We start from the raw sequence: 144,179 nt of genomic DNA, 5'->3' as shown, positions 1-144,179 counted from the left end.
AGGGATCAGGCGCAGTGGAAGCTCGTTGAGGCGCACACGAGTCACTCGTTTCGTTTGTAGCCATGATGAACGAGTGAAGAAAAAAAGGGGTGGGAGCCCGTCTCTGGCCCCGGACCGGCTCCTCTGGCATGGGGGGGGGGGGGGACTTCTGCAGCTCGCCCACCGACCTCGCCCCTAGGTCAAGGGCACTTCAGAGCTGCCAGGTTCAGCGCACCGTCGCCAGTGCATTGGTCCTCCTCGGTGTCCCCGTCGTCGACGATTTCACGCGACGCTCCTCGGCAACTGCACCCTGCACTCCGGAGAGGCGGATGCACCTCTCGCCCTTCGCCGCTTACTTGCCCGAGTTTCCACCTTCCGGCCAAGGACCCGCTCCCACTCAGGTGGCGAGCCGGTCCCCCAGACGTTCGGCGGTCTGGACCCATCTAACCTGGCCCAGGTGATGTCACCACCTCCTGGGTTTGGCAGAACACGCCCCGGTTACCCAGGGGCGCGGCGAAGCGCCCTTGCCGACTCTCGCCGCGATCCCACGCCGACAAACGAGATCGCCGGCATGCAGAGCACGTGCTGGTCTGTACCCTGCGAACAGAAAGGGACAGATGTTCGGTCCCTTGACACAGCTCCCCCTGTGCCACGCACCCTTTGCTTTCGCATCGGGTTGGGTCGCAGCTCTCCCTTTTGTCGCAAGGCAGAATGCCAAGCTTATCATCTGGCACCACGGGAAGGCGGAAAGTGCCACTTGGGAAGGAGAGGCTATAAGAGACGCATCACTTCCCCTGTGAGGACTGCCGCGGCACACCCGACTGGAAAGCGATACGCCCCAGTGCGAGCTTCCGTGCCTTACGGCGCGCCGGCAACGGGCGGGCCCGCCCCGAAACGCGCCGTCAAGCGACTGACCTCACGCCAGACATACAGGTTCTTTCGCAACAGCACTGCTCGGCCCTTGGGGTGACGTCAGGGACTCGCTCGACCCGAGACTGCTGTAGTCCAGTGCGGCCGCAGCTCGCGGCCGGGCCTCTGTGCACGAATCTGCAGCCTAATGCCCGTCTGAACTCGATGCGGCTGTCCCGGCTGAAACGGCAGCGTGAGGCAAGTATCACACGTCTGTCGTGGCTACGGTCCTGGACGGATGCCCAGCTCTGCTACCAAGTGCACAACCAGAGCTAGCGCTCAGCCGGTTGTTACCGACCGATTGACATCATACAAGCCAACTGCGACGTCACTTCAGCAGTGGCTGCATCAGTTCCCCACAGGCAGACACGTCCCTGAACTGACTTAACCTCTTAACCTCAGAACAATGAGTCCTCTGATATTTTTCGTTATTCTATCTTGTACAAGTATCTCCTGTGCCAATGACAATGATTTGTGAAACTGTTTATTGACAACATATCAAACTGAGTATTGTTTTTTCTTGTATACACCAATCCCGTAATTTTGTTGTACTTACGACTTGAATGACTTCTCATGTAACAGCCAGTATCGTAGAAAATTTAAGACACCAAGGAAAATTTTGTTTCTTTATGTTTATGAAATACATGTATACCAGAAAACCACAGATGTTAGTAAGTACATGAAATACTTTCTACGACAATGAAGAACAGAGAAGGCTTCACATTTTGTCTGCGATCAGCTAGGAGATGCCTTCCTGTTTCGTATCGTCCTTTGTTCTTCAGCTTTCGCTATGTATGCATCTATCTCGTTAGCTCTTAAGTACTATGAATACACGACGGGCTTTTGAAAAGTCCGTGCAAAAATGAAAGCTACTTACACGTTTGCTGTAAACCTTTTATATTTTTCAACATAGTCTGCTTTTAGACTTATCCACTTCGTCCGACCATGTTCTAATTTATTGATCCCTTCCGAATAATAGAAATTGTCCGAGTCTGCAAAATAGCTAATAGTTGCTGCAATCACCTCCTCATTTGAATACAATCTTTGCCCTACCAGACATCTCTTCAAATTGGGGAACAAATAGTAGTCCGAGGGAGCCAAGTCTGGGGAATAGGGGGGGGGGGGGGGGGCGGATGTGAATCGAGTTGGAATTATATTCCCATTAATATTACGATCACAATTGCTGAGGTGTGTGCTGGTGATTTGTCGTGATGGGAAATGATGGTCCAGTAACAATGAATAATATTCACTCGTAATAGTTTTAACATTTTCCAGATAGTTGATGAGGATTATCCCTTGCGAATCCCAAAAGACAGTCGTCAAAACCTTTCTGGCCGAAGGAATGGTCTTCGTTCTTTTTGGTGCAGATACTCCCTTGGTAACCCATTGTTTAGTTTGTTGTTTGGTTTCAGGAGTGTAGTAATGTATCCATGTTTCATCCACAGTGACGAAACGACGCTCAAATTCCAGCGGATTCCTCTGAACAGCTGCAAACCATCCTTGCAAGACTTCGCATAATTCCGTTTTTGGTCAAGCATGAGCAATCGCGCAACGCAACTTGCGGATACCATTATCGTGTCAAAATATTCATGCAAAAATTTACATACCTGTTCATTCGAGATAACCACAGCACTAGCATTCTAATGCATCTTTACTCTTCTCTCAGCCATCACCATATCATGGATTTTATGAATGATTTCAGGAGTCGTAACCTTCACTGGGCGTCCAGGACGTTCAGCATCACTTCTGCCCATACGGCCATTCCTGAAATTTTGAAATCACTCATAAACTGTTCTAATCGAAGACGCAGAGTCACAGTAATGTTTATCAAGCTTCTCTTTAGTCTCCTGGGACGTTTTGCCATTCGTACAGTAAAGTTTAATCAACACACGAAATACTTTTTCCTCCATGTTTTGACAATCACATGACTTCCTTGATTCACACAAATGCCAAAGAATTGGTCCAATATGACTGAAACTTGGTGTGCGTTCTTCCCAAAGATGCTAGTAACTAAACAAGACCTCGATAGGCGCCAGTGGTTCCATGTCTCGGACTTTGCACAGACTTTTCAACCGACCCCCGTATTTAAGTATATTTAACTTAACACCTTTCAGATGTCTTAATTTAACAAACCAATCAATGTATTAATGTCTTTATCAGCTTTGTATACAGCTATTCGTAAAAGAAATGTAAAACTGCTCACGTGGAGCCCGTCCGAGATTGTTGGGATAAAAATACTGATTAGCAATTTATCAGATCTCTTATGGTGCACCAAAGAACCTACAGTCTTTCTGAAACGAAGTCCGATACTCAATTAACTATACAGCATAATACGATTGATCGATCGCGTTATACACTTGCCTTAGGAAAATTACATTGGAGCAACATCAGTTACTTTGCGTTTCTCTCGAACACAGACCTGGAGTAATAGGAAATCACAACAGGGATCAACAAGCACTGCTCGGTAAATTTCAATTGACATTACTGAGCTGACTACCTGCTGGGAAGTGGTAGGTTACCATGACTATCTGCTTTACATTCTCTATGTTCCTTCCACCTTCGCAATCAGGCAAGGTAACAGTTACAGCTCACAACTTCAACTCGCTCATCCACCTACCAGGGAGGTTGTTGGTATTTTTGGGTAGGGACCACTTTTACTGTGGTCACTCCATGTGTGGTTGCAGTTTAACGTCATACCAGAGACTCATCTGTTTACAACAACAAAATACTACAAGAACACCTACATCAGTTCTTTGCATCGGCCAATAGTGTGAGATAAATACCTTTTCTCATACGAGAACGAGCAGCGTCGGTAATTTGGAGCAATATAGAAACGTCTTTTGCCATGTCAACAGCCGAGGGCGCTGAATCACATTAGTTCTACCTTACTCATGAGTTCTCCCAGTAAAGAACTTCTAAAATTGTGGACCAGAAGCCTGCCTCTCCCTCCTACCCACTTGCTCAATTTTGTTGTTGTGGTCTTCAGTCTGAAGACTAGTTTAATGTAGCTGCCCAAGCTAGTCTATTCTGAGCAAGCCTCTTCATCTCTGCACAGCTAATGCAATGTGCATCAGTTTGAACCTGCTAACTGTGTTCAAGACTTTGTCTCCCGCTATAGTTTTAACACCCCTCCCTCCCTCAGCACACACATATACACACTTCTCATCATTACCAAACTGACAAGTCCTTGATGCCTCGGGATATGCGCTATGAAACGAAGTTGTACCATAAATTTCTCGCTTACCCCAGTTCTTATCAGTTATTCGATCTGCAGTGCCACCACTATTTTTTGGCGCTACTGAGTAAAATTGTGTATTTGCAATGGGTGTTGCAAAAGATCTTGGGAGTGAGCCATCTAAGAGCGAACCAAACATCATTACGTCAGGTGCAGGAATGCCACTGACAGATTCCCAGATTGTGCTCCGGGAAAAGGCTGGCACCGCCATAACGACGACACAGCAGAAAGGTGTTGGTAGGTCAGTAACTACATATCAATTCAACAGACTTCTTATGGTCTACATGGGTACAAGCTGTGATTTGCAAAGCAGGAATGCTCTGTCCCGACATAAATTACCATTATTTTCAGTCAAAGGTGTCTCAGTCTGGTAGCTACTATTTAAGAAGGGAGGTGTTGCCGCTGCACGAGGCGACATGAGGCTACAAGCAGCCACCATGGGATTTGGCCTCCATTAACTGTGGGCCCCCACTGATGGTTTTAAGATCAGTGCTCTGAGCTTAGCATCTTTCAGCCCATGGGCCAACTACCAGGTGCAACCAGCCTTCAGCCATAGAAGGCAGTCGTTTGACACCATGGCTACCTGTTGCATCACTTCCTTAACACTCGCTGTCTTCAGCACACACTATGGAGGACGTGGCACCACATAATTTTCTAGTTTTTCTTCAGTAAAATGTATGACTGATAGTGAAGTTTTTATGAGTAGCCATCGATCATCATCCCGACGACAATTCACCACCTCAACTCAGACTTCCACGTGTAGAGATCATGCATCCCGGACCTCCACATTTTGATGTCAGAAGTATGTGTCACGTCTAAATTTCAGTGACAAGGGAACCTTACCAGCCACCCTCCCTGGAGACGATGACTGTCGACTACCTCAGTGTTGCAGTTTCGTCGACACACAGCTTAAGTGAGCAATGGGTGACTGCACTGACTGTTCTATTTTTCTCCCTGCGAGTATCACATGCAGGAAGCCCATCTTTTGGCAGCTTTCCAGTTCTGTTTTCATGTGTGACATGTGGCAAGTAAACTAAGACTGTGTTCTGAGGATGTTTCAATATGAACGTTATTTTTGCCTATCATCAATGAGTGTGGCTCATTGTCTGGAAGTGTTTTTGCAAGGTTTATGATCGGGCCGACAAGCCTTGTGCTAGTGGATAAGGAGTTTGTCAGAACCGACAACACTTGCAGTCTAATGCGTGATGCAGGCGAAGGCTGCTGTGTAATCCCAGGACTAGAGTTTTTCATCAAGCATCATACCGAAACTGACTTTCGCTGATGTGCGTTGGAACTCAATGTTCAAGCTGGGGGATGCTGTCACCAGTGAAATACTGTCGCAAGGTTCGTTTGTCATGAAGGATAAATGCAGGCAAAATCACTAAGGCTTCATTTGCATGATATAGTGCCACAAGGCATAGGGAAGTTGCTTTAGGTGACCTAAAGTGTTGCTACCTTATACTATTCTGGACTTTGCCTCTGGGTAGAGAGTCGTTGTTGATCACGCTGCATTCGGTGATTGAGAGCACTTCTTTGTCTATACTCACGTTGAGACATTCAAATCACGTGTTTGTGTCTGGGAGTTCGCGTTTCTTCTCTGTAGAATACAGAGAGGAGAAGATATTATTAAATTATACTAGTCAGAGGACTGCCTTCTGCTGTCCTAGTGTTTGAAAGAGTTTTTTATTTTGTGGCTGGAGTTCTTCCATTGTCGCAGACATGTACGAGAACCATCATTCCGACGCACGGGACGCAGTACATTCGGTGATATTGATTGCTTCGGCTTATTAGAGCTATGATCACGTAAGTTTCATATCCACTGAGGTTGCACACCACTGTTGATCATCTTTGACAGTAGTCTTCTAGTGTTTGGGACGTAGATGATATCAGTGATCTCGCGTTATTTAAATTATATCGCATAGCCATAAAAAGGGGCAGATTTGGGCAGTTGATCAATAATATTAGTCAGGAAATTCATTTCTATCTGTTTGTGTCCATTGCACATTGACATATAAACATTTGTAACATATAAAGAGGTTTTAATTTACAATGAATGTATAAGCAGAAACATTAATATTTAGTAGTTTCTTGTTCCCTTAATCATTCTCTTATTTTTATGGTGTAATTTACATGTTAAAGAGCAAGAAGGAGGAAATAATATCACCTTTAAGAGATCCTAAGATCTGCTTCAAGTGGTAGTCAGACAGGGCCTAATCTTTATTTTCGCGTTCAGTATTTTCCATTGTGCACATTCATTTTATACCCGCCTGGTGCAGCGTCATGGAAACCATACAAATACCTTCAAGAAATACTTCCTAACACTTAAATTTATATTCGATATTAGCAAATCACTCTTTTTCATAAACACTTTTCTTGCTATAGTCAGTCTTCATTTTATATCCTCTCTACTTCGGCCATCATCATTTATTTTGCTGCCCAATAGCCCTTTTAGTGTCTCATTTCGAAATCAGATTCACTTAACACTATCTGATTTAACCCTCGCAATAGCAAGGAATAGGGAAGGGGTACTTTATGCCTACCTTTTCAGAAAACTGTAATTTGGTCATATACATTATATTTTATAATTTTGAAAAAGATATATTTGTAATTTTTAATGATTTCTTCTACCAGATTCCGTAGTTGTTTTAAATTTTTCAGTAAAACTTAACGGAAAAATTTAGGTCTTGTCAGTGGATGTGAATTATCAGAACAGGTGTCATATTCATATTTTCAGGTTTAGGACACTTGTTACACATAAATATATCTTTAAAAAGTATGCTGTGAGTAAAAGACAACGAAATTAACGAAATCCGAATATCTTTGTGTTGGTCATATATTACGCCCCCCTTTTGTAGTACACGTTATGGAAAATCCGTTGGTACTGCTAGGTTTATTTTGAATACGTTCCAAAATTTCAAACTTTCATTTAGGACAACATGGATTCCCAAGGATTCATGTGTTACCGGTTGTGGAGGAAGATGTAGGAATGACCGTCTCTCCTGTTTCAGAACATTAAATGTTATTTTTATAACTTCCAGAAGAGCAGAGTACATTGAGATAACTATTTCTAGATCGAAAGGTAACCCACTTCCGTTCGAACCCACTAGCGAGAACAAAGAGATAAGACGGTTGGAGATGCAGTAAAGGGGAATCATTTTCTTGACATTACGCCTCTTATCTTCAGATATCATTTTTAAATGACGAATGGTGGCCAGAGGAAAGTTGCTACCTCAAAGTATGTCATGACAAATACCTTTTCATTTAAATATAATTTAGGCGTTTATGTAAAAGTCCGATTTCACAAGCTTCTCTGTCGTGCTTTAACGTTGTCATTGTGCATGTCAACAGAAGGTGCAGTGCTAGTGTTTTCCCCCGTTCTAACTCCTTGGACGCAGTTTTGAAGAGCTACAGAAACCCTCTGCATGGTATCAGGTCTTTTAGTTCGGGATATTTCTCCCTTCTCAGAGAGCTTTTCGCACAAAGTGTTTTTGAAGCTGTAAAATAAACGTAATATCAGTTCCTTCATTTTGGGCTATTTCTCCCTTCTCAGAGTGGTTCTTGCACAAGGACATTCTAACATTGTCAGCTGCTTATTCCAGCGGGTATCGTTAGAGTGGCTCTGTTATCTATCAAGAGCATTAAGTAGATTACTTTTCTTTATGTAAGTGACGCGTTCTTTCGACACAGTCAAAAGACCATGTATTATGTACAAATGACTCATATATATTTCGCATTAAATTTATTTCATAGGCCTGTATGTAGCATATGGCCGGAACAATTCAATCGTGAATATATCGCGCAGTGTAACGACAATGTTGGTACCTTGATCAATCGTGTGCTGTATGGTTCAAATGGCTCTGAGCACTATGGTACTTAACTTTTAAGGTCATCAATCCCCTAGAACTTAGAACTACTTAAACCTAACTAACCTAAGGACATCACACGCATCCATGCCCGAGGCAGGATTTGAACAAGCGACCATAACGGTCGCACAGTTCCAGACTGAAGCACATAGAACCGCTCATCCACTCCGGCCGACGTGTGCTGTATGTCTTTCCACGTAGAGTGTGGATACCATGAGGCATTAATCGACTAAACATTTCTCTTAGAATATTACCGACCGTTTTGGTTCATCTGGAAACTGGGTTGTAAACAAAATGCTAGATCTGAGAGTCCAGTCAATAGAACAGGAGACAGTACATGTCAACTAATAGTTTCTTCTCGCGCTAGACGTCCTCATGTCCGTAGTTGCTGAGTATTCACCTTCTGCTATATCAGCAATTACATCAGGCATAATTATATGTTGTAGGCTTTTAACACTTCCTGCCATGTACCGCAACTCAGCTGCGGGGTGAGATATAATGGCCTTTGCAGTGTCGATTAACATCTGAACAAGACGCATAAGACCTTCACATCTTATTGCTCCGTATGACCTTACGTATCGTGCACATATAGCCACGCATTTAACGACAGTTATCTCCTGAGCAGGTTTAGGAAGTCGTTTCTTGTCGATACAAGACCCTTGTTTATTAGACACGCATGGATGGCGAGAAATGTGCGAAGTGCCACATGATCCTTCAGCATGAGAGTAAATTTCACCACACAGCGAACAGCAAACAAAACGAACGTTTTTCCTAACGCCATCCAAAATAGGCATTGACACAGTCCAAACTGAACTTCTAAGATTCGTTTAAAGCTGTGTGGTTCTCTAATCATCACAGGTTGATTTTTCTTTTACCTCCCTTTCTTTTGTACATGCGACTCTACTTCTGCAGACCACATTTAGTTTCCGCGCTCGTTTTGTGCGATACCAAAAAAATTAAGAAATCCCACAACTCCAATAAACACTGCTCTACTGACCCCTCGTAGCCCGTAGTAAGCAACAACGGTCAGTAGACCGCAGCACACCAGTGTTTACGCACAGCACTTGTGCAGTGACGTCACGGTCTCGCTCAGTGTGGAGCAGTGAGGCCTTGGCCTGTGGGCTGCGGCTCCATTCGAACTCTGCTGAGCCCGTGGCATATAAGTGTTTTCGCAACAGCACTGCTTGACCCTTGGGGTGACGTCAGGGACTCGCTCGGCCGCCCAAGAGCGCTGTAGTATAGTGCGGCCGTAGCTCGCGCGCCGGGCCTCTGTGCTCGACTCTGCACCGTGCGGCCCGCAGGATCTCGATGCGGCTGCCCCAGATGAACCTGCAGCGCGAGGCAAGGCTCGCACGGCTGTCATGGCTACGGTCCTGGACGGGCCGCGCCTCGATGCCCACTTCTGCTACAAAGTGCACAACCAGAACTCACACTCAGCCGGTCGTCACTGACTGATTGACATCATACAAGCCAACTGCGACGTCATCCAGCAGTGGCTGAATCAATTCCAACAGGCAGACACGTCCCTGAACTGACTTAACCTCTTATCCTCAGAACAATGATACTTCTCAAATTTTAAGTTAGTCTATCTTGTACACATATCTCCCGTGCCAATGAAAATTATTTGTCAAACTGTTTATTTAAAACATGTTTAACTGTGCATTGTTTTTCCTTGTATACACCAATATTGTACTTTGTTGTACTGACGACTTGAATGACTACTCATGTAACAGCCAGTATCGTAGTCAAATGCATCGTAGGAAAATGTAAGACACCTAGAAAATTTTTCTTTCTATATGTTTATGAAATATGTGTGTACCAGAAAGTCCACAAATGTTAATAAGTACATGTAATACTTTCAACGATGATGAAGAACAAAGAAGCCTTCACATTTTTTCTGTGATCAGCTGGGAGATGCCCTTCTGTTTCGTATCGTCTTTTGTTCAGCTTTTGTTATGCACGCATCTATCTTGAAGCTCTTGTTGCTGTTGTTGTGGTCATCAGTCCAGGGACTGGTTTGATGCAGCTCTCCATGCTACTCAATTTTGTGCAAGTTTCTTCATCTTCCAGTACCTACTGCAACCTACATCCTTCAGAATCTGTTTAGCGTATTCAACCCTTGATCTCTCTCTACGATTTTTACCCTCCACGCTGCCCTCCAATACTAAATTGGTGATCCCTTGATGCCTCAGAATATGCCCTACCAACCGATCCCTTCTTCTAGTCAAGTTGTCCCATATATTTCTATTCCCTCTAATTCTATTCTATACCTCCTCATTAGTTATGTCATCTAAACATCGTTTTTCAGCATTCTTCTGTAGCACCACATTTCGAAAGCTGCTATTCTCCTCTTGTACAAATTATTTATCGTCTACGTTTCACTTCCATACATGGCTACACTCCACACAAATACTTTCAGAAACGACTTCCTGACACTTAAACATATACTCTATGATAACAAATTTCTCTTATTCAGAAACGCTTTCCTTGCCATTGCCAGTCTTCATTTTATATCCTCTTTACTTCGACCATCATGAGTTTTTTTGCTCCCCAGATAGCAAAACTCATTTACTACTTTAAGTGTCTCATTTCCTAATCTAATTTCCGCAGCACTACATTACAATATACTCCTTTTGCTTTTGTTGATGTTAATTTTATATCCACCTTTCAAGACACTGTCCATTCTGTTCAGCTGCTCTTCCAGGTCCTTTGCCGTCTCAGAGATAATTATAATTTCATCGGCGAACCTCAAATCTTTTATTTTTTCTCCATGGATTTTAATTCCTACTCCGAATTTTTCTTTTGATTCCTTTACTGCTTTCTCAATATATAGATTGAATAACATCAGGGATAGGCTACAACCCTGTCTCACTCCATTCCCATCCACTGCTTCCCTTTGATGCCCCTCAACTGTTATAACTACCATCTGGTTTCAAGACAAATTATAATCAGCCTTTCGTTCCCTGTATTTTACACCTGCCACCTTCAGAATTAGAAAGAGAGTATCCCAATGAACATTGTCAAAACTTTCTCTAAGTCTACAAATGCTAGAAACGTAGGTTTGCCTTTCCTTAACCTATTTTCTAAGATAAGTCGTAGGGTCAGTATTGCCTCACGTGTTCCAACATTTCTACGGAATGCAAACTGATCTAAATGAACGTTCAAAATGGATCTGAGCACTATGGGACTTAACATCTGCGGTCATCAGTCCCCTATAACTTAGAACTACTTAAACCTAACTAACCTAGGACATCGCACACATCCATGCCCGAGGCAGGATTCGAACCTGCGGCAGTAACGGTGGCACGGTTCCAAACTGTAGCGCCTAGAACCGCTCTGCCACTACAGCCGGCTCCGAGGTCGTCTTCTACTAGTTTTTCCATTCGTCTGTAAAGAAGTCGTGTTATTATTATGTTGCCGCCGTGGCTTATTAAGCCGATAGTTTGGTAATTTTCACATCTGTCAACACCTGCTTCCTTTGGGATTGGAATTATTATATTCTTCTTGAAGTCTGAGGGTATTTCTCCGGTCTCATACATCTTGCTCACTAGATGGCAGAGCTTTGTTAGGCCCGGCTCTCCCAAGGCTGTCATTAGTTCTAATTGGATGTTGTCTACTCCTGGGGCCTTGTTTCGACTTATGTCTTTGAGTGCTCAGTAATACTCTTCACGCAGTATCATATCTTGTATTTCATCTTCATCTACATTCTGTTCCATTTCTTAATATTGTGCTGAAGAACATCGCCCTTATATAGACCCTCTATATATTCCTTCCACCTTTCTGCGTTCCCTTCTTTGCTTATTACTGGATCTGAGCTAATGATATTCATACAAGTCGTTCTCTTTTCTCCAAAGATCTTTTCAAGTTTCCTGTAGGCAGTATCTATCTTACCTCTAGTGATATGCGCCTCTACATCCTTCCATTTGTCCTCTAGCCATCCCTGCTTAGCCATTTTGCACTTCCTGTCGATCTCATTTTTGAGATTATAGTCTTTTTTGCCTGCTGCATTTACTGCATTTTTCTGTTTTCTCCTTTCATCAATTAAATAATATACGTGGGGCGTTTGAAAAGGTCGTACAAAAATAAAATCTGCTTACATGTTTGGGGTAACCCGTTTTTACTTTTCAACATAGTCTCCTTTTAGCGTTAAACACTGTGTCCAATGCTGTTCTAATTTGTTGATCCCTTCCGAATAATAGGAAATGTCCAAGTATGCAAAATAGCTAATAGTCACTGAAATCACCTCCACGTTTGAATAAAAACTTTGTCCCACCAGCCATTTCTTCAAATGGGGGAACAAATAGTCGTTCGAGGGAGCCAAGTCAGAAGAACTGGAGGGGGGGGGGGGGGGGGTGAATCTAGTTGGAATCATATTTCCATTAATTTTGCGACCACAACTGCCGAGGTGTGTGCATTGTCGTGATGGAAAAGGACGGTCCAACAACGATGAATAATATTCACCTTTTCCAGACAGTCGGTGAGGATTATTCCTTGCTAATCCCAAAAGACAGTGGCCATAACCTTTCCTGTGGAAGAAATGGTCCTCGCCTTTTTTGGTGCAGATTCTCCCTTGGTAACCCATTGTTTAGAATGATGTTTGGTCTCAGGAGTATAGTAATGCATCCATGTTTCATCCACAGTGACGAAACGACGCTCAAAGTCCTGCGGATTCTTCCTGAACAGCTGAAAACCATCCTTGAAACACTACACACGATTCCGTTTTTGGTCAAGCGTCAGCAATCGCCGAATGCATCTTGCGGATAGCTTTCTCATGTCCAAATGTTCATGCAAAATATTATGTACCCGTTTATTCGAGATGCCCACAGCACTAGCAATCTCACGCACCTCAACTCTTCTGTCATCCATCACCATATCATAGATTTTATCAGTGATTTCCGGAAGTGGTAACATCCACAGGGTGTCAAGAACGGTCATCATCACTTGTGCCCATATGGCCACTCCGAAAATTTTGAAATCACTTATAAACATTTCTAATCGAAGGCGCAAAGTCCCCGCAATTTTTATTAGGCTTCTCTATAGTCTCCTGAGACGTTTTGCCTTTCATAAAGTAAAGTTTAATCACCACACGAAATTCTTATCCGTCCATTTTTTTGACAATCACTCGACTTCCTTGATTCACACGAGTGCCAAACAGAAAGAAATAGAACAATATGGCTGAAACTTGGTGTGCATTCTTTCCAAAGATGCTACTAACTAAAGATGACATCAATAGGCGCCGGTGGTGGCATCTCTCGGACTTTACACAGACTTTTCAAACGCCTCTCGTAGTTGAGTATATTTAAATTAATACCTTTCAGATATATTAATTTAACAAACTAAACATATCTCTCTGTATCAATGTCTTTATCAGCTTTGTATATAGCTATTCGTGAAAGAAATGCAAAACTGCTGACGTGGAGCCCGTCCGCCATAGGTGCGATCCAGACACTGATTAGCAGTTTATGAGAACTTTTATGGTGCACCAGTGAACCTACAGTCTTTCAGAAACGAAGTCTGGTATTCAATTAACTATATAGCATAATTCGATTGACCGATCGCGTTTCTCTCGAACACCAACCTGGAGTAATAGGAAAACACAACAGGAATCAACAACCACTGGTCGGTTAATTTCAGTTGGCATTACTGACTACCTGCTGGTAAGTGGTAGGTGATGGCGACTATTTTCTTTACATTCCCTATCTTTCTTCCACCTTCGCAAGCAGGCGAGGTAACAGTTACAGCTCACAACTTCTACTCTATCATCCACCTACCACAGAGGTTGTTCTATTGCTGGCTGAGGAGCACTTATACTGTGGTCACTCCATGTATGGGTGCAGTTTAGAGTCATACCAGAGACACTTCTGTTTACAACAACAAAATAATACAAGAACCGCTACCTCAGCTCGTTGCATCGGCCAAGAGTATGATATAAATAACTTTTCCCATACGAGAATGAGCAGCGCCGTTACTTTAGAGAAATATGGAAACGCCTTTTGCCATGTCAAAAGCCGAGGGCGCTGAATAACACGAGATCTACTTCACTCATGAGTTCTCCCAGGAAATAACGTGTAAAATTGTGGACCAGAAGCCTACCTCTCCCTCCCACCCACTTGCTCAATGTTGTTGTTGTGGTCTTCAGTCTGACGACTAGTTGGATGCAGCTGCCCAATCAACAGACTTCTTATGGTATACATGGGTACAAGCTGTGATTTGCAAAACAGGAATGCTCTGTCCCAACATAAATTACCGTTCTTTTCAGTCAAAGGTGTCTCAGTCTGGTAGCTACTATTTAAGAGGAGAGGTGTAGGCCGCTCCACGAGGCGACATGAGGCTACAAGCATCCACCATGGGATTTGGCCTCCACTAACAGTGGGATCCTACTGCTGGTTTTAAGATCAGTGCTTTGAGCTTAGCATCTTCTAGTCTGTGTGCCAACCACCAGGTGCAACCAGCCTTCGGCCATAGAAGGCAGTCGTTTGAGGCCATGCCCACCTTTTGCGTCAGTTCCTTAACACTCGCTGTCTTCGGCACACACTATGGAGGACGTTGCACCACAGAATGTTCTGGTTTGTTCTTCAGTACAATGTGTGAGTAATAGTGAAGTTTTTATGGGCAGCCATCGATCATCAACCAGACTACAATCTACCACCTCAACTCAGACTTCCCTGTGTAGAGGTCATCCATCCTGGAACTCCACATTTTGATGTCAGGAGTGTGTGACTATAATTCAGTGACAGCGGTACCTTACCAGCCACGATGACTTTCGACAACCTCAGGATTGCAGTTTCGTCGACACACAGCATCAGTATGCAGTGGGTGAGTACACTGATTGTTCTTTTTTTTTCCCCTGCGAGTATCACGTCGAGTCAGTGCTCCTATGAGCAGCTTTTCAGTTCTGTTTTCGTGTATGACATGTGGCAAGTAAAGTCAGACTCTGTTCTGAAAATATTTAAAAAATGAACGTTATTTTAGGTTATCATCAATGAGTGTGGCTCATTGTCTGGAAGTGTATAAGGTGTTAAGCATACATAGCTTCTTAGGAGGGAAAGATGAGTTTTGTCGAGAAATCAGAGGTTTCTAAAGTAGTAGTTATGAGTAGCCTCTCAAGTGAAGAAGTTAAGTTACAGTAAGTGTTATGATAGAAATAGATTAAGTGTCCTTGTCGTCATAGTATTTTGTTCTCCTCGTTTGTTGTTTGTATAATTAGTGAGGTATACCCAGACGGAGAGGTTGCGAATTTATGCAGCCTGGACCAGATGTGGAGGGAAGTGGATGTACCGATGAATATTGTGTCTTGCAGAGTGCTACTGTCGACACTAATTTTGTTGTATTTACTTAGGAGGTGACACAGAAAGCTATCAATAAGGCTGACTGTATTGCAGATGTTTTGGGTACTGATACGGCACAGACGCCTTTGGTATTTCCGAAGGCCGCAGATTCGGCACCATCTGTGACAGCCCTGCCTTCTGAGATGGTGGGAGGGGAAGAAAGAGGAAAATCTTGTGCCAATTGATCAGGAGATTTCCAAAGTGACAACACTTGCAGTGTAATGCGTGATGAAGGTGAAGGCTGTTGTGCAATCCCAGGGCTAGACTTTCTCATCAATCATCATGACGGAACTGACTTTCGAGGACTAGCGGTGGAACTCAGGAGGACAATGTTAGAGCTAGGGGAAGGTGTCACCATTGAAATACTGTAGCAAAGTTCGTTTATCATGATAGGACAAATGCGGGAAAAATAACTAAGGCTTAATTCGGGTGATATAGTGGCAAAAGGCACTGAGAAGCTGCTTTAGGTGACCGAAGGTGTTGCTAACTTATACTAATCTGCACTTCGCCTCCAGGTAGAGATTCGCTGTTGAGTACGCAGCGTTCTGTGATTGAGAGCACTTCTCCTGTTTATACTCACGCTGAGACGTTATCTGATACCCGTCCTTGTGGCTCGGATTTCGTGTTTCTTGTCTGTAGAATTCAGAGAGGAGTAGATAGTAGTAGATTATACCAGTCAAAGGACCGCCATCTGCCCTCCTAGTGTTTGAACGAGTTTTTTATTTTGTGGCTGGAGTTCTTACATCGTCGCAGACATGTACGAGAACCATCACTCCGACGTACGGGGCGCAGTACATTCGGTGATATTGCTACTTGCTTCTGCTTATTACGTCCATAAAGATGAATAGCTGTGATCACGTAACTTTCATTTCCGCTGAGGTTTCACACCACTGCAGATCATCTTCGAAAGTAGTGTCTTGTAGTGTTTGGGACGTAGATGATATCAATCATCTCGCGTTATTTATATTAGTTCGCGTACCCATCAATAGGGGCAGAATTGGGGCAACTGATCAATAATATTAGTCAGATAATTCGTTTGTATCTCTTTATGTCCATTGCATATCGATATATAAACATTTGGAATAAATAAAGGGGTTTGAATCTACAATAAATATAAAAGCAGAAACATAATTAATATTTAGTAGTTACTAGTTCCCTTAATCATTCATTTATTTTTATGGTCTAATTTATATGTTATAGAGCAAGAAGGAGGAAATAATATCACCGTTAAGAGATCCTAAGATCTGCTTCAGGGGGTAGTCAGACATGGCCAAATCTTCTTTTGCGGGTTCAGTATTTTCCATTGCGCACATTCATTTTTACACCCGCCTGGAGCAGCAGCTTGGAAACCATACAAATAACTCCAAGAAATACTTCCTAACACTTAAATTTATATTCGAGGTTAGCAAATTCCTCTTTTCCATTAATACTCTTGTTGCTATAGTCCGTCTTCATTTTACATCCTCTCAACTTCGGCCATCATCAGTTATTTTGCTGCCCAATAGTCCTTTTAGTGTCTCATTTCGTAATCGGATTCCGTTAACACTACCTGATTTAACCCTCGCAGTACCAAGGGAGAAGGAAGGGGTACTTTTTGCCTACCTTTTCAGAATACTGTAATCTTGTCATGTACATCATATTATAAAATTTTTGAAAATAAATATATTTGTAATTTTAAGTGATTTCTTCTACCAAATTCCGTAATTGTTTTAAATTATTTAGTAAAACGTAGCGCAAAAATTTGTGTCTTGTCGGTGGATGCGGATTTTCAGATCGGGTGTCATATTTATATATTCAGGTTTAGGAGCCTTCTTACACATAAATATATCTTTAAAAAGTATGTTGTATTAACGAAATCCGTATATCTTTGTGTTAGTCATACACTAGGCCCCCAATTTGTAGTACACATTATGGGAAGCACGTGGGTAATGCTATATTTAAATCAAATACGTTTCATTACCTTTCATTTAGTTCCATTGAGGTTTATCTTATAATCCCTTTTCAGGGCACTATCTATTCCATTCAACTGTTATTGCAATTTCTTTTCCGTCTGACAGAACTGGAGTGTCACCAGTAAACTTCAAAATGTTGATGGTTTCTCCCTCATATTTAATTCTGTTCATAAATTTATCCTTGTATTCTTCACTGCTTGTTCAGTGTAGATGTTGAAATACATCGAGTGTAGGTTACACGAATGTCTCACCCCATCTTCAAATTGCACAACTAGAAATTCAGTAGATGGAATAACAGAATTTATGTGCTTCAACAAGATTTGTTCTTTGATGGGATGGGGCTGTGAAATACATGTCCAGTCCCATTAATACTCTATTATTTATACCGGAGGGCAGCAAAATTCATATTTCAGTGCATATATGGCAAAAATTCAAACTTTCATTTAGTACGACATGGATTCCCAAGGATTCACCTGTTACCAGTTGAGGAACATGTAGGAATGAGCGTCTCCCCTATTTCCGAAATTCTTATGGTCTACATGGTTCCATGCTGTGATTTGCATAGCAAGAACGCCCTGTCCCAACACAAATTACCATTATTTTCAGTCAAATTTGCTCCTGCTTCTGGTTTTAAGATCAGTTCTGTGGCTTATTATCTTCCAGCCAGTGGGCCACCTTCAGGCCAACTACCAGATGCAAACATCCCTCTGCCATAGAAGGCAGTCACTTGAGACCATGGCCACCTGTTGCATCACTCACTGTTTTCAGCACACGCTATGGAGGATGTTGCACTACAGAATGTTCTAGTTTGTTCATCAGTAAAATGTATGACTAATAGTGAAGTTTTTATGAGCAGCCATCTATCATCATCCCGGCAACATTCCACCAACTCAACTCAGAGCTCCACATGTACATCTACATCTACATGGATACTCTTCAAAACACATTTAAGTGCCTGGCAGAACCACCTTCACAATTCTCTAATTTCCCAATGTCGTAAGTAGGGGGACAAGGGGGTGTCAAGTCACTCTGCATTGTTGCCAAATTTATTCAAGATGGTGGCGATGACGTCATCCAAGATGGCCGCATGTAGACTCGGCAACAGCGCATGATGTCATCCAAGATGGCGGCTTTTGGCGGGAAAATAGGCCAATTGTGCTATGTCCACTAGCCTAACCTCAAGAAAAAATGGCGGCAATTTTGAATTTTGGCGGGAAAATAGCCCAATTTTCCTACGTCCACTAACCCAAGCCTCCAGAAGAAAAAATGGCGGGAGGTTTAATTCCAACACGATAATGCATGCAATAACCCTACTTGACTTTATTATTATTGATTATCATTTATTAACATTCATTATCATTTATTATTATTTATATCATGCATGTGAGAATGCAAGCCAACTGTGTTAGTTCATACCCTTGCCCCCAGAGAGCGCCACCAAGGCGTTATTAAAGATGGTTGATTTTGGTGGGAAGAAAGCCAATTGTGCTACCTCCACTGAACTACCATTACTGTTCTCCTGCACATTCATTCTTCGCTGAGCTGTCGTTGCCATGTGTTCGATCATAGAGATGGATGTGGGTGATAGAGCCGCCTTCAATAACTACATTTCATGTAGACATTCAAGGGAGGACTGTAGCCACAGTTCACTACATGAGGTGTGGAAGCGTATGATAATGGAGGAGTGTCGGAGCAATAAGTACAAGAATTCTATTCAGCAGATTTCGGCATGCAGAGGAATGGAGCCAGGATGCATCCCGTAACCAGCATTTGCTCATGCGCATGCGCAAACTGCAGGCTTATTTACTATCATTCACTCTTCCAAAACGCAAGAGACGTTCAGTTGACACCAATTCGCTTCGGCTTAAGCATATTCGTATACAACGTATATACCATTGAAGACCATCCTGCAGAATGTGTTCAATCGATGAGTTATTGGTGTTTGTCCTCGATGAGTTTAACAGCAGTGTAGTTTGCAAGCATACAGCCGGGGACTGCCCCCATAACCTCCTACATGCTGAATGGAAACGTACATTAATCCTGGAACATATGAATAAGAACAAGAACACAGTCCTCCAAATAAATTCCCTCCAACGAAATGCTTTAAAAATGCAGTACCCATCTCATGGAAACATCTGCTACTGTTGGAACTGTCTACCTTTTCTAAAGCCCACATATAAGCTCCCAGCCCCCAAGAGATGACTGCCTCCGATCCAGCAGAGCGACGAACTGATCTAGTTCACGAGTTCTCTGCTAGAGGGCACTTCGATAGGTCACGTGTTCACGTCATTCAACCAATAGCAGCACAGCATCATGATGACGTAGTTGGCTTCTATATAAGGAGCACTCAGCAGCTCCTCCATCTCTGTTCCAGTCGGTCAAGATGAAGCGACAGTCACCACCACAGCAGAATAATAGGAGGAGCAAGCAGCACCAGTAAAGTAAGTCCCCAAGTCATTGTTATTATTATTGCTCTTATTATTATTTCTCTACCAACATCACATCATTTCTTATGGATATTCGTCTTGGTCCCCCAGCAGCTCCACCCATGACGCCGGCATCAGCGGGTCCCAGCATGTCCCGGTCCACGCACGTGAAGGCCTCGGACTCGTCCACGCAGGATCCTGTAGTTCAGCTTCTCAGCTTGCTGGAGCACGATAGCCAGGTGTTAATGTCGGTGCCAGAGGCTGTGTTTGACGGGGCTTCACAGTACTGGGCTCCTTCATACGCGCCGTCCACTGATCATAATCCCACAAGGGACATCCCACCATTAGTGCAAGAACAGCAGGCTATCAGCGCTGGTGTGGATGTCGTGGATGAGAAGATACCGACCGCCCCTTCACCTCATCCTTTACTATTCGCCTCAAGCTATATGTTAACAGTTAGTGGTTCAAAACGTATCCATGTAGGTATTGAAGTTTCACAATACGGTAGCCTCTCAACTGTTTTAGTGCTGGAAAATGTGCTCAAAAATACTAAAGTGAAATATTCTGACTACAAGTGGGATGAACTGTGTCGTTTAGAAACACACATCAAGAATCATATGACTACCGAATATTATTCATCCCACTCCTACCAGGACATGTACTGTGGCAGTCTAACTGTGAATATTCTATCAATGTATGATGATGCTACACTAAAAATTAAAAGCGCTGATAGTTATAGTATTATCATGCATCAACCCACTGTTGATAACTTGTTCAATTTAGACATGGCTCTAACTAGTACGACAGAGAGACTAAATAGATGGTGCCCATATGTTCAGGCAGTGTACACCGACATCATTAACTGGCTTCACAAATGTAGCATCCACATAGATCATATAGAACATTGTTTTAGTATGTGTGTAACACCAGTGCCCAAGTCTTGTGCTATTACTCGAATAAGTGTTGAAAATGTCGAACTCAAATTGATTGACGGAATACAGGACTATTGTAATTCACCCATAACATTACGAGATATACGTGATGAATTTCAAGCATACAAGAAGCAGCTATTTTCCAAATACTGTACTGCTGCTGCACCGCTTAAAAAATAATGTACTGATTTTTTCTCATGCTGATCATATTTGTAAATATTTTAATAAATAAATATATTATTTTATAATATAAAATTCGTCATTGCGTGTTTTTTATTTGTCAAGACAAGATGTCACCTACGTTAATCTATATGACAGCCTTCCCTTTAAATATACCACCTCTAGTTCATTCTATTGTGTAGCCGTTGTAGCTCAGTTGGTAAGGTGACTGCGCTATAGTGACTACAAACAAACACATATTTTTAATCATATAAAAGCGTATTCCACACCTTGACGTACCACAGTAGGTATCATGGCGGGCTGGGTGAAACACCCTCGCCTCAAGGGCTTTGTTGTAGGTGACTGGTCCTGTGATGATGACCAAGACCAGATGACCAGCAAGAATGGACCAACCTTCCTGACAGCATACGAGCTATAATTGTAGGTCGATCCAGCTGTGGTAACGCAAATGTCCTCATGGCTCTGTTAACGCACATAGACGGAGTCCACTTCGAGCACCTTTTCGTCTTCTCCAAAACACTCTTTCAGCCCAAGTACCAGTTACTGAAGAAAATATTAGATGGAGTAGGCGGTGCAACGTACAGAGCCTTCAGTGAAAGCGACGTCGTCCCCCCACCTGAAGTGGTAAAGCCTAACACCGCCTTCATATTTGACGATGTCGCTGTTGAAAAGCTAGATCAAATCCGTAAATATTTCTGCTTTGGCCGTCATATGGGTGTTGATGTATTTTATCTGAGTCAAACGTATTCCAGGATCCCAAAACAGCTGGTGAGTGACAACGCAAATCTCATTATAGCATTCAAACAAGACAACCTCAATTTAAAGCTCATTTACCATGCTCACGTACGGACCGACATGTCATACAATGAATATTGTAAAGATATGTGCTGATTGCTGGAAGCACTCACAATACGGCTTTCTCGTTATTGATAAAACCCGTAAACTAAATGACGGTAGGTATAGCCGGAACTTCCAAGACTTTCTCCATATATAAACGTACGAAAATACCTTATCCCATCAGTTAACATTTTACCATGGACAAATTCGCACGCATGGCGGACGCTCAGTCTGACAGATTAGGTGTGCAAAGATAGAGTGTCCGAATGTACACCGATATCAAATTTAAAAATCTTGAGTCCAGACTAGTTAAAGTGGCAAGGGAATTAAAGGACGCTCAGAAACTTCTTGCCATTAACCAAAACCGGATAGAGAACAGAATTAGCGCAATTGAGGGCATGATAGAAGCCGAGGCCGTTGTTATTGAAGAAGGTGGCGTAGGAAAAGAAGGAGAGGTACAACAAAGCAAATATAAAACCACGTAATATTCAGATCTCTGATTAGTATCCTTCGAGATGTCGACAAAGCATAAAGTCATTCAGGCGCGCTAAGCAGTTCGAGAAAAATTACGTTTGCTGAAGTTGGGGAATATAGGTCGTGAGCAAACACTAAATGAAACTTTTAAACCTGTTACCGAATCTATCACCAAGATAGCTTTGCATAATAATGACCCAATCGCTGAATTCACCAACCAGTATCCGACCGTTAAGATAGACAGAACATTTGGTGTCATCAGGGCGAGACCGTACATGCCGGGCTCTCAAACTATAACTTTATCCGATAGCACAATACGCATCGGGGATACAGAGTTTAAAAGAACACCAGGCTTAATGAACCTAATCACCCTAAGGCCATCAAGAAACTTAAAATACTCAGCCGATGATCGCAAAGTCTATCGGGAAATACTTAACTTGACTGATCTGTACAAAAATCCCGACAGAACACTGAAAAAGCCTGAATACTCTAAATACACTACCATTATACGAGTACAACCTTTACTCAATTAGCAAGCTAAAAGTGTCGATGAGGGTGAAGAATTTCAGCATAAAGGAGTGAGCAATCAAGTCCCACAGTATATATATTACGATGACCCAGATGAACTAATAGACAGACTTCGACTGTTGATGGCTTCGGCTGCTGCGGGCAATACAGCTCATTCGAATGAGGTTGTATCCATAATCTCACAGCTTCGAGAGAGAGGTATCATCGAATAAGTATGGATACCGTGGTTCGAGAACTGCACAAGCCAGCACGCAAAACATACCATCGTAGACATATCACGATTAAAGGGCTGGATGACCTCTGGCAAGCTGATCTTGTAGATATGAATCGATATTCGCGTCATAATAATGGATTCAAATACATTTTAATGGTTATTGATACATACTCTAAATTCGCATGGGCATTACCTGTGAAAACGAAAACCGGTAGAGATATTGCTGTGGTGTTTGAGCTTCTGCTGCAGACAGGAACGAATCGATGCCCGGCCAATCTTCAAACCGATCACGGTGGGGAGTTTTACAGTGACCATTTCAAGACTGTGATGGCGCGGTATGGCATACGCCACTACTCCACGTTTACCTGCACCGCCTACTCCATCTAATATTTTCTTCAGTAACTGGTACTTGGGCTGAAAGAGTGTTTGGAGCGGTTGAACAGAACAATCAAAGCTCAAATGTGGATGCAGTTTAATCTTCGCGGTTCGTACAAGTGGGTAGATATCCTCGCACAGATAATTGCAAAGTATAATCGAACCAAACATAGTACAATAACAGTGAGACCGATCGATGTTCGCGATCATTCACTCATGGACACAGTATATTTCCGGATTAAAATGCTCGACCCTCGCAAACAGAGGTTCAATATAGGCGACATAGTATGTGTTTCAAAACACAAGACAGGGTTCGAGAAATCGTACTTACCAAATTGGTCGGCTGAGATATTCACAGTATCCAAAGTGCAGCGAACCAACCCTAGGACATATATCTTAAAGGACGGCAAGGGCGAAGAAATTGCAGGATGCTTTTACACGGAGGAATTGCAGAAGAGTTCTGAACCAGATGTATTTCTTATCGAGCGCGTGATAAGACGTCATGGGTATAGAGCACTGGTTAAATGGCTAGGATTTCAATCATCAGAAAACAGTTGGATCGAAGCTGACATGTTAGTATGTAACAGGGAGAGTAGACCTTTATCTCCTCAGTAGTGTACCATGCACGACAGGAGGCACATCATAATAAGAGGTGGAGGTGGTGTTCTCGACAAGTTGCCTGTTGAATTGCACATTCCCGGATATAACTTCTGTGGACCTGAAACAAAGCTTCAGAAGCGCCTGGCACGAGGCGATAAAGGTATTAACCTACTAGACGAAGCCTGCCTTGAGCACGACCTCGCATACGCAGCAAGTAAGGATCTCCCAGCACGCCACGTCGCCAACCGGATATTAGCAGATAAAGCCAAGCAACTAAGGCGAAGAAAAGATCTCGGAATAGGCCAAAGCGTTGCTGCATTCGTGGTTGATAAAACCATGCATGGAAAAATTAAGTTCGGCTTGGGTGTGATGAATTTCAAACGAATTATGAAAGCAGTGCGAACAGCTTTGCGAACGAAGAAGAACAGGAAGAAGTACAACAAACCCAGTTGTTGGAAAAAGTGTATTCCCACCTCGATGTCTGCAGCTAAACATGTGTTGAATGGTGGGAACAAGAAGAAAAACACGGCTTCATTTAAACCACCTAGGGTCCCGCCACTACCAAAGACTTCGGGCAGAATTATCCCGTTCCTCGTTCCAGCCCTAGCAGCCCTGTCCGCTGTTGGTTCAATCACAGGGGGGGCCGCAGCTGTCGCCAAAACGGTCAAAAACGCACAGAATGCACAAGCCCAAGTAGAGGAAACCAGAAGACATAATTGCGCTATGGAGGCAGCAGCTATCGGAAAAGGCCTCTACTTGAAACCACGCAGGAAAGGACTAGGTCTCTTCACAAATAAAAAAAAAAGCCCGTTAGTTATCCTACCCGACAGAGCGCTCACGAATAAAGATCTAGTTAAAATTCTTAAACAAAAACTTCACATTCGTGGATTACGTGGCGTCTTTATGCGGAATACATTACCGAAGACCATGTGGTGGACTAATGAGTGCGGAATTGTAAATTTAGATGTTGCTGGGGGTCCAGGGACCCACTGGGTTGCGTATGTTAAGAAAAGTCCTAATACAGTTCAGTATTTCGATTCAAAAATGGTTCAAATGGCTCTGAGCACTATGGGACTCAACTGCTGAGGTCATTAGTCCCCTAGAACTTAGAACTAGTTAAACCTAACTAACCTAAGGACATCACAAACGTCCATGCCCGAGGCAGGATTCGAACCTGCGACCGTAGCGGTCTTGCGGTTCCAGACTGCAGCGCCTTTAACCGCACGGCCACTTCGGCCGGCATTTCGATTCATTCGGCGATTTATAGCCACCTTTAGAATTAGAACGCTACTTCACCAGCAAAAGACGCATCTTCTACAATGTCTGGCGATATCAGGACTTTAACACATAACTCTGTGGTCATCTCTGCGTTATGTTCCTCATCACAGCGACGGCGAACCCCCTCTAGAATGCGTCATCGTCAGATCATGTGCGCGAGATATAAAAGAGCTGTCATTGAACACATGACCATCATTTGATGTTTAGATGCAATGTCGTACACTCTGACTTTAAAAGAGCGAGGATCAGTATTACGCGCAAATTACTTTCCGTCGATTGATTTAAGTGCAGGGGACTGGAGTATTGCACTGATTGGTCTAGAGACGTATAATAGCATTCCAAATATTACACAGAGCAACAATAAACTACATCTTGAAATTGACGGCCGGAAGGAGATTCTACAAATACAACCTGGTGCCTACGATATTGATGGTTTAAACGAACTCTTAAAACAGTCAGAAAAAGGTATTGAACTACAGGCAAACATTAATACCCTTAAATCTGAAATACGGACAGAGAGTGCTACGATTGACTTTACACAGGGACATTCAATTGGTCCACTACTAGGTTTTGCGAAGCATCGTGTTTTGGTGAAGGTCGGAAGTAAATTTTTACGCATCAGATCATGCTGTAGATATACTCCCAGTGAGTACATCCACGTTGAGTGTAATATTGCCACAAACTCATACCTGAACGATAAATTGATTCACTCAATTTACGGATTCTTTCCTGCAGTCGGCACAGGGTATAAAATAGTTGAAGCCTCCACAAATGCTATATATCTCCCAGTGACTGTTCAGACACTGGACTACCTTGAACTGCGTATTGTGGACCAGAATAATCAGCTTGTTAACTTTAGAGGAGAAGAGGTCATTGTATGCCTGCATCTAAGGCGCGATGGGAATAAGGTATAAAGCTAGCACACCAAGCTCACAACCCGTCAGTGGAATGCGGAAGGGCAAGGTGATAACACGCCTTAATTACGAATCCCTCATTTCAACAGGTTTAAAACCGCAGAAAGACGTCGCTCAACGTAACTCTGTCAGTAGAGTATGATGACCGAATTATTGGTCATGAATACCACTCACACAAACCCTATGCTTCAAGCACATTTAACAAAAATGATGAAATTAGGATTGTTATCCAGCACCAGGACGCGGTAACACTGCCTAGCAAGAGCTTCCTCTATCTGGACTACACATTTAAGAAAGCTGACGGGGCTGCCGTAGCGCTCTCGAAGCTCACTCGAAATGCCGTAGCATTCCTGTTTCAAGAGATACGCTATGAACTCAACGGAATTGAAATAAATCGAACACGCAATGTTTGTATTACATCAGCCCTTAAGACGTACGTTTCAGCCTCACCCTCTGATTCAAACAGTTTGGAAAATGCTGGGTGGTTCATAGATGGAGCGGATAGGGAGGATGGACAAAGCCGATTTTCCGCTTGCGTGCCACTAAACATGCTTATGGGTTATTTTGAGGATATGCAGTGAATAATTATCAACGCTAAACAGGAACTTATTTTGGTGAGAAGTGCAAGTGACGCGGATTCATTCTCTCAAACAGCTGCAGAGAATGTTCAAATCAAGATTAATAGCATATCATGGAAAATGCCTCACATCACTGTTGCTGACGAGGAGCGCTTGAAGCTCCTAAAGGTTCCGAATGCTGACACCTACCTGCCACTAACTTTCTAATCATGGGAGCTTTTTGAATACCCAGTCCTACCTACAGTGTCCACACATACTTGGGCTATTAAAACATCAGTGCAGTTGGAAGCACCTCGATTCATCATACTCGCATTTAAAACTCAAAGGCGTGCTAATGTATCAAAGGACTCAACTGAATTTGACCACTGCAAGTTAACTAACGCCAGAGTCTACTTGAATTCAGAAGACTACCCATATGAGAATCTACATCTGCAGTGGGACAGCAATGTATACAGTCTGGCATTTGACATGTATGCGAGATTCCGAGCATCTAACTATAAAGGTGTTGAAAATGAAGGATGGCTACTCAGCCCACAGAGTTTCAAGAAGCTAGGGCCAATAATCGTGATTGACTGCTCAAAACAGAATGATATAATTAAATCAGGACCTATAGATGTACGGATTGAATTTGAATCCTCAGCAAACTTCCCTGATCAGACTTTGGAATATGTTCTCGTTCTGCATGATCGTCTCGTTAACTACTGTCCGTTCACTGGTGTAGTGCAACGAGTTGTATATATTAATACGCACTCTGCTAGCTGTAGTGTATATCACGATGTTACCTGAAGGTGTGAGGATCGTAGCTGAAGTTCAAGGATTGCACTATGATGTAATTAAAGACTGTGCATTAATAGCATTCACGCAAAGTGATGAAGTAACAGGAACATTTGTATCAAGAGTTGAATCGCCGAAACCATTTAAAGACGTCAAGTGCAATAAGACAGTCAGAAGTGCGATGTGGCTAAAAAAATTTTATCATGGTATTATGTGGGATGCCCCTGGCATCTCTTAGAAACATTTGCTGCAATTGCTGAGTGTATTTAATGACCAGGAGACAATAATCTACGTTAAAGGCGATGAGAAGAGTAGCTGGCTGCGTCGAATCTTCAAATATGCGGCTATCCATAACCTGTAATACAACGATTGTCCACCTATCCATCAACTTAGACAGCGAACGTGTGAAGAAGAAAAAATAGTTTTGTGTCTGCATCTGAAAAAGTAAAATAACTTTTAAAATGGCTCACAAATAAATAAATAATTTTTTTTCTCCGTAAGAATTCTTGTTGTTTTCTTTCTCTGACACCTACGTCCATAGAAGTAAGTTTATTGGTCATACTGTGCGTGAAGTGCATTCCACTGGAGCTGTCTGAGCCAGTTTACCTACTTCCACCTCGCCGGCGCGGCGATGAGTCAGCCAATGAAAGTGACGACCTGAAAGAGATAGTGCTAGGGTCGGCTTCGCCAGATGCCCGCCGTTTAAAGTGACAGGACCACAAAGAGAGTGGCGGGGTCTGTTTGTGACTGGTGGACGAAGTCCAGCACGCATCATTCAGATTTCATCTGTCTTTAAATCAGTAAAAACCTTATAGGTCTCTCTCTGTACCAGTTCAGCGTATATGGATCATGACTGAGGGTGAAACAATAACAAACTCAGGCAATTTTTTTTACAGTAAAATAATTGAATTTATTATTCAATTCATATTTTTTTCAAACATTGTTTGCGACATATCAGTTTACAGTAAAATGATTCACTCTTTTTTTTCACATTATATGAGTTTAGAGATACATTATTTGTCTTCAAGTAAAAATAAGAAAGTTCAAATCTTTGCAGATACGTGTTTTTACATTATTCATAAATATATAAGCATTGTGCAGGGATAACTCTCTCTCTCTCTCTCTCTCTCTCTCTCTCTCTCTCTCTATATATATATATATATATATATATATATATATATATATATATATATATATATATATATATATAAAACAGAGGTACTAGAACGTACTTATAGTATCTTACAAGGAAAATAATATCTCTAGTGAAGTTCCACCGGAAACACTTTTTTAACTAATGGCAAACGTATTTTTAGTTCAAGATAGTGGCTCTAAAATATTTTCCGCTAGCAATTTATATTATATTTCATTGAAGTAAGTGGCTCTAGACATTTTCCACTACAACAAGGAGGTGAACACATATTTCTCGGTATAAAGATTTTTTCCACAGTCAAGTGAACATTATATATATATATAAAGAATTTAATTGATGGGACTCACATTCTTAAAAAACTAGTTCTGACTGGATTGCTAGCGGCAGGTGAAACTTACAACTACTACTAAGATCAAAGCAGATACGAACTGCGAAAATTGTATTTTCGTCTTCTTCTATTTGAATATAAAAGGTGTAAAATTTTTATCTGTTTTCAGTCATATAGCCATTGACTAGTAATAGTAGCAAGAAAATATACAAATATATATAAAGACTTTTTCTTATAAATGGTTTTATTTTAGTTATTTATGATTTTTTGTTTTTTCTTTGATAGAATAAATAATATTTACACACATGCACACTTAACACAGGCTCGCACACATTCACACACACTCAGACATACACGGAAGTACGCAAGCTGATACACACTACAAAACACTCTCATCCAGTAATTACAATATGATAAAAGGGTCATACTACTACTCTGCAGACACTCTCACCGTCTCTCTCTCTCTCTCTCTCTCACTATCTCTCTCTCCCTCGCAATCAGAGTCCCCCGCCCCTTCTCTCGCTACAAGTGAGTAGTGTGAGTACGGGCGAGTTTCAATGCCGTAATCACAGACGACCCTTTTATCGTCATGAGGCGACAGATAGATTTTAAACTGCAGCACAGTGTACACCTCGTGCGCTGTTGATCGAATACTAGTTTGGCGGACCATATGCGGCGGCTGCAGCTCAGCACCGCGAACACCACCACGTAGGCACTGCAAATAGTCTTCGATAGACAGAGCTCGTGATGCCATCCGTCGTACCCCTTAGCCGGCCTCTGAGTGGGACCTTCCAATGTGCGATATGCATACATCTTGGAACGAAGAAGTACAAACTCCGCAATCGGCAATCCATTCGACTCGTCTTTCATGAGATCGATAACCTTCTTGTTTTGCGGAACAATACCATAAGGATTATCGGCCGCATAAGAAGACGTGTCGAATTCATTGGCGTGGTACCTAATTACTTCATATGGATCGCAGTTCTTCACCCAATAGATGAAACTATCTGTATCCATGTAAAGTAATTTAGGATCTGCGAAATGAGTTTTCGCGAACTCATGATGAAATCAGTACATGTGGAGTTTGGGTAGGTCTAGTATGCACATCCCCACATAGATACGTTAAGTAAACTCTACTGCAGTTTTAGTCATCTCCACAGCAACAAAATTCTTATTGAAAATAGTGACCCGTTTAAAATTTGGTCTGGCAATGCATTTTCGTACGCCATAACGCCCATCCCATTGCGTTCTAATAAAAATTTCACGTCGATCCCTCAAATTCTCCATAGTTTTTCTGAAAATTGAATTATTCATTAATTTATAAATATCTTTCTCAAAGTCACACGACGCGGAAGTTGTCTGTCTCGTATTCAGATCAATATATTCCTTCAGCCAGAGGGACTGCTTGAAGGAGATGGCCCGGGTGATTTTAACCAGCTCCATACCCAAGCTGAGGCATTGCTGGAGGTTAAGATAGTGAATGATGTACCTCTGCTTGTCCCCCAGCGTTGTCATCAGTTTCGGTGTGGAACCTCCTCGCGGAACTAGTTGCTCTGGACACAGCGGCAAATCGGCATGCAAACTAATAGGTTATTTTAGTTCTGCCTCTACAACATACCCTACATCAGAATCGGCGGCCATACCCCCCCCTGATTTTTCCACCTAATCCCTTGCATTCATCTTCAGACAGCCATGCAAACTCGCTAATGGGCAGACATTGCTTAATGGCGTGTCCGTATAAGTTATTCACATCGAGATACAATATATAACTTGAATCAAGGGATGCGTTAAATTAAACCTGTCACCCATGCATGGGTTATTTGCTTTTGCGTGTCTATGAATATATTGGCAGAGCCCCCACGGATCCTTCTCTCAAAGAAAAGAAGCATGTCAGGATCGGTCAATAATTCGATACTGCCCATCGTTTTCTTGAGCATTGCGTCCCAAGACAACCCAGGTGCCGTGTAATAAAGGGGAGGGTCCAGAGAATGTGTGGTCATACATAAAATCCGGAACTTCTCGAAAACGTCCGCAAGCAAGCGCACGTCTGTGTCCATGTAAAGACGAGCGTACTCTCCTAAATTAAAAATATTGAATTCCCGCCAGACATTCACGGCATGCTCATACTCTGCATTCGTTATCGTGTCGCCTGTGAGGTTACTGGAGAATGCAGTTATGTCGGGTAGCCTGGTTTCGTCGAGTTTGGCCATACTATTCACATACTCGTATGGGAAAACCCCTTTTCTAGTCACAAGTTGCAACTTTTCCTCGTCGGGAAATGCAGCTCGAGTGATATGCATATCCGCCGGAGGTAAAGTTTCAACAAGTTTTTGTAGTGGTGCCTGCATAAAACGTAGTGTATCGAGGAAGTGCAGCGTAGTTCTTGCCATCATTCGTTTGGAGAATGATATATACTTCTCGACGCTCTCAGGTAAGACACTCAACTGATCTTTCTCCAAACCGAAATCTGCCAAGTGCTCAACTAGGAAATGGGCGTCATACCCACATAAATTATGAGAAAAAACTGGTATGGGCCTAGGTAATTGGTACTTCAAATTGCACGCATTGTGAGCAGCGCCACGTAATTGCCCTGTAAGATGACAGTGGTTCCTACGAGGAGTTTCCGCTTTTCTGTCCAACGGCAGCCCACAAATATGACACTCGGTGGCTTTATTGTACAAATCTTCATTCTCCTTAAACTTCATGAATTTTTTTCCTGGGTAGGCATAATAACACGTACCGCATCCTTGGAAGTACAGTCTACCAGATGCATAGCTAATAACTGTTCAAAGGAGAAATAATTGAGACACCTTAAACAAATATGCTTTTTACACCGTATGTCACTTAACTGGGAATAAAGGAGGCGGGACATGTCCTTGATCCAGAGATAGTGATAATTATCGCCTCCAGAGAAGAGTAGAATATTTACATGCAGTTCACGCTCACTGGCAAATTTTGAGAAATGGAGAGGTCCTATAACAACATGCTTGTCTTGCTCGTCTGACTTGCTTTTCTTCTTCTCCAGGCCATAAACGTGTACCGATGTTCCAGTATTTTGTGCCTCGAATTTAGGTATGTCCTGGATCTTGATGGGGAACTCAATAGCATCAAAGTTATAATATGCGTTAATATCACTGACTTTGTATGTACCCGGACGATGAGGGTTATCTGTATAATTATAGTTTCTTTTGCAAGCCATGATGGACCATGCAAAACAAGTGTGATCTTTTCTATTTTGAACATTAATGCACGTCCTCTTGTTACCTATATCTTGAGAGAGCTTGATATAGCTAGACCCTCCATTTAACAGAACGTGGACATGTATATGGATGTCCAGGTGTAGAATTCTGCTGAGTGCCTTAGCTGAGCCGTTGACTTCCATCTCGGAAAACCGGCCCAATATGACACACAAGGTGGATTTACGAAACCACTCGGCGATCGATGTGCTCTGCGCTATCACGCCATTATCCCCCCAAAGATAATGGATGCTGGTCTCTCCATCGCCAGAATGTTCTTTGGGGAGGGGGGGGGGGGGGGGGGAAGTGCGATAACTCAATGCATAGAACAGCACTGCACTTAACGGCGAGGTAACGCGGATTATCGACTACCTTGTGGAGCTCGGTTTCCATGACAGGGAGGCTCGCGTTTAAAAATCCAACAGGATCGCGGTACCCCCCTGCCGAGTTTTCGATCCTAGCGACCGAGATACGCTCCTCGAAGGCGTCGGCAATCGGCGAGTATTGTAACTGCGGTATGGTGTCACCGACCTGATCTACTTGACTAAAAGGGCGGGTTAGAGAAATGCCACTAGTCACAGGATGATCACTATTACTGCTAATAATACTGGGGGTCCAACCATTGGATGACGGTGTTAGCGATGGTGTGTCATCATCATTTAATGGGAGGGGTATGCGTGTTGGTACACGAACCTTGCGCTGGCGGTGTCGTGGATGGTCAGCTTGCGGAGGCGGAGAAGGTGGCGAGGAGAGACCAGTGGAGCAGCCAGGCCGCAGCGAGGGACCCCTGGCAGTGCTGCAAACCGCTTGTTGTGATGCACAAGGACGACAGGTAGTTTGGGCTGCCGCCGCGGCCTGTCAAGCTGTGTTGATCGGTGCGATGGAAGGTGGGGCGTCTCTTCGCCCACCCTCAAGCCCCACGCCTGCAACCGCTGCTCGCGGAACACGGGCAATGCCGTGAGATATACCTGTAACGTAAATATAAGTTTAATGATCTGGATTTAAAAGTGGGATAAATATCAAATGGTTCAAATGGCTCTAAGCACTATGAGACTTAACATCTGTGGTCATCAGTCCCCTAGAACTTAGAACTACTTAAACCTAACTAACCTAAGGACGCCACACACATCCATGCCCGAGGCAGGATTCGAACCTGCGACCGTAGCAGTCGCGCGGTTCCGGACTGAGCGCCTAGAACCGCTAGACCACCGCGGACGGCAGGGATAAATAATAATAATTATTATAACAGTAAATAATGGTAATTATTTTGGACTAATGATCAAAACTATTCACCTTTTCCGATCTCATTCCACAGCTTCAGCAGTTCATTGCCGCATTCGACAAGCCCCTCGAGCCAGTCAGGCATGTCCAGTTCGTCCTCATCTAAAAAGTTATTACTATGTTCGGCTCCCTCGTTCTGCGTGGAATGAGGATGATCTAGAAACAAAATATATGTTAAGGCTAGATCAATACACTAGGAAAAAGCGAATATATATTAAAAGAACAAGAATAAAAAATTATTTAATTTTTTAGCGAGTATGATTTTTTTTATTATTGGCGATCAAGCTCTTCTAGCGCTTGGGCCGGTGTAATCTAGAAAGATGGAATATAATGAGTATAATATAAAGTAAAAAATGTTTGTAGAAGAAGTTTGGTGATACAGAAATGAGAGGACGAAGGCAGATATATAAAAAAATGAAATCTTTATAGAGAGGGAGTATAGCATACACACACACACACACACACACACACACACAGACACACACACACACGCACACACACACACACCACGTGAAAAGCGGATCTTTATATAGAACTATCCAAAATAGATGTAGCTCTCGTACACGGAGTTAAAGGGTAGAGATATCAGAACATTCAAAAAATGTACTTACCAGGTAATGGAACTCGTTCAGGACAAGGCTGATTGACGCCACCTACTCGCTCCTCAGACTCGAGGATAATGTCCACGAGTTCAGCTATAACAATGAGATATATATTTAATAACCGGAATATATAAGATATAAAGGAAAAATGATAATCAAAAATAAAAATTATTTACTTACTCGATAATGGTGAATCGTGGAGTCTAATTCTCTTCGCAGCAGCAGACTCCTGGCTGTTGAATCTCTTCATTTTAACAGCAACAAAGCAGACACACAAATGCACGATATGGAATGCAAGTGACGAGTGAGAAAGATGACGGGGGGGGGGGGGGAGTGTGACTCCTTATATAAGTGTGATGGCGTAGTATCACGTGATCTTAGGATGAACGAATGGCTGTTGAGAATTCTGTGGGGGTGGTGAATGAGTTCACTAGCGCCCTTAGTAGCTGAAATCTGAACTAGTCAGATGGTTGCAGGACATGGTGGAGGGCTGAGCATTTTATAATTTATTAAATTATAGACAAATAATCTTATTTAGATTAGAGAGAGGATTATAGTGAGATCATTATGTGTGTGTTAGGATGAATGATTTATTATTATTATTATTATTTAAAAGTATGTTATATAGGCGCAATTCGAGGTTGATGGTATTGAGAATGGCATGGAAGGAAATGTTTTTGGAGATGAATATTGTTAGGTACTTTTTTATTGGCGACGAGTTTATGGTAGGGAGCGAATATATTTTGAATGAATAAAGGGGAGGTTAAGTATTTTGGGACCATATAGAATTTGAGTGAGTTGAGACGTTTGCTAGGAGCGTGCGATGGCTCCCGCATGTGCGCATGATATTGACTGATATTTTTATTTATTTGAGTTGAGAGCTTCGTGTTAAATTCACTTGCGGAGGTACGTATCTTGACGGGAGCGACGGTTCACGCGTATGTGTATGTATCCACGAAGATCTCAGTTTAGGTAATCGGGATATGTGGGGTGAATAATGAGAATCGGGTGATCAGTTAACTTAGTGAGAGCGTTCTTTGTCCCACAGAACCACGTGGTCGATCGCGGGTTGTGATGCCAAAGAAGTTTCCATCTCGGTAGCAATCAATCCAGTTCGAGTGTGTTGGTTCCTGTCTATCGGTGAGGGAATTCCAGAGTTTATAGGGCGAAAGCGTAGTTTGTGCTCCATCATCACATGTCCGGGGGCGCCGTGGAGTCGGGGGCATGTGGCGTAATGGTGGTTTGGACAAAGCAAGTGTGTCGGTTTCTGTCCGTCGGTGCTGGGAAATTGCGGACTTTAGGACCGATATAGCTTTTAGTGTGTCACGTGATAGAACTTTCCAAACATCTCGGGCGGTTGTGTGAGCTAGGTATCGGCAGGTTGGAACCTGTTCAGAAAAAATAAAAAATTGGGGTGGATCGTGTCCTTTGTCCAGCACGAAGTCCTGTCCAGCATTAAGTGCTCGCGGGCGAGTGAGAATGTTTACGTCGCCGAACTCTGAGGTGAGCGCGGCTGACAGTTTGTGGCGGGACTCTGGGACGCCAGTTGGCGACTACCTACCCGGTGTGCTGGCTGGGGACTCTGCGGGCCCGCCGACAGGGGGGGCACGGAGCGGGCTGAGCCATGCGCGCGTACGTCAGCTGCGCTCTGGTGTTCGATGGGTAATGCATTTTTAAAGCTTTTCGCTGGAGGGAATGTATTTGGAGGACTGTGTTCTTGTTCTTATTCATATGTTCCAGGATTAATGCACGTTTCCATTCAACATGTAGGAGGTTATGGGGGCAGTCCTCGGCTGTATGTTTGCAAACTACACTGCTGTTAAACTCATCGCGGTCAAACACCAATAACTCATCGATTGAACACATTCTGCAGGATGGTCTTCAATGGTATACACGTCGTATACGAATATGCTTATGCCGAAGCGAATTGGAGTCAACTAAACGTCTCTTGCGTTTTGGAAGAGTGAATGTTTGATGGTAAATAAGCCTGCAGTTTGCGCATGCGCATGAGCATATGCTGGTTACGGGATGCATCCTGGCTCCATCCCTCAGCATGCCGAAATCTGCTGAACAGAATTCTTGTACTTATTGCTCCGACACTCCTCCATTATCATACGCTTCCGCACCTCATGTAGTGAACTGTGGCTACAGTCCTCCCTTGAATGTCTACATGAAATGCAGTTATTAAAGGCTGCTCTATCACCCACATCCATCTCTATGATCGAACACATGGCAACGACAGCTCAGCGAAGAATGTATGTGCAGGAGAACAGTAATGGTAGTTAAGTGGAGGTAGCAAAATTGGCTTTCTTCCCACTGGTGGCAAAGGTATGAACTACCACAGTTGGATTGCATACACACTTGAATGATATACATAATAACAAATAATAGTAAATGATAATGAATGTTAATAAATGATAATCAATAATAATAAAGACAAGTACGGTTTTTGCATGCATTATCGTGTTGGAATTCAAACTTCCCACCATTTTTTCTTCTGGAGGCTTGGGTTTGTGGACATAGCACAATAGGGCTATTTTCCCGCCAAAATTCAAAATTGCCGCAATTTTTGTTGAGGTTAGGTTAGTGGACGTAGCACAATTGACATACTTTCCCACCAAAAGCCGCCATCTTGGATGACGTCATGCGATATTGCCGAGTCTACATGCCGCCATCTTGGATGACGTCATCGCCGCCATCTTGAATAAATTTGGCAAGAATGCAGGGTGACCTGACACCCCCGTTGTCCCCATACTGTCGTATAACACACAGAAAGAATGAGCACCTATATCTTTCCGTACGAACTCTGATTTCCCCTATTTTATCGTGGTGATCGTTCGTCCCTATGTAGGTCGGTGTCAACAAAATATTTTCGCATTCAGAGGAGAAAGTAGGTGATTGGAATTTGGTGAGAAGATTCCATCGCAACGAAAAACGCCTTTCTTTTAATGATCTCCAACCCAAATCCTGTATAATTTCTGTGACACTCTCACCCATATTTCGTGATCATACAAAACGTGCTGCCTTTCTTTGAACTTTATCGATGTACTCCGTCAGTCCTATCTGGTAAGAATCCAACACTGCGCAGCAGTATTCTAAATGAGGAGGGACAAGCGAAGTATCCTCTTGTAGCGTAGTGTCCTCCTTAGTAGGTTTGTTACATTTTCTAAGTGTCCTGCCAATAAAACGCAGCCTTTCTTTAGCCTTCCCCACAGCAGTTTCTATGTGCTCTTTCCAGTTTAAGTTGTTCGTAATTGTAATACCTAGGTATTTAGTTGAATATACGGCTTTTAGATTAGACTGATCTATCATGTAACCGATGTTTAAACAGTTCCTTTTAGCATTCATGTGGATGACCTCACACTTTATGTTATTTAGGGTCAACTGCCACTTTTCGCACCATTCAGATATTTTTTCTAAATAGTTTTTCAATTTGTTTTTACCTTATGATGACTTTATTAGACGATAAACGACAGTGTCATCTGCAAACAATCGAAGACGGCTGCTCAGATTGTCTCCCAAATCGTTTATATAGATAAGGAACAGCAAAGGGCTTATAACACTACCTTGGGGAACACCTGAAATCACTTCTGTATTACTCGATGACTTTCTGTCAATTACTACGCACTGTGACCTCTCTTACAGGAAATCGCAAGTCCACTCACATAAGTCAGACGATATTCCACAACCGCGCAATATCACTACGAGCTGCTAGTGTGTTACGGTGTCAAAAGACTTCCGGTAGTCCAGGATTACGGAATCGATCTGAAATCCCTTGTCAATAGCACTCGGCACTTCGTGTGAATAAAGAGGTAGTTGTATTTCACAGTAACGATGTTTTCTAAACCCATGTTGACTGTGTGTCAATAGTTCGTTTCCTTCGAGGTAATTCATAATGTTCGATCACAATATATGTTCTAAAATCCTGCTGGATATAGACGTGAACGGTATGGGCCTGTAATTTAGTGGGTTACTCCTACTGCCTTTCGTGAATATTGGTGTGATCTGTGCAACTTTCCAGTCATTGGGTACGGATCTTTCGTGGAGCGAACGGTTGTATATGATTGTTAAGTATGGAGCTAATGCATCAGCATACTCGGAAATGAATCTAATTGGTATACAGTCTGGTCTAAAAGTCTTGCTTTTATTAAGTGATTTGAGCTGCTTCACTACTTCGAGGATACCCACTTCTACGTTACTCATGTTGGCAGCTGTTCTGGAATATTTACTTCGTCTTCTTTTGTTAGGCTTTTCGGAAGGCTGTATTTAGTAACTCTGCTTTGGTAGCACTGTCTTCGATAGTAACTCCATTGTTATCGCGCAAGAAGGTATTGATTGTTTCTTGCCGCTAACGTACTTCACATACGATCAGAATCTTTTTGGATTTTCTGCCAGGTTTCGAGACAAAGTTTCGTTGTGGAAACTGTTATAGGCGTCTCGCATTGAACTCCGCGCTAAATTTCGAGCTCCTGTAAAGGATAGCCAATCTTGGGGATTTTGCGTCTGTTTAAATTTGGCATGTTGGTTTCGTTGTTTCTGCAACAGTGTTCTAACCCGTTTTGTGTACCAAGGAGGATCAGCTGCGTTGTTTGTTTGTTTATTTGCTATAAATCTCTCAATTCCTGCCGATACTATTTCTTTGAATTTAAGCCACGTCTGGTCTACATTTATATTATTAATTTGGAATAAGTGGATATTGTCTCTCAGGTGGGCGTCAAGTGAATTTTTATTTGCTTTTTTGAATAGGTATATTTTTCGCTCGTTTTTCGAGAATTTGGCGATCACAATATTCAGTCTCACTACGACAACCCTGTGTTCACTAATTCCTATATCGGTTTTGCTGCTCGTTATTAACTCATGATTATTTGTTGCTAAGAGGTAAACTGTGTTTTCACAACCGTTTACTATTCGCCTGGGCTCATGAACTGCTCGAAATAATATTCAAAGAATGCGTTTGCAAAATTTCGGATGATATTTTATGCTTACTTCCGGAATTAAACATGTATTTTCGCCAACATATAGAGGGTAAATTAAAGTCGCCACCAACTATTATCGTATGAGTCGGGTCCGTGTTTGAAATGAAACTCAAGTTTTTTTGAACCTTTCTGCAACTGCATCACCTGAACTCTGAGGACAGTAAAAGGATCCCATTATTATTTTATTCCGTTTGCCAACAATGACCTCTGCCCATAATAACTCACAGGAAGTATCTGCTTCAATTACGCGACAAATTAAACTACTTCTGACAGTAACTAACACGCCACCGCCAACGGTGTTTAGCCTATCTTTTCGAAACACCGTTAGGTTCAAAAATGGCTCTGAGCACTATGGGACTTCACATCAGAGGTCATCAGTCCCGTAGAACTTAGATTTACTTAAACCTAAGCAACCTAAGGACGTCACACACATCAATGCCTGAGGCAGGATTCGAACCTGCGACCATAGCAGTCTCGCAGTTCCGGACTGAAATGCTTAAAACCGCTCGGCCACCGGGGCTGGCACACGGTTAGGTTCTTCGCAAAAATTTCGGCTGAGCTTATATACGATTTTAGCCAGCTTTCAGTGCCTATAACGGTTTGAGCATCAGTGCTTTCTATTAGCGCTTGGAGCTCTGGTTCGTTCCCAACACAGCTACAACAATTTACAACTGTTATACCAATGAGTCCTGCATCTACGTTCTTTCCGTGTTCAGCTTGCACCCTTTGTGACCGAAGCCCTTCTTGTGTTTTCCCGAGACCCTCTAACCTAAACAACCGTCCAATCCACGCCACACACCCCTTCCACCCGTGTAGCCGCCTCCGGCGTATAGTGGACACCTGACCTATTCAGTGGAACCCGAAACCCAACCACCCGTTGGCGCAAGTCGAGGAATATGCAGACTACCCGCTCGCAGAACCGTTTGAGCCTCTGATTCAGACCCACCACTCGGCTCTGTACCAGAGGTCCGCAATCAGTCCTGTCGACTAAGCTGCAAATGGTCAGCTCTGCTTTCGTCTTGCAACCTAGACTGGCAGCCTTTACCACTTCTGTTAGTCGCTCGAAACCGGAGAGAATCTCTTCCGATGCAAAGTGACACACATCACTGGTACCGATGTGAGCAGCCACCTGCAGTTGGCTGCACACTGTGCTCTACATGGCATCCGGGAGGACCCTTTCCACATCTGAATGACTCCACCCGGTATGCACACGGAGTGCACATTGGATTTCTTACCCTTCTTGTCAGCCAAGTCGCTAAGGGGCCCCATAACGCACCTAACGTTGGAGCTCCCAACTACCAATAATCCCACCCTCTGCAATTGCCCAGATCTTGCAGGCTGGGCGGTTTCCTCTGAAACAGGACAGGCGACAGCATCTGGCTCATCAACAGCGTCAGTCACAGATATTGCCTGGAACCTGTTTGTCAGACAAACCGGCCAGGCCTGATGTGCGGCCGCTTGGGATGTCTTTTGCCGCCTGCTTCGCCCTGGGGCGACCTCTACATTTTGATGTCAGAAGTGTGTGTCACCACTAAATTTCAGTGACAGAGGAAACTTACCAGCCACCCTCCATGGAGACGATGACTCTCGGCTACCTGAGCGTTGCAGTTTCGTCGACAGACAGCATCAGTATCCAGTGGGTGATTGCACTGACTGTTCTTTTTTCTCCCCCTGCGAGTGTCACGGACCTTTCACCAGCTTTTCAGTTCCGTTTTCATGTGTGACATGTGGCAAGTAAAGTCAGACTGGTTTATGAGGATGTGTTAATATGAACGTCATTTTTCTCTGTCATCAATGAGTGTGGCTCATTGTCTGGAATGGTATAAGGTGTTAACCATGTGAAGCTTCTTAGTGGGGGAAGATGAGTTTTGTTTAGAAGTCGGAGTTTTCTGGTAGTTTACGCCGTTTTGAATGGGGAATGTATTTCATTTCGAGCAATAGATGTGGCTCACTACGTTTAAAAGCGTAAAGTAGAAGTCATGAGTAGCCGCTCAAGCGGAGAAGTTAAGTTACAGTAACTGTTAGGATAGAATTACATTAAGTGTTGTAAGGTGGCATGACTTTAAGCCACATTACAACTACTACTCCGGAAAGAAGACCCTTTAACAATATAAACTTCGAGACAGGAAACCATTAACGATACTAACATCGGCTAGGGATCTTAATTTGTTGCAGAATATCTGCACGTTGGACGATAGTGAAGCGGACGGAGACGGGAGGCTGGCAGGAGAACGGGATAGTCACAAGCGAGGCAGGCAGGCCTGAGAGCTGTAGACAACATCGAACGTAAGCTCCTGGAAACCCCAGGCGGGTGGATCGCTGCTTAGCGGGAGCCACGTGGCCGAGGACAAGGAGAAGACACAGGGGCTCGATCACAAAACGCGTGGCGGCGTGTAGGTGGTATCCCGTATGGCCGTAGCAGAAGCTTATGGAACAATCGGGAAACTTCTAGAAGCTTCGGTCGATTGCAAAACTGAGATTGGTCGGCGCTCGGAAACGAACGCATTCCAACAACATGATTGGCCACACACTTTAAAGGGGGAAAAAAAAACAAGAGCTACGGAAAAGCGTAGCGTCTGTGAAACACTTGTTCCTGGGGCGTCGAGGAGAGAGATTGGTCCTGGCGAGGCGTGCGACCTCGTTACTGGGATAGAGTACTTGTCGCGTGAGCCTGAGGATCATTTGGTGGTCCACGGCAGCTGTAGAAGAGCCTACGCAAGCTCTTGGTGAGGTAGAATTTATGTTATCTTGCTGAGGCGAAAACCTTTGCAGCGATAAGCGTTGGATCACTGTAGTGGTTGTGCATTCGCAACGGCGGTTAGGGAAGTATAGTAAATTGCTGAACACGAGTCTTATTCGTTCTACGCTGAGGCTTTACGTTGCTAGTCGTGAGTGTAGTTCTAAATGTAAATGCAATTGCCATAGCTGTGGATTACGCGTTGAATTAACAACCGCGAATATATCAAAGGACAGGCGATTACCAAATGTGAATAGGCAGAACTAAAATGTTGCTCGTACTGTGTAATCTTGTATAGGGTAGATTGCAGAAGAGTAAAGAATTTAACACTACTAAGTGTATCATTTCATAGCTAGTACTTTCCTTTGTCATTTTATTATATCCGTATTTTGTATTTCATGTTTGCAACCAGCTGGTGGAGGCAATATTTGTAGGTCAGCACATCTGAACATTCTAGCATATACTGAGGATATGGTTAGAAACCAACCAGATTTGCATACGACTACTTGATGTCACATGTAGAGCAAAGGATAAGCTTTCCCTTCTGGGGAGCGTATAAGTGTCAGTGCGACTAATTAGCGTTATAAAATCCGTTGTACAAAATTATTCCGTTATACGTTCGGGTCGCAGGCTTACCCATCAGCAGAAAAGAGCAAAACAGAAGCGGTAGCAAAATGGCTCAAATGGCTCTGAGCACAATGGGACTTAACATCGGAGGTCATCAGCCCCCTTGAACTTAGAACTACTTAAACCTAACTAACCTAAGGACAGCACGCACATCGATGCCCGAGGCAGGATTCGAACCTGCGACCGTAGCGGTCGCGCGGTTGCAGACTGAAGCGCCTAGAACCGCTCGCCCACTCCGGCCGGCAGAAGTGGTAGCATACAGTGTCTTTGTCGTCGTACTGTTTTGTTCTCCTCGTTTGTTGTTTGCGTAATTAGTGAGATATATCCTGGCGGAGAAGTTGCGAATTCCTGCAGCCTGGACCAGATGTGGAGGGAAGTGCATGTGCCGATGATTTTTGTTTCTTGCAGAGTGCAACTGCCAACAGTAATTTTGTTGTAGGTATTTAGGAGGTTGCACAGAAAGCTATCAATAACACTGATTGTATTGCAGATATTTTGGGTACTGAAATGGTACAGACGCATTTAGTATTTCCGAAGGACGCAGATTCTGCACCATCTGTCACGGCACTGCCTCCTCATAACGTGGGAGGGGAAGAAAGAGGAAATGTGTTTGTAAGGTTTATGATCGGGCCGACAAGGCTTGTGCCAGTGGGTCAGGAGATTGACAAAAGAGACAACACTTGCAGTGTAATGCGTGATGCAGGAGTAGGCTGCTGTGCAATCACAGGGCTGGACTTCCTCATCAAGTACCATACCGAAACTGACTTTCGATGACGAGTGGTGCAACTCATGGGGATAATGTTCGAGCTGGGGGGAGCTGTCACCAGTGAAGTACACTCGCAAACTTCGTTTGTCGTGAAGGACAAATGCGGGCAAAATCAGCAAGGCTTAATTCGCATGATATAGTGGCAGAAGGCACTGGGAAGCTGCTTTAGGTGACCGAAGGTGTTGCTAACTTATACTATTCTGGACTTCGCCTCCGGACAGAGAGTGATTGACAGCACTTCTCCAGTCTATACTCACGTTGAGATGTTATCTGAATTTCGTCCTTGTGGCTGGGAGTTCATGTTTCTTGTCTGTAGAATACAGAGAGGAGACGATAGTACTAGATTACACTAGTCAAAGGACCGCCTTCTGTCGTCCTAGTGTTTGAACGAGCTTTTTATTTTGTGGTTGGAATTCTTATACCGTCGCAGACGTGTACGAGAATCATCACTCCGACGCACAGGACGCAGTATATTCGGTGTTATTGGTAATTGCTTCGGCTTATTGTGGCTATAAAGCTGAACAGCTGTGATAACGTGAGTTTCATTTCCACTGAGGTTGCACACCAATGTAGATCACCTTTGAAAGCAGTGTCTTCTAGAGTTTGGGACGTAGATGATATCAGTCATATTGCGTTATTTATATTAGATCGCGTAGTAATAAATAGGGGCAGATCTGGGGCAGTTGATCAATAATGTTAGTCAGGATTTTCGTTTGTATCTGTTTATGTCCACTGCACATCGACATATAAACATTTGTAATAAATAAAGGGGTTTGAATCTACAATAAATGCATAAGCAGAAACATTAATGTTTAGTAGTTACTAGTTCCCTGAAACATTCATTTACGTTTATGTTGTAATTTATATGTTAAAGAGCAAGAAGGAAGAAATAATAGCACCGTTAAGAGATCCGAAGATCTTCTCCAGAGGGTAGTCAGAGAGGGTCGAATCTTTATATTTGCGTTCAGTATTTTCCATTGCGGACATTTATTTTTAAACCCGCCTGGAGCAGCATCTTGGAAACCATACAAATACCTTCAAGAAATACTAACACTTAAATCTATAATCGATGTTAGCATCTAACATTCAGCGTGGTGTCTGTTGTTCTAAGTCGTGTCTCCCTACCACTTTCGCGCAACGACGCTCTGAGAGTGTTTTATAGGGAAGTGATTAGTTTGAACCTGGGACCTGTTTCTGGTAAGGAGACGCCAGACCACACATGATATGTAGAGTTCAGAAGAGTTCAGTGAGACTAGCGATGATATAACCAAATAATTAATGATTTCAGAGCCAGCTCGACTGCACTCCCTGTAAAAGCATCTTAATACTAACTAAATGTAGTGGAAGGGGTTCAAGGCTTTCCTATTTTTAGTTAGCTGGTAAAATAACGTCGAAAAAACAGTTAAGTTTACGATTGGAAATTTTATTCTACTCACAAAACATGGTTTATAAATTGCACTGTTGATAAAAGGAAATATTTTAATACAGGATGATAAAAACCAACTGCGTTCAACAAAAATGTGAACAAATATTCCCTGAGTGGGTTTCCAGGTTCTACAATGGATCGAAGGATGACCTATCCCATATCACATCTATAATCTAGGTTTAAATTAAGTTTCACAAAAGAGAAAACTATCAAAATGGTTTACAGTGACCCTCAATTATCTTTAATTACTTATCTAACTTGTCGTAAATTAAGTGGCTTATGTGGCTTCTCAGTAATTATATAACAGAAAAATCATCGCGTTTCAGATTTTAACTTACGTAGCAAATGTGAATACATTGAGCTTCAATTGACGATCGACACTAGTATTACGTAAAAATGGGATGTAACAGATGAGACTTCTGCAGTTCTGAGTGAAGCCATATGCGCTCAAAAATGCGGCATCGCGTGCGCTCATTACCTTGTCGGTTTTCGTCAGGGGGCGGCGGCCGGCACAGCTCCATACAGCTCGCTGTCACGGAAGCAACTCTGTTCTAACTTCTACTTACTACAATTTACCAAAGTTGGTTTAAAAAAAAACTATTTGCCTGTGTTTTCATCGGACCTATCAGGGTCTCAATGTTTACCTTAAGCTCCGCCTACAAAAATTCTGTCTATCCAATGAGAAACGTTATACTTTTCGTGGTGGGGCAATGTTTTTAACGTTTGCAATGTAACAGAGACGCGAACAAGTCACACGCTAAAACTTGAAGCTGGTGTGGCCCTTTTAGTGTTACCGCAAGATTTATACTGTTCTTCTGGAGGGCTCTGGCTTTTAACATGGGCTGGGGGGTGGTCCTGGTGGTTAGCTAGAGACGTGGGTGTCCGTCCCTTATCGTAGGGCCTTCTAGCTTAACACGGTTCTGCTCGGCTTCTGTTCTCGTTTCTCCCCTCAGAACTGCGTCTGTCTCACGGTGGGAAGGTATGACATACATTTAGGCATTCTTGTGTTAGTCTGTGGTATTCCATTTGCTCACTCGTTACTCGTATTACTTTGGTTAATTTAATGTCACGATTTATTCGGAGCTATGTCACATACTACTGGATTTGCTTATCATGTCAGGATTTTCATGGAAGGTGTAGGATTTGTCTGACACGTTACAAGCAAATACCTCTTATTCCATTAATACTCTTGTTGCTATAGTCAGTCTTCATTTTATATCCTCTCTACCTCGGCCATCATCAGTAATTTTGCTGCCCAATAGTACTTTTAGTGTCTCATTTCGTAATCAGATTCCTTAACACTTCCTGATGTAACCCTCGCAATACAAAGGGAGAGGGACGGGGTATTTTATGCCTACCTTTTCAGAATATTGTAATCTAGTCATGTGCATATTATTTTAAAATGTTGAAAAAAACATATTTGTGGTTTTTAATGATTTCTTCTACCGGATTCCGTAGTTATTTTAAATTTTTGACTAAAACTTAACGATAAACTTTAGTCTTGTCAGTGGATGAGAGTTTTCTGGGCAGGTGTCATACTCATATTTTCAAGTTTAAGACCATTCTTACACACAAATATATGTTTAAAATGTATGTTGCACGTAAAAGACAACGAAAATTAACGAAATCCGTATATCTTTGTGTTGGTCATATATTACGCCCCCCTTTTGTAGTAAACGTTATAGAAATTCCGTTGGTACTGCTAGGTTTAATTCGAATACGTTCCCTTACCATCCATTTAGTTCCATTGAGGGTTATTTTACAATCTCTTTTCAGGACACTATCAATTCCGTTCAACTGTTATTCCTAGTTCTTGGCTGTCTCTGACAGAATTGCAGTGTCACTGGCAAACTTCAAAATGTTTATTGCTTCTCCCTGATATTTAATTCTGTTTACAAATTTATCCTTGTATGCGTTACTGCTTGTTTGGTGTAGATGTTGAATGACATCGAGTGTAGGCTACCCGAATGCGTCACTCCGATCTTCAAATTGCACAACTAGAAATCCAGCAGATGGAGTAGCAGAATTTGTGTGCTTCAACAAGATTTGGTGTTTGATGGGGTGGGGCTGTGAAATACATGTAGAGCCTCATTACTCCTCTCTCCTTTTTACCTGAGGACAGCAAAATTCATATTTGAGTGCATATACGGCCAAAATTCAGACTTGGATATAGGATAACATGGGTTCCCAAGGATTCACATGTTACCATTTGTGGAGGAACATGTAAGAATCGGCGTCTCTCCTATTTACGAACATAAAATGTTACTTTTGTAACTTCCGCAAGACAAGATTACATTGAGATAACTATTTCTGGATCGAAAGGTAAGCCAGTTCCTTTCGAACCAACTAGCGAGAACAAAGAGAAAGGACAGTTGGAGATGCAGTAAATGGAAATGACGTTAGAATGTATTGTGGGATTGGAGAAGTATGAACAAGGAAAACTCTTGTATCATTTTCATGAGTTTACGCCTATTATCTTCAGATATCATTTTTAAATGACGAATGGTGTCAAAAGAAATTTGCTACTAACAGTATCTCTGGACAAATAGATTTTAATATAAGTATAATTTGAGGCATTAATGTGAAGTCAGATATCAGAAGTTTCTCTGTCCTGGGGCGCCTGATTCAAATGCTTTAACATAAACATTGTCCATGTCAATAGAAGGTGCAGTGCAGGTGATTTCTCCAGATCTAATTGGTTGAACGCCGCTTTGAAGAGCTACAAAAATCCTTATGTTTTAGAAGCTATAAAATACACTATTGTGTATTAGAATTACAGTAATAGAATAGCATACATACCGTGAAAAGTTCTTACATGAGCGTGATATCAGTTCCTTCAATTCGGGCTATTTCTCCCTTCTCAAAGAGATTTTCGCACAAAGACATTCTAACATTGTCACCTGCTTATTCCAGCGAGTATCGTTAGACGGGCTCAGTTATCTATCAAGAGCATTAAGAAGACCACTTTTCTTTACGTAAGTGACGCGTTCTTTCGTCACAGTCAAAAGACCATGAGATTATGGGCAATTGACGCATATATACTCCGCATTAAATTTATTTCGTATCCCTGTATTTAGCATATGGCAGGAATAATTCAATCGTGAATAATCATGCAATGCAACGACAATGACAACCTTGATCAGTCGTGGACTGCATGTCTTTCGAATTAGAGTGTTGGATACCAGGAGACATAAGTCGTCTAAACAATTCTCTAAGAATGTTACCTCCCATTTTTGGTTCATCTATAAACTGAGTTGTAAATAAAATGCGAGATCTGAGAGTCAAGTCAATGAAACAGGAGACAGTACATGTCAGATAATTCCTCTTTGTCGAGCTGAATGTCCACATGTCTGTAGTTGTTATATGAGCAGTTACCTCAGGCATAAACATATGTCGTAGGCTTTAAGCACTTTCTGCCATGCACCGCGTCCCAGTTGTGGGGTGAGACATAATGGCCTTTGCAGTGTCGATTGACGTCTGAACAAGATCCATAAGACCTTCACATCTTATAGCTCCGTATGACCTTACATCTTGTGCACACTTAAGCACGCATTTATCAAAATGGTTCACATGGCTCTTGGCACTATGGTCATCAGTCCCCTTGAACTTAGAACTATTTAAACCTAACCAACCTAAGGACATCACAAAACACCCAGTCATCACGAGGCACAGAAAATCCCTGACCCCGCCGGGAATCGAACCCGGGAACCCGAGCATGAGAAGCGAGAACGCTACCGCACGACCACGAGCTGCGGACACGTATTTATCAACAGTTCTCTCGTCAGCTGGTTGAGAAAGTCGTTTCTCGTCCGCGTAAGGCCCTTGTTTATTAGACACGCATTGATGGCGAGAAATGTACGAAGTGCCACTTGACCCTTCAGCATGAGAGTAAATTTGACACTAGAGCGAGCAGCATAGAAAATGAAGGCTTTTCCTAATGCTATCCACAATAGACTTCAACAAGGTCTAAAGTGTACTTTTAAAATTTGCTCCATTCTGTGTGGTTCTCTACTCACTACCGATTAGTTTTTCTTTTGCTTCCCTTTTCCTTGACATGTGCTCCTTGTTCTGCAAACCACGTTTAGTTTGCCGCTCTCATTTTGCGTGTTAGGAAAGAAATGAAGAAATCCCATCACTCCACTAAACACCGCTCTACTCACCGCTCATAGCCCGTAGCTCGCAACTGCCGTCAGTACTACCAACAGCTCGTAGGCCGCAGCACGCCAGTGCTTGCGCACGGCACTGGTGCAGTGACGTCATGGGCTCGCTCGGTGTCGAACAGTGAGGCCGCGGCCCGTGGGCTGCGTCTCCATGCGCAACTCAGCTGAGGCCGCGGCGTACAGGTTCTTTCGCAACAGCACTGCTCGGTCCTTGGGATTACGTCAGGGACTCGCTTGGCCCGAGACTGCTGCAGTCCAGTGCGGCTGCTGCTCGCGGGCCGAGCCTCTTCGCACTACTCTCCCGGCGGACCTCGATGCGGCTGCCCCGCCTGAACCGGCAGTGCTAGGCAAGGCACGCACGGCTGTCATGGCCACGGAACTGGACGGGCCGCGCTTCGATGATCACCTCTGCTGCAAACTGCACAACCAGACCTAACACTCAGCTAGTTGTCACCGACCGATTGACATCATACAAGCCAACTGCGAAGTTAGTTCAGCATTGGCTGCATCAATTACCACGGGCAGACATGTCCCTGAACTGACTTAACCTTTTAGCCTCAGAAAATTGATACTTCTTAAATTTTAAGTTGGTGTATCTTGTTCAAATATCTCACGTGCCAATCTAAATGATTTGTCAAACTGTTTATTTAAAACATGTCAAATAGTGTATTGTTTTTCTTGTATACACCAATCTTGTAATTTTGTTGTACACGACTTGAACGAGTACTCATGTATCAGCCAGTATCGTAGTCAAATGTATCGTAGACAAACGTAAGACACCAAGAAGTTTTGCTTTCTTTATGTTTCTAATTTATGTGTTTACCAGAGAGTCCACAAGTGTTCAAAAGTACATGTAATACTTTCTATGATTATAAAGACCAGAGAAGCTTTCACATTTTTTCTGCAAACAGCTAGGGGATGCCTTCCTGTTTCGTATCGTCCTTTGTTCTTCCGCTTTCGCTGTGAAGCCTCTACACTACAGGCCATTAAAATTATTACACCACGAACGTGCTACAGACGCGAAATTTAAACGACAGGAAGAATATGCTGTCATATGCAAATGATTACCTTTCCAGAGCATTCACGCAAGGTTGCCGCCGGTGGCGACACCTACAACGTGCTGACATGAGGAAAGTTTCCCACCGTTTTCTCATACACAAACAGCAGTTGACCGGCGTTGCCTGGTGAAACGTTGTTGTGATGCCTCGTGTAAGGCAGAGAAATGAGTACCATCACGTTTCCGACTTCGATAAAGGTGGGATTGTAGCCTATTGCGATTGCGGTTTCACGTAGCGCGACGTTGCTGCTCTCTTTGGTTGAGATCCAATGACTGTTAGCAGAATATGGATACGGTGGCTTCAGGAGGTTAGTACGGAACGCCGTGGGGGATCCCAACGGCATCGTATAACTAGCAGTCGAAATGACAGGCATCTTATCCACTTGGCTGTAACGGATTGTGCACCCATGTCTCGATCCCTGAGTCAACAGATGGGGACGTTTGCAAGACAACAACCTTCTGCACAAACAGTTCGATGACGTTTGCAACAGCATGGACCCTCAGCTCGGAGATCATGGCTGCAGTTATCCTTGACGCTGGATCACAGACAGGAGCACCTGCGGTGGTGTACTCAAGGACGAACCTGGATGTACGAATGGCAAAATATCATTTCTTCGGATGAATCCAGGTTCTGTTTACAGCGTCATGATGATCACATCTGTGTTTGGCGACATCGCGGTGAACGCACATTGGAAGCGTGTATTCGACATCGCCATACTGGCGTATCACCCGGCGTGATGGTATGGGGTGCCATTGGTTACACGTCTCGGTCACCTCTTGTTCGCTCTTTGAACAGTGGACGTCACATTTATTATGTGTTACGACCCGTGGCTCTACCCTTCATTCGATCCCTTACATTTCAGCAGGATAATGCACGACCCCATGTTGCAGGACCTGTAAGGGCCGTTCTGGATACAGCAAATGTTTGACTGCTGCCCTGGCCAGCACATCATGCAGATCTCTCACCAACTGAAAGCGTCTGGTCAATGGTGGCCGAGCAACTGGCTCGTCACAACACGCTAGTCACTACTCTTGATTAACTGTGGTATCGTGTTGAAGCTGCATGGCCAGCTGTACCTGTACATGCCGTCGAAGCTGTTTTTGTCTCAATACCCAGGCCTATCAAGGCCATAATTACGGCCAGAGGTGGTTGTTCGGGATACTGATTTCTCAGGATCTATATACCCAAATTGCCTGAAAATGTAATCACATGTCAGTTCTAGTATAATATATTTGTCCAATGAAACACGTTTATCATCTGTATTTCTTCTAGGTGCAGCAATTTTAATGGCCAGTAGTGTATCTTGTTAGTTCTTAAGAACCATGAATATATTTAAATGTATTTAAATAAATTACTTCCAGATGTATTAACTTAACAAACTAAACATATCTCTTTGTATAATGTCTTTATTATCTTTGTGTTCAGCTGTTCGTGAAAGAAATGCTAAACTGCTGACGTGGAGCCCGTCCGCCATTGGTGTGATCCAAATACTGGTTAGCAACTTATCAGATCTTTTATGGTGCACCAAAGAACCTACAGTCTTTCTGAAACGAAGTCCGATACTCAATTAAGTATATAGCATAATTCGATGACCGATCACATTACGCACTTGACTTATGAAAATTACATTACGCCACATCTGTTACTTTGCGTTTCTCTCTTACACCAACCTGGAGTGATAGGAAATCACAAAAGAAATCAACAAGCACTGCTCGGTTAATTTCGATTGACATTACTGAGCTGACTACGTGGTGGTACGTGGTAGGTGATCATGACTATTTTCTTTACATTATCTATCATCCTTCCACCTACGGAAGCAGGCAAGGTAACAGTTACAGCTCAGAACTTCCACTCGCTCATCCACCTACCAGAGAGGTTGTTGCTGTTGTTGGATGGGGACCACTTATACTGTGGTCACTCCATGTGCGGTTGCAGATTAACGTCATACCAGGGACATTTCTGTTTACAACAACAACATGTACAAGAACCGCTACTTCAGTTCGCTGCACCGGCGAAATGTGTGAGCTAAAAAGCTTTCCTCATACGGGAATGAGCATCACCGTTAATTTAGAGTAATATAGAACCGTCTTTTGCCATGTCTCAGCCGAGGGTGCTGAATCACATGAGATCTATCTTACTCATGAGTTCCCCCAGGAAAAAACTTGCAAATCATGAACTAGGAACCTACCTTTCCCTCCCATCTACTTCCCCAATGTTGTTGTGGTCGTCAGTCTGAAGACTGCTTTGATGCAGCTGCACAAGCAAGTCTATTCTGTGCAAGCCTCTTCAGCGCTGCACAGCTAACGCGATGTACATCAGTTTGAACATGCTACCTATATTCAATACTTTGTTTCCCTGTAAAATTTTAACACCCCTCCCCCCTCCCCAACACCCATATATACACATATCTCTCCATTACTAAACTGACAACTCCTTGATGCCTTAGGATATACTCTATGAAACGAAGTTGTGCCAAAAAATTTCTTGTTTTCCCCAGTTTGACTCAGTATCTTCTTATCAGTTATTCGATCTGCAGCGCCACCACTGTTTTTCGGCGCTACTGAGTAAAATTGTGGCATTGCCATGGCTGTTGCAAAAGATCAGCGCCGACCAAACACCATTACGTCAGATGCAGCAATGCCACTCGCAGTTTCCCACATTGTGCTCCAGGAATATGGCTGGCACCGCCATAACGACGACACAGCAGAAAGGCGTTGGTAGGCCAGTAACGACACATCCAATCAGCAGACGTCTTATCCTCTGCATGGTTGCAAGCTGTGATTTGCAAAGCAACTGCGCTCCGTCCCAACATAAATTAACATCATTTTCAGTCAAAGTTGTCTCAGTCTGGTGGGTACTATTTAAGAGGAGAGGTGTTGCCGCTCCAAGAGACGACATGAGGCTAGTAGCAGCCACCATGTTACTTGGCATCCACAAACCGTGGGCCCCTGTTGCTGGTTTTAAGATCAGTGCTGTGAGCTTAGCATCTTCCAGCCTGTGGGCCAAATACCAGCTGCAACCAGTCTTCCGCCATAGAAGGCAGTCTTTTGAGGCCATTCCCACCTGTTGAGTCAGTCTTTAACACTCACTGTCTTCAGCACACACTATGGAGTACGTTGCACCACAAAATGTTCTAGTTTGTTCTTCAGTAAAATGTATGACTAATAGTGAAGTTTTTATGAGCAGCCACCGAACATCATCCCGACAACAATCCACCACCTCAACTCAGAACTGTACTTGTAGAGGTCGTCCATCCTGGATCTCCACATTTCGATGTCAGAAGTGTGTGCCACGTCTAAATTTCAATGACAGAGGAACCTTACCAGCCACTCTCCCTGAAGACGATGACTCTTGACTACCTCAGGGTTGCAGATTCGTCGACACACAGCATCAGTGTGCAGTGGGTGAGTGGACTGACTGTTCTATTTTTTCCCCTGCGACTATCACGTCGAGTCATTGCACCTTTCAGCAGCTTTTCAGTTCTGTTTTCATGTGTGACATGTGGCAAGTAAGTTCTGACTGTGTTCTGACGATGTGTAAATATGAACGTTGTTTCTGCCTATCATCAATGATTGTGTCTCATTGTCTGGAAGTGTATAAGGTGTTAACCATGCGTAACTTCTTAGGAGGGGAAGGTGAGTTTTGTCCAGAAGTCGGAGTTTTGTGGTAGATTTCGCTCATTTTAATATGCAATGTATTTCGTTTTAAGCAATAAATGTGGCTCACTACGTGAAATTACGTAAAGTGGTAGTCATGAGTAGCCGCTCAATGGGAGAGGTTAAGTTACAGTAAGTGTTAGGGTAGAATTAGATTAAGTGTCATTGTCGTCATACTGTTTTGTTCTCCTCGTTCTTTGTTTGCATAATTAGTAAGGTATACCCAGCGGAGAGATTGCGAATTTCTGCAGCATGGACCAGATGAGGAGAGAAGTGCATGTGCCGATGATCTTTGTGTCTTGCAGAATGCAACTGCAGACAGTAATTTTGTTGTAGATATTTAGGAGGTGACACAGAAAGCTATGAATATCGCAGATTGTATTGCAGATGTTTTGCGTCCTGAAACGGTACAGACGCATTTAGTATTTCCGAAGGCCGCTGATTCGGCACCATCTGTAACGGCACTGCGTCCTCAGAACGTGGGAGGAGAAGAAGGAGGAAATGTGTTTGTAGGGTTTATGATAGGGCCGACAAGGCTTGTGCCAGTGGGTCAGGAGATTGACAAAAGTGACAACACTTGCAGTGTAATGCGTGATACAGGCGAAGGCTGCTGTGCAATCCCAGGGCTAGACTCTCCCATCAAGCATCATGCCGAAACTGACTTTCGTGGACGGGCGGTGGAACTCAAGGGGATAATGTTCAAGCTGGGGGAAGCGGTCACCAGTGAAATACTATCGCAAGGTCCGTTTATCATGACAGGACAAATGCGGGCAAATTCATTAAGCCTTAATTTGCATGATATAGTGCCCCAAGACACTGGGAAGTTGCTTTAGGTAATCGAAGGTGTTGCTAACTTATACGATTATGGACTTCGCCCCTAGGTGGGGAACTATCGTTAAGTACGCAGCGTTTAGTGATTGAGAGCACTTCTCCTGTCTGTACTCACGCTGAGACGTTATCTGCATTCCATCCTTGTGACTGGGAGCTCGAGTTTCTTGTCTGTAGAATACAGAAAGGAGAAGATAGTATTAGATTATACTAGTCAGAGGACCACTATCGCCATCCTAGTGGTTAATGAGTTTTTTATTTTGTGGCTGGAGTTCTTCCATCTTTGCAGCCGTGTGCGAGAATCATCACTCCGACGCATGGGACGCAGTACATTCTCTGATATTGCTAATTGCTTCGGCTTATTAGGGCAATAAAGCAGAACAGCTGTGATGGTGTAAGTTTCATTTCCGCTGAGGTTGCACACCACTGTAGATCATCTTTGAAAGTAATGTCTTCTAGTGTTTGGGACGTAGATGATATCAGTCATCTCGTGTTATTTATATTAGATCACGTGGCCATAAAAAGCGGCACTTTTGGGCAGTTTATTAATAATGTTAGTCAGGAAATTCATTTGTATCTCTTTATGTCCAATGCACATCGACATATAAACGTTTCTAATAGGTAAAGGGGTTTTAATCTACAATAAATGCATAAGCAGAAACAACATCAGTATTTAGCAGTTACTAGTTCCCTAAATTTATTTCTATGTTGCAATTTATATGTTAAAGAACAAGTAGGAGGAAATAATATCACCATTAAGAAATCCTAAGACCTGCTTCAGGGGGTAGTCAGACAGAGCCGAATCTTTATATTTGCGTTCAGTATTTTCCATTGTTCACCTTCATTTTTACACCCGCCTGGAGCAGCATCTTGGAAACCATACAAATACCTTCCAGTAACACTTCCTAACACTGAAATTTATATTCGATGTTAGTAAATCACGCTTTTTCATTAATAATTTTCTTGCTATAGTCATTTTTCATTTTATAACCTCTCTACTTCGGTCATCATCTGTAATTTTGCTGCCCAATAATCATTTTACTATCTTATTTCGTAATCTGATTCCCTTAACAGTATCTGATTTAAAACTCGCCGTACCAAGGGACAGGGAAGGGTTTCTTTATGCCTATCTTCTCAGAATATTGTAATCTACCCATTTACATTATATTTTAAAATTTTGAAAAAAATAAATATGTGATTTTTAATGATTTCTTCTGCCAGATTTCGTAGTTGTTTTTCATTTTTCACAAAATCTTAACGCAAAAATTTAGGTCTTGTTATTGGATGTGAATTTTCAGAACAGGTGTCATAATCATATTTCCAGGTTTAGAACCCTTCTTACACACAAATATATCTTTAAAAAGTATGTTGTGCGTAAAAGACAACGAAAATTAACGAAATCCGTATTTCTCTGTGTTGATCATACAATACGCCCGCTTCAATAGTACACGTTATGGAAAATCCTTTGGTACTGCTAGGTTTAATTCGAATAGGTGACATTACCTTTCATTTAGTTTCATTGAGGGTTATGTTATAATCCCTTTAAAGGGCACACTCTGTTCCAGTCAACTGTTATTCCAAGTGCTCTGATGTCTCTGAAAGAATTGCAGTGTCACCAGTAAACTTCATAACGTTTATTGCTTCTCCCTGATATTTAATTCTGTTTACAGATTTATCGTTGTATGCTTTACTGCTTGTTCGGTGTAGATGTTGAATGACATCGAATGTAGGCTACCCGAATGTGTCACTCCCATCTTCAATTTGCACAACTAGAAATCCAGCAGATTGGCTAAAATTTACAGATGCGCGCAATTTGGCACGGACTTCAATGCGAGATTCCTTTAATAGGTTCCACAACGAAACATTGTCTCGAAATTTGGTAGAAAATCCGAAGAAATTCTGGTCGTATGTAAAGTACACAAGCGGCAAGACGCAGTCAATACCCTCGCTGCGTGCAGTGCCGATGGTACTGTTACCGCTAAAGCGGAGTTATTGAACGCAGTTTTCCGAAATTCCTTCACCAGGGAAGATGAACTGAATATTTCAGAATTTGAAACACGAACAGCTGCTAGCATGATTTTCTTAGAAGTAGATACCTTAGGGGTTGCGAAGCAACTCAAATTGCTTGATACGGGCAAGTCTTCAGGTCCAGATTGTATGCCGATTAGGTTCCTTTCACATTACGCTGATACAATAGCTCCCTACATAGCACTCATATACAACCGCTCGCTCACTGATAGATCTGTACCTACAGATTGGAAAATTGCGCAGGTCGCACCAGTGTTTAAGAAGGGTAGTAGGAGTAATCCATCGAACTACAGACCTATATCATTGAAGTCAGTTTGCAGTAGGGTTTTGGAGCATATACTGTATTCAAACATTATGAATCACCTCGAAGGGAACGATCTATTGATACGTAATCAGCATGGTTTCAGAAAACATCGTTCTTGTGCAACGCAGCTAGCTCTTTATTCGCATGAAGTATTTTCCGCTATCGACAGGGGATCTCAAGTTGATTCCGTATTTCTAGATTTCCGGAAAGCTTTTGACACCGTTCCTCACAAGCGACTTCTAATCAAGCTGCAGGCCTATGGGGTATCGTCTCAGTTGTGCGACTGGATTCGTGATTTCCTGTCAGGAAGGTCGCATTTCGTAGTAATAGACGGCAAATCATCGAGTAAAACTGAAGTGATATCAGGTGTTCCCCAGGGAAGCGTCCTGGGACCTCTGCTGTTCCTGATCTATGTAAATGACCTGGGTGACAATCTGAGCAGTTCTCTTAGGTTGTTCGCAGATGATGCTGTAATTTACCGTCTAGTAAGGTCATCCGAAGACCAGTATCAGTTGCAAAGCGATTTAGAAAAGATTGCTGTATGGTGTGGCAGGTGGCAGTTGACGCTAAATAACGAAAGTGTGAGGTGATCCACGTGAGTTCCAAAAGAAATCCGTTGGAATTCTATTACTCGATAAATAGTACAATTCTCAAGGCTGTCAATTCAACTAACAACTTGGGTGTTAAAATTACGAACAACTTCAGTTGGAAAGACCACATAGATAATATTGTGGGGAAGGCGAGCCAAAGGTTGCGTTTCATTGGCAGGACACTTAGAAGATGCAACAAGTCCACTAAAGAGACAGCTTACACTATACTCGTTCGTCCTCCGTTGGAATATTGCTGCGCGGTGTGGGATCCTTACCAGGAGGGACTGACGGAAGACACCGAAAGGGTGCAAAAAAGGGCAGCTCGTTTTGTATTATCACGTAGTAGGGGAGAGAGTGTGGCAGATATGAAACGCGAATTGGGATGGAAGTCATTACAGCAAAGACATTTTTCGTCGCGGCGAGATCTATTTACGAAATTTCAGTCACCAACTTTCTCTTCCGAATGCGAAAATATTTTGTTGAGCCCAACCTACATAGGTAGGAATGATCATCAAAATAAAATAAGAGAAATCAGAGCTCGAACAGAAAGGTTTCGGTGTTCGATTTTCCCGCGCGCTGTTCGGGAGTGGAATGGTAGAGAGATAGTATGATTGTGGTTCGACGAACCCTCTGCCAAGCACTTAAATGTGAATTGCAGAGTAGTCATGTAGATCTAGATGTAGACGTAGATGGAGTAGCAGAATTTATGTACTTCTACAAGATTTGGTTTTTGATGGGGTGGGGCTGTGAAATACATCTACAGCCTCATTACTCCTCTCTTATTTTTACCTGAGGAGAGCAAAATTCATATTTCAGTGCACATACCGCAAAAATTCAGACTTTGATATAGGACAACATGGATTCCCAGGGATTCACATGTTACCAATTGTGGAGGAACATGTGGGAATGAGCGTCTATCCTATTTCCGAACATTAAATGTGATTATGTAAGTTCCAGAAGAGTAGAGTATATTGAGATAACTATTTATAGATCGAAAGGTAAGCCAGTTCCGTTCTAACCCACTAGCGAGAGCAAATACAAATCACAGTTGGAGATGCAGTAAATGGGAATGACGTTAGAGTGTATTGCGGGATTGGAGAAGTATGTACAAGGAAAACTTATATCATTTTGATGGCTTTACGCCTCTTATCTTCAGATATCATTTTTAAATGACGAATGGTGGGCCAGGGAAGTTGCCAGCTCATAGTATCTCTGGAGAAACAGCTTTTCATCTAAGTATAATTTGAGGCGTAAATGTAAAAGTCCGATATCAGAAACTTCTCTGTCGGGGGGCGCCTGATTCAAATGCTTTAACATTGTCATTGTCCATGCCAACAGAAGGTGCAGTGCAGGTGATTTCTCCAGTTCTAATTGGTTGGACGCCGCTTTCAAGAGCTACAAATACCTTTATTTTTTAAAAGCAATAACATAACCGATTGCGTATAAGTATTACAGTAATCTAATAGCAAACATACCGTGAAAAATTCTTTCATCAGCGTGATATCAGTTCCTACATTTCGCGCTATTTCACCCTTGTCAGAGAGCTTCTCGCACAAAGATATTCTAACATTGTCAGCTGCTTATTCCAGCGACTATCATGAGACTGGCTTATTTATCGAACAAGAGCATTAAGAAGACCACTTTTCTTTAAGTAGGGGAAGCGTTCTTTCGCCCCAATCAAAAGACCATGAACTTATGGACAACTGAAGCATGTATACTCCGCATTAAAATTATTTCGTAGCCCTGTATTTGAAATATGGCAGGAACAATTCAATCGTGAATATATCGCGCAGTGCAACGACAATGTTGGTACCTTCCTCATTCGTGTGCTGCATATCTTTCAAAGTACTGTGGTGGATACTAAGAGACTTAAATCGTCTAAATAATTCTCTTAGAACGTTACCACCCGTTTTTGGTTCATCTGGAAACTGAGTTGTAAACAAAATGCGAGATCTGAGAGTCCAGTCAATGAAACAGGAGACAGTACACGTCAGATAATTGTTTCTTCTCGCGCTGGATGTCCTCATTTCTCTAGTTGCTGAGTATTCATTTTGTGTTATATGAGCAATTACCTCAGGCATAATTATATGTCGTAGGCTTTTAGCACTTTTTGCCATTTACCTCGACACAGTTGTGGGGTGAGATATAATGACCTTTGCAGTGTCAACTAACGTCGGAACAAGATCCCTAAGACCTTTATCTCTCATAGTTCCATACGACCTTACGTCTCGTGCACACATAGCCACGCATTTATCGACAGTTATCAGTTATCTCCTGGGCAGGTTTAGGAAGTCGTTTCTCCTCCACATAAGACCCTTGTTTATTATACACTCATGGATGGCGAGAAAGCCGGCCGGAGTGGCCGAGCGGTTAAAGGCGCTACAGTCCGGAACCGCACGACCGCTACGGTCGCAGGTTCGAATCCTGCCTCGGGCATGGATGTGTGTCATGTCCTTAGGTTAGTTTGGTTTAAGTAGTTCTAAGTTCTAGGGGACTTATGACCACAGCAGTTGAGACCCATAGTGCTCAGAGCCATGGCGAGAAATGTGCGAAGTGCCACTTGGGCCTTCAGCATGAGAGTAAATTCCTTCTAACAGCGAACAGCAATCAAAATGAACGCTTTTCCTCACGCCATCCACAATAGGCTTCAACACGGTCGCAACTGAACTTTTAAGATTCGCTTTACGCTGTGTGGTTCTCTGCTCACCACTTATTAGTCTTCCTTTTACATCCCTTTTTTTTGACATGTGCTCCTTCTTCTGCAAACCCCTTATAGATTCCACCCTCATTCTTGCATTATGAAAAAAATGAGGAAATCACACCCTCCACTCGTATCCCGTAGCTGACAACTGCGGTCAGTGCTACCAACAGCCCGTAGGCGGCAGCACACCAGTGCTTGCGCAGGGCACTGGTGCAGTGACGTCACGGTCTCGCTCAGTGCGTAACCGTGAGGCCGCGGCTCATGGGCTGCATCCCCATGCGCGACTCTGCTGAGCCCGTTATGTACTAGTGCTTACGCAACAGTACTGCTCGGTCCTTTGGGTGACGTCAGGAACTCGGTTAATTTCAATTGACATTACTGGGCTGACTACCTGCTGGGAAGTGGTAGGTTAACACGACTATCTTCTTTACATTCTCTATGTTCCTTCCACCTTCGCAAGCAGGCAAGGTAACAGTTACAGCTCACAACTTCAACTCGCTCATCCACCTACCAGAGATGTTGTTGGTATTTTTGGGTAGGGACCACTTATACTGTGGTCACTCCGTGTGTGGTTGCAGTTTAACGTCATACCAGAGACTCATCTGTTTACAACAACAAAATACTACAAGAACACCTACATCAGTTCTTTGCATCGGCCAATAGTGTGAGATAAATACCTTTTCTCATACGAGAACGAGCAGCGTCGGTAATGCGGAGCAATATAGAAACGTCTTTTGCCATGTCTACAGCCGAGGGCGCTGAATCACATTAGTTCTACCTTACTCATGAGTTCTCCCAGTAAAGAACTTGCAAAACAGTGAACCAGAATCACACCTCTCCCTCTCGCCCCCTTCCCCAATTTTGTTGTTGTGGTCTTCAGTCAGAAGATTGGTTTGATGCAGCTGCCCAAGATAGTCTATTCACTGCGAATCTCTTCAGGCTGCACAGTTAATGCAATGTACATCAGCTTGAACGTGCTAACTGTATTTAAGACTTTGTCTCCCTCTACAACTTTAACACCCTCCCCCCTCCCCCATACTCACATATACACACTTCTCTCCATTACTCCATTACCAAACTGAAAATTCCTTGTTGCCTCAGGACATGACCTATGAAACAAAGTTGTGCCATAAATTTATTGTTTTTCCCAGTTCTACTCAGTATCTTCTTATCAGTTATTCGATGTGCAGTGCCACCACTATTTTTCGGCGCTACTGAGTTAAATTGTGATGTTGAAATGGCTGTTGCAAAACATCTTAGGAATGAGCCAGCTCAGAGCCGACCAAACACCATTATGTCAGATGCAGCAATGCCACAGGCAGATTCCCACATTGTGCTCCAGGAAAGGGGCTGGCACCGCCATAACGACGACACAGCAGAAAGGCGTTGGTAGGCCAGTTGCTACACATCCAATCAACAGACTTCTTATGGTTTACATGGTTACAAGCTGTGATTTGCGAAGCAAGAATGTTCTGTCCGATCATAAATTGCCACTATTTTCAGTCAAAGGTGTCTCAGTCTGGTATCTACTGTCTTCGAGAAGAGGTGTATGCCACTCCTCGAAGCGACATGATGCTTCAAGTAACCACCACGAGATTTGGCCTCCACTACCTGTGGGCCCCTGCTTCTGGTTTAAGATAAGTGCTGTGGGCTTAGCATCTTCCAGCCAGTGCACCAATTACCATGTGCATTGTAAGGTTTATGATCGAGCCGACAAGGCTTGTGCCAGTGGGCCAGGAGACTGACAAATGTGACAACACTTGCAGTGTAATGCGAGAGCAAGCCGGAGTGGCCGTGCGGTTCTAGGCACTGCAGTCTGGAACCGAGCGACCGCTAAGGTCGCAGGTTCGAATCCTGCCTCGGGCATGGATGTGTGTGATGTCCTTAGGTTAGTTAGGTTTAACTAGTTCTAAGCTCTAGGGGACTAATGACCTCAGAAGTTGAGTCCCATAGTGCTAAGAGCCATTTTTTTGTAATGCGTGATGCAGGCGAAGGCTGCTGCGCAGTCCAAAGACTAAACTTTCTGATCAAGCATCATGACGAAACTGAGTTTTGATAACGAGCGGTGGAACTGAGGGGGATAACTTTAAAGCTGGGGGAAGCTGTCACTATCGAAATACTGTTCTAAGGTTCGTTTATCATGATAGGAGAAATGCGGGCAAAGTCACTAAGGCTTAGTTTGCATGATATAGTGCCACAAGGCATTGGGAAGCTGGTTTGGGTGACCGATTGTGTTACTAACTTATACGATTCTGGATTTCCCCTTCGGGTAGGGAATCGTCGTTGAGTACGCAATGTTCCCTGATTGTGAGCGCTTCTCCTGTCAGTACTCACGTTGAGACGTTATCTGAATTCCGTCCTTGTGGCTGGGAGTTCACGTTTCTTGTCTGTAGAATACAGACAGGAGAAGATAGTGTTAGATTATACTAGTTAGAGGACCGTCTTCTGCCGTCCTAGTGTTTAATGAGTTTTTTATTTTGTGGCTGGAGTTCATCCATCGTCGCAGACGCGTACGAGAACCATCACTCCGACACTAGGGAAGCAGTACATTCGGTGATATTGCTAATTGCTTCGGTTTATTAAGGCTATAAAGCTGAACAGCTGTGATCACGTAAGTTAGAATTCCACTGAGGTTGCAAACCACTGTAGATCATCTTTGTAACTAGTGTCTTCTAGAGTTTGGGACGTAAACGATATCAGTCATCTCGCGTTATTTATATTAGATCGCGTAGCCACAAAAAGGGGCACATTTGGGCAGTTGGCCAATAATATTACTCAGGAAATTCATTTGTATCTCTTTATGTCCATGGCACATCGACATATAAATATATGTACTGTATAAAGAAGTTTTTACCTACAATAAATGTATATGGAGAAACAACATTTATTATTTAGTACTTACTAGTTCCGTTAATCATTCATTTATTTTTATGTTTTAATTTATATGTCAAAGAGCAAGAAGGAGGAGATAATATTACCATTAAGAGATGCTAAGATCTGCTTCAAGTGTTAGACAGACAGGGCCAAATCTTGACTTTCCCGTTTAGTATTTTCCATTGCGTACATTCATTTGTGCACCCGCCTGGAATAGCATCTTGGAAACAATACAAATACCTTCAAGAAATACTTCCTAACACTTAAATTTATATTCTATGTTAGCAAAACCCTCTTTTTCATTAATATTTTTCTTGCTATAGTCAGTCTTCATTTTATATCCTCTCTACTTCAGCCTTCATCAGTTATTTTGCTGCCCAATATTCCTTTTAGTGTCTCATATTGTAATCTGATTCCTTAACACTACCTGATTTAACCCTCGCAATACCAAGGAAGAGGAAAGGGGTACTTTATGCGTACCTTTTCAGAATACTTTAATCTAGTCATGTACATAATATTTTAAAATTTAAAAAAAATATATTTGTCATTTTTAATGAATTCTTTTACCAGATTCCCTACTTGTTTTAAATATTTCAGTAAAACTTAACGGAAAATTTAGGTCGTGTCAGTGGTATAGAATTTTCAAAACAGGTATAATATTCATATTTTAAGTTTTAGGACCCTTCTTACACATAAATATATCTTTAAAAAAGTATGTTGTGCGTAAAAGACAACGAAAATTCATGAAATCCGAATATCTTTTAGTTGGTCTTATATTACGCTTCCCCTTTGCAGTACACGTTATGGAAAATCCGTTAGTACTGCTAGGTTTATTTCGAATATGTTCCAAGATTTCAAACTTTCATTTAGAACAACATAGATTCCCAAAAATTCACGTGTTACCAGTTGTGGAGGAAAATGTAGGACTGAGCGTCTCTCCTATTTCAGAACGTTAACTGTTATTATTGTAACTTCCAGAAGAAAAGAGTACATTGCGTTAACTATTTCTAGATCTTTCGAGCCCACTGGCGAGAACAAGGAGAAAAGACGGTTGGGGATGCAGTAATGGGTAATATCTTTAGAGTGTATTGTGGGATTGGAGAAGTATGAGGAGGGACAACTATTGTCTCCTTTTCATGACTTTACGCCTCTTATCGTCAGATATCATTTTTAAATGACGAATGGTGACCAGAGGAAAGATGTTACCTCAAAGTATCTCTAGACAAATAGGTTTTAATCTAAGTATAATGTGCGGCGTTTATGTAAAAGGCCGATTTGAGAAGCTTCTCTGTCCTGATGCGCTTGAGACAGATGCTTTAACATTGTCATTGTCTAGGCCAACAAAAGGTGCAGTGCATGTGATTTCTCCAGTTCCATTTCCTTGGAAGCCGTTTTGATGGGCTACAAAAACACTTATGTTTTAAGAGCTATAAAATAAACGATTGCGTATAAGATTACAATAATCGAATAGCATACATAACGTACAAAGTTTTCATCAGCGTATTATCAGTTCATCATTTCGAGCTATTTCTCCCTTCTCAGACAGCTTCTCGCACAAAGACGTTCTAACATTGTTAGCTGCTTATTCCAGCGACTGTCGTTAGACTGGCTTAGTTATCAATCAAGAGCATTAAGAAGACCACTTTTCTTTACGTAAGTGACGCGTTCTTTCGCCACAGTCAAAAGACCATGCATTGTGGACAATTGACGCATATATATTCGACATTAAATTTATTTCATTGCCCTGTATTTAGCATACGGCAGGAACAATTCAATCGTGAATATATCGCGCAGTGCAACGACAATGTTGGTACCTTGATCAGTCGTGTGCCGTATGGTTCAAATGACTCTGAGCACATGGGACTTTACTTCTGAGGACATTAGCCCCTAGTACTTAGAACTACTTAACCTAACTAACCTAACGACCACACACAACCATACCCGAAGCAGGATTCGAAACTTACAGACTGAAGCGCATAGAACCACTCGGCCACTCTGGCCGGCGTTTACTGTTCGACTTTCAAAGCAGAGTCGTCGATACCAATACACCTTAATCGTCTAAATAATTCTCTTATGATATTACAGACCGTTTATGGTTCATCTGGATGCTGGGTTGTAAACAAAATGCAAGATCTGAGAGTCAAGTCAATAAAACAGGTGACAGTACGTGTCAGCTAATGGTTTCTTGTCGCGCTAGACGTCCACATATCCGTCGTTGCTGAGTATTCACCTTCTGTTATATGAGCAATTACATTAGGCATAATTATATGTCGTAGGCTTTTAACACTTCCTGCCATGTACCGCGACACAGCTGTGGGGTAAGATATAATGGCCTTTGCAGTGTTGATTAACGTATGAACAAGATCCATAAGAACTTCACATCTTATAGCTCCGTATGATCTTACGTCTCGTGCACATATAGCGACACATTTATCGATAGTTATGCCCTGAGCAGGTTTAGGAAGTCGTTTCTCGTCAACACAAGACCCTTGTTTATTAGACACGCATAGATGGTGACAAATGTGCGAAGTGCCACTGGACCCTTCAGCATGAGAGCAAATTTCACCGCACAGCGAACAGCAAACAAAACAAACGTTTTTTCTAACGCCATCAACAATAGGGTTTAACTCGGTCCAAAGTGAACATTTAAGATTCGCTTCAGGATGTGTGATTTTTCACTCACCACTGAGTAGTTTTTCTTTTACTTCCCATTTTAATTGACATGTGCTCCTTCTTCTGCAGACCACATTAGTTTCCTCGCTCATTTTGTGAGTTAGGACAAAAATGAAGAAATCCCACCACCCCACTAAACACTGCTCTACTCACCGCTCATAGTCCGTAGCTCACAACTGCGGTCAGTGCCACCAACAGCCCGTAGGCCGCAGCACAACAGTGCTAGCGCCAGGCACTGGTGCAGTGACGTCACGAGCTCGCTCAGTGTGGAGCAGTGAGACCGAGGGCCGTGGACTGCGTCTCCATGCGCAACTCTGCTGAGGCCGTGGCATACAGGTGCTTCTGCAACTGCACTGCTCGGCCCTTGAGGTGACATCAGGGACTCGCTCGGCCCGAGACTGCTGAGGCCAGGGCGGCCGCAGCTCGCGGGCCGGGACTCTGCGCACGACTCAGCACCGTGCAGCCCGGCGGATCACGATGCAGCTGCAACGGCTGAACCTGCAGTGCGAGGCAAGGCTCGCACCTGTGTCACGGCTACGTTCCTGGACGGGCCGCACCTCGATGCCCATTTCTGCTACAAAGTGCACAACCAGAGCTCACACTCAGCCGGTCGTCACCAACTGTTTGACATCATATAAGCTAACTGCGACGTCACTCCAGCAGTGGCTGCATCAATCCGCACGGGCAGTCAAGTCCTTGAACTGACTTAACCTGTTATCCTCAGAACAATGATACCTCTCAAATTTTAATTCATTCTATCTTGTACACATATCTCCTGTGCCAATGAAAACGATTTGTCAAACTGTTTATTTAAAACATGTCAAACGGTGCATTGTTCTTTCTTGTATACACCAATCTTGTAATTTCATTGTACTAACGACATAAATCACCACTAATGTAACAGCCAGTATCGTTGTCAAATGTATCGTAGGAAAATGTAAGACCCCAAGAAAATTTTTCATTCTTTATGTTTATGAAATATGTGTGTACCAGAAAGTCCACAAATGTTATTAAGTACATGTAATACTTTCTACGATAATGAAGAACAGCGAAGCCTTCACATTCTTTCTGTTATCAGCTAGGAAATGCCTTCCTGTTTCGTATTGTCCTTTGTTCTTCAGATTTCGCTATGTATGCATATATGTTGTTACCTCTTGTTGTTGTTGTTGTGGTCTTCAGTCCAGAGACTGGTTTAATGCAGCTCTCCATGCTAGTCTATCCTGTGCAAGCTTATTCATCTCCCAGTACCTACTGCAACCTACATCCTTCTGAATCTTTTTAGTGTATTCATCTCTTGCTCTCCGTCTACGATTTTTACCCTCCACACTGCCCTCCAATACTTATTTGGTGATCCCTTGATGCCTCAGAACATGTCCTACCATCCGATCCCTTCTTCTAGTTAAATTGAGCCACAAACTTCTCTTCTCCCCAATCCTATTCAATACCTCCTCATTAGTTATATGATCTACCTATCTAATCTTCAGCATTCTTCTGTAGCCCCACATTACGAAAGCTTCTATTCTCTTCTTGTCCTAGCTAGTCATCGTCCATGTTTCACTTCCATACATGGCTACGCTCCATACAAGTACTTTCAGAAACGACTTCCTGACACTTAAATCAATACTCGATGTTAACAAATTTCTCTTCTTCAGAAACGCATTCCTTGCCATTGCCAGTCTACATTTGATATCCTCTCTACTTCGACCATCATCAGTTATTTTGCTCCCCAAACAGCAAAACTCCTTTACTACTTTAAGCGTCTCATTTCCTAATCTAATTCTCGCAGCACCACCCGATTTAATTCGACTACATTCCATTATCCTCGTTTTGTCTCTGTTGATGTTCATCTTATGTCCTCCTTTCAAGACACTTTCCATTCCGTTCAGTTGCTCTTCCAGGTCCTTTGCTGTCTCTGACAGAATTACAATGTCATTGGTGTACCTTAAATCTTTTATTTCTTCTCCATGGACTTTAATTCCTACTCCGTATTTTTCTTTTTTTCCTTTACTGCTTACTCAATATACAGATTGAATAACATCTGGGAGAGGCTACAACCCACTCTCACTCCCGTCCCAACCACTGCTTCCCTTTCATGCCCTTCGACTCTTATAACTGCCATCTGGTTTCCGTACAAACTGTAAATAGCCTTTCGCTCCCTGTGTTTTATCCCTGCCACATTCAGAATTTGAAAGAGAGTATTTCAGTCAACATTATCGAAAGCTTTCTCTAAGTCTACAAATGCTAGAAACGTAGGTTCGCCTTTCCTTAATCTATTTTATAAGACAAGTCGTAGGGTCAGTGTTGTCTCACTTCTTCCAACATTTCTACGGAATCCAAACTACCCTTCCCTGAGGTCGGCTCTACCAGTTTTTCCAATCGTCTGTAAAGAATTCGTGGTAGTATTTTGCAGCTGTGACTTATTAAACTAATAGTTCGGTAATTTTCACATCTCTCAACACCTGCTTCCTTTAGAATTGGAATTATTATATTCTTCTTTAATTCTGAGGTTATTTCGCCTGTCTCATACATCTTGCTCACTAGATGGTAGAGTTTTGTTGGGTAGAGTTTTGTTAGGCCTGGCCCTCCCAAGGCTGTCATTAGTTCTAATGTGATGTTGTCTACTCCCGGGGCCTTGTTTCGACTTAGGTCTTTCAGTGCTCTGTCAAATTCTTCACGGAGTATCATATATCGTATCTCATCTTCATCTAAATTCTCTTCCATTTCTATAATATTGTCCTCAAGATCATCGCCCTTGTATAGACCCTCTATATTAGGCTCGCCCCCTTGCCCCGCAGCGCAAGGCAGTGTAGTTCAGCGCCGTGTACACGACCGTGTGTCGCTAGTGTCGGCATAGGCAGAGAGAGAGAGAGAGAGAGAGATAGCTGCGGAGTGAGTGAGACCTCTTAGCACTGCTCGGTGCTGGACTGTCATGCGGTCTGATCCAACGTAAACAAAACATTATATTTTAGAATTAGTTTTATGTAAACAAAACATTATATTTTAGAAATAGTTTTATGTAAGGGATATAGTGTCTCATTCTTATTGTTAATAGTTACAAGTAAATATTTTTTTTTATACTTCGTGCTACAGCTTTCTGTATCACTTTTCAGAGTTTAGAAATCGGATCCTTAGTCTGATGTTTTGTACATAATAATTTCAACTGACCAAGTTTGAAAACTTATCAAAAATAGATTTAAGGTTATAAATCTCTTTAATTCTTACAGTCAACATTGTTAAAGACGACAATTAACATTTTACACGTTTCTCTTTTTCGAGGAAACGATTTTGTCTAGGTATGGTACAATATTCCGTGAGACTGCTTACCTCAAAGAATTTGTCAAATTTTTATCGCCAAGTTATGAACGTTTCTTAGTTTTAGCAAGCTTTAAAAGAGAGAAAAAGCGCTCACAAATATACGTAGAGCCAAACATTGGGAGAAATTTGGCCGCGTGCTTGTGCAAAAGAGGATATTTCTCTCGTGGAAGACATCTGTAAAAATCATCCAAAGTTTTATACATAAGAAAGTGGTTCTTCAGGCGGATATCGCACTGCAGGTCAATCAGCTCTAGTTGAAGCACTTGTGACTCGTCCTCTGCCCGAAGGGAAAACGGCCGCCAAATATATATAAGGCCAGATGTAGCTCACTTATCTCCAAAAATTTGTTTTCAAACTGTCCTTGTAATTCGCAAATGATTTGAACATAATCTGAAAAATCCACATCTTGTTTAACACTGTCTAGTGCAGAAAAGCGTCCACAATTCTTCTCGCGCAACTGTTTCCCCACAAAATAACATTTTTTTAAAATGCTTCAATCGTCTGCACTAAATCAGCAACAGAGTGATTTTCGCCTTGGAGTGAAATGTTCAAAGTATTTAAATGACCATTAAGGTCACTCAAAAAAGCCAAATTCGCGACACACTTAGGATCACAAAGTAATTCTTCTGGCGTCCTTTCATTTAAAAAAGATATTTATTTCACCCCTCAAGGAGAAAAACCGATGAAGCACATTTCCTCTGCCCAGCCATCTTACTTCGGTGTGGTAGGGGATGTCAGGGTATTCCGCTTCGATATCAGCGAGAAATTCTTTAAATTGGAGATGTGTGAGTCCATGCGATCGAAGATAATTAACAGTTCAAAGAACTGTGTCCATAACATTTTTTATGTTGACAATCTTCGCACAAAGTGCCTTGATATTCATGCAAGTCGTTCTCTTTCCTCCAAAGATCACTTCAGTTTTCCTGTAGGCAGTATCTATCTTACCCCTAGTGATATGCTCCTCTACATCCTTAGATTTGTCCTCTAACCATCCCTGGTTAGCCATTTTGTGCTTCCTATCGATCTCATTTTTGACACGTTTGTATTCTTTTTTGCCTGCTTCATGTACTGCATTTTTGTGTTTTCTCCATTCATCAATTAAATAATATACGAGGTGAGTTAGAAAAGTCTGTGAAAAAAAAAACCCTTACATGTTTGGGGTAATATTTTTTATTTTTCAACATAGTCTCCTTTTAAATTTATACACTTCGTCCAATGCTGTTCTAATTTGTTGATCCCTTCCGAATAATAGAAATTGTCTAAGTCTGCAAAATAGCTAATAGTTGCTGAAATCACCTCCTTGTTTGAATAAAATCTTTGTCCCACCTCTTCAAATTGGGGAACAAATAGTAGTTCGAAGGAGCCAAGTCTGGAGAATAAGGGAGGGGGGCATGTGAAATGAGTTGGATTCCTATTTCCATTAATTTTGTGACCACAACTGCTGATGAGTGTGATGGTCCATTGTCATGATCGAAAAGGACGGTCCAATAAAGATGAATAATATTCACCCGTAATAGTTTTACCTTTTCCCAGATAGTCGATGAGGATTATTCCTTGCGAATCCCAAAAGACAGTCTCCATAACCGTTCCGGCCAAAGGAATGGTCTTCGCCTTTTTTGGTGCAGATTCTCCCTTGGTAACCCATTGCTTAGAATGTTGTTTGCTCTCAGGAGTATAGTAATGTATCCATGTTTCATCCACAGTGACGAAACGACGTTTGATGTACTCTTAAAGTCCTGCGGATTCTGCCGGAACAGCTGCAAACCATCCTTGCAACACTTCGCACGATTCCGTTTTTGGTCAAGCGTGAGCAAACGCGGAAGGAATCTTGCGGATAGCTTTCTCATATCCAAATATTCATGCAAAATATTATGTACCCGTTCATTCGAGATGCCCACATCACTAGCAATCTCACACACTTCAACTCTTCTGTCATCCATCACCATATTATGGATTTTATCAATGATTTCTGGAGTGGTAGCCTCAACAGGGCGTCCAGAAAGTTCAGCAACACTTGTGCCCATATGGCCACTCCTAAAATTTAAAATCTCTTATAAACTGTTCTAATCGAAGGCGCAGAACAACATGACTGATACTTCGTGTGCGTTCTTTCCAAGGGTGCTACTAACTAAACATTACCTCGATCGGCGCCGGTGGTGGCATCTCTCGGGCTTTGCACGGCCTTTTCATACACCTCTCGTATTTGAGTATATTTAAACTAATACCTTTCAGATATATTAATTTAACAAAATAATCATATCTCTTTGTGTTAATGTCTCTATCAGCTTTGTGTACAGCTATTCGTGAAAGAAATGCAAAACTGCTGACGTGGAGCCCGTCTGCCATTGGTGTGATCCAAATACTGATTAGCAATTTTTCAGATCTTTCGTGGTGCGCCAAAGAACCTACAGTCTTTCAGAAACAAAGTAAGAAACTCAATTAACTATATAGCGTAATTCGATGATTGATCACGTTATGCACTTGACTTATGAAAATTACATTAAGCCACATCTGTAACTTTGTGTTTCTCTCTTACACCAACCTGGAATTATAGGAAATCGCAATCAGGAATCAACAAGTACTGGCCGGTTAATTTTAGTTGACATTACTGAGCTTACTATCTGCTGGTAAGTAGTAGGTGATCACGACTATTTTCCTTACATTCTCTATCTTCCGTCCACCTTCCCAAGCAGGCGAGGTAACACTTAAAGCTCACAGCTTCCACTCGCCCACCCACCTTCGAGAGAGGATGTTGCTATTGCTGGTTGGGGAGCAATTATACTGTGGTCACTCCATGTATGGTTGCAGTTTAATGTCATACCTGAGACACGTATGTTTACAACAACAAAATAATAATAGAACCGCTGCATCAGTTGGTTGCATCGGCCAACAGTGTGAGATAAATAGCTTTTCTCATACGAGAAGAAGCAACGCCGTTAATTTAAACCAATATAGAAACGTCTTTTGCCATGTCAACAGCCGAGGGCGCTGAATCACACGAGATCTACCTTAGTCATGAGTTCTCCCGGTAAATAACTAGGAAATTTGTAGACCAAGAGCCTACCTCTCCCTCCGGCCCCCCTCCCTAATGTTGTTGTTGTGGTCTTCAATCTGAAGACTGGTTTGATGCAGCTGCGCGAGCTAGTCTATTCTGTGCAAGCCTCTTCAGCGCCGCACAGCTAATGCAATGTGCATCAGTTTGAACCTGTTCACTGTATTCAAGATTTTGTCTCCCACTATATTTTTGACACCCACATATACACACTTTTCTCCATTACCAAACTGACAAGTCCTTGATGTCTTAGGCTATGCCCTATGAAAAGAACTTGTGCCATATATTTGTTTTCCCCAGTTTGACTCAGTATCTTCTTATCAGTTATACGATCTGCAGCGCCACCACTATTTTTCGGCGCTACTGAGTAAAATTGTGATGTTGCCATATCTGTTGCAAAAAACCTTGGAAATGAGGCAGCTCAGAGCCGACCGTTACATCAGATGCAGCAATGCCACAGGCAGATTCCCACATTATCCTCCAGGAAAGGGGCTGGCACTGCCATTACGACGACACAACACGAAGGCGTTGTCAGGCCGGTTACTACACATCCAATCAACATACTTCATATAGTCCACATGGTTGCAAGCTGTGATTTGCGAAGCAAGAACGCTCTCTTCCAACATAATTTGCCATTATTTTCAGTCAAATGTGTCTCGGTCTGGTAGCTACTATTTACGACAAGAAGTGTATGCCACTCCCCGAGGCGACATAATACTTCAAGGAATTACCACAAGATTTGCCCTCCACTACATGTGGGCCCCTGCTGCTGGTTTTAAGATCACTGCTGAGGACTTAGCATCTTCCAGTCTGTGGGCCAACTACCAGGTGCAACCAGCCTTCCGCCATAGAGTGCAGTCGTTTGAGACCATAGCCACCTGTTGCCTCAGTTCCTATACACTCGCTGTCTTCAGCACACGCTATGGAGGATGTTGCACCATAGAATGTTCTAGTTTGTTCTTCAATAAAATGTATAACAAATAGTGAAGCTTTTATGAACAGCCATCGATCATCATCCCGACAATAATCCACCACCTCAACTCAGATCTCTGTGTGTTTAGGTCATCCATCCTGAATCTCTATATTTCGATGTCAAAAGAGCGTGTCACCACTAAATTACAGTGACAGAGAAAATTGCCAGCCACCCTACCTGTAGACGATGACTCTCGACTTCCTCAGGGTTGCAGTTTCGTCAACACACAGCATCAATAAGCAGTGGGGAGTACACTCGCCTGCGAGTATCACGTCGAGTCAGTGCACCTATAAGCAGCCTTTCAGTTCTGTTCCCATGTGAGACGTGTGTGAAGTAAACTCAGTCTGTGCCGGCCGGAGTGGCCGAGCTTTTCTAGGCGCTTCAGTCTGGAACCGCGCGACAGCAACGGTCGCAGGTTCGAATCCTGATTCGGCCATGGATGTGTGTGACGCCCTTAGGTTATTTAGGTTTAAGTAGTTCTAAGTTCTAGGGGACCGATGACCTAAGATGTTAAGTCCCATAGTGCTCAGAGCCAGGCAAACTCAGTCTGTAATGTGAGGATGTGTAAACATGAACTTTATTTATGTCTATGATGAATGGGTGTGGCTCATTATCTGTAAGTGTATAAGATGTTAACCATACGTAGCTCCTCAGGAGGGAAGATGAGTTTTGTCGTGAAGTTGGAGTTTTGTGGTTGTTTTCGCCGCTTTTAATGGGCAGTGTGTTCCATTTTGAGCAATAAATGTGTCTCACTGCGTTTAAGCGCGTAAAGTAGTAGTCATGAGTACCCGCTCAAATGGAGAAGTTAAGTTACAGTAAGTGTTAGGATAGAATTAGATTAAGTGTCCTTGTCGCCGTACTGTTTTGTTCTCCTCGTTTGTTGTTTGCATAATTAGTGAGGTATACCCTGCCTGAGAGGTTGCGAATTTCTGCAACCTGGACCAGATGTGGAGGGAAGTGCATGTGCCGATAGTTTTGGTGTCTTGCAGAGTGCAACTGCCGACCGAAATTTTGTAGTAGACACTTAGGAAGTGACACAGAAAGCTATCAATAAGGTTGATTGAATTGCAGATGTTTTCGGTACTGAAATGGTACAGACGCCTTTCGTATTTCCGAAGGCCGCAGATTCGGCACCATCTCTGACGCACTGCCTCCTCAGAACGTGGGAGGAGAAGAAAGGGGAAATGTGTTTGTAAGGTTTATGATCGGGCCGACAAGGCTTGTGCCAGTGGATCAGGAGATTGACAAAAGTGACAACACTTGCAGTGTAATGCATGATGCAGGCTAAGGCTGCTGTGCAATCCAAGGGTTAGACTTTCTCCTCAAGCATCACGCCAAAACTGACATTCGATGAAGCGCTGTGGAACTCAGGGTGATAATTTTCAATCTGGGGGAAGCTGTCACCAGTGAAATACACTCACAAGGTTCGTTTGTCAAGAGGGACAAAAGCAGGCTAAATCACTAAGGCTTAATTGGCATGATATAGTGCTACAAGGCACTGGGAAATTTGCTTTAGGTGACCGAAAGCGTTCCTAACTTATACGATTCGGGACTTCGCCTCCGGGGAGGGAATCAACGTTGAGTACGCAGTGTTCAGTGATTGAGAGCACTTCTCCTGTCTATACTCACGTTGAGACGTAATCTGCATTCCGTCCTTGTGGCTGGGAGTTGGCGTTTCTTGTTTGTAGAATACAGAGAGGAGATGATAGTATTAGATTATACTAGTCAGAGGACCGCCTCCTGCCGTCCTAGTGTTTAATGAGTTTTTTATTTGGTGGCTGCAGTTCTTCCATCGGCGCAGACGTGTACGAGAACCATCACTTCGACATACGGGACGCAGTATATTTGGTGATATTGCTAATTGCTTCGGCTTATTAGGGCTATAAAGCTGAACAGCTGCGATAACGTAAGCTTCAATTCCACTGAGGTTGCACACCACTGTAGATCATCTTTGAAACCAGTGTCTTCTAGTGTTCTAGTGTATGGGACGTACATGATAACAGTCATCTCGTGTTATTAATATTATATCACGTTGTCATAAAAAGGAGCAGATTTTGGCAGTTGATCAGTAATATTAGACAGGAAATTCATTTGTATCTCTTTATGTCCATTGCACATCGACATATAAGCATTTGTAATGTATAAAGAAGTTTTAATGTACAATAAATGTATAAGCAGAAACAACATTAATATTATGTAGCTACTAGTTCCCTTAATCATTCATTTATTTTTATGTTGTAATTTATATGTTAAACTGCAAGAAGGAGGAAGTAATATCACCGTTAAGAGATTCTATGGTCTGCTTCAGGGTTTAGTCAGACATTGCCAAATCTTCATTTTCGCGTTCAGTATTTTCCATTGCGCACATTCATTTTGGCACCCGTCTAGAGTAGCATTTAGGAAACCATACAAATTCCTTCGAGAAATGCTTCCTAACACTTAAATATACATTCTATGTTAGCAAATCCGGCTTTTTGTTAATACTTTTCATGCTATAGTCAGTCTTCATTTTATACCCTTTCTACTTTGGCCATCATAATTTATTCTGCTGCCCAATAGTCCTTTTAGTGTCTCATTCCGTAATGTGATTTCCTCTACCTGATTTAACCCCCGCAATACCAAGGGAAAGGGAAGGGGTACTTTATGCCTATCTTTTCAGAATACTGTAATCTAGTCATGTTCATTATATTTTAAAATTTTGAAATACATATATTTGTGATTTTTAATGGTTTCTTCTTCCACATGCCGTAAATGTTTTAAATATTCCAGTAAAATTTAACGCAAGAATTTATTTGTTCTCACTGTTATAGAATTTTCAGAACAAATGTTACATTAATATTTTCAGGTTTAGCACCCTTCTTACACATAAATATATCTTTAAAAAGTATGTTGTCCGTAAAAGATAACGAAAATTAACGAAATCCGTATATATTTGTGTTGGTCATATATTACGCCACCCTTTTGTAGTACTCGTTATGGGAAACACGTTGGTACTGCTACGTTTATTTCGAATACGTTCCAAAATTTCAAACTTTCATTTATGACAACATGGACTGCCAAGGATTCACGTGTTACCAGTTGTGGAGGAACATGTAGCAATGAAAGTCTCTTGTATTTCAGAACATTAAATGTTATATTTGTAACTTCCAGAACCGCAGAGTACATTGAGATAACTATTTCTAGATCAAAAAGTAAGCCAGTTCCGTTCGAAACCACTAGCGAGAACAAAGAGGTAAGCGGTTGGAGATGCAGTAAAGTTAAATGTCGTTAAAGCGTATTCTGGGATTGGAGAATTATGAGGAAGGAAAACTATTGTCTCCTTTTCATGACTTTTCGCCTCTTATCGTCAGATATCTTTTTTAAATGACGAATGGTGGCCAGAGGAAAGTTGCTACCTCAAAGTATCTCCAAATACTGATTAGCAGTTTATCAGATCTTTTATGGTGCACCAAAGAACCTACAGTCTTTCAGAAACGAAGTCCGAAACTCAATAAACTATACAGCATAATTCGATTGACCAATCGTGTTACGCACTTGCCTTGTGAAAATTACATTGGAGCTACGTCAGGCGAAGGCTGCTGTGCAATCCCAGGGCTAGTCATTCTCATCAAGCATCATCGCGGAACTGACTTTCGAAGACGAGTAGTGGAACTCAGGGGGATAATATTCTTGCTGGGGGAGGCTGTCATCATTCAAATACTGTTGCAAGGTTCGTTTATCATATTAGGACAAATGCAGGGAAAATCACTAAGGCTTAATTTGCATGATATAGTGCCACAAAATTATTCAGTAAAACTTAACGCAAAAATTTGTGTCTTGTCAGTGGATGTGAATTTTCAGACCAGGTGTGCCGGCCGAAGTGGCCGTGCGGTTAAAGGCGCTGCAGTCTGGAACCGCAAGGCCGCTACGGTCGCAGGTTCGAATCCTGCCTCGGGCATGGATGTTTGTGATGTCCTTAGGTTAGTTAGGTTTAACTAGTCTAAGTTCTAGGGGACTAATGACCTCAGCAGTTGAGTCCCATAGTGCTCAGAGCCATTCAGACCAGGTGTAATATTCATATTTTCAGGTTTAGGACCCTTCGAACACATAAATATATCTTTAAAATGTATGTTTTGCGCAAAAGACAACGGAAATTTACGAAATCCGTATATCTTTGTGTTCGTCATACACTACGCCCCCATTTTGTAGTACACGTTATGGGAAACACGTTTGTACTGCTAGGTTTAATTCGGATACGTTCGATTACCTTTCATTTAGTTCCATTGAGGGTTACCTTATAATTCCTTTTCAGGGCACTATCTATTTCATTCAACTGTTATTCCAATTTCTTTGCTGTCTTTGACAGAACTGGAGTGTCACCAGTAAACGTCCAAAAATTTATTGATTCGCCCTCACATTTAATTCTGTTTACAAATCCATTCTTGTATTCTTTACTGCTTGTTCGGTGAAGATGTTGAATTACATCGAGTGTAGGCTACCCGAATGTCTTACACCCATCTTCAAATTCCACAATTAGAAATTCAGCAGATGGAGTAGCTGAATTCATGTGCTTCAACAAGATTTGTTCTTTGATGGGATTGGGCAGTGAAATACATGTCCAGTCAAATTACTCCTCTATTCTTTATACCGGAGGGCAGCAAAATTCGTATTTCAGTGCATATACGGCAAAAATTCAAACTTTCATTTAGTACGACATGGATTCCCAAGGATTCACGTGTTAACAGTTGTGGAGTAACATGTAGGAATGAGCGTCTCTCCTATTTCCGAACTTCTTATGGTCTACATGGTTGTAAGCTGTGATCTGCAAAGCGATGACGCTCTGTCCCAACATAAATAACCATTATTTTCAGTCAAAGGTGAAATTTGCCCCTACTTCTGGTTTTAAGATCAGTGCTGTGGCCTAGCATCTTCCATCCAGCGGCCACCTTCAGGCCAACTACCAGGTGCAAAAAGCCCTGTGCTATAGAAGGCAGTCGCTTGAGACCATGGCCACCTGCTGCATCAGTTCCTTAACATTCACTGTCTTCAGCACACGTTATGGAGGATGTTGCACCACAGAATGTTCTAGTTTGTTCTTCTGTAAAATGTATGACTAATAGTGAAGTTCTTATGAGGAGTCATCTATCTTCACCCCGACAACATTCCACCACCTCAACTCAGACCTCCACATGTCCATCTACATCTACATAGATACTCTGCAAATCACATTTAAGTGCCTGGCAGAGGATTCATCGAACCACCTTCACAATTCTCTATTATTCCAATGTCGTATAGCGCGCGGAAAGCATGGACACCTACATCTTTCCGTACTAGCTCCAATTTCCTTTATTTTATTGTGGTGATAGTTTCTCCCTATGTAGGTCGGTGTGAACAAAATATTTTCGCATTCAGAGGAGAAACTTGGTGATTGGAATTTGGTGAGAAGTTTCCATCGCAACGAAAAACGCCTTTCCTTTACTGATTACCAGCCCAAATCCTGTATCATTTCTGTGATACTTTCTCCCATATTTCGTAATAATACAAAACGTGCTGCCTTTCCTTGAACTTTCTCGATGTACTCCGTCAGTCCTATCTGGTAAGGCTCCCACACTGCGCAGCAGTATTCTAAAAGAGGAAAGACAAGCGTAGTATCCTCTTGTAGCGTAGTGTCCTCCTTAGTAGGTTTGTTACATTTTCTAAGTGTCCTGCCAATAAAACGTAGCCTTTCTTTAGCCTTCCTCACAACTGTTTCTATGTGCTCTTTCCTATTTAAGTTGTTCGTAATTGTAATACCTAGGTATTTAGGTGAATTTGCGGCTTTCAAATTAGACTGATTTATCGTGTAACCGAAGTTTATCCAGTACGTTTTAGCTCTCATGTGGATGACCTCCCATTTTTTACTATTTAGGGTCAACTGCCACTTTTGGCACCATTCAGATATTTTTTCTTAATCGTTTTGGATTTTGTTTTGATCTTCTAATGACTTTATTAGCCGATAAACGACAGTGTCATCAGCAAGTAACCGAAGACGGCTGCTCAAATTGTCTCCCAAATGGTTTATATAGATAAGGAACAGCAAAGGGCCTATAACACTACCTTGGGGAACGCCTCAAATCATTTCTGTATTACTCGATCACTCTCCGTCAGTTACTACGAACTGTGACCACTCTGACAAGAAATCGCAAATCCAGTCACATAACTGAGGCAATATTCAATAGGCACGCCATTTCCCTACGAGCAGCTTGTGTGGTACAGTGTCAAAAGCTTTCCGGAAATCCAGGAATACGAAATCGACCTGAAATCCCTTGTCAATAGCACTCAGAGTTCGTGTGAATAAAGAGCTAGTTGCGTTTCACAGGAACGATGTTTTCAAAACCCGTTTTGACTGTGTGTCAATAGACCGTTTCCTTCAAGGTAACTCACAATTTTCGAACACACTATATTTTCTAAAATCCTGCTGCATATCGACGTTAGCGATATAGGCCTGTAATTTAGGGGATTACTCCTACTACCTTCCTTGAATATTGGTGTGACCTGTGCAACCTTCCAGTCTTTGGGTACGGATCTTTCGTGGAGCGAACGGTTGTAAATCATTGTTAAGCATAGAGCTAAGGCATCAGCATACTCGGAAAGGAATCTAATTGGGATACAGTCAGGACCAAAAGACTTGCTTTTATGAAGTGATTCGAGTTGCTTCACTACTTCGAGGATATTTACTTCTACGTTACCCATGTTGGCAGCTGTTCTCCATTCGAATTCTGGGATATTTACTTCGTCTTCTTTTGTGAAGGCATTTCGGAAGGCTGTGTTTAGTAACTCTGCTTTGGCAGCACTGTCTTCGATAGTAACTCCATTGTTATCGCGCAGAGAAGGCATTGATCGTTTCTTGCCGCTAACGTACTTCACATACGACCAGAATCTATTTGAATTTTCTGCCAGGTTTAGAGACAAAGTTACGTTATGGAAACTGTTGTAGGCGTAAAACTCCGCGGTAAATTTCGAGCTCCTGTCAAGGATCCCTAATCTTGGCGATTTTGCGTCGTTTAAATTTGGTACGTTTGTTTCGTTGTTTCTGCAACAGTGTTCTAGTCCGCTTTGTGTACCAAGGAGGATCTACTGCGTTGTTTGTTTGTTTATTTGGTGTAAATCTCTGAATTGCTGCCGATACTATTTCTTTGAATTTAAGCCGCATCTGGTCTACGCTTTATTATATCAATTTGGAATGAGTGGAGATTGTCTGTCAGGTGGGCGTCAAGTGAATGTTTATTTGCTTTTTTGAATAGGTATATTTTTCGCTCGTTTTTCGAGAATTTGGCGATTACATTATTCAGTCTCACTACGACAACTCTGTGTCCACTAATCCCTATATCGGTTTTGCTGCTCGTTATTAACTCAGGATTATTTGTTGCTAAGAGGTAAACTGTGTTTTCACAACCGTTTACTATTCGCCTGGGCTCATGAACTAACTGCTCGAAATAATTTTCAGTGAATGCGTTTGACAAAATTTCGGCTGATATTTAATGTGTACTTCCGGAATTAAACATGTATTTTCGCCAACATATCGAGGGTAAATCAAAGTCACCACCAACTATTATCGTATGAGTCAGGTACGTGTTTGAAATCAAACTCAAGTTTACTTTGAACATTTCAGCAACTGTATCACCTGAACTGAGAGGGCAGTTAAAGGGTCCCGTTATTATTTTATTCCGTTTGCCAACAATGACCTCAGCCCATACTAACTCACAGGAAGTATCTACTTCAAATTCGCGACAAGTTAAACTACTTCTGACAGCAACAAACACGCCACCGGCAACGGTGTTTAGCTTATCTTCTCGGAACACCGTTAGTTTAAAAATAGCCCTGAGCACTATGGGACTTAGCATCAAAGGTCTTTAGTCCCCTAGAACTTAGAACTACTTAAATCTAACCAACGTAAGGACGTCACACACATCCATGCCCGTGGCAGGATTCGAACCTGCGCCCGAAGCCGTCTCACAGCTCGGGACTGAAACGCCTAAAACCGTCGGCCATCGGGTCCGGCACACCGTTAGGTTCTTCACATAAATTTCGGCTGAGCTTATATCCTATTTTAGCCAGCTTTCAGTGCCTATAAAGATTTGAGCATCAGTGCTTTCTATTAGCGCTTGGAGCTCTGGTACTTTCCCAACACAGCTACAACAATTAACGACTGTTATACCAATGGTTCCTGTATCTACGTTCTTCCTGTGTACAGCTTGCACCCTTTGTGACTGAAGCCCTTCTTGTGTTTTCCCGAGACCCTCTAACCTAAACAACCGTCCAATCCACGCCACACCCCCGTTCCACCCGTGTAGCCGCCTCCTGCGTATAGTGGACACCTGACCTATTCCATGGAACTCGAAACCCAACCACCCGTTGGCGCAAGTCGAGGAATCTGCATCCTACACGCTCGCAGAACCGTCTGAGTCTCTGATTCAGACCCACCACTCGGCTCTGTACCAGAGGTCCGCAATCGGTCCTGTCGACTATGCGGCAAATGGTCAGCTATGCTTTCATCTTGCAAGCATGACTGGCAGCCTGTACCACTTCTGTTAGCCGCTCGAAACCAGACCGAATCTCTTCTGATCCAAAGTGACACACATCACTGGTACCGACATGAGCAACCACCTGCAGCTGGCTGCACACTGTGCTCTTCATGGGATCGGGGAGGACCCTTTCCACATCTGGGATGACTCCACCCGGTATGCACACGGAATGCACATTGGTTTTCTTACCCTTCTGGTCAGCAAGGCCCTAAGGGACCCCATAACGCACCTAACGTTTGAGCTCCCAACTACCAATAATCCCACCCTCTGCAATTGCCCAGATCTTGCAGGCTGAGTGGTTTCCTCTGAAACAGGACAGGCGACAGCATGTGGCTCAGCGACGGCGTCAGCCTCAGGCAGTGCCTGGAACCTGTTTGTCAGACACACCGGCGAGGCCATATGTGCTCACGCTTGGGAAGTCAATTGCCGCCTGCTTCGTCCTGGGGCGACCTCTACATTTTGATGTCAGAAGTGTGTGTCACCACTAAATTTCAGTGACAGAGGAACCTTACCAGCCACCCTCCCTGGAGACGATGTCTCTCGGCTACGTGAGATTTGCAGTTTCGTCGACAAAAATGGGTCAAATGGCTCTGAGCACTATGGGACTCAACTTCTGAGGTCATTAGTCCCCTAGAACCTAGAACTAGTTAAACCCAACTAACCTAAGGGCATCATACACATCCATGCTCGAGGCAGGATTCGAACCTGCGACCGTAGCGGTCTCGCGGTTCCAGACTGCAGCGCCTAGCACCGCACGGCCACTTCGGCCGGCTTTCGTCGTGATTGTACTGACTGTTCTTTCTTTTCCCCTGCGAGTGTCACGTCGAGTCAGTCCACCTTTTACCAGCGATTCAGTTCTGTTTTCATGTGTGACATGTGGCAAGTAAACTCAGGCTAGGTTCTGAGCATGTGTAAATATTAACGTAATTTGTCTCTGTCATCAATGGGTGTGGCTCATTGTCTGGAATGGCATAAGGTGTTAAACATGTGAAGGTTCTTAGGAGGAGAAGATGAGTTTTGTTTAGAAGTCGGAGTTTTGTGGTAGCTAACGCAGTTTTCGCCGTTTTGAATGGGGAATGTATTTCATTTCCTGTAATAAATGTGGCTCACTAGTTTAAGAACGTAAAGTAGTAGTCATTAGTAGCCGCTCAAGCGGAGAAGTTAAGTTACAGTAAGTGTTAGGATAGGATTAGATTAAGTGTTGTAAGGTGGCATGAATTTGAGCCATATTACAACTACCACTCCGGAGAGAAGGCCCTTTAATAGTATAAGCATCGAGACAGGAAACCATTAACTATACTGACATCGCATAGGGATCTTAATTTGTAGCTGAATATCGGCACGTTGGGCGATAGTGAAGAGGACGGAGATGGGAGGCTGGCAGGAGAACGGGAAAGACACCAGCGAGGCAGGCAGGCCTGAGAGCTGTAGACAGCATCGAACGTAAGCTCCTGGAAACCCTGGCGAGTGGACCGCGGCTTAGCGGGAGCCACGTGTCCGAGGACAAGGAGAAGACACAGGGGCTCGCTCTTAAAACGCGTGGCGGCGTGTAGGTGGTTTTTCCGAACGGCCGTAGCAGAAGCTTATGGAACAGTCTGGAAACTTCTAGAAGCTTCGGTCGTTTGCAAAACTGAGATTGGTCGGCGCTCGGAAACGAACGCCTTCCAGTAACATGATTGGCCACACACTTTAAAGGGGGGAAGAAAAAAGAACAGGAGCTACAAAAAAACGTTGCGACTGTGAAACACTTGTTCCTGGGGCGTCAAGGAGAAAGGTTGGTACTGGCAAGGTGTGCGACCTCGTTACTGGGACAGAGTACTTGTAGCGAGAGCGTGAGGATCGTTTGGTGTTCCACGGCAGTCGTGGAGGTGCCTACGGAAGCTTTTGGGAGGCAGAATCTATGTTATCTCGCTGAGGCGTGTACCTCTGCAGCGACAAGTATTGATCACTGTAGTGGTCGTGCATTCGCAACGGCGGTTAGATAAGTAAATGAAATTGCTGAGCTGGCCTGTGTGGCCGAGCGGTTCTTGGCGCTTTAGGCTAGATCCGAGCGACCGCTACGGTCGCAGGTTTGAATCCTGCCTCGGGCATGGATGTGTGTGCTGTCCTAAGGTTTGATAGGTTTAAGTAGTTCTAAGTTCTAGGGCACTGACGGCTTCAGATGTTAAGTCACATAGTGCTCAGAGCCATTTCAGCCATTTGAACCATAAATAGCAGATCACGTGTCATTTTCGTTCTATCCTGAGGCTTCACGTTGCTAGTCGCGTGTGTAGTTCTAAATTGATTTGCAATTGCCACAGCTGATGTCAGTATTCCGCGTTGAATTAACAACCGCGAATATATCACAGGACAGACGATTACCAAATGTGAATAGGCAGAACTAAAATAGTGCTAGTACTGTGTAATCTTGTAAAGGGTAAATTGCAGAAGAGTAAAGAGTTTAACACTACTACTTTCGTTTGTCATGTTATTGTCTCCTTATTTGTGTATTTCATGTTTGCAACCAGCTGATGGAGGCAGTGTTAGTAGGTCTGCACATCTGAACACTCTAGGATATATTGGGGATATGGTTAGAAACCAACCAGATTTGCTTACGACTACTTGATGTCACATGTAGAGCAAAGGATAAGCTTACCCTTCTGGAGAGCGTATAAGTGTCAAGGCGAATAATTAACGTTATAAAACCCACTGTGCGAAGTTTTTCACTTTTACGTTAGCAGGCTTACCCATCAGCAGAAAAGAGCAAAACAGAAGCGGCAGCCAAATGGTTCAAATGGATCTGAGCACTATGGGACTTAATATCAGAGGTCATCAGTCCCCTAGAACTTAGACCTACTTGAACCTAACCAACCTAAAGACAGCACACACATCCATGCCCGCGGCAGGATTCGAACCTGCGACCGTAGCGGTCGCGCGGTTCCAGACTGAAGTGCCTAGATCCGCTCTGCCACTCCGGCCGGCAGAAGCGGTAGCGTACAGTGTCCTTGTCGTCGTACTGTTTTGTTCTCCTCGTTTGTTGTTTGCGTAATTAGTGAGGTATATCCTGGCGGAGAGGTTGCGAATTCCTGCAGCCTGGACCAGATGTAGAGGGAAGTGCATGTGCCGATGATTTTTGTGTCTTGCGGAGTGCAACTGCCAACAGTAATTTTGTTGTAGATATTTAGGAGGTTGCACAGAAAGCTATCAATAACGCTGATTGTGTTGCAGATGTTTTGGGTACTGAAATGGTACAGACGCATTTAGTATTTCCGAAGGACGCAGATTCTGCACCATCTCTGATGGCACTGCCTCCTCAGAACATGGGTGGGGAAGAAAGAGGAAATGTGTTCGTAATTTTAATGATGGGGCCGACAAGGCTTGTGCCAGTGGATCAGGAGATTGACAAAACTGACAACACTTGCAGTGTAATGCGTGATGCAGGCGAAGGCTGCTGTGCAATCACAGGGCTGGACTTCCTCATCAAGCATCATGCCGAAACTGACTTTCGATGACGAGTGGTGGAACTCAGCGGGATAATGTTCAAGCTGGGGGGAGCTGTCACCAGTGAAATACACTCGCAAGCTTCGTTTGTCATGAAGGACAAATGCGGGCAAAATCACTAAGGCCTAATTTGTTTGATATAGTGCCACAAGGAACTGGGATGTTGCTTAAGGTGACCGAAGGTGTTGCTAACTTATACGATTCTGGATTTCGCCTCCGGGTAGGGAGTCATCGTTGAGTACGCAGCGTTCAGTGATTGAGAGCACTTCTTCTGTTCATACCCACGTTGAGCCTACTAAATTCTATCCTTGTGACTGGGAGTTCGCAGTTCTTTTCTGTAGAATACAGAGAGGAGAAGCTAGTATTAGATTATACTAGTTAGAGGACCGCCATCTGCCGTCCTAGTGTTTGAATGAGTATTTTTATTTTGTGGCTGGAGTTCTTTCATCGTCGCAGACGTGTACGAGAACCAAAACTCCGACGCACGGGATGTAGTACATTCGGTGATATTACCTATAGCTTTGGCTTTTAGGGCTATAAAGCTAAACAGCATTTCCACTGAGGTAGCCCACCACTGTAGATCATCTTTGAAAATACTGTCTTCTAGTGTTTGGCACGTAGATGATGTCAGTCATCTCACGTTATTTATATTATATCACGTAGCCAGAAAAAAGGTGCAGATGTGGGCAGTTGGTCAATAATATTAGTCAGTAAATTCATTTGTATATCTGTGTGTCCATTGCACATCGACATATAAACAATTTGTAATAAATTAAGGCGCGTTAATCCTCAATAACTGTATAAGCAGAAACACAAATAATTAGTACTTACTAGTTCCCTTAAACCTTCATTTATTTTTATGTTGTGATTTATACGTTAAAGAGCAAGAAGGAGGAAATAATATCACCGTTAACAGATCCTAAGATCTGTTTAAGGGTGTAGTCAAACAGGGCAAAATCTTTATTTTAGCGTTCAGTATTTTCCATTGCGCACATTCATTTTTGCACCCGCCTGGAGTAGCATCTAGGAAACCACACAAATACCTGCAGGAAATACTTCCTAACACTTAAGTTTATATTCGATGTTAGCAAAACCCTCTTTTTCATTAATACTTTTCTTGCTATAGACAGTCTTCATTTTATATCCTCTCTACTTCTGCCATCATCAGTTATTTTGCTCCCCAATAATGCTTCTAGTGTCTCATTTCGTAACCTGGTTGTCTTAACACTTCCTCATTTAACCCTTGCCTTACCAATGGGGTGGGAAGGGGTACTTTATTCCTACGTTTCCCGAACACTGTTATCTAGTCATGTACATTATATTTTAAAATTTTGAAAAAGTAAATATTTGTGATTTATAATGATTTCTTGTACCATATTCAGTAATTGTTTAAAATTTTTCAGAAAAACTTAATGCAAAAATTTAGGTCTTGTCAGTGCACGTGAATTTTCACAACTAGTGTCATATTTGTATTTTCAGGTTCAGGACACATCTTAAACGTAAATATATCATTAAAAAGTATGTTGTGCGTAAAAGACAACGGAAATTATCTGGACAAATAACTTTTCATCTAAATATAATTTGAGGCGTCTATGTAAAAGTCCGATTTCAGAAGCTTCTCTGCCCTGGGGCGCCTGACTCAAATGCTTTAACATTGTCATTGTCCATGTCAACAGAAGGTGTAGTGTAGGTGATTCCTCCAGTTCTAATTCCTTGGACGCCGCTTCGAAGAGCTACAAAAACCCTTATATTTCAATAGCTTTAAAACAAACGATTACGTATAAGAATAACTGCAATAGAATAGCATAAACACTGTGAATAGTTCTTTCATCAGCGTGATATCAGTTCATTCGTTTCCGGCTATTCCTCTCTTCTCATTGAGTTTTTAGCGTAAAGGCAAACTAACATTGTCAGGTGCCTATTCGAGCGAGTATCGTTAGACGGGCTCAGTTATCTATCAAGAGCATTAAGAAGACCAACTTTGATTACGTTATTGACACGTTCTTTCGCCACATTCAAAAGACCATCAACGTGTGGACAATTGACACATATATACTCCGCATCAAAATTATTTCGTAGTCTTTTATTTATCATATGGCAGGAACAATTCAATCGTGAATAATCGCGCAGTGCAACGACGATGTTGGTTACTTGATCTGTTGTGTGCTGCATGTTTTTCAAAGTGGAGTTGTGGATACCAAGAGACATAAATCGTTTAAATAATTCTCTTAGAATGTTACCGCCCGTTTTTGGTTCATCTGGAAACTGAGTTGCAAACAAATTGCGAGATCTGAGAGTCCAGTCAATGAAACAGGAGACAGTGCATGTCAGATAATTGTTTCTTCGCGCACTGGAAGTACACATGTCTGTGATTGCTGAGTATTCACCTTCTGTCATATGAGCAATGAGTAATTATATGTCATAGGCTTTTAACACTTTCTGCCATGTACCGCGACACAGTTGTGGGGTGAGACATAACGGCCTTTGCAGTGTCAATTAACGTCTGAACAAGATCCATAAGACATTCACCTCTTATAGTTCCATACGACCTAACATCTCGTGCTCACATAGCCACACATTTATCGACATTTACCTCCTGAGCAGATTTAGGAAGTTGCTCCTCGTCCGCATGAGACCCTTGTTTATTAGACACGCATGGATGGCGAGAAATGGGCGAAGTGCCACTTGACCCTTCGGCAGGAGTGTAAATTTCACAGCACAGCTTACAGCAAAAAAAATGAACGCTTTTCCTAACGCCATCCAAAATAGGTTTTATAACGGTACACACTGAACATTTAAGATTCGTTTCAAGCTGTGTGGTTCTCTACTCATCACTGAATAATTTTTCTTTTACTGCCCTTTTTCTTGACATGCGCTCCATCCTCTGCAGACCACGGTTAGTTTCCGAGCTCATTTTGTGTGTTACGACTAAAATGAAGAATTCCTACCATGCCACTAAACACTGCTCTACTCACCGCTCGTAGCCCGTAGCTCGCAACTGCGGTCAGTACTACCAACAGCCCGTAGGCCGCAGCACGCCAGTGCTTGCGCAGGGCACTGGTACAGTGACGTCACGGGCTCGCTGAGTGCGGAGCAGTGACGGCGCGGCCCGTGTGCTGCGTCTCCAAACGCAACTTTGCTGAAGCCGTGGCGCACAGGTTCTTTCGCAACAGCACTGCTCGGCCCTTGGGGTGACGTCAAGGACTAGCTCGGCCAGAGACTGCTGTTGTCCAGTGCGGCTGCAGCTCGCGGGCCGGGCCTCTGTGCACGACTCTGCACCCTGCGGCCCGTCGGACCTCGATGCGGCTGCCCGGCAGAACCAGCAGCGCACGTCTGTCTAAGTACGGTCCTGGACGGACCGCACCTCGATGCCGACCTCTGCTACAAAGTGCACAACCAGAGCTGGAGCTCTGCCGGTCGTCACCGACCGATTGATATCATACAAGCCAACTACGACGTCATTTCCACAGTGGCTGCAACAATTCCCAAGGTCAGACATGCCCGTGAATTGACTTAACCTCTTATCCTCAGAACAATGATTCCTCTGAAATTTTAAGTTACTCTATCTTGTGCAAATATCTCAAGTGCCAATATAATGATTTGTGAAACTGTTTATTTAAAACTTGTCAAATTGTGTATTGTTTTTCTTGTAAACACCAATCTTGTAAATATGTTGTACTGACGACTACTCATGTAACAGCCAGTATCGTAGTCAAATATATCGTCGGATAATGTAAGACAAAAGAAAAATTTTCTTTCTTTATATTTATGAAATATCTGTGTACCATAAAGTCCAAAAATGTTAAAACCTACATGTAATACTTTCTACGTTAATGAAGAACAGAGAAGCTTTCACATTTTTTCTGCAATCAGCTAGGAAACGCCTTCCACTTTCTCATCGTCCTTTGTTCTTCAGCTTTCGCTATGTATGCATCTATCTTCTTAGCTCTTAAGAACAATGAATATATGAGGGGGGTTTGAAAAGTCCCTGCAAAAATTAAAACTGCTTACGTACTTGGGGTAAAACTTTTTTATTTTTCAACATAGTCTCCTTTTATACTTACAGACTTCGTCCAACGCTGTTCTAATTTCTTGATCCCTTCCAAATAACATGAATTGTCCAAGTCTGCAAAATAGGTAATAGTTGCTGCAATCACCTCCTCGTTTGAATAAAATATTTGTACCGCCAGCCATTTCTTCAAATTGGGGAACAAATAGTATGAGGGAGCCAAGTCTGGAGATTAGGGGGGCAGGGGGATGGGACGTGAAACGAGTTGGAACCCAATTTCCATTAATTTTGCGACCACAACTGTTAAGGCGTGCGCTGTTGCATTGTCGTGATGGAAAAGGACGCTCCAATAATGGTGATTAATATTCACCTGTAATAGTTTCACCCTTTTCCAAATAGTCAATTACGATTATCCCTTGCGAATCCCATAAGACAGTCGCCATAACCTTTCTGGCCGAAGGAATGGTCTTCGTCTTATTTGGTTCAGATTCTCCCTTGGTAACCAATTGTTTAGATTGTTGTTTGGTCTCAGGAGTACAGTTATGTATCCATGATTCGTGCACATTGACGAAACGACGCTCAAAGTCCTGTGGATTATTCTGAACAGTTGCAAACCATCCTTGCAACACTTCGCACAATTCCGTTTTTGTTTAAGAATGAGCAATTGCGGAACGCATCTTGCGGATAACTTTCTCATATCCAAATGTTCATGCAAAATATTATGTACCCGTTCATTCGAGATGCCCGCAGCACTAGCAATCTAACGCATCTTAACTCTTCTGTCATCTATCACCATATCGTGGACTTCATCAACGATATCTTGAGTCGTAACCGCCACAGCGTATCAAGAACTCTCAGCATCAAATGGCTCTGGCACTATGGGACTTAACATCTGAGGTCATGAGTCCCCTAGAACTTAGAACTACTTAAACATAACTAACCTAAGGACATCACACACATCCATGGTCGAAGCTGGGTTCGAACCAGCGACCGTAGCCGTCACGCGATTCCAGACTGTAGCGCCTAGAACCACCCGGCCACTGAGGCTGGCTCGTTCAGCATCACTTGTGTCCATATGGCCACTCGTAAAATTTTGAGTCAGTTATAAACTGTACTAATCGAAGGTGCAGACTCACTGTAATTTTTATCAAGCTTCTGTTTAGTCTCCTGACGCGTTTTTACTTTCATAAAGTAAAGTTTGAACACCACACGACATTCTTTTTCATTCATTTTTTGACAATCACTCGACTTCCTTGATTCACACGAATGCCAAACACAAAGAAATAGAACATTATGACTGAAACTTGGTGTGCGTTCTTTCCAAAGATGCTACTAACTAAACATGATCTCGTTAGGCGCCAGTGGTGACATATCTCGGACTTTGCACAGACTTTTCAAACGACCCTCGTATTTACGTATATTTAAATTAGTACCTATCAGATGTATTATATTAACAAACTAAACATATCTCTTTGTATTAATGTCTTTATCAGCTTTGTATACAACTATTCGTGAAACAAATGTAAAACTGCTGACATGGAGCCCCTCCGCCATTGGTGTGATCCAAATACTGAATATCAATTTATGAGATCTTTTATGGAACACCAAACAACCTATAGTCTTTCAGAAACGAAGTTCGATAGGAATTAAGTCCAGGAATCAACAAGCACTGCTCAGCTAAATTCAGTTGACATTACTTACCTGATTACCTGCTGGTAAGTGGTAGGTGATCATGCGTATTTTCTTTACATTCTCCATCTTCCTTCCACGTTCGTAAACAGGCAAGGTAACAGTTATAGCTCACAACTTCCACTCGCTCATCCACCTACCAGAGATATTGTTGCTATTGTTGGATAGAGACCACTTATGCTGTGGTCGCTCCATGTGTGGTTGCAGTTTAACGTCATACCAGAGACAAATCTGTTTACAACAGCAAAATTTACAAGAACCGCTACATCAGTTCGCTGATTGGAAACTAGTGTGAGACAAACCCCTTTTCTCATACGAGAATGAGCACCGCCGTTAATTTAGAGCAATATGGAAACGTCTTTGGCCATGTCAACAGCCGAGAGTGCAGAATCACACGAGATCAACCTTACTCGTGAGTTCTCCCAGTAAAGAACTTTCAAAATTGTGGACCAGACGCCTACCTCTCCCTCTCGCCCACTTCCTCAATGTTGTTGATGTGGTCCTCAGTCTGAAGACTGGTTTGATGCAGCTACCCAAACTAGCCTATTCTGTGCAAATCTCTTCAGCGCTGCAGAGATAATGCAATGTGCATCAGTTTGAACCTGCTAACTGTATTCGAGACTTTGTCTCCCTCTACAATTTTGTCACCCCCCACTCCAACACCAACATACGTACACTTCTCTCCATTACCAAACTGACAAGTCCTTGATGCCTCAGGATATGACCTATGAAACGAAGCTGTACCATAAATTTCATGTTTTCCCCAGTTCGACTCAGTATCTTCTTATCAGTTATTCGATCTGCAGTGCCACCACTATTTTTCGGTGCTGCTGAGTAAAATTGTGATGTTGCTATGGCTGTTGGAAAAGATCTTGGGAGTGGGCCATCTCAGAGGCGACCAAACAACATTACGTCAGATTCAGCAATGCCACTGGCATATTCCCACATTATGTTCCAGGAAAGTTGCTGGCACCGCCATAGCGACGACACAGCAAAAATTCGTTGGTAAGACAGTAACTACACATCCAATCAGCAAATTTCTTATCGTCTACATGTTTGCAATTTGTGATTTGAAAAGCAAATGCGCTCTGTCCCAACAGAAAATACCGTTATCTTCAGTCAAATGTGCCTGTGTCTGGTAGCTACTATTTAAGAGGAGGGGTCTTGCCGCACCACGAGGCGACATGAGGCTACAAGCAGCCACCACGAGATTTGGCCTCTACTAACTGTGGGCCCCTGCTGCTGGTTTTAAGATCAGTGCTGTGAGCTTAGCATCATCCAGCCTGTGGGCGAACTACCAGGTCCAACTAGCCTTCGGCCATAGAAGGCAGTCGTTTGAGACTACGGCCACCTGTTGCGTCAGTTCCTTAACACACTCTGTCTTCAGCACACTCTATGGAGGACGTGGCCCCACGGAATGTTCTAATTTGTTCTTCAGTAAAACGTATGACTAATAGTGAAGTTTTTATGAGCAGCCATCGATCATAATCCCAACAACAATTCACCTCCTCAACTCAGATCTGTCTTCAGCACACTCTATGGAGGACGTTGCACCACGGAATGTTCTAATTTGTTCTTCAGTAAAATGTACGACTAATAGCGAAGTTTTTATGAGCAGCCATCGAACATAATCCCAACAACAATTCACCTCCTCAACTCAGACTTCCACATGTAGAGGTCACCCATCGTCGACCTCCACATTTTGATGTCAGAAGTGTGTGTCACGTCTAAACTTCAGTGACAGGGGAACCTTACCAGCCACCCTCCCTGGAGACGATGACTCTCGACTACCTCAGGGTTGCAGTTTCGTCGACACACAGCATCAGTATGCAGTGGGTGAGTACACTGCATGTCCTATTTTTCCCCCTTTGCGAGTGTCACGTCGAGTCAGTGCACCTTTTAGCAGCTTTTCAATTCTGTTTTCATATGTGACACGAGGCAAGTAAACTCTGACTGTGTTCTGAGGATGTGAAAATATGAGCGTTATTTTTGCCTATCATCAATGAGTGTAACGCATTGTCTGAAAGTGTATACGGTGTTAACCATGCGAAGCTTATTAGGAGGGGATGATGAGTTTTGTGGAGAAGTCGGAGATTTGTGGTAGTTTTCGCCGTTTTGAATGGGCAATGTATTTCATTTTGAGCAAAAAATGTGGCTCAATGCGTTTAAGCACGTAAAGTAGTAGTCGTGAGTAGCCGCTCAAGTGGAGAAGTTAAGTTATGGTAATTGTTTGGATGAAATTAGGTTAAGTAACCTTGTCGTCATACTGTTTTGTTCTCCTTGTTCATTATTTGAATAATTAGTGAGGTATATCCTGGCGGAGAGGTTGCGATTTCTGCAGCATGGACCAGATGTGCATGGACGCGCATGTGCTGATGATTTTTGTGTCTTGCAGAGTGCAACTGCCGACAGTAAGTTTGTTGTAGATAGTTAGGTGGTGACACAGAAAGCTTTCAATTCGGCACCATCTGTGACGGCACTGCCTCGTCAGAAGGTGGGAGAAGAAGAACTAGGAAATGTGTTTGCACGGTTCTCCTGTCTATAATCACATTGAGACGTTATCTGAATTCCGTCCCTGTGGCTAGGTGTTCGCGTTTCTTGTCTGTAGAATACAGATAGGAGAAAATAGTATTAGATTGTACTAGTCAGAGGACCGAATTCATCAAAAAATGGCTCTGAGCACTATGGGACTTAACATCTGAGGTCATCACTCCCCTAGAAGGTCGAACTACTTAAACCCAACTAATCTAAGGACATCACACACATCCATGCTCCAGACAAGATTCGAACCTGCGACCGTAGCAGTCGAGCGATTCCGTACTGAAGCGCCTAGAAGTGGACTGCCACCGCGGCCGGTGGACCGCATTCTGCCGTCCTAGTGTTTAATGAGTTTTTTATTTTGTGGCTGCTGTTCTTCCATCGTCGCAGACGTGTACGAGAACCATCACTCCGACGCACGGGATGCAGTACATTCGGTGATATTACCAATAGCTTCGGATTTTAGGGCTATAAAGCTAAACAGCTGTGATCAAGTATGTTTCATTTCCACTGAGGTTGCCCACCACTGTAGATCATCTTTGAAAATACTGTCTTCTAGTGTTTGGGACGTAGATGATATCAGACATCTGGCGTTATTTATATTAGATCGCGTGGCCATAAAAAGGTGCCAATTTGGGCAGTTGATCAATAATATTAGTCAGGAAATTTACGGGGATATTGTTCAAGCTGGGGGAAGCTGTCACCAGTGAAATTCTATCGCAAGGTTCGTTTATCATGACAGGACAAATACGGGCAAAATCATTAAACCTTAATTGGCATGATATAGTGCCCCAAGACACTGGGAAGTTGCTTTAGGTAACCGAAGGTGTTGCTAACTTATACGATTCTGGACTTCGCCTCCAGGTGGGGAACTATCGTTAAGTACGCAGCGTTCAGTGATTGAGAGCACTTCTCCTGTCTGTACTCACGCTGAGACGTTATCTGAATTCCATCCTTGTGACTGGGAGTTCGAGTTTCTTGTCTGTAGAATACAGAAAGGAGAAGCTAGTATTAGATTATACTAGTCAGAGGACCACCTTCGCCATCCTAGTGGTTAATGAGTTTTTTATTTTGTTACTGGAGTTCTTCCATCGTTGCAGCCGTGTGCGAGAATCATCACTCCGACGCATGGGACGCAGTACATTCTCTGATATTGCTAATTGCTTCGGCTTATTAGGGCTATAAAGCTGAACAGCTGTGATGGTGTAAGTTTCATTTCCACTGAGGTTGCACACCACTGTAGATCATCTTTGAAAGTAGTGTCTTCTAGTGTTTGGGACGTAGATGATATCAGTCATCTCGTGTCATTCATATTAGATCACGTGGCCAATAAAAGCCGCACATTTGGGCAGTTTGTTAATAATGTTCGTCAGGAAATTCATTTGTATCGCTTTATGTCCATTTCAAATCGACATATAAACATTTGTAATGTATAAAGAAGTTTTAATCTACAGTAAATGTATAAGCAGAAAAAACATATTTAATAGTTACTAGTTCCCTTAATCATTCATTTATTTTTAAGTTGTAATTTATATGTTAAGGAGCAAGAAGGAGGAAATAATATCACTGTTGTGAGATCCTAAGATCTGCTTCAGGGGTAGTCAGACAGGGTCAAATCTTTACTTTCACGTTCTGTGTTTTCCATTGTAAACATTCATTTTTACACCCGCCTGGAGCAGCATCTTGGAAACCATATAAATAACTTCAAGAAATACTTCCTAACACTGAAATTTATATTCCATGTTAGCAAATACCTCTTTTTCATTAATACCCTTGTTGCTATAGTCAGTCTTCATTTCATATCCTCCCTACTTCGGCCATCGTCAGTTATTTTGCTGCCCAATAGTTCTTTTAGTGTCTCATTTCGTAATCAGATTCCCTTAACACTACCTGATTTAACCCTCGCAATACCAAGGAAGAGGGAATGGGTATTTTATGCCTACCTTTTCACAATACTGTAATATAGTCATGTGGATATTATTTTAAAATTTTGAAAAATAAATAGTTGTGATTGTTAATGATTTCTTCCACCAGATTCAGTAGTTGTTTTAAATTTTTAAGTAAAACTTAACGCAAAAATTTAGGTCTTGTCAGTGGATATGAATTTTCTGAACAGGTGTCATATTCATATTTTCAGCTTTAGGGCCATTATTACACATAAATAAATCTTTAAAAAGTATGTTGTGCGTAAAAAACAACAAAAATTAACGAAATCCGTATATCATTGTGTTGGTCATATATTACGCCTCCCTTTTGTAGTACATGTTATAGAAAATCGGTTGGTACTGCTAGGTTTAATTCGAATACGTTACATTACCTTTCATTTAGATCCATTGAGTGTTATCTTACATTCCCTTTGCAGGGCTCTATCTATTCCATTCAACTGTTATTCCAAGTTCTTTGAGGTTTCTGACAGAATTGCAGTGTCACTGGTAAACTTTAAAATGATTATTGCTTCTCCCTGATATTTAATTCTGTTTAAAAATTTATCCTTGTATGTGCTTCAACACGATTTGTTCTTTGAAAGGGGTGGGCTGTGAAATACATGTCCAATCGCATTACTCCTCTATTCTCTTTACCTGAGGACAGCAAAATTCATATTTCAGTGCATATACGGCAAACATTGAGACATTGATATAGGACAACATGGATTCCCAAGGATTCACATGTTACCAGTTGTGGAGGAACATGTACGAATCGGCGTCTCTCCTATTTCCGAACATTAAATGTTATTTTTCAAACTTCCGGAAGGGAAAACTACATTGAGATAACTATTTCGAGATCGAAAGGTAAGCCAGTTCCGTTCGATCCCACTCTTGAGAACAAAGAGAAAGGTCGGTTGGAGATGCAGTAAACAGAAAAGTGTATAGAGTGTATTGTGGGATTGGAGAAGCATGAACAAGGAAAACTCTTGTATCGTATTCATGACTTTACGCCTGTTATCTTCAGATATCATTTTTAAATGACGAAGGGTGGCCAAAAGAAAGTTGCTATTTCACAGTATCTCTGGACAAATAGCTTTTAATCTAAGTATAATTTGAGGCGTTAATGTAAAAGTCAGAATTCAGAAGTTTCTCTGTCCTAGGGCACCTGAGTCGAATGTTTTAATATTGTCACTGTCCATGCCAACAGAAGGTGCAGTGCAGGTGATTTCCCAAGTTCTAGTTCCTTGGACGGCGCTTTGAAGAGCTACAAAAACCGTAGCATTTTAAAAGCTGTAAAATAAACTATTGCCTATAAGAATTACAGTAATCGAATAGCGTACATACCGTCAAATATTCTTTCATCAGCGTGATATCAGTTCCACCATTTCGAGCTGTTTCTCCCTTCTCAAAGAGCTTTACGCACAAAGACATTCTAACTTTGTCGGCTGCTTATTCCAACCACTATCGTTAGACGGGCTCAGTTACCTATGAAGAGCATTAAGAAGACCACTTTTCTTTACATAAGTGACGCGTTATTTCGGCACAGTCAAAAGACCATGTACATATGGGCAATTGACGAACATTTACTCTGCATTAAATTTATTTGGTAGCCCTGCATTTAGCATAGGGCAGGAACAATTCAAACCTAAATAATCATGCAGTGCAATGACAACGACAACCTTGATCAGTCGTGGGCTGCATGTCTTTCAAAGTAGAGTGTTGGATACCAGGAGACATTTGTCATCTAAACAATTCTCTTAGAAAATTACCTCCCGTTTTTGGTTCATCTACAAACTGAGTTGTAAATGAAATGCGCGATCTGAGAGTCCAGTGAATGAAACAGGGGACAGTACCTGTCAGATAATTGTCTTTTTTTTGTCTCGCTGAATGTCCATATGTCTGTAGTTGCTGACTATCCACCTCCTGTTATATGAGTAATTACCTAAGGCATAAATATATGTCGTAGGCTTTAAGCACTTTCTGCCATTTACCGCGACCAAGTTGTGGGGTGATACATAATGCCCTTTGCAGTGTAGATTAACGTCTGAACAAGATCCATAAGAACTTCATCTCTTATGGTTCCGTATGACCTTACGTCTCATGCACACATAGCCACGCCTTAATCGACAGTTATCTCCTCAGCTGGTTTAGAGGTCGTTTCTCATCCACATAAGATCCATGTTTATTAGACATGCATGGATGGCGAGAAATGTGCAAAGTGCCACTTGACCCTTGAGCATGAGAGTAAATTGCACTGCACAGCGAACAGCAAACAAAATGAACCCTTTTCCTACCACCATCTACGACACGCTTCACCACGGTCCTAACTGAACCTTTAAAATCAGCTTCAGGCTGTGTGGTTCTCCACTCACCACTCATTAGTTTTTCTTTCACTTCTTCTTTTATTGACATGTGCACCTTCTTCTGCAGACCACGTTTAGTTTCCACACTCAGTTTGTCCGGTACGAAAAAAACGAAGAAATCGCACCACTCCATTAAACTCTGGCAGTCTAAGGCGCTGTAGTCATGGACTGTGCGGCTGGTCCCGGTGGAGATTCGAGTCCTCCCTCAGGCAAGGTTTGTGTGTGTTTGTCCTTAGGATAATTTAGGTTAAGTAGTGTGTAAGTTTAGGGTCTGATGACCTTAGCAGTTAAGTCTCATAAGATTTCATACACAATTGAATATTTGAACTAAACTCTGCTCTACTAACCGCTCGCAGACCGTAGCTCACAACTGCGGTCAGTGCTACCAACAGCCTGTAGGCCACAGCTCGCCAGCGCTTGCACACGGCACTGGTGTAGTGACGTCACAGGCTTGCACAATGCAGAGCAGTGAGGCCGCGGCCTGTGCGCTGCGTCTCCATACGCGACGCTCCTTAGCCCATGGCATACATGTTGTTTCGCAACAGCACTGCTCGGCCCTTGGGGTGACGTCATGTACTCGGTCGGCCTGAGACTGCTGTAGCCCAGTGCGGCCACACGACTCCGCACCGTGCGGCCCGTCGGACCTCCATATGGCTGCCCTGGCTGAACCGGCAGCGCAAGGCAGGCTCGCACGGCTGTCAGTGCTACGCTCCAGGATGGGCCGCGCCTCGATTCCCACCTCTGCTGCAAACTGCACAACCAGAGCTCGCTGTCAGCCGGTTGTCACCGTCCGATTGAAATCATACAAGCCAACTGCGGCGTTAATCCAGCTGTGGCTGCATCAATTCACACGGGCAGACACGCCCCTGAACTGTCTTAACCTTGTTGTACACGACTTGAATGACTCCTCATGAAAGAGCCAATATCGTAGTGAAATATATCGTAGGAAAATGTAAGACACCAAGAAAATTTTTCATTCTTTATGTTTATGATATATGTGTGTACCAGAAATTAAACAAATGTTAATCAGTACATGTAATACTGGCCGACAATGAAGAACAGACAAGTCTACGCATTTTTTCTGCGATCAGCTAAGACATGCCTTCCTGTTTCGTATCGTCCTTTCTTCTTCAGCTTTCGCTATGTATGCAGCTTTGCATCTATCCTGTTAGCTCTTAAGAACCACGAATATACGAGGGGCGATTGAGAAATCCGTGCAAAAATAAAAACTGCTTACATGTTTGGGGTATACCTCATCTATTTTTGAACATAATCTCCTTTTAGACTTATACACTTCGTCCAACGCTGTCCTAATTTGTTGATCCCTTCCGGATAGTAGCAACTGTCCAAGTCTCCAAAATAGCCAATAGTTGCTACAATCACATCCTTATTTGAATAAAAACTTTGTCACAAATTTTGGAACAAATAGTAACCCGAGGGAGTCCGATCTGGAGAATTGGGGGTGGGGGACGTGAAACGAGTTGGAATCCTATTTCCATTAATTTTACAACCACAACTGCTAGGGTGTGTGCTGATGCATTGTCGTGATCGAAAAGGACGGTCCAATAACGATGAATAATATTTAATAGTTTTCACATTTTCCAGATAGTTGTTGAGGATTACCCATTGCGAAACTCAAAAGACAGTCGCCATAACCTTTCCAGCTGAAGGAATGGTTTTCGACATTTTTGGTGCAGTTTCTCCTTCGGTAACCGATTGTTTAGATTGTTGTTTGGTCTCCGGAGTATAGTAATCTATCCATGTTTCATAAACAGTGACGAAACGACGCTCAAAGTCCTGCGGATTATTCTGAATAGCTTCAAACCATCCTAGCAACACTTCGCACAATTCCGTTTTTGGTCAAGCCTGAGCAATCGCAGAACGCATCTTGCGGATAGCTTTCTCATGTCCAAATGTTCATGCAAAATATTATGTACCCGTTCATTCTAGATGCCCACAGCACTGGCAATCTAACGCACCTTAACTCTTCTGTCATCCATCACCATATCATGGATTTTATCAGTGATTTCTAGAGTGGTATCTTCCACATGGCGTCCAGAACGTTCAACACAACTTGTGCCCCTATGGCCACTCCAAAAATTTTGAAATCACTTATAAACTGTTCTAAGCCAAGGACAGAGTCATCAAGCTTCTCTTTACTCTCCTGAGACGTTTTGCCTTCATAAAGTAATGTTAAATCACCACACGCAATTCTTTTTCTTCCATTTTTTTGACAATCACTCGGCTCCCTTGATTCATACGAATTCCAGACCCAAAGAAGTAGACCAAATTGACTGAAACTTGGTGTGCGTTCTTTCCAAAGATGCTAATAACTAAACATGACCTCGATAGGCGCCGGTGGTGGCATATCTCGGACTTTGCACAGGCTTTTCAAACGCCCTTCGTATTTAAGTATTTTTAAATTAATACCTTGTAGATGTATTAATTTAAAATATTAAACATATCTCTTTGAATTAATGTCTTTATCAGCTATGTATACAGCTACTCGTGAAAGAAATGCAAAACTGCTGACATGGAACCTGTCCGCCATTGGTGTGATGCAAATACTGGTTAGCAATATCTCAGTTCTTTTATGGTGCACCAAAGAACCTACAGACTTTTAGAAACGAAGTACGATACTCAATTAACTATACAGCATAATTTGACTGACTGATCGCGTTATGCACTTGCCTTATGAAAATTACATTGGAGCCACATCTGTAACTTTGCGGCCGGCCGTTGGTGGCCGAGCGGTTCTAGGCGCTTCAGTCTGGAACTGCGCGACCACTACGGTCGCAGGTCCGAATCCTGCCTCGGTCGCGGATGTGTGTGATGTCCTTAGGTTAGTTAGACTTAAGTAGTTGTAAGTTCCAGGGGACTGATGATCTGAGATGTTAAGTCCCATAGTGCTCAGAGCCATTTTTTTAACTTGGCGTTACTATCGAACTCAAACCTGGAGTTACATTAAATCACAACAGGAATCTACAACCACTGCTCAGTTAATTTCAATTGACAATACTGAGCTCACTACCTGCCGGCAAGTGGTAGGTGATCACGACTATTTTCTTTACATTTTCTATCTTCCTTCCACCTTCCCAAGGAGGCAAGGTAGCAGTTACAGCTCGCAACTTCCACTCGCTCATCCACCTACCAGAGAGGTTGTTGCTATTGTTGGATAGGGACCACAAACACTGTATGGTTGCAGTTTAACGTCATACCAGAGATACTTCAGTTTACAACAACAAAATAATACAAGAACCGCTACATCAGTTGGTTGCATCGGCCAACAGCGCGAGATAAATACGTTCTCTTATACGAGAATGGCTTCAAAATGGCTCTGAGCACTATGGGACTTAACATCTATGGTCATCAGTCCCCTAGAACTTAGATCTACTTAAACGTAACTAACCTAAGGACAGCACACAACACCCAGCCATCACGAGACAGAGAAAATCCCTGACCCCGCCGGAAATCGAACCCGGGAACCCGGGAGTGGGAAGCGAGAACGCTACCACACGACCACGAGCTGCGGACCATACGAGAATGAGCAACGCTGTTAGTTTAGAGCAATATAGAAACGTCTTTTGCCATGTCAACTGCCGAGGGCTCTGAATCCTACGAGATTTACCTTACTCATGACTTCTCCCAGTAAAGAACTTGCAAAGTTTTGGACCAGAAGCCTACCTCTCCCTCCCGCCCACTTCCTCAATGTTGTTGTTGTGTTCTGCAGTCTGAAGACTGCTTTGATGCAGCTGCCGAAGCTAGTCTACTCTGTGAATGCCTCTTCAGCGCTGCACAGCTAATGCAATGTGCATAAGTTTGAACCTTCTAACTGTATTCAAGACTTTTTCTCCTTCTACAATTTAACACCCCCCCTCCCACCTCCACACTACGTATACACACTTCTCTCCATTACCAAACTGACAAGTCCTTAACGCGTCATGATATGCACTATGAAACGAAGTTGTGCCATAGATTTCTTGATTTTCCCAGTTCGACTCAGAATCTTCTTATTAGTTATTGGTTATGCTGTGTCACCACTATTTTTCGACACTACTGAGTAAAACTGTGATGTTGCCATGGCTGTTGCAAAAGATCTTGGGATTGGGCCATCTCAGAGCCGACCAAATTACCATTACGTCAGATGCAGCACTGCCGCTGGCAGATTCCCACATTGTGCTCCAGAGAAGGGGCTGGCACCGCCATAATGACGACGCAATAGAATGGCGTTGGTAGGCTAGTAACGAAACATCCAATCAACAGACTTCTTATGGTCTACATGCGTACAAGCTGTGATTTGCAAAGCAGGAATGCTCTGTTACAACATTAACTACCATTATTTTTAGTCAAAGGTGTCTCAGTCACGTAGCTACTATTTAAGAGGAGAGTTGTTGCCGCTCCACGAGGCGACATGACGCTACAAGCAGCCACCGTGGGATTTGGCCTCCACTAACTGTGGGCCACTGCTGCTGGTTTTAGGTTCAGTGATGTGAGCTTAGCATCTTTTAGCCTGTTGGCCAAGTACCAGGTGTAACCAGCCATCAGCCATAGAAGGATATCGTTTGAGACCATGGCCACCTGTTGCATCAGTTCCTTAACACTCGCTGTCTTCTCACACACTATGGAGGACGGTTCACCACAAAATGTTCCAGTTTGTTTTTCAGTAAAATGTATGACTAACAGTGAAGTTTTTATGAGCAACCATGGGTCATCATCCCAACAACAATCCACCACCTCAACTAAGACATCTACTTGTAGAGGTCAACCATCCTCGACCTCCACAGTGTGATGTCAGAAGTGTGGGTCACGTCTAAATTTCAGTGACAGGGGAACCCTACCAGCCACCCTCCTTGGAGACGATGACTCTCTACTACCTCAGGGTTGCTGTTTCGTCGACACACAGCACCAGTGTGCCGTGGCTGAGTGCACTGACGGTTCTATCTTTTCCCCTGTGAGTATCACATCGAATTATTGCAGCTTTTAGCAGCTTTTCAGTTCTGTTTTCATGTGTCATGTAAACTCTGACAGTGTTCTGAGGATGTGTAATAATGAGCGTTATTTTTGCCTATCATCAATGGGTCTTTCTCATTGTCTGGAAGTGTATAAGATGTGAACCATGCGTAACTTCTTAGGAAGGGAAGATGAGTTTTGCCGAGAAGACGGATTTTTGTGGTAGATTTCGCCGTTTTGAATATGCAGTGTATTTCATTTTAAGCAATAAATGTGGCTCAATACGTGTAAGCACGTAAAGTAGTACTCATGAGTAGCCGCTCAATGGGAGAAATTAAGTTACAGTAAGTGTTAGGGTAGAATTACATTAAGTGTCCTCGTCGTCATACTGTTTAGTTCTCCTCGTTTGTTTTTTGCATACTTAGTGAGGTATACCCTGGCACAGAGGTTGCGACTAAATGTGGAGGGAAGTCCATATGCCGTTCATATTTGTGTCTTTCAGAGTGCAACTGCAGACAGTAATTTTGTTATAGATACATAGGACGTGACGCAGAAATAAGGGTGACTGTATTGCAGATGTTTTGGGTACTGATATAGTACAGACGCTTTTAGTATTTTCGAAGGCCGCAGATTCGGCATCATGTGTGACGGCACTGTCTCCTTAGAAGGTGGGAGGAAAGGAAGAGGAAATGTGTTTGTAAGGGTTATGTTCGGGCCGACAAGGCTTGTGCCAGTGGATCAGGACATTGACGAAAGTGACAACACTTGCAGTGTAATGCGTGACGCAGGCGAAGGATGTTGTGCAATCCCAGGACTAGACTTTCTCATCAAGCATCATGCCGAAACTGACTTTCGATGACGCGCTGTGGAACCCAGGGGGATAATGTTCAAGCTCGGGGAAGCTGTCACCAGTGAAATACTGTCCCAGGGTTCGTTTATCATGATAGGACAAACGTGGCAAAATCACTAAAGCTTAATTTGCATGATATATGGGCACAAGGCACTGGGAAATTGCCTTAGGTGACCGAAGGTGTTGCTAACTTATACGATTCTGGACTTCACCTCCAGGTATGGAACCGTCGTTGAGTACGCAGCGTTCAGTGATTGAGAGCACTTCTCCTGTCTATAGTCACGTTGAAACGTTATCTGAATTCCGCCCTTGCGGCTGGGAGTTCGCGTTTCTTGTCTGTAGAATACACAGAGGAGAAGTAATAGATTATACTAGTCAGAGGTCCGCCTTCTGCCATCCTAGTGTTTAATGAGTTTTTTTATTTTGTGGCTGAAGTTCTACCGTCGTCGCAGACGTGCACGAGAACCGTCAGTGCGTCGCACGGGACGCAGTACATTCGGTGATATTGCTAATTGCTTCGGCTCATTAGGGCTATACAGCTGATCAGCTGTGATGGTGTAAGTTTCATTTCCACTGAGGTTGCACATCACTGTAGATCACCTTTGAAAGTAGTGTCACCTACTGTTTGGGACGTAGATGATATCAGTCATCTCGCGTAATTTACAATATATCACGTAGCCATAAAGAGCGGCACATTTGGGCAGTTGAAGAATAATATTAGTCAGGAGCTTCATTTGTATCTCTTTATGTCCATGGCACATCGACATATAAACATTTGTAATATATAAAGGGGTGTTAATTCACAATAAATGTATAAGCAGATACAACATATATAATTTAGTGGTCGCTAGTTCCCTTAAACATTCATTTATTTTTATGTTGTAATTTATATGTTAAGGGCAAGGAGGAGGAGATAATGTTACCGTTAACAGATCCTAAGACCTGCTTCAAGTGTTAAGCAGACGGAGCTGAATCTTTATATTCGCGTTCAGTATTTTCCATTGCGCACATTCATTTTTACATCCGCCTATAGCAGCATCTTGGAAACCATACAAATACCTTCAGTAAATATTTCCTAACATTAAAATTTGTATTCGATGTTAGCAAATCCCTCTTTTTCATTAATACTTTTCTTGTTATAGTCAGTCTTCATTTTATATCCTCTGTACTTCGGTCATCATCAGTTATTTTTGTGCCCAATAGTCCTTTTAGTGTCTCATTTCGCAATCAGATTCGTGAACACTTCCTGATTTAACCCACGCAATACCAAGTGACAGGGAAGGGGTACTTTTTGCCTACCTTTTCAGAATACTATAAACCAGCACATTATATTTTAAAATAAAAAAAAATTCTTGTGATTTTTAATGATTTATTCAATCAGATACCGTAATTGGTTTAAATTTTATCAGTAAAACTTAATGCAAAAATTTAGGTCTTGTCAGTGCATGTGAATTTTCAGATCTGGTGTCATATTCATATTTTCAGGTTTACGACACTTCTTACACATAAATATATCTTTAAAAAGTATGTTGTGCGTAAAAGACAACGAAAATCAACGAAATCCGTGTATCTTTGAGTTGGCCTTATATTACTCCCCCCTTTTGTAGTACACGTTATGAAAAATCCGTTGGTACCGCTAGGTTTAATTCGAATACGTTCCATTACCTTTCATTTCGTTCCGTTGAGGGTTATCTCATAATCCCTTTCCAGGGCACTGTCTATTCCATTCAAGTGTTATTCCAAGTTCTTTGCTGTCTCTGACAGAATTGCAGTGTCACCGGTAAACTTCAAAATCTTTATTGCTTCTCCCTATTATTTAATTCTGTTTACAAATTTATCCTTGTAACCTTTACTGCCCCCCCATGAACCACGGACCTTGCCGTTGGTGGGGAGGCTTGCGTGCCTCAGCGATACAGATAGCCGTACAATTGGTGCAACCACAACGAAGGGGTATCTGTTGAGAGGCCAGACAAACGTGTGGTTCCTGAAGAGGGGCAGCAGCCTTTTCAGTAGTTGCAAGTGCAACAGTCTGGATGATTGACTGATCTGGCCTTGTAACAATAACCAAAACGGCCTTGCTGCGCTGGTACTGCGAACGGCTGAAAGCATGGGGAAACTACAGCCGTAATTTTTCCCGAGGGCATGCAGCTTTACTGTATGATTAAATGATGATGGCGTCCTCTTGGGTAAAATATTCCTGAGGTAAAATAGTCCCCCATTCGGATCTCCGGGCGGGGACTACTCAAGAGGATGTCGTTATCAGGAGAAAGAAAACTGGCGTTCTACGGATCAGAGCGTGGAATGTCAGATCCCTTAATCGGGCACGTAGGTTAGAAACTTTAAAAAGGGAAATGGATAGGTTGAAGTTAGATATAGTGGGAATTAGTGAAGTTCTGTGGCAGGAGGAACAAGACTTCTGGTCAGGTGACTACAGGGTTATAAACACAAAATCAAATTGAGGTAATGCAGGAGTAGGTTTAATAATGAATAGGAAAATATAAATGCGGGTAAGCTACTACAAACAGCATAGTGAACGCATTATTGTGGCCAAGCTAGATAAGAAGCTCACACCTACTACAGTAGTACAAGTTTATATGCCAACTGGCTCTGCAGAGGACGAAGAAATTGAAGAAATGTATGATGAGATAAAAAAAATTATTCAGATTCTGAAGGGAGACAAATATTTAATAGTCATGGGTGACTGGAATTCGAGTGTAGGAAAAGGGAGAGAAGGAAACATGGTAGGTGAATATGGATTGGGGCTAGGAAATGAAAGAGGAAGCCGCCTGGTAGAATTTTGCACAGAGCACAACATAATCATAACTAACACTTGGTTTAAGAATCATGAATGAAGATTGTATACATGGAAGAACCCTGGAGATACTAAAAGGTATCAGATAGATTATATAATGGTAAGACAGAGATTTAGGAACCAGGTTTTAAATAGTAAGACATTTCCAGGGGCAAATGTGGACTCTGACCACAATCTATTGGTTATGACCTATAGATTAAAACTGAAGAAACTGCAAAAAGGTGGGAATTTAAGGAGATGGGACCTGGATAAACTGAAAGAACCAGAGGTTGTACAGAGTTTCAGGGAGAGCATAAGGGAACAATTGACAGGAATGGGGGAAAGAAATACAGTAGAAGAAGAATGGGTTGCTTTGAGGGATGAAGTAGCGAAGGCAGCAGAGGATCAAGTAGGTAAAAAGACGAGGACTAGTAGAAATCCTTGGGTAACAGAAGAAATATTGAATTTAATTGATGAAAGGAGAATATATAAAAATGCAGTAAATGAAGCAGGCAAAAAGGAATAGAAACGTCTCAAAAATGAGATCGACAGCAAGTGAAAATGGCTAAGCAGGGATGGCTAGAGGACAAATGTAAGGATGAAGAGGCCTATCTCAGTAGGGGTAAGATAGATACTGCCTACAGGAAAATTAAATAGACCTTTGGAGATAAGAGAACGACTTGTATGAATATCAAGAGCTCAGATGGAAACTCAGTTCTAAGCAAAGAAAGGAAAGCAGAAAGGTGGAAGGAGTATATAGAGGGTCTATACAAGGGCGATGTACTTGAGGACAATATTATGGAAATGGAAGAGGATGTAGATGAAGATGAAATGGGAGATATGATACTGCGTGAAGAGTTTGACAGAGCACTGAAAGATCTGAGTCGAGACATGGCCCCCGGAGTAGACAACATTCCATTGGAACTACTGACGGCCTTGGGAGAGCCAGTCCTGACAAAACTCTACCATCTGATGAGCAAGATGTAAGAAACAGGCGAAATACCCTCAGACCTCAAGAAGAATTTAACAATTCCAATCCCAAAGAAAGCAGGTGTTGACAGATGTGAAAATTATCGAACTACCAGTTTAATAAGTCACAGCTGCAAAATACTAACACGAATTATTTACAGACGAATGGAAAAACTAGTAGAAGCCAACCTCGGGGAAGATCAGTTTGGATTCGGTAGAAACACTGGAACACGTAAGGCAATACTGACCTTACGACTTATCTTAGAAGAAATATTAAGGAAAGGCAACCCTACGTTTCTAGCATTTGTAGACTTAGAGAAAGCTTTTGACAATGTTGACTGGAATACTCTCTTTCAAATTCTAAAGGTGGCAGGGGTAAAATACAGGGAGCGAAAGGCTATTTACTATTTGTATAGAAAGCAGATGGCAGTTATAAGAGTCGAGGGGCATGAAAGGGAAGCACTGGTTGGGAAGGGAGTGAGACAGGGTTGTAGCCTCTCCCCGATGTTGTTCAATCTGTATATTGAGCAAGCAGTAAAGGAAAACAAAAGAAAAATTCGGAGTAGGTATTAAAATTCATGGAGAAGAAATAAAAACTTTGAGGTTCGCCGATGACATTGTAATTCTGTCAGAGACAGCAAAGGACTTGGAAGAGCAGTTGAATGGCATGGACAGTGTCTTGAAAGGAGGATATAAGATGAACATCAACAAAAGCAAAACAAGGATAATGGAATGTAGTCTAATTAAGTCGGGTGATGCTGAGGGAATTAGATTAGGAAATAAGGCACTTAAAGTAGTAAAGGTGTTTTGCTATTCGGGGAGCAAAATAACTGATGATGGTCGAAGCAGAGAGGATATAAAATGTAGGCTGGCAATGGCAAGGAAAGCGTTTCTGAAGAAGAGAAATTTGTTAACATCCAGTATTGATTTAAGTGTCAGGAAGTCATTTCTGAAAGTATTCGTATGGAGTGTAGCCATGTATGGAAGTGAACCATGGACGATAAATACTTTGGACAAGAAGAGAATAGAAGCTTTCGAAATGTGGTGCTACTGAAGAATGCTGAAGATTAGATGGGTAGATCACATAACTAATGAGGAAGTATTGAATAGAATTGGGGAGAAGAGAAGTTTGTGGCACAACTTGACCAGAAGAAGGGATCGGTTGGTAGGACATGTACTGAGGCATCAAGGGATCACCAATTTAGTATTGGAGGGCAGCGTGGTGGGTAAAAATCGTAGAGGGAGACCAAGAGATGAATACACTAAGCGGATTCAGAAGGATGTAGGTTGCAGTAGGTACTGGGAGATGAAAAAGCTTGCACAGGATAGAGTAGCATGGAGAGCTGCATCAAACCAGTCTCAGGATTGAAGACCACAACAACAACATGCTTTACTGCTTGTTCGGTGTAGATGTTTAATGACATTGAGTTAAGGGTACCCGAATGTCTCACTCCCATCTTCCCATTGCACAACTAGAAATCCAGCAAATGGAGTAGCAGAATTTATGTGCTTCATCAAGATTTGTTCTTTGATGTGGTGGGTCTGTGAAGTACATGTCCAGCTCCTATACTCCTCTCTTCTTTTTACCAGAGGACCGCAGAATTCATATTTCAGTGCATATACGGCAAAAATTAGACGTTCGTTTAGGACAACATGGATTCCCAAGGATTAACGTGTTACCAGTTGTGGAGGAACAAACAGGAATGAGCGTCTCTCCTATTTCCGAACATTAAATGTTGTTTTTGTAACTTCCACTTCAGCAGACTACATTGAGATAACTATTTCTAGATCGAAAGGTAAGCCAGTTCCGTTCGAACCCACTAGCGAGAACAAATAGAAAGGCGTTTGGAGATGCAGTAATGGGAAATGTCGTTAGAGTGTATTGTAGAATTGGAGAAGTATGAAGAAGGAAAACTATCGTATCCATTTCATGACTTTACGCCTCTTACCTTCAGATATCATTACTAAATGACCAATGGTGGCCAGAGGAAAGTTGCTACCTCCCGTTATCTCTGCACAAATAGCTTTTCATTTAACTAAAATTTGAGGCGTTTATGTAAAAGTTCGATTACAGAAACTAATCTGTTCTGGGTCGCCTGACTCAAATGCTTTAACATTGTCATCGTCCATGTCAACAGAAGGTGCAGTGTAGGTGATGTCTCCAGTTACAATTTCTTGGACGTCGCTTTGAAGAGCTACAAAAACCACTATGTTTTAAAAGCAATAAAATAAACGATTGCGTGTAAGAATTACAGTAACAGAATAGTAAACATACCGTGCAAAGTTCTTTCATCAGCGTGATATCAGTTTCTTCATTTCGGCTTCTCGCTAAAAGACATTCTAACATTATCAGCTGCTTATTCCAGCGACTATCGTTAAACTGGCTCATTTATCTGACAAGATCATTCAGAAGAACACTTTTCTTTACGTAAGTGCCACGTGCTTCGCCGCAATCAAAAGACCTTGAACTTATGGACAATTGACGCATATATACCCTGCATTACAATTACTTCGTAGCTCTGTATTTGACGTATGGCAGGAACAATTCAATCGTTAATATATCGCGCAGTGCAACGACAATCTTGGTACCTTTATCAGTCATGTGCTGCATGTCTTTCAAAGTACTGTGGCGGATACCAAGAGACATAAATCGTACAAACAGTTCTCTTAGAATGTTACCGCCCGTTTATGGTTCATCTGAAAACTTAGTTGTAAACAAAACGCGAGATCAGAGAGTGCAGTCAATAAAACAGGTGACAGTACATGTCAGATAATTGTTTCTTCTCTCGCTGGATGTCCACATTTCTGTAGTTGCTGAGTATTCACCTTCTGTTATATCAGCAATTACCTCAGGGATAATTATATGTCCTAGGCTTTTAGCACCTTTTGTCATGTACCTCAACACAGTTGTGGGGTGATATACAATGGCCTTTGCAGTGTCAACTAACGTCTGAACGAGATCCATAAGACCTTCATCTCTCATAGTTCCATACGACCTTACATCTCGTGCACACATAGCCATGCATTTATCGACAGTTATCTCCAGGGCAGGTTTAGGAAGTCGTTTCTCCTCCACATAAGACCCTTGTTTATTATATACAAATGGATTGGGAGAAATGTGCGAAGTGCCATTTGGCCCTTCAGCATGAGAGTAAATTCCATCGAACTGCGAAATGAACGCTTTTCCTAACGGAATCCACAATAGGCTTTAACACGGTCCAAACTGAACTTTTAAGATTGGCTTCAGGCTGTGTGGTTCTCTGCTCACCACTTGTTAGTTTTTCTTTTACATCCCTTTTCCTTGATGTGCTCCTTCTTCTGGAAACCATATTAGTTTCGCTCATTTTGTGCGTTACGACAAAAATGAAGAAACCCCTCCACTCCACTAAACACTGCTCTACTCAGCGCTCGTAGTCCGTAGCTTTCAACTGTGGTCAGTACTACCAACAGCCCGTAGGCCACATCACGCCAGTGCTTGCTCACGTCACTGGTGCAGTGACGTCACGGGTTCGTTCATTGTGGAGCTGTGAGGCCGCGGCGCGTGGGCTGCGTCTCCATGCACAAGTCTGCTGAGTCCATGGCATACAGGTGCTTTCGCAACAGCACTGCTCGACGTCAGAGACTCGCTTGGCCGAGACTGCTGCAGTCCAGTGCAGCTCGCGGACCAGGCCTCTGTGCACGACTCTACGTCGTGCGGCCCGTCGGACTTCGATAGGGCGCCCCCAGTTGAATCGCCAGCGCGAGGCAAGGCATGCACGGCTGACATGGCTGCGCTCCTGGACGGGCCACGCCTCGATGCCCACCTCTGGTGCAACTTGCACAACCAGAGCTCGCTCTCAGTCCGTTGTCAACGACCGACTGACACCATACAAGCCAACTGCGATGTCACTCCAGCAATGGCTGCATCACTTCCCACAGGCAGACCCGTCCCTTAACTGACTTACCCTCTTATCCACAGAACAATGATACCTCTCCATTTTTAAGTTACTGTATCTTGTACAAATATCTCCCGAGCCAATGAAAATGATTTGTCAAACTGTTTGTTTAAAACATGTCAAATTGTGTATTGTTTTTTCTTGTGCGCACTAATCTTTTTAGTTTTGTTTTACTTACGATTTTAATGACTACTTTTGTAACGGCCAGTGTGATAAGCAATTGTATCGTAGGCAAGTGTAAGACAACAAGACAATTTTTCTTTCTTTATGTTTATGAAATGTGTGTGTAGTAGAGAGTCCACAACTGTTAATCAGTATATGTAACACTTTCCATAACAATAAAGAACAGAGTAGCCTTCAAATTTTTTCTGCGATCAGCTCGGAGATACCTTCCTGTTTTGTATCGTCCTTTCTTCTTCAGTTTTTGCTATGTAAGCATCTATCTTGTTAGCTCGTAAGATCCATGGATATATTTAGGTCTATTTAAATTAATACCTTTCAGATGTATTAATTTAAAAACTAACCATATCTCTTTGTATTAATGTCTTTATCAGCTTTGTGTACAGCTATTCGTGAAAGAAATGCAAAACTGCTGACGTAGAGTCAGTCTGCCATTGGTGTGATCCGAATACTGATTAACAATTTATCAGATCTTTTATGGTGCACCTACGAACCAGCAGTTTTTCAGAAACGATGTTGGATACTCAATTAACTATACAGCATAATGCGAGGGACCAATCGCGTTATGCAATTGCCTTATGAAAATTACATTGGAACCACATCTGTAACTTTGCGTTTCTCTCTTACACCAACCTGGAGTAATAAGAAATCACAACAGGAATAAAAAAGCACTGCTCGGTTAATTTCAATTGACATTACTGAACTGAATACCTGCTGGTAAGTGGTAGGTGATCACGGCTATTTTCTTTACATTCTCTATCTTCCTTTCACTTTCCCAAGCAGGCAAGTTAACAGTTACAGCTCACAGCTTCCACTCGCTCATCCACCTTCCAGAGAGGTTGCTGCTATTGTTGCTTATACAGTGGTCACTCCACGTATGGTTACAGTTTATCGTCATACCAGAGACATTTCACCGAGCGAGGTGGCGCAGTGGTTAGCACACTGGACTCGCATTCGGGAGGACGACGGTTCAATCCCGTCTCCGACCATCCTGATTTAGGTTTTTCGTGATTTCCCTAACTCGTTTCAGGCAAATGCCGGGATGGTTTCTTTGAAAGGGCACAGCCGATTTCCTTCCCAATCCTTCCCTAACCCGAGCTTGCGCTCCGTCTCTAATGACCTCGTTGACGACGGGACGTTAAACACTAACCACCACCACCAGAGACATTTCTGTTTACAACAACAAAAGAATACAAGAACTGCTACCTCAGTTCGTTGCATTGGCTAATAGTGTGAGATAAATGGCTTTTCTCATAGGAGAATGAGCAGCGCCGTTAATTTAGAGCAATATAGAAACGTCTTGTGCAATGTCAACAGCCGAGGGTGCTGAATCACACGAGACCTACCTTTCTCAAGAGTTTTCACAGTAAAGAACTAGAAAATTGTGGACCAGAAGCCTACTTCTCCTTCCCGCCCTCTTCCCCAGTGTTGCTGTTGTGGTGTTCAGTCTGAAGACTGATGCAGCTGCCCAAGCTAGTCTATTCTGTAGAAGCCTCTTAAGCGCTGCACAGCTAATGCAATGTGCTTCAGTTTGAACCTGCTACCTGTATTCGAGACTTTGTCTCCCTCTACAATTTTAACACCCCCTCTCTCTCCAACATCTACATATTCACACTTCTCTCCATTAGCAAATTGACAATTCCTTGGTGCCTCAGGATATGCCCTATGAAACGAAGTGTGCCATACGTTTCTTGTTTTCACCAGTTCGACTCAATATCTTCATATCAGTTATTCGATCTGCAGCGCCACCACTAATTTTCGGCGTTACTGATTAAAACTGTGATTGTGGTATCGATAGCTACGATGCCACGGAGTAGGTGGAAGTTCCTAAGTGGGCACTACGACAGACAACGATGGCAGCACCCTCTAGCCGGTGCTGTGGAGGTCTACTAGCTCCATGACAGATTCTGCCTATTTTGATCAAGAACAGATGGCCAGGAAGCTTCGCTTGCTATTGAGATATGTACTTCTTATGATGGGTCTAAGGCTTCCCACCTCTGTGCAAAGTTATGTATTGTAGTGTTGCGGAATAGTAAAGAGTTTGAAACGTGGAATATGGTCAAAGTTTCGTTGCCTCTGCCAAGTGCCAGAGGCAGTAAGTTAGCCAAGAGGTAAGAGGATTGCACATATATCGGAATGAGTCGTCACTCAGGGGCAGTGGCCAGTTACATACAACAGGCGAGAGAGAATTGCTTAGCATGTGGGTTTGTGTTAGACGGAGATTTTTGTAGAGTGCAAGACAGAGGTATAGTGTCAGGTGTACTGTATTTCACAACTTTGCATAAGTCTGCCGTAACAACACATAACGCCGGCCAGAGTGGCCGAGCAGTTCTAGGCGCTACAGTCTGGAACTGCACAACCGCTATGGTCACAGGTTCGAATCCGGCCTCGGGCATGGATGTGTGTGGTAGGTTTAAGTAGTTCTAAGTTCTAGGGGACTGATGACCACAGCAGATAAGTCCCATAGTGCTCAGAGCCATTTGAGCTACAACAGGTAACTCCATCGCAAGAACACGTAAGGGGCGAGTACGACAGATGAATCAGCAGTTTAAGTGGAACGAATGCATTCATTACAAACGAGCATGATGTCAGGACGTCGCTCGTGCTTCCTTTAAATACACCAGCTTTGATAGCAACAAGGTACTCGCAGTTAGACTTGCAGTTAGATGTTACTGGGTCATTGTTTAGTGCTCAGCTCAGTGATCGACGTGTTAATCTTTATTACGGAGATGTTGCAGTAAGGGTAGCCCGCGTCTCGTGGTCGTGCGGTAGCGTTCTCGCTTCCCACGCCCGGGTTCCCGGGTTCGATTCCCGGCGGGGTCAGGGATTTTCTCTGCCTCGTGATGGCTGGGTGTTGTGTGCTGTCCTTAGGTTAGTTAGGTTTAAGTAGTTCTAAGTTCTAGGGGACTGATGACCATAGATGTTAAGTCCCATAGTGCTCAGAGCCATTTGAACCATTTTTTTTGCAGTAAGGGCGGCCCATCCAGCAGCAGACGTGAGGGGACAGTACCAGCTCTGGTCCTCTCTGCTGCCACTGTCAATCATTTACGCAGGATTAGCAGACATCGCAGTAGACTTGCTCGCCGCCAATGCTGACCACATCAGTGAGCCATCGTCGAAATCATGCGGGGTCTAGGCCCTGTGCATCTGCTGTCACAACTGGGTGAGCCGACGATGCTGGGGGACTGCAGCCGGTTCTGCCCGTCCACCGTGGACGAGCCACCAGTTGGAGCAGGGAAGAAGACGGGGTGGGAGAGAGTACACTCTGCACTACGAGGACGCCTCTCGTGCCGACAGCGCCAGGACTCCAACCCAGAGCCCCCTACGTGCAGCAGCTTGCTGTCCGCAGCCGAGCCGGCCGGCCAGCTGGGCGCCACCAGCCTCGCGCGGCCGAAGTACGAAGTAGGGATATTCCTTCGCAACGTCACAGCATGCGGCGCTGTGCTAGCAAGACTGTGTGGCCCGGAGCTGGTGACATTGCTATGAGTCAAAAATGGTTCAAATGGCTCTGAGCACTATGGGACTTAACATCTATGGTCATCAGTACCCTAGAACTTGGAACTACTTAAACCTAACTAACCTAAGGACATCACACAACACCCAGTCATCAAGAGGCAGAGAAAATCCCTGACCCTGCCGGGAATCGAACCCGGAACCCGGGTGCGGGAAGAGAGAACGCTACCGCACGTGCTATGAGTCAGCGAGGACTCGGGAATGTCGTTGGTATCAATAAGCCACATTGTACTCGGCAGAATTAAAGGTGTTATGAATTAATAATGTTTCTTTGGCGTTTCTGACGCGTCCACAGTCATTTCCTAGTATCCTGACAACTGGAGGGGTCACCGCTCGGCCATACAGTCCAACGTAGGCGACCGGGACCGCCTACAGATTTGGTGTCAGGAGGGGTGTCAGAGGTCCTCGCATCTACTGCCTACAGATTTGGTGTCAAAAGTCCTTGCACCCACCGCCTACGGATTTGGTGTAGTGGTAAGTGCTCAAGGCGATTTTTGTTAATAACTATGGATGCACGTTCTTTGTTGGGAGTGCACTTTGCGAGACCTGCTGAAACCCCAGATTTATCTGAGTTTAAGGGCAACAGTTGGGAAACGTACTTGGTACCAGTCAGATGTACTGTGTGTAATTTAACGGGGCATGGGGAGCCATGCACGAAGTTTGTACCAGTAGAATGTTCAATTTGTAAACGGTTTGGTCACACAGCGAACAATTGTGGACAGTGTTGCTGGGCAATAACAAGGCGGAAGGATTGATTTTGTTTAGTTGTGCATTGTGAGTCTTGTTTGTCTTCGTGTGTGTAGTGCTCAACTGTGACAAAGGAGTTGAGTAGCTGGTGTTGTTATTGTTCTGAGGAGTAAATTCAGTATAGAGTAAGTTGTTGGTAATTTGCAGAAATCATGTCAGAAACAAGATCCGTTAGTACTGATGTGAGTATAGCTGCTCTGACGGAGCAAGTCTCAAAATTCTTAGAAGAGAATGCGCAGCATAAGTTACGTCATGTAGAGTTAATGACGCAAATGGAGACCTTGCGTTCGGCGCAAGAGTCGCAAACGGGTTCAAGTGAGTGCAAGTCAGTAGCAATGTCCAACCTTGCAATATATCCTTGAGTAGCTAACCTGATCACGCCTTTCTCGGGTAAAACAGCAGAGGATGTCACAGCGTTCATTAATGATGTTTTGGCAACAGCTGCAATGAGCAATTGGTCGGACGTAACTATGTCACGTATATCAAATTTTCGACTTGCATGGGAAGCCAAGACGTTCGTGATGTACCATGAGACGCAGACGCTTAGTAAGGCGAGCACGTTTGAAGAATTGGCAGATGGGTTACGACAAAGATATCGTAAGCAGAATAGTGCAAGATTTTTTAGGGAGAAGTTAGGTAATTTGACACAGAAGGTCAATGAGACAGTGGAGTCTTCTTCAGATAGGATACGGAAAATTAATTCGCAGACCTATGAATTATCGGGTAATTCTGATGCGGATTATGTATTACTATGAGAGGCAGAAAACAGGGCCCTCGATGTATTCCTCAGGGGAATTCCTGCAGGATTTTCTTGTAGGGTTAGGATGGAGAATCCTGGGGATATAGCTGCAGCACTGCGTATTGCAACGCATCTGCAGGAAATAGACATTGCAACAAGAGTTCGCAATGATAAACGCATCTTTGCGTCGGACAGGAATTGTTACCGTTGTGGGAGGAGAGGTCACATGAGGGCTCAATGCAGACAGCCGCAGTGCTATGTTTGTAAACATTACTGTCACAAGGCGAATGAGTGTCGTAGTAAGCAGAATGGTAACGGAATAAACAGGAAAAAGCGTTAAACGGGAACGGGAGTGTTTCGTCCATCGGAAGACATTCCCGGTAAGCAGAAGTACGGTGAAAACTAGTGCAGCGACGGATTGTTGCTTGATGGGTGTTGTAAGGAATAACAGATGTAAGTTTTAGATTGATACAGGGGCACATGCATCTGTTGCTAGTCTAGACCTCGTGGGTAGGAGAAGACTAGATACTCCTAGGTATAGATTACGTGGAGTAGGGAATAATGAGTTGCAATCATTGGGTACAACACAGCTGGTTTTTAAGATTGGAACTGTAGAGTTCGGAAAGCATATGGAAGTGTTGCCAACTGTGGGACAAGGGTATTCTGTGATTCTCGGACTGGACTTCCTCGATAAACACCATGCCAAAATTAATCTTTCACAGCGTACAGTTGAACTTAGTGGAAACTTGTTTTGAATTGGTACAACAGCTGTAAATGTTTCTACGTCGCGAGGTGCATCCGTTGCTAAGATATCACCAATTGAGCCGCGTACAAGGGCATTAAACATGATTACGCATGTCAAAGTGCCTTCGGGTACAGGGAAGTTAGTTTGGTTGTCAGTATGTACCGATGTACCACAGCAGAGACTATGTGTGGTGGAGCCACTGCAGAGCAATGAAGCATTGGATAAAATGCATTGTTTTATTAGGAGGAGCGTTGCGCACGTAACGGATATAAATGAGGAACTGATGATTCCGGTCAGTGTAGATAATTTTGGGGCAGATGAAGTGGATCTCTCAAAGGGTTTAGTGGTAGCAAGTTTGGAAATACTCGATGATGAGGATATAGGTGAATCCCAAGGTGATTATAACGTCAAGCAAACCGTCAAGGCATCTGTACTACGTGATAAGACTCGTCATTTGGAGAATGGTGATCGGAGAGCGATGGAAGCTTTGTTATTAAGGTATTTAGATTTGTTTAATTTGGAAGGTCCATTACCAGCAACTCCTATTACACAGGACCATACACCGACTGGCGATAGTCCGCCGGTCTATAGAAAACCATACAGGATAGCGAAACACCTACAACCACTAGTGGAAGAATTTATTAATCAACAGTTAAGGGACGGTATTATAGAGAACAGTGAAAGCCCGTGGTCTGCCAACATAGTGGTAGTTCCTAAAAAGTCATTGGACGGTACTAAGAAGTATAGGTCTTGTTGTGACTATCGTTTTTTGAACACACGAACTGTAACAGATGCGTATCCAATACCGAACGTCACGGAAACATTGGAAAACCTAGGTCGGTGTAACTATTTTTCGACGCTAGATCTAGAGAGTGGGTACCCTCAGATAGAAGTAATTCCCAAGGATAGACCGAAGACGACCTTTACAACAAGCATTGGTTACTTTCAGTGTCACATAATGCTATTTGGGTTGAAAAACACTCCTGCTACTTTCCAGCGTCTGTTAGATGGTGTGCTTCGAGGACTGAAACCGAAGATTGCTATGGTATACCTCGATGATATTGTTACTTTTTCGTGTAATATAGAAGAGCATGTGGAACGACTGAACGAAGTATTTAGTAGGCTAAGAGAGGCAAATCTTACGCTTAATGTAAAGAAATGTCAGTTTTTCCCAGACGCAAGTGACTTATCTTGGGCATATTATCAGTCAGGATGGGGTAAGAATACGGATCCTCGTCTAACGTCGGCTGTGCGTGGTTTCCCAGTACCACAGACCATTAGACAAGTTCAGCAATATGTCGGTTTATGTAATTACTACAGACGATATGTAAAGGGGTTCGCGGAAATAGCACATCCATTAACGAGATTATTAAAGAAAGGTGTTAAGTTTAAATGGAGAGCACAGTGTCAGGAGGCATTCGAGAAACTCAGATACTAATGGCAGACCCAGTGCTGATACTTCCTGATTTCGAACAAGAGTTCATACTATCTTGTGATGCCAGTAATATTCCTGTAGGTTTTATTCTTTCTGAGAAGGTTAGTGGACAGGGTCATCCAGTGGCTTATGCTTCCAGGCAACTGAATAAGGCAGAGAAGACTTATTCAACTACAGAGAAAGAAATGTTAGCAGTGATTTACGTTATCTCGTATTTTCGCTGTTATTTGTATGGGCGTAAGTTCAAGGCGATTACAGATCACGCAGCATTGAAGTGGTTGTCGGGGTTGAAAGGTTCTTCAAGTCGTTTAACTAGATGGGCACTGAAACTAAGTGAATTTGACTACGAGGTAATTCACGAACCAGGGGTAAAACATACGAATGCAGATGCACTTGGTAGAAAAACAGCAGCTGTAGAAGTTGTGGGCTAAAGTGAGAAGGAGTGGATAAAGGCGCAAACTACTGACAGAGAGTGTCAATTGTTCGAACGCAACCACAGTTTGAAATGCAGGATGGGTTGCTTTGCAGGAAGACAAAGTGCGGACTACGCGTCGTAGTACCGGAGTCGCTGAGGAAAGAAGTGTTGAAACAAGGGTACGACCATGTATTGTCGGGTCATGGTTGTAAAAGAACGACTGATAGACGGGTAGCTGAAAGGTTTTGGTGGAAGACACGTCGCAATGATGTATAGCAGTATGTGCAGAGAGCAGATTTAAGTCATCAGAAAATTCAGTCACAGAGACTACCTGAAGCGGATCGTCCGTTCGCATTCATTGGATTAGAGGTAATCGGAGCATTTAACAAGACCCAAGCGGGTAATCGATACGTGTTAACAATATTAGATCATTTTTACCGATACCTGGTAATGGTAGCTATTCCAGATCAGAAGACAAGCACTGTTGCGGAACCCTTAGTAAATAACTGGTTGCTGATGTATAGTGTGCCTGAAACAATAATTACAGATCAGGATAGTAACTTTATGTCGGAGCTGATGAAGCAGTTATGCCGTTTATTGAAAGTTAAGAAATTGCTGTCAAGCCCATTTCATCCTCAGTCGAATGGACAAACAGAATGGGTTCATAGGACGTTAGTTAAGATGATTAGTCATTACATAAATTCAGAACATGCGGATTGGGACGTGTATTTAAATCTGTTGACAGGCGCATATAACGCGAAAGTTCATACAGGAACGGGGCTCTCTCCGTATGAGGTAAGTTATGGTCGGAAAATGCCATCACCATTTGATGTGCTCAAACCTCAGGTAGGTTCACAGGATGAGTCAGTGAAGAATTTCGCCAAGAAATTGAGAAAGATTTGGCAAAGAGTACGGCGTGCTAATATTAAAGCTTTGGAGAAACAAGAGAGTATTGGGCAAAGAACAGGTAAACTGCCGCAATACAGAATTGGTCAATGGGTATTGTTGGCTAATCCTTATGTTCCGAAGGGTAAAACGAAGAAATTTTTGAGGAAATATTCAGGACCGTATTAGGTAAATGAAATAGTGTCTCCCGTGAACGTAAATTTGCAGTTACCAACCAAGTCGTCAGTAGTTAATGTGAGTAGGATTAAGCCGTTTAAGGGCGCAGTGGATGTGTTACCGCAGATTCCTCCAGCAGTCACAAAGGGTGTGAGGGTACCGAAGCTAAAAAAACAGCAGAGGAATGTTCCTTACGCACGTAGGTCTAGTGATAAGTAGATTATGTGTCCTCCAGGAGGAACATGTCGTATATATTGTTATTAGGTAATAGTGTATGTGTAGTTTTTACTTGTCATTTGTGTGTTTTAGACGTGGTAAGGATGGGAGCGATTGACATGGCTTCCTTTTCCTTCAGGTGCCGTGCCAGGATGTGGCCCGGGAAACTTTTCGTCAGTCCGGTACTGCTACACTGTTGCAGAGGAGAGGTGGTGTAGGTGCAACCACTGGATAAGGGAATTTTGTTTGCAAGACAATTAGATGTGGTATTGTCAAGCCGCAGGTAGACAATTGTGTTCACGTATAATATATGGGGAGTGAGGAATGATGTATGGACACTACAGGATAGGTTTACGGCACTACAGGTGGCCACGGAGAAAGAGGGGTTGTTTCAAGACATACGGAACGAGTATCAGGAATTGAAGCTCTTATATGAAAAGCTGAGAAGGCAGTTGCAACAAGTAATAGAAGTGGTCCCGCAAACGCTCTTTCGCAGGAAACGAGCGTGGTTGGATGCAGGGGGAAAATTGCTGAAAACCGTGTTTGGAACCACGGACGAGGAAGATATAAGGAGCTTAAATAGTATGGTGGGGAGGTGCAGGAGTTGGCGGAGGAGACAAAATCGAAAGTGGATTGGCACACGACAGGTATAGGTAACATGCAGCAGGGGATATTGAATGTCACTAGAACAGTGCGGGAGTTGACGTCAGACCAGGAACGGTATGCAGCAAATACCAGGAAAGTGTTGAATGGGGATATAGTGCGGTAGCGTTCTCGCTTCCCACGCCCGGGTTCCCTGGTTCGATTCCCGGCGGGGTCAGGGATTTTCTCTGCCTCGTGATGGCTGGGTGTTGTGTGCTGTCCTTAGGTTAGTTAGGTTTAAGTAGTTCTAAGTTCTAGGGGACTGATGACCATAGATGTTATGTCCTATAGTGCTCAGAGCCATTTGAACCAATGGGGATATAGAGGCTATACAGACGAGATTGATCCGAATAGACGGGAAAATACAAGTAGCACCTTTATTGAGGGCATTGGCAGACAGGGTGGATGATGCACGTGTCGAATTGGAAGCGTTATATGAAACTATGTATCACGCAGTGCATGGGCAATTGAGTGCCAATTTGTTAGGTCCAAATCACGTGCTGAAGGCGTTGCTGAAAGTGCAGAAAGAATTCTCGGAAGGAGTGTGTCATGTCGTGCCTCCGGCAAAGCGGAATTTACCGTTACTCTATCGCATGTCTAAACTGAGAGTAATTACAGATCAGACGAGTATACACGTAGAAGTGCAAATACCAGTGATGGGTATAAATTCGCAGTACCAGTGTTGTACAGTACACCCGTATCCAATTAGATGGGGTGCACTTGGGAAGTGGGTGCAAGTGCAAACTCGGGAAGTATTGTCAGTGTCAAGACGGAAGAGTGCTCATGTCGTAATGTCTACGGAAGATTTGACAGACTGTTTCAGGAGAAGTGTTTTTATTTGTCCAGCAAAGGAGGTGGCAACCCACAATCATTCGTGTGAGATGCAGTTGTTCTTGGGGAATATGAGAACCTTAGAATGCGAAAAGAAGGTGATACTTCCCAGACCGAAATTTCGGAAAGTTGGGGAATATTGGATTCACTCTGTGTTCGAACTAGAGATCGTAGTTGCCACTTGTTACAGAAATGGTAGATTTAGAGATATATCAAAGCTTGAATTGCAGGGCAGTGGGTTTTTGATTAATGGCACTGGATGTAAAATAGTGGGGAAGCAGTTTCACCTACCAGCTACTTTCATAGGTACAACAATGATTAACGTGACACAGCCTATCTTGAAATATCCAGAGGAACCGCCACACATATTGCCTCGCCAGAATCTAACGTTTATAAAGAGTCCTTGGATCCTACATTACTACAATCTTTAGATAGCCTGATTATCTCAGAAAAAGAGCAGATCTCAGTTAATCAACCACTGCAGCACGTGCAGCAATATCGGGAGAAACGTAAGCAAAACACAATCATATTTGGTGTCTCAATGACGCGCATAATATTAGTTCTAGCGCTTATTTGTGCAACTTACTTTTGTATACGGAAAAAGATGTCTCGTTCTGAAATAACAACCGTACATCAAATACCGATGGGATGGATTGGGAATAGTGGAACGTAATATAAATTGATAAGCAATGATAACATTGGAATCAGTATTGAGTGTAAATAGATTATTAGCGGGTAAGAAAAGTTTGACAGTGTTGAAGGAGTTGTTGTAAGATACCTGTAGTGTATAAGGAAGTATGGCGTGCACAACCAGTAAGTCCACAATTATAAAATTCGGGACAAATTTTGTTATAGAAGGGGGATGTGTAGTTTCACGGAATAGTAAAGAGTTGGAAACGTGGAATATTGTCAAAGTTTCGTTGCCTATGCCGAGAGCCAGAGGCAGTAAGTTAGCCAAGAGGTAAGAGGATTGCACATATATTGGAATGTGTCGTCACTCAGGGGCAGTGGCCGGTTACACACAAGAGGTGAGAGAGAATGCGGGTTTCTGTAAGACGGAGACTTTGTAGAGTGCCTGACAGAGGTATAGCGTCAGCTGTACTGCATTTCACAACTTCGTGTAAGTCTACCGCAACAGCATGTAACTATGTCACAGTATAAGTGGAAAGAATGTGTTCATTACAAACGAGCATGACGTCAGGACGTCGCTCGTGCTTCCTTTAAATACGTCAGCTTTGATAACAACAAGGCACTCGCAGTTAGACTTGCAGTTAGATGTGTAATGGGTTGCTGCGTAGCGCTCAGCTCGGTGATCGACATGTATTAAGGAGATGTTGCAGTAAGGGTGGCCCAACCAGCAGCAGACGTGAGGGGACAGTACCGGCTCTGGTCCTCTCTGCTGCCCCTGTCAATCATCAACCCAGGATTAGCAGACATCACGGCAGACTGGCTCGCAGCCAATGCTGACCACGTCAGTGAGCCGTCGTCGAGATCGTTCGGGGCCTAGACCCTGTGCATCCACCTTCACAACCAGGTGAGCGATGACACTGGGGGACTGCCGCCCGTTCCGCCTGTCCACCGTGGACGAGCCACCAGGAGGAGCAGGGAAGAAGACGGGGTGCGATAGAGTACACTCTGCACTACGAGAACGCCTCTCGTGTGAACAGTGCCGGGACTCCAACCCAGAGCTTCCTATACGCAGCAGCTTGATGTCCGCAGCCGATCCGGCCGGGCAGCCGAGTGCCACCAGCCACGCATGGCCAAAGTACGAAATAAGGACATTCCTTCGCAACATCACAGCACGCGGCGCTGCGCTTCAAGACTGTGCGGCCCAGAGCTGGTGTCATTGCTATGAATCAGTGAGGACTCAGGAAGGTAGTTGATATCACTAAGCCACATTGTACCTGGCAGGAATAAAGGTGTTATGATCTAATAATGTTTCTTTGGCGTTTCTGACGCGTCCACAGTCATTTCCCCGAATCCTGACTGTGGTGGCACCGCCAGACACCACACTTGCTAGGTGGTAGCCTTTAAATCGGCCGCGGTCCGTTAGTATACGTCGGACCCGCGTGTCGCCACTATCAATGATTGCAGACTGAGCGCCGCCACACGGCAGGTCTAGCACTCGCCCCAGTTGTCCAACCGACTTTGCTAAGGATGGTTCACTGACAAAACACACACTCATTTGCCGAGACGATAGTTTAGCATAGCCTTCAGCTACGTCATTTGCTACGACCTAGCAAGGCGCCATTGGCATTTACTATTGATATTGTGAATCATGTACTGTCCACACCGACGTTCACCATTAATGGATGAAAGTTAAGTATTCCACCAGCTACGTCCTTTTTTCTAAATTCTAATTTCTTTGACCTGTTCCAGACCTCACGCCAGCCTGCATGAGCTAAAATGCGTGCCTTTCGGCCTCCTCTAGTAACCCGGTGTTGGCTCTCCTGCCAACCAAAACATTGGCGACGAGGCCAAACCGCGTTCTTATCGATATTGCCCTGATTTACTTGTGTAATGGCTTCGCCACAATCTCCAGATGTACTGTCCGAATTTTTTCGCTTACAGAATCAGCAGAAACAGGCCTTACTGGATGGCCTTGGACAGTTCGTCCAGGGTCAACAGGCAATGCAAAACGAAGCGGCAGCCGCCGCTCCACCGCTAACGCAGCCACAACACGCTGTTGCACCAACTTTTCGTCCTTTTGATGCTGCACTGGAAAGCTGGACGGAGTGGTCATGCCAATTTGGATTCCATCTCGCCGCCTATTGTATTGAAGGTAACGAGCGGCAGCCATTGTTGTTATCATTGGTCGGCGTCCAAAGGTACCGTGTGATAGTCAAATTATTTCCCCAACGTGACATAGCAACTCTGTCCTACGACGAAATTTTGTCTGCATTAGATGCATATTTCAAAGAATCAGTCAATGTAGTTGCGAAAAGGTATACCTTCTTTCGTACAAAACGTATGGCAGGTCAGACTAATCGGGAGTGGGTTGCAACCTTGCATTGCCTTACTAGGGCTTGTGCTTTTGAGTGTCAATGTGGACTCCCTTATTCAGATACTATGATACGTGATGCAATTGCACAGAACGTTTCTGATGTTCGTATAAGGGAACAGATTTTGAAACTCGTGATGACTGGGTGTTGTGTGATGTCCTTTGGTTAGTTAGGTTTAGGTAGTTCTAAGTTCTAGGGGACTATGACCATAGCTGTTAAGTCCCATAGTGCTCAGAGCCATTTAAATAATTTTGATTTTGAAACTATTCAATCCCTCCCTTCAACAAGTGATGGACATATTGGATCGGCAGGACACACTTGAGTTTGCTCAGGAATCATTTGAAACCAACCGTGTGTCAGGTTAACCGGCCCGGCCGGCGAGCTGCACGGAGCAGTAAACAGCCCTCGCACCTGGCCGCGTCGCTGCCGCCAGGCTCTCAGCCACGTGTGCCACGCAGGCAAGTAAATGCAGTGCTAAAATCTTGCCTGCGGTGCGCTACTAGACATTCGTGTGAGAATTGCCTGTCACACCAAGCTATTTGCTTTTTCTGTAATAAAAAAGGACATGTTCAGAGTGTTTGCCAGAAAGTCTCAGATCGAAAACTCACAACCATTCCAGGCCCTTTGCTTCGCGCCGGATTAGAACCTAGGATACTCAGGCTCATGAAACATCGCCCATGGAAATTCGTGTAGTTCATTCCACTATGCCCACTCTCTCTAACAGCGACTGTGTTCGTCCCACAAATAGTGTGCGTCGACATCGCCGGAAATCCCGTCAAGTCGCCAGTGATTATATACCAGCGTCAGTTCACGTTGCGCGAGACAGTCGCTCTTCTCGTCAGGAAGACAATTAACTTTTTGTAGACTTGGACATTAACGGCAAAGTGATACCATTCCAGCTCGATACCAGAGCTGCAGTTTCACTGATCAATCAAGACACGTACAAACAGCTGGGCACACTTACATCACGTGCCGCAAATGTTAAGTTAACTAGTTATTCAGGTCAAGATCTCCCTGTGTTAGGACAGTGCAGCCTTCTTGCAACATACAAAGGACAAACAAAACTTGTGTCATTTTACATCCTTCGTTCTTCTTCTGCAGTGAACTTGTTTGGTTTCATTTTTTTCAGTTGTTTAACTTGTCTGTAGTAAGTCCCGCCTCTGCATTGTTCCAGCAATATCTCCAAACTGTTTGTGCATCGGTCCCTACTGCAGCAAACTATCTGGACGATATTGTGATCTCCGGAAAGACGGAAGAAGAACATTTAGCCAATCTCAGAACATTATTTTCAGGTTTTGCGACAAAATGGTCTTCGCTTGCAGGACAAATGTGTGTTTTTTGCTCGTGACTTGCCATACCTGGGACATGTACTCAATGCCCAAGGCATACTCCCAGTCCCGAGCACCTCCGTGCCATACAAGACTTGCCTTCGCCGCAGCTACAGAGTGTGCCGGGAAAAATTAATTATTATCACCGTTATATACCACACGCCTCTTCCATTTCAGCTCCGCTTCATCGCTTACACAGTAAAGGTGTTCCGTTCGTCTGGACGACGGAATGCGAAAGCGCCTTTCGCCAGTTGAAATCGGCGTTGCTTTCCAATACTTGCCTTACGCCATTCGATCCCCGGAAGCCCCTTTTGTTGATGGTGGATTCATCGGATTTCGGGATCGGTGCTGTGCTTGCACACAAAGATAGATCACACGATCGTCCTATTGCCTTTGCGTCCAAATTGCTCTTGTGTGCGCAAAGAACTTATTCACAGACCGAGATAAAAGCATTGGCTCTCGTATTTGGTGTTACATAGTTTCATGATTTCTTGTATGGTCGTCACTTTACCATCATCACAGACCACAAACCTTTGACATCGCTTTTCCATCCGAACAAGCCTGTACCTCCACATACAGCGCAGAAATTCATTCGCTGGTCTATTTTCCTCTCGCAGTACCACTACGATATCTTGTATCGGTCCACTGCTAAGCACGGCAACGCCGATGCGTTGTCCCGTTTGCCCATTGCTGAGGATAGAGCACTCGATTCCTCTGAACTTGCTTGCATGTTCATTGATTCGGAAACCGATGACGTGGTCGAATCGTTTAAGATTGATTTTCGTTGTGTAGTTACAGCCACAGCTGCCGACCCTGTCCTTGCTACCATTCTGCGTTTTGTTGCTACGCAATGCCCCTTGCCAAAGTCATGGATCGGGGACCCGTTGGTTCGCCGATTTTTTGCTCACAATAAGAGACTTTTAGTTCGATGTGGTGTTTTGCTGTTGCGTTCTGATAATGATCAGTCCAGGGTCGTGGTCCCGCGTTCGTTACAGTCCTCTGTCTTACAGCTTCTCCACCAAGGACTTGGGGTATAGTGAGAACGAAACAAATTGCTCGTCAGCACTGTACTTGGTTCGGAATCGAAGCCACGATCATGAGTATGTGCTCTTCTGGCATGGTGTGTGCCGAACAACAATTAGCCCCACTGCAGAAATTCTTTGCATGGCCAAAAGCCAGTTCCCCTTCGCAACGCTTACACATCGATTTTGCTGGTCCATCTGGAATGCTCGATGGTTGGTTGTGGTTGATTCATTCACTCATTTACCTTTTGTTGTCCGGATGTCTTCCACGACGTCATCTGCCACCATCCAAGCGTTATCTGCTATCTTTTGCATTGAAGGTCTTCCACAAACTATTGTTTCCGACAATGGCCCACAATTCATGTCCGCGGAATTTCAGTCATTCTGCAAAGCCAATGGTGTTCAACACCTGACGTCCACGCCGTTTTCGCCACAGTCAAACAGTGCCACTGAACGAGTGGTCAGGACTTTGAAGTCACAGATGTTGAAGTTAAAAGAGTCGCATTCTCGGGAGGACGCGTTATTGCTCTTTTTGTCCTCGTATCGCTCTCAGCCCCGACATGGTCGCTCGCCGGCTGAGTTGCTCCACGGTCGTCATCATCGAACCTTCATGACTTTGCTATGTCTGTCGCATCAGGTTCCTGTGCAGCGGCAGACACCTGCTTTTCCTCCAGGCGACGTTGTCTACTATCGTCGGTACCGAGGTTCACGGCGTTGGATCAAATGGCGCATTCTTCGCTGCCCCGGTCGCACTATGTATCTGGTTTTGGGAGCATCTGGTGAGGTGCGCCAGCATCTCAATCAGCCGCGCCTCTGTCGTCGCACGGGATCTGCTGCTCCCCATCTGCTTTCAGCGACGGTGCTGTCCGGTCAGCGCCCTGGGGACCCATCTACTGGCTCGCCTCAGCCCCAGGTGTTACCGACGCTGCATTTTACAGGAGCAGACCCACCTGCCGCCTTCAGGGCGGGATACAAAACTTCTCGACGAACTGCAATTAAAATTTTTTTTCCCTCTCCTCTCATTTCGTTTTTTCCTCGGTACTGCTTTAGCCTTTTTGTGATATCCCCGTCTGGCAGAGTGACTGTATGTTAGTGTTCCCACCATTCGCTTTAAGAATTTCATTTGTGTAAACCACGGCTTCGCCACAGGAACCGGCTTCACTGTCCCATCTTGTACGTTTTCAGGCTCAGCAAACGGCGCAGCTGCTTGCTGCCATAAATGGACTGGTCACACTACAAACTGCAGCTACTTCGGTGCCTCCGACGCCACCGCCTGTACCGACGCCGTGGCCAACGGCGCCGCTATTTCGTGCCTTTAACCATGACGTTGAAAGTTGGCCAGAATACATCACACAACTCGAGGCACACTTCGCAGCTTACAACATACCAGGTACAGAGCGGTTTACTTTTTTCAATGTCAACGCGGGTTTTGTGTTGTACTCTGTGCCCGTGAAAATGTTTCCCACCACCCTCCACTTTCGTGATAGTGTAAATGTGGTAGCTGCACGCTACAAATTCTTTCGCCTCCAGAGTGGCTCTACTCGGTCGAATAAAGCTTGGATATTGGGCCTTCAGAGACTAACTTCTGATTGTGACTTCCATGGCTCATGTGGACGCCCATGTGCGGATGAAATGATTAGAGGCGCTATTGCGCAGAATGTAGCGGATCACATTGCAGGAAGTAGACTTGCTAGGCAGACAAGATACATTAGACATGGCTACTTCCACGTTCCCCCGGGTGTGTGTACTGCTAGCGCGGCACCACACGTGCCCTCCCACCCGCCAGCACGGCCAGCCACGCCGTGCCACTCGCGCTCAAGTATACAAATTTCAAACCAGGTACCCACTGAGAAACTGAAATCATGTCCGAACTGCTTTCGTGCCCACCCACGGGACAGTTGCCAATCCCGCCAAGCTCTGTGTTATTTTTGTAATAAGAAAGGACATGTGCAAGCTGTGTGTAGTAAGACAAACTCTAATTCACCAACTGTCTCCCGTTCGTGTGACTCACGTGGGCGTCACCGCAACGGCAACCGCCATAATCATGATTCACATCAGCCTATCGATGTTAATGCCATTTAATCAAAGCCTTCTGCTTCAAATGCTTCGACAGATCGTCGTATGAATCTAGTTTTGCCAGACACTTCCTCTCGCATTCAGCGCGATGCGAGGAAACATTTTGTGACGGCTCATTAGTGTTCGTTCTGTTCGCATGCAGCTGGACACTGGTGCATCAGTTTCTTTACTGAACTAATCGACGTATGACTTACATTACTCACTCCCGCTTTATCGTTCACATTAAACGCTGGTTGCACTTACTGGACAGGAAATCTCAGTGCTTGGCGTGTGTAGTTTGCTAGCCACATATGGTGCCACGACCGCTACACTGTCTTTCCGTGTGCTCTGCTCTAGTGATTCCACGAACATTTTTGGCATGCGCGCATTTGAACTTTTAGGCCTCGCTATTCAGGAAAATGTACTTTGCATCAAGGCTATTGACCATGCAGACAATGTTGCCGCACTAAGCGATGATTTTGCTGAACTCTTTTCTGATGGTCTACGATTTGCCACAGATTTTTCAGCCCATGTTGCCGTTAAAAGCAATGAAAGGCCTATTTTCTGTGATGGACGCCCGGCACTGCACGCCCTGCACGACGCCGTAGCTTCTAAACTTAAGCATTTGCAAGACATTGGTGTCATTGAACCTGTTTCTGCTTCGCCATGGGCTACGCCTATAGTGTGTCTGAAGAGACCAAACGGTTCTCTCCGTATTTGTGCTGACTTTAAGTCTACAGTAAACCCCCAGACAGTGGTAACTACATTTCCATTACTGCATGCTGAAGACATTTTTGATAAGCTTGATGCGGGAAAATTCTTTCCCACGATTGACTTGCGGGACACATACTTTCAGATTCCACTCGACGAACAGTCGCAGCGCTATTTTGTGATCTACACCCACAGTGGATTGTTCAAATTTCGCCGCCTTCCGTTCGGTTGTGCTTCAGCTCCAGCTGTTTTTCGGTCTTATTTGCAGCAGTTGTGGACCACTGTCCCTGGTTGCTCAAATTATCTGGACGATATAGTGGTATGAGGTCGCATCCCTGACGAACATTTGCAGAATTTGCGTGCCTTATTTATTGTACTTTTGCAGGCAGGACAAAAGTGTAACAGAGGTAAGTGCAATTTTTTTGAAAGTGATATTCAGTATTTAGAACATATGATTAACGAACAGGGTATCCACCCCTTTCCCTCACATCTCAGTGCAACTAGAGACTTGCCAGCACCCAGGAACTTGAAAGAACTTCAGTCTGTGCTGGGCAAAATTTCATATTATATTCGGTTTATACCAAATGCAGCGGAGATTGCAGCGCCTTTGCATCGCCTTCGGCGTAAGAACGTTCCTTTTGTTTGGTCTTCGGAATGTGACGCTGTTTTCTACAAGCTCAAATATGCTTTGTTGAGTGACCGCTATTTGATTCCTTTCGATCCCTCCAAACCAGTTGTTTTGGCTGTGGATGCATCTTCTCACAGCATCAGAGCAGTTTTCTCACACCGCATTAAATTTGTCAATCGCCCGATAGCTTTTGCGTCTAAGTTGCTCAGTTGTGCCCAGCAAAACTATTCTCAAATCGAGAAAGAAGCTTTAGCTATTATCTATGGTGTGAGAAAGTTTCATGATTTTTTTGTACGGTCCCAAGCTCTATTTGGTCACCGACCATAAGCTTTTGACGTTGTTGCTCCACCCGTCAAAACCAGTTCTGGCCCGTACTGCACAAAAGTTGCTACGTTGGTCTTTGTTTTTCTCTAGCTACAATTACGAAATTTTGTTTCAGCCCACAGCCCAGCATGGCAATGCTGATGATTTGTTTCCTCTGCCTATTGGTCCTGACGAAGTGTTTGATTCTTCCGAATTGTCATGCATGTTTATTGATTCACAAGATAAGGAATTGGCTGATGGTTTTGCAGTGAAGTTTCGTCGCATTGCTTCCGCGCCAGCCACCTATGCTTCTCTGCAGATTCCTTTGCAGTATATCCATATTCAATGGCCTCCATCTGCCATGCAGGTTCGTGATCCACTTGTTTGACGTTACTTTGCGCAAAGTCCCAAACTGTCTATACACCACAGCGTTATCTTGTTACGAACTGACAATGATCAGTCTTATGTGGTTGTACCTCATTCGTTGTAGTCGGAAATTCTCCACTTGCTGCACGCTGGTCATTGGGGTATAGTGCGGATGAAGCAATTAGCGCGTCGTCACTGCACTTGGGTTGTGATTGATAAACATATTGAGAATTTGCTTGCTAACTGTCGCTCTTGCGTGGAGCATCAATCTGCTCACCGCCAGCGCTTCTTTGTGTGGCCGACTCCTACTGCGCCTGGGTAGGGCTTTCATATTGGATTTGCGGGTTATTTCTGGGACTCCCGCTGGTTGATAGTCATTGATGCGTACAGCAACTTTCCTTTTGTTGTACCTGTGTCTTCTACTACATCTGCCAGTACTATTTGGGGTTTGGCGTCTATTTCCTGCACTGAGGGCTTTCCTGAAGTTATTGTCTCCATCAATGGCCCCCAATTCGCATCGTCAGATTTTGAAGCGTCCTGGGCTGCTAATGGCATTCGCCGTCTGACCTCAGCCCTGTTCCACCCCCAGTCAAATGGCAAGGCTGATCGTTTAGTTCGTACGTTTACGTCGCAGATAAGCAAAATGCGCGCCACACACTGTCACAAGCACACGCTCTGGACTTTCCTTGCTTCATATTGCTCGCAGCCGCTCGGCACCCGTTCTGCAGCGGAATTGCTACACGGCCGCGCCCATCAGTCGCTCCAGCAGCTATTGCACCCGCTGCCGCGCGCTTCGCTGCTTCACCTCGTTGTGGCTTGGCGCCGCATGGTTTAGTGTTCTATCGCGTTTTCTATGGCAGGCAGCGCTGGGAGCAGGGACCCATCCTTCGACAACTAGGCGGCGCCTTATTTGTCATTTCTGGTCCCTACAGCACTGACAAGCGACACCGCAATCAGATCCGTTTGTGCCGTCCTCGGTTTTCTGCTGTTGGTTGTTTTCTGGCAGAATTGGAGGCTTCACGGATTCCGCCGCCTCAGCCCACTACTCCACCGACGGCGCCTCCGCTGCTCGCTCCCCCGCCGCGTTCGCGCATGCCGTTGTCTCCGTCGCCGCTGCCTGTCCAGTCACCTGCACCGGACGGATGCCTCTCGCCGTCGCCACACCCCCGGCTGTCGCCGTCGCCGCGTACCTCCACGGTGCCGGAACCGATGGACGCTGAGGCTGCTGTCACGCCACCGCCGTCGTCTAGGTCGATGCTCTGCCTCCTCATCTGAGCATACCTAGTGGCGGTGCGGTGCGCGGCCTGGGCAGGTTTTCCACGGGGCGTTTTCCTCGCCAACTCGCGAGCAATTCGGGGCCACGGGTGGACAGCACACCCCGGCAGTACCGCTGTCTGCTGCGCTCCCCTGGGTCCCTCCAACCGTCGTCGGAAGCCCTACTCAACGACGGTATGTCGTTTCAGGGGGGAGGGATGTGGTATCGATAGCTACGATACCACGTCGTAGGTGAAAGTTCTGAAGTTATTATTACAACAGACACCGACGACAGCGCCCTCTAGCTAGTGCTGTAGAGGTCTACGAGCTCCGTGACAGATTCTGCCCATTTTGATCAAGAGCAGACGGCCAGAAGACTTTGATTGCTATTGAGACTATGTACTACTTATGATGGGTCTAAGGCTTCACATCTCAGTGAAACGTTATTTATTAAGTTAATATTGTGATATACAAAAACCATTTCTAAGAACAGTACCGTGAGATTTTCATCTTTTTCTGCTCCTACTCACTTCCTTCATTTGGCCAACCTTTCACTTTACAGGAGCATACCCACGTGCTGCCTTCCAAGTGGGACACAAAAGTGATATTGCCATAGCTGTTGCAAAAGACTTTGTTAGTGAGCCAGCCCAGAACCGATCAAACACCATTACGTCAGATGCAGCAATGCCACTGGCAGATTCCCATATTGTGCTCCAGGAAAGGGGCTGGCACTGCCATAACGAAGACAAAAATGGTTCAAATGGCACTGAGCACTATAGGACTAAACTTCTGAGGTCATCAGTCCCTTAGAACTTAGAACTACTTAAACCTAACTAACCTAAGGACATCAAACACATCCATGCCCGAGGCGTGATTCGAACCTGTGATCGTAGCGGTCGCGCGGTTCCAGACTGAAGCGCCTAGAACCGCTCGGCCATTCTGGCCGGCCATAACGAAGACACAGCAAAAAGGCGTTTGTAGGCCAGTTACTACACATCCAATCAACAGACATTTTAGCAGGCCGCGGTGGCCGTGCGGTTCTACCGCTGCAGTCCGGAACCGCAGGACTGCTATGGTCGCAGGTTCGAATCCTGCCTCGATCGTGTGTGTGTGTGATGTCCTTAAGTTAGTTAGGTTTAAGTAGTTCTAAGTTCTAGGAGAGTTATCACCTAAGATGTTGACCCCCAAAGTGCTCAGAGCCATTTGAACCATTTGAACAGACTGCTTATGGTCTACATGGCTCCGAGCTGTTATTTGCAGAGCAAGAACGCTGTGTCCCAACATAAATTACAATTACGTTCAGTCAAAGGCGTCACAGTCTGGTAGCTACTATTTATGAGGAGAGGTGTAAACCGCTCCTCGAGGCGACATGATGCTACAAGTAGCCATCACGAGATTTGGCCTCCACCAACTGTGGACCCCTGCTTCTGGTTTTAAGATCAGTGCTGTGGCTCAGCATCTTCCAGCCAGTGGACCACCTTCGGGCCAACCAACAGGTGCAAACAGCCTTCCGCCATAGAAGGCAGTCGCTTGAGACCATGGACACTTGTTGCATCAGTTCCTTAACACTCGCTGTCTTCAGCACACGTTATGGAGGATGTTGCACCACAGAATGTTCGAGTTTGTTCTTCAGTAAAATGTATGACTAATAGTGAAGTATTTATGAGCAGCCATCTATCATCATCCTGACAACAGTCCATCACCTCAATTCAGACCTCCACACGCACATCTACATCTACATGGATACTCTGCAAATCACATTTAAGTGCCTGGCAGAGGGTTCATCGAGCCACCTTCAGAATTCTCTATTATTCCAATCTCGTATAGCGCGTGGAAAGAATGAACACCTATATCTTTGCATACGAGCTCTGATTTCCCTTATATTATCGTGGTGTCTTTTTTCCCTATGTTGGTTGGTGTCAACAAAATGTTTTCGCATTCGGAGGAGAGATTTGGTGACTGGAATTTCGTGAGAAGATTGCAACACAACGAAAAACGCCTTTCTTTTAATGATTTCCAGCCCAAACCCTGTATCATTTCGGTCACACTCTCTCCCATATTTCGTGATAATTCAAAACGTGCTGTCTTTCTTTGAACTTTTTCGATGTACTCCATCAGTCCTATCTGGTAAGGATCCCACACTGTGCAGCGGTATTCTAAAAGAGGACAGACAAGCGTAGTATCCTCTCGTAGCGTAGTGTCCTTAGTAGCTTTGTTGCATTATTTAAGTGTCCTGCCAATAAAACGCAGCCTTTCCTTAGCCTTCCCCACAACATTTTCTATGTGCTCTTTCCGATTAGAGTTGTTCGTAATTGTAATACCTAGGTATTTATTTCAATATACGGGTTTTAGATTAGACTGATTTATCGTGTAACCGAAGTTTGAAGAGTTCCTTCGTGCAACAGTGTTCTAACCCGTTTTGTATACCAAGGAGGATCAGCTCCGTTATTTGTTTGTTTATTTGGTATAAATCTCTCAATTTCTGCCGATACTATTTCTTGGAATTTAAGCCACATCTGGCCTACACTCATATTATTAATTTGGAATGAGTGGAGATTGTCTCTCAGGTAGGCATCAAGTGAATTTCAATCTGCTTTTTTGAATAGGTATATTTTTCGCTCATTTTTCCACGATTTGGGGATTACAATATTCTGTCTCACTACGACCACCCTGTGTTCAGTAATCCTTATATCGGTATTGATGCTCGTTATTAACTCAGGATTATTTGTTGCTAAGAGGTAAAGTGTGTTTTCACAACCGTTTACTATTCGCGTGGGCTCATGAACTAACTGCTCCAAACAATTTTCAGAGAATGCGTTTAGCAAAATTTCGGATGATATTGTACTTGCGGAATTAAACATGTATTTTCGCCAACATATCGAGGGTAAAGTAAAGTCACCACCAACTATTATCGTATGAGTCGGGTACGTGTTTGAAATCAAACTCAAGTTTTCTTTGAACCTTTCAGCAACTGTATCATCTGAACTGGGAGGCCAGTAAAAGGATCCCATTATAATTTTATTCCGGTTGCCAACAATGACCTCTGACCAGACTAACTCACAGGAAGTATCTACTTCTATTTCGCGACAAGTTAAACTACTTCTGAGAATCTTTTCGGAATACCGCTGGGTTCAAAAACGGCTCTGAGATCTATGGGACTTAACATCAGAGGTTATCAGTCCCTTAGAACTTAAAACTACTTAAACCTAACTAACCTAAGGACATTACACACACACATGCCCGAGGCAGGATTTGAACCTGCGACCGTAGTGGTCTCGCATTTCCAGACTGAAATACCTACAACGACTCGGCCACCGCGGGCAGCACACCGTTAGGTTCTTCGCAAATATTTCGGCTGAGCTTATATACGACTTTAGACAGATTTTAGTGCCTATAACGATTTGAGAATCAGTGCTTTCTATTAGCTCTTGGAGCTGTGGTACTTTCCCAACACAGCTACGACAATTTACAACTGTTATACCAATGGTTCCTGTATCTACGTTCTTCCTGTGTTCAGCTCTGTACCAGAGGTCCGCAATCGGTCCTGTCGACTATACTGCAAATGGTGAGCTCTGCTTTCATCTTGCAAGCAAGACTGGCAGCCTTTACCACTTCTGTTAGCTGCTAGAAACCTGTGAGAATCTCTCCTGATCGCAAGTGACACACATCAATGGTACCGACGTGAGCAACCACCTGCAGTTGGCCCCACCCTGTGCTCTTCGTGGCATCCAGGACGACCTTTTTCCAAATCTGGAATGACTCCACCCGGTATGAACTCGAAATGCACATTGGTTTTCTTACCCTCCTTGTCAGCAAGGCCCTAAGGGTCCCCTTAACGCGCCTAACGTTGGAGCTTCCAACTACCATTAATCCCACTTACTGCGATTGCCCGGATCTTGCAGGCTGTGTGGTATCCTCTGAAACAGGACAGGTGACAGCATCCGGCTCAGCAACAGCGTCTGCCACAGACAGCACCTGGAACCAGACAAACCGGGGAGGCCTTACGTGCGGCCTCTTTGGAAGTCTTCTGCCGCATACTTCGCCCTGGGTCGACCTCTACATTTTGATGTTAGAAGTGTGTGTCACCACTAAATTTCAGTGACAGAGGAACATTACCAGCCACCCTACCTGGAGACGATGACTCTCGACTACCTCAGGGTAGCAGTTTTGTCGACACACAGCATCAGTGTGCAGTGGGCCGGCCGAGTGGCCTAGCGGCTCTGGGCGGTTCAGTCTGGAGCCGCGCGACCGCTATGGTTGCAGTTTCGAATCCTGCCTCGGGCATGGATGTGTGTGATGTCCGTAGGTTAGTTAGGTTTAAGTAGTTCTAAGTTCTAGGGGACTGATGACCTCAGAAGTTAAGTGCCATAGAGCTCAGAGCTTTTTGAAGCCAAGTATGCAGTGGGTAAGTGCACTAACTGTTCTATTTTACCCCCTGCGAGTATCATGTCGAGTCAGTGCACCTTTTAGCAGCTTGCAAAGTCTGTTTTCATGTGTGACATGTGTGAAGTAAACCCAGACTGTGTTCTGTGGTTATGTAAATATGAACGTTATTTTTCCCTATCATCAATGTGTGTGGCTCATTGTCTGGAAAGATATAAGGTGTTAACCATGCGTTGCCTCTTCGGAGGGGATGATGAGTCTTGCTTAGAAGTCGGAATTTTGTGGTAGTTTACGCCGTTTTGAATGGGGAATGTATTTCATTTCGTTAATAAATCTGGTTCACATCGATTAAGCAAGGAACGTTGTGGTCATGTGTAGATGCTGAAACGGAGAAGTTAAGTTACCGTAAGTGTTAGAATGGAATTAGAATAAGTGTCCTTGTCGTCGTACTGTTTTGTTCTCCTCGTTTGTTGTTTGCGTAATTAGTGACGTATACCCTGGCGGAGTGCTTGCGAATTTCTGCAGCCTGGACCAGATGTGCAGTGAAGTGCATGTGCCGATGATCTTTGTGTCTTGCAGAGTGCAACTGCCAACAGTAATTTTGCTGTAGATACTTTGGAGGTTGCACAGAAAGCTATCAGTAAGGCTGATTGTAACGCAGATGTTGCGGGTACTGAAATGGTACAGACACATTTAGTACTTCCGAAGGCAGCAGATTCGGCAACATCTGTGGTAGCCCTGCCTCCTCAGAACGTGGGAGGAGTAGAAAGATAAAATATGTTTGTAAGCTTAATGATCGGGTCGACAAGGCGTCTGCCAGTGGATCAGGTGATTGACGAAAGTGACAACACTTGCAGGGTAATGCGTGATGCAGTCGAAGGCTGCTGATGAATCCAAGGGCTAGACTTTCTCATCATGCATCATGCCGAAACTTTCGATGACACGCGGTGGAACTCAGGGGTATAATGTTCAAGCTAGGGGAAGCTGTCACCAGTGAAATACTGCTGCAAGGTTCGTTTATCGTGATAGGACAAATGAGGGCAAAATCACTAATAGTTAATTTGCATGATCTAGTGCCGCAAAGCACTGGGAAGCTGCTTTAGGTGACAGAAGGTGCTGCTAACTTATACGATTCTGCACTTCGGCTATGGGTAGGGAATCGTTGTTGGCTACGCAGTGCTCAGTGATTGAGAGTATTTCTTCTGTCAATACGCACGTTGAGACGTTATCTGAATTCCGTCCTTGTGGCTGGGAGTTTGCGTTTCTTGTCTGTAGAATACAGAGAGGAGAAGATAGTATTAGATTATACTAGTCAGAGGTCCGCCTTCTGTCGTTCTAGTGTTTGAATAAGTTTTTTATTTTGTGGCTAGAGTTCTTCCATCGTCGCAGACGAATACGAGAACCATCTCTCCTACGTACGGGACGCAGTACATTCGGTGATATTGCTAATTGCTTCGGCTTATTGCGGCTATAAAGCTGAACAGCTGTTATCACATAAGTTCCATTTCTACTGAGGCACACAACTGTCGATCATCTTTGAAAGTTGTGTCTTCTAGTGTTTGGGACGTAGATGATATCAGTCATCTCACGTTATTTATTTTAGATCGCGTAGCCATAAAAAGGGGCAGATTCGGGCAGTTGATCAATAATATTAGTCAGGAAATTGTAATATATAAAGGGGTTTTAATCTACAATAATTGTATAAGCAGAAAAAACATTAATAATTAATACTTACCAGTTCCCTTAATCATTCATTAATTTTTAAGTTGTAATTTATATGTTAAAGAGCAAGAAACAGAAAATAATATCACCGTTAAGACATCCTAAGATCTGCTTCAGGTGGTAGTCAGACAGGGCCAAATCTTTACTTTCGCGATCAGTATTTTCCATTGTGCACATTCTGTTTTACACCCGCCTGGAGCAGCATCTCGGAAACCATACAAATACCTACCAGTAATACTTCCTAACACTTAAATTTATATTCGATATTACGAAATCCCTCTTTCTCATTAACACTTTTCTTGCTATAGTCATTCTTCACTTTAAATCCTGTTGTGCGTAAAAGACAACGAAAAATAAACGAAATAGGTATATTTTTGTGTTGGTCATATATTACGCCCCTTTTTGTAGTACACGTTATTTAAAATCCGTTGGTACTGCTAGGTTTAATTCGAATACGTTCCATTGCCTTTTATTTAGTTCCATTGGGGATTATATTATTATCCCTTTCCAGGGCAATATCTATTCCATTCAACTGTTATTCTAAGTTCTTTGCTATCTCTGACAGAATTGCAGTGTCACCGATAATCTTCCAAATGTCTATTGCTTCTGCTAATATTTAATTCTGTTTACAAATTTATCCTTGTATACTTTACTGCTTGTTCGGTGTAGATGTTGAATTACATCGAGTGTAGGCTACCTGAATGTCTGACTCCCATCTTCTCATTGCACAACTAGAAATCCACCGGATGATGTGGCATAATTTATGTGCTTCAAAAATATTTTTTTTGATGGGGTGGGGCTCTGAAATACATGTCCAGTCTAATTACTCCTCTCTTCTTTTTGTCGCAGGACAGCAAAAGTGATAGTTCAGCACATACACGGTAAAAATTCAATCTTTAATTTAGGACAGCATGGATTCCCAAGAATTTATAGGTTACCAGTTGTGGAGGAACATGTAGGAATAAGCATCTCTCCTACTTCAGAAAATGAAATGTAATTTTTGTAACTTCCAGAACAGCAGAGTACATTGAGATTACTATTTCTAGATCGAAAGGTAAACCACTTCCATTCGAACCTACTAGCGAGAACAAAGAGAAAAGACAGTTGGAGACGCAGTAAAGGATAATGTCGTTAGAGTGTTTTCTGGGATTGGAGAAGTATATCCTGTCGTGACTTTACGCCATTTATCTTCAGATATCATTTTTAAATGACGAATTGTCGCCAGAGGAAAGTTGCTACCTCACAGCATCTCTGGAAAATAGCTTTACATCTAAGAATAATTTGAGGCGTTAATGTAAAAGTCCGATTTCAGAAACTTCTCTGTCCCGGAGGCCTGACTCAAATGCTTTAACATTGTCATTGTCCATGTCAACAGAAGGTGCAGTGTATGTGATTTCCCCAGTTCTAATTCCTTGGACGCCGCTTTGAAGAGCTACGAAAACCCTTACGTTTTAAGAGCTATAAAAGAAACGATTGCGTATAAGAATTACAGTAATCGAATAGCATACATACCGTGAAACGTTCATTCATCAGCGTGATATCGGTACCTTCATTTCGAGCTATTTCTCCCTTCTCAGAGAGCTTCTTGCACAAAGACATTCTAACATTGTCATCTGCTTATTCCAGGCAGTATCGTTAGAATGGCTCAGTGATCTTTCAAGAGCTGGAAGGTTGAAGGAAGATAGAGAGTGTAAAGAAAATAGTGATCACCTACCACTTACCAGCAGGTTGTCAGCTCAGTATTGTCAATTGAAATTAACTGAGCAGTGCTTGTTGATTCCTGTTGTGATTTCCTTTTACTCCAAGTTTGTGTTCGAGAAAACCCCAAAGTTATAGATGTGGCACCAATGTTATTTTCATAAGGCAAGTGCATAACGCGGTCGGTCTATCGAATTATGCTGCATAGTTAATAGAGTCGGACTTCGTTTCATAATTATTGTAGGTCCTTTGATTCACCGTAAAAGATCTGATAAATTACTAATCAGTATTTGGATCACACTAATGGCGGACGGGCTCCACGTCAGCAGTTTTAAATTGGTTCAAATGGCTCGAAGCACTATGGGACTTAACATCTGAGGTCATCAGACCCTAGAACTCAGAACTACTTAAAGCTAACGAACCTAAGGACATCACACACATCCATGCCCGAGGCAGGATTCGAACTTGCGACCGTAGCAATCTCGCGGTCCCGGACTGAAGCGCCTAGAACCGCTCGGCCACCGCGGCCGGCCTCAGCAATTTTGCATTTCTCTCACGAATAGGTGTATACAAAGCTGATAAAGACATTAACACAAAGAGATATGTTTAGTTTGTTAAATTAATACATCTGAAAGGTATTAATTTAAATATACTAAAATAGGGGGGCCGTTTGAAAAGTCTGTGAAAAATCCGAGAGGTGCCACCACCGGCGCCTATCGAGGTCATGTTTGGTTAGTAGCATCTTTGGAAAGATCGCACACCACGTTTCAGTCATATTGGTCTATTTCTTTGTGTTTGGCATTCGTGTCAGTCAAGGAAGTCGACTGACTGTCAAAAAATGGACGAAAAAGCATTTCCTATGGTGATTAAACATTACTTCATGAAAGGCAAAACGCCTCAGGAGACTAATGAGAAGCTTGATTAACATTATGTTGATTCTGCGCCTTCGCTTAGAACAGTTTATAAGTGATTTCACATATTTAGGAGTGGCCATATGGGCACAAGTGATACTGAACGTTCTGGATGCCTTGTGGAGTTTACGACTCCAGAAGTCATTGATAAAATCCATGATATATTGATGGATGACAGAACAGTTATGGTGCGTGAGACTGCTAGCGCCATGGGCGTCTCGAATGAACGGGTATAAAATATTTTGCATGAACATTTGGACAGGACAAAGCTATCTGCAAGATGTGTTCCGCGATTGCTAACGCTTGTCCAAAAACGGAATCGTGTGTAATGTTGCAAGGATGGTTTGCAGCTGTCCAGAAGGATCCGCAGGACTTTGAGCGTCGTTTCGTTACTGTGGATGAAACATGGATACGTTACTATACTCCAGAGACCAAACAACAATGTAAACAATGGGTTACCAAGGGAGAATCTGCATGAAAAAAGGCGAAGATCATTCCTCCGGCCAGAAAGGTTATGACGACTGTTTTTCGGGATTCGCCAGGGATAATCCTCATCGACTATCTGGAAAAGGAGAAAACTATTACAGGTAAATATTATTCATTTTTATAGGACCGTTCTTTCCCATCATGACAATGCACCAGGACAAACCTAAGCAGTTCTGGTGGCAAAATTAATGGGAATATGATTCCATCTCATTTACCATAACACACTATTCTCCAGACATGGCTCCCTTGGACTACTATTTGTTCCCCAATTTGAAGAAATGTCTGGCGCGGCAAAGATTTTATTCAAACGAGGAGGTGATTGCAGCAACAATTAGCTATATTGCAGACTTAGACAATTCCTATTATTCGGAAGGGATCAACCAAGTAGAACATCTTTGGACGAAGTGCATAAGACTAAAGGGAGACTATGTTGAAAAATAATAGGTTTACCCCAAAGATGTAAGCAGTTTTTACTTTTTCACGGTCTTTTCAAACGCCCCTCGTATATTCATGGTACTTAAGAGCTAACAAGATGGATTTATACACAGCGAAAGCTGAAGAACATAGGACGATACGAAACAGAAAGACATCTCCCAGCCAATCACAGATACAATATGAAAGCTTCTCTGTTCTTCAATGTCGTAGAAAGTATTACATGTACTTATTAACATTGTGGACTTTCTGGGACAAACACATTTCATAAACATAAAGAAAGAAAAATTTTCTTGGTGTCTTACATTTCCCTGCAATATATTTGACTACGATACTGGCTGTTACATGAGAAGTCATTCAAGTCGTGTACAACAAGGTTAAGTCAGTTCAGGGATGTGTCTGTCTGTGGGAATTGATTCAGCCACTGCTGGAGTGACGTCATAGTTGGCTTGTATGATGTCAATCGGACGGTGACAACCGACTGAGAATGAGCTCTGGTTGTGCACTTTGCAGCAGAGGTGGGCATCGAAGCACGTCCCTTCCAGGAGTGTAGCCGTCACAGCCGTGCGAGCCTTGCCTAGCGCAGCTGGTTTAGCTGGGGCAGTCGCATGGAGGTCCGACGCGCCGCACAGTGCAGAGTCATGCAGCCGCACTGGGCTACAGCAGTCTCCGGCCGAGCGAGTCCCTGACGTCACCCCAAGGGCCGAGCAGTGCTGTTGCGAAATAACTTGTATGCCACGGGCTAAGAAGCAGAGTCGTGTATGGAGACGCAGCCCACGGGTCGCGACCTCACTGCTCCGCACTGAGCGAGGTTGTGACGTCACTGTATGAGTGAAGTGCGCAAGCGCTGGCGTGCTGCGGCCTATGTGCTGTTGGTAGCGCTGACGGCAGCTGTGGGCTACGGCTGTGACCGGTGAGTAGAGCAGAGTTTAGTTCAAATGTTCAAATGTGTGTGAAATCTTATGTGGCTTAACTACTATGGTCATCAGACCAAACACCATTTCGTCCGATGCAGATTCCCATATTGTGCTCCAGAAAAGTGGGTGACACCGCCGTAACGACAAAAACAGCAGAAAGGCGTTATTAGGCCAGTTACTACACATCCAATCAACAGACTTCTTTTGGTCTACATGGTTCCAAGCTGTGATTTGCGAAGCAAGAGCGCTCTGTCTCAACGTGAATTACCGTTACTTTCAGTGAAAGCTGTCTCAGTCTGGTAGCTACTATTTACGAGATGACGTGTATTCCACTCCTCGAGGCGACGTGATGCTCATGCAACCACCACGAGATGTGGCCTCTACTACCTGTGGGCCCCTGTTGCTGGTTTTATGATTAGTTGTGTGGGCCTAGCATCTTCCAGCCAGTAGGGCAACTACCAGGTGCAACCAGCTTTCCGCTATAGAGGGCAGTCGTCTGAGACCACGGCCACCTGTTGCGTCAGTTCCTTAACACTCACTGTCTGCAGCACCCACTATGGAGGACGTTGCACCACAAAATGTTCTAGTTTGTTCTTCAGTAAAATGTATGACCAACAGTGAAGTTTTTATGAATAGCCACAGATCATCACCCTGACAACAATCCACCACCTCAACTCAGACCTCCACATGTAGAGGTCACCCATCCTGAACCTCTACATTTTGATGTCAGAAGTGTGTGTCACCTGTAAATTTCAGTGAAAGAGGTACATTACCAGCATCAGTGTGCAGCGGGTAACTGCACTGACTGTTTTATTTTTTTTCCCTGCGAGTATCACGTCACGTCATTGCACCTTTTAGCAACTTTTCAGTTCTGTTTTCATGTTTGACATGTGTCAAGTAAACTCAGACTGTGTTTTGAGGATGTGTAAATTTGAGCGTTATTTTTGCCTATCATCAATGAGTGGGGCTCATTGTCTTGAAGTGTATAATGTGTTAACCATGCATAGCTTCTTAGGAGGTGAAGGTGATTTTTGTCGAGAAGTCGGAGTTTTGTTGTAGTTTTCGTTGTTTTTAATGGGCAATGTATTTCATTTTGAGCAATAAATGTGGCTCACCACGTTTTAGCACATGATGTAGTAGCCATGAGTAGCCGCTCAAGTGGGGAAGTCAAGTAACTGTAAGTGTTAGGATAGAATTAGATTAAGTGTCCTTGTAGTCATACTGTTTTGTTCTCCTCGTTTGTTGTTTGCATGGTTGGTGGCGGGATCCCCTGTCGGAGAAGTTGCGAATTTCTGCAGCCTGGACCAGATGTGCAGGGAAGTGCATGTGCCAATGATTTTGGTGTCTTGCAGAGTGCAACTGCCGACAGTAATTTTGTTGTAGATACTTAGAAGGTGACAAAGAAAGCTGTCAATAAGGCTGATAGTATTGAAGATTTTTTGGTACTGAAATTTGAGTGTAGAAATGAATGTGCGCAATGGAAAATACTGAAAGCTAATATAAAGATTTTGCCCTGTCTGGCTACCCTGTGATGCTGATCTTAGGATCTCTTAACGGTGATATTATTTCCTCCTTCTTGCTCTTCAACATATAAATTACAACATAAAAATAAATGAATGATTAAGGGAACTAGTAACTACTAAATTATAAATGTTGTTTCTGCTTATACATTTA

Source organism: Schistocerca serialis, chromosome 3 (genome assembly GCF_023864345.2).
Source record: "Schistocerca serialis cubense isolate TAMUIC-IGC-003099 chromosome 3, iqSchSeri2.2, whole genome shotgun sequence".
Taxonomy (NCBI): domain Eukaryota; kingdom Metazoa; phylum Arthropoda; class Insecta; order Orthoptera; family Acrididae; genus Schistocerca; species Schistocerca serialis.
Note: the sequence above shows the minus strand (reverse complement) of the source record.